This window comes from Conger conger, chromosome 1 (genome assembly GCF_963514075.1).
Source record: "Conger conger chromosome 1, fConCon1.1, whole genome shotgun sequence".
NCBI classification, from domain to species: Eukaryota; Metazoa; Chordata; class Actinopteri; order Anguilliformes; family Congridae; genus Conger; species Conger conger.
Genome location: NC_083760.1, coordinates 20,221,400 through 20,341,964, shown reverse-complemented (window position 1 = coordinate 20,341,964; position 120,565 = coordinate 20,221,400). Strand labels below are relative to the sequence as shown.

Here is a 120,565-nt window from a genome sequence, read left to right as displayed (position 1 = left end):
TATCTGGGTAGGTCCTCAGCTAAAATTGGGATGAGTTGTGGCTGGTAAAATGGAAATCAGTGGCGGTAGTCTATTTTTTTTTAGCTGTTCAATATACTATATATCAATATGGTATTAGCGTAGCATCATAAAATAGCATCATATCCAGAAATTAAATGTAGCTATATTTTGAACAGTTTCAAAAACAGAATGTGCAAAAAGTTCTGTATATAAATATTGTTTTGCTGGTGGTTGTGTTTCAGCGAGAAAATAATGAATGAATTTTGAAAGATGTGTTGTGAATGAATGCATTTGCAAAGCAATGAAAAATGATCCACAGTTTAGTGCACATAGACTGCTGTTGTGCTAACTGTGTGAAAAGTTTTCAAAAAGTAAACTTTGTATCGAAAAATGCTTGTTAGCAATTGTAAAAAAACAGCTTGTTGAAATTCTGGGAAGAAACTCTGGTTGGAATAAAAACTAGCACAGGGGGTCCCCAGGACCAGGGTTTAGAACCACTGCGTTACATCATGCATTGGGGCAGTGGTCTTCACTCCTCTTCCTGGACAACCGCAGGGTGTGCTGGTTTTTGTTTTGGCCTTAATATTAGCAACCAATTCAGACCCAAGAATCAGTTGAGATTATATTCTGGAGCCCAGACATGACAGATTAATGCATGGAATTGCTTCAAAAAACATACTGTACCAGATTTCCTAGTTTATATTTCCAAATCCCCCCCACCCTACACCCACTGCTCCCTCTCTTGGCCACTCTATCACCCACTCCTCTGTCTGTGGCAGGGTCCATGTTAGGATACAAAACCTTTCCAAAGATTTCCCCTTTTGTATAGATGGTAATGTAGGTGAAGATAAAATAGCTGGGTAGGTCCTCAGCTAAAATTGGGATGAGCTGTGGCTGGTCAAATGGAAATCAGTGGTGGTGTGTACTTATGCATACTGTGAATATTGAAAGTTATTTTGATTATGATTATATTCTGGAGTCCAGACATGACAGACTAATTCATGGCATTGCTCCAAAGAACATACTTTCCCAGACTTGCTAGTTTATATTTCCTCATCAAGTTGATTTTATCTGCATATACATGCATGCTAAATCAAGTCTATAATGGCACAAGAACAGTGAAGTGATTTTTTTAATCTATATTTTTTGGAGGGTCGGTCTGTGTGCTGGTTTTTCTTCAAACCAATTGCCTGTTTTATTTTTCTGACAGCTCTATAAACTATGCTGGTTCAGTCCTGTACTTGAGCTCAGTGAAATCTGTAGGATACACATGCAAGCTATGACTTTAGCGGGCTCTTATATAAATGCCAGAACAAGATATGATTGAGCCAATTAAATACTTAAGGGCAGAAGTTGGCAAAATCCTGAAACAAATATGCTCTTGCTGTGCACCCCTGCTAGTATATGATTATTTTCCTATTAAGACGTGTCCATACTTTTACAACAGTATACTATCAAAATGTAGGAGCTCGGAATTGAAACATTACTCTGAACTTTTAATTTCATCAGGAGTTTCACAAGAATGGACAAATTAAGGCACTTCTTGCTGAACAAGTAACAGTGAACAAAATGTTGTGTCCATGTGGTGAGGGTCCCCTGAGTGTCATTGCAGATGCCTGGCAGATTAAGCGATCAACAAACTGCTTGGCTTTAAGCAGTAGTCAGGGCTTGGGGTGTTACCCTATTGTTCCTGATAAGGGTTGGTCTGTAGTGGTGTGATAGAGTTTGTCGGTTCATCTTCATTTTGTGGGTCTGGTTTTGGTGTGAATGACTTTTACCTTCTTAAAAGAAATTACAATGATAAATGTTGTGTCCATTGCTGCCCTCTTATGGGACCTTAATTGTTGAAATAGGTTTCTGTTTAAATTCGCCCCCTAGTGGCAGATTTATGTTTTGTTAAACAAAGTAAATGTACTCTTGTGTAGTATAATAGTATTTGTATTATACATTTCAAGCTAATTATAGGACTGATGTAAGATAAGTAAGCTTGTAAATAAAAATAATTTATACACCTCAAATACAGCCCTTATTGGTGAGTGTGAAAGCACAATTTGTGACTCATGGGGGGAGTTAACTTTTAAAAATAGTAAGCTTTAAAAAACACAAGTTCAGTGTTTTTTTTAAACTCATTTCATCATGTGAGGTTGCCATTCAAAATGAGCACAATGGAGTCACTATTTATAAAGAAAACAATAGCACAAAATTGTAAGGTGAGATATTAATTTCCTGTCACACTATGAGCATAACCCTTTGATTGGGCTGCATGCGTCACCAGCAATACAATATTTACCTCAATATTGTTTTCTATTATGGCTATTTTGTTCATGGTTTGTATTTAATATACTTTGAAAAGGAATCAAGGCTCATGCTCTCAGAAGAAAAGTAGCTGCCATTGTTTCTCATGGATTCAATTTAAAGAGGCATGCAATTGGAGAATCTAATGTAGCAAAATCATAAGAAATTATTAAATGTGAAGCAAAAAGCTCACTCAATTACAATTCAATAACATTAGCAACAACAATTGGGAAATTACAAATTAATAAAAAGGATTGATTTGTATGGTTAAAATGAGAATAACTGAAAACTGCTAACTGTTGGTAGGCGTAAAGATCCCTGGTGCAGACTGCAAATGGTTTGGAATCCGGGTTAAGGTTCCAGGCTATAGGGAAACAGAAATAGTCAGGACAACTTTTAGTCGGGGATTGTTAGCCTGTAGCTCAAGACCGGAGTGAAGAGAAATGAGTTGTTCATCCTAGCTCAACTGTGTAATCAATGAATGTATATCATGTCTACCTACCATGCTGAAGGTGTCTGATAAAACCTTGGGTTTATGAAACCAATGTAGCCTAGCACTGATAAGTTGTTTAACACAAAACAACAAAGTGAAAAAAGATGCTCTGTTTTTGAAAATGTAAACCATACAAATAACTTTTTATTCACACTGTGAAAAGTAATCCAATAAAGTAGAATTGGCGACATAATTTTATTTTGTCAATGTGACTTGCCCTTGTGACTTTGCCTCAGTTTGATCCCTTTGTACACAACGTAATAGACTGTTATTAATATTACTTACAAAACCAAATTCAAATTCTGTACTATTAACGTTCAGTTCGTTCCCAATATGCATGCAGTTCGGTGCGATGCACTTCTCCAGTTACTTTTCATTTTGAATAACAATCAGTATGTCGCTTTTATGTATATCATCAATGCCATCATCAATTCTGCAGCTGTAATGTATCCTTGCCTTCCTCCCCTGTATGACAATACTTCTGGTTTGGATCATTCTTCGGTGCTCCAATCGGAGCTGACCAGGGAAACTGTGGGCTTTCCGAATGGTTCTGGCCCTTGCCTGTCAACAGCTGAGCCTGAGAGCGCTGTCCTCAGTGAAAGGCAACAGTGGAGGCTGGCAGGGCAGATGAGAGGTGAGAATTCATCTGAGTGCGAGTATAGAATGTAAGTACTGACATATATGCTTTTGTTGAAAACACCTGTCTGCCTCACAGGTGTTTCTCTAGGAAGGTTTTCGAGTCTTCAACATTCCAGAATATGTCGCGATACGGTAGTATAGCATTTGCTAGGATGCGCGTGCAAAGTTAATGCCGCACTGTTTTATCTCGGATATTATTAGTGACGAGGTGCACTATGAAGCATCTTTCAGCAGTTTCCGTAGAGGTAGTAATTTCCCCCTATTTTGGAGTGTGCAGACACAGATTTTTAGCGTTCGTATGTGTTAGCTGTATTGCCTACGTATAGGCTACTACCTACGTATATGTTGTACTGTAAACAGACCGGGTAGAAAATGGTTATAATTTATGTTCTCGAACTTAAGAAGAATATTGTCGTATTGAAAAACGATATATTTCCACTACAGAAACGCTTTTTGTAACAGACCTGCGTTATTAAATGCTTATCTACAATTCGTGATATTTTTGTGAAAGAAAAATCATAATATTTCTGTTCCAGATGAAGCATCCCCTTGTGGGACATTTTTTGCTGCAGCTTGTGAATTGTTGACGGCTATTGGTTAGCCAAAGCGAACATCATATTCGTTCAAGGATTATTATGAAAATGAGTAGGTTATATTAGAAGGCTGAAGGTCGTTAGCAGTACTTTGAAATATTAACGCTGTTTGTGATTGGGTAGCCTATAGATGCATTATAATGTATTATCCTATATGTAATACATGGCCATAGTTCCCAGAAGACACTACTACTATATTTAGACCTACCATTTATTTATAGCTAACAGCCATACAGCCATTTAACAAGAGCGGTTGCAGTGATGCATACACTGAAAACCAGGGAGAAACTTTGCTGCACGATATTGTTTTTGTATTTTATTGTATATTACTTTAATTTATTGAATATATCGAACTATTTTTGTCATTGCTACTACAACCTAACCCTAACAAATACAATAGTTGTTTTTTAAATCTTAAATCTACCCTGGGGACAGAAAAACTCCCTTAATTAAAGAATCACCCAAATATAGTATTTGCTTACATTTTTTTGTATTTCCATAAGGCTGCTATCTCCAATGCCTTTGAAAAAAAAACTGATAATAGGCAACTTTTGTTGGGTTGGTGTCTGGAGACAGCAATGATTAAATCAGATGAATCTGTTGTGTGGACAGTCTTTATACATCCTGATTGAAAATAAATGGGACTGTGCTGACATCTTTATTGGAGTATTTGAAGAGATTGCTTATTATATTTTTTTAAATATGTACACGGTACATAATATATAATTCTCCATGACATTAAAAAAGTCAGGGGTAAGGCTCAGTGTGCCTGTTGCATGTACTGCACAGTACTGTAAAGCGACATTTTGCCGTTTCTGTCTAGCGATCCTGTGGGAGTTTGCAGTGACAAAAGGCAGGCCTGTTCAACAAGCAGAGGCAGGGCAGGCTTTTGCAGTTAGTCTCTCCCACATTTACTTCCTTTTTTTGTCTCTGGGACTGGATTTCAGGTTCCTGATGTGTGCTTAGTTTGTTAGCAGATACTTATCCAGTGTTATAAATCTTGTGGCCTTTTAGAATAGTAACTGGATAGCCGATTGTTTCATCTGCCAATAAAGGTGCATATGAGGTGTGTGGCACAACAAGAATTAAAGGGAAATTAAACATGTAATTAAACCATTTATCCGCAGAACGTGTGAGATGTATTTCAGATTTCCAGTAATTATTTTTTCCCCCCAGTATTGAGCAGGGATCTTTTACCATATAAAGTTCAACAGCTGTATTGATCTGCTGGAAAAGAGTGCTGGGTCGCTCTGTATTTTTTTTTTTTTTACCACTTAAGCTTTTTATAGTTTGGTGTACTTTGCAGTAAATTAAAAAGAGACACTTATTCATGCAGAATGACAGTGTAGCGTCATTCTAAATAAATAAGTCAGCGTTAAGAATGGCTGTTATATTTACAGCCTCTTCTCTCTTCTTTTTCACTGACAGGAGCTCAATAGTGCAGAAGATGGACACCGAGTGCTTCAAAGGCTCCTCCTCTGCACTGAGCTCAGTGCCAAAAGCGGGGCCCTCTAAAGACTGATCACTTAATTAAAGTGAATGAATAATCAGATGGCGCCCACCATGGAGGGCACACACACCGTCCTGCGTCTGCACAAACCCGTCCGGGAGCTCAGCCGCATCAGCCCGTACATTCCTCCCGTCAAGAGGCAAAGGTTCACATACAAGGGCGGGGCTCCGTCCAGGGCCCAACCCCCTAATAGCCATGACCGGAGGGGGGAGGAGAGAGCAGGAGAAAAACAGAAGGGCCAGTCTTGTAAGAATGCGAGCGAGAGCCAGAACTCCAGGGAAGCAACAAAGGGTGCCATTGCGGAGCTCCACCGGCTCGGGGCTGAGCACCACCAGTTGCTGGCCGACCTCTTCGCTCTGTGCGCTGACTGTGCCGCCAGGGTCAGGATGGGCAACCAGGACGGAAAGCCCACGGATTACGAGGAGGGCGGGATGAGCCCACCTGCGGAGGTTTTGACTAGCAGCAACCTGCAGCACTCCCTCACCCTTTCCCCAGAGTACAAGAGGGCTGCCTCGCGCACTCGCAAGCTGAAGAAGCTGGGGGTGAAGAAGACGGACAGCGCGGAAGAGTTCCTGCAGAGCAAGATGAAGAAGAAAGTAAAGACCACCAAGATGGAGGCTACGGAAGGACTCCAGTCACTTGAAAATGAGAAGGGCTTGGAGACCCCTTCCTCCACACTGGGGTTTGACACATCAGGGACGGTTTTGAGCGGTGGCAATCTCACTATGGAGGACAACTTCCATGTCACTCAGGACGGTTGGGAATTCATGGAGGATTCCTGCAACTTTGAACCGGACATGGACCTTTGTAGTGAGCTCTCCGAATACGACAACGAGCTCTACCTTGGCTACGGTGTGAGCTCCAGTTTCCTGGAGGAGGTGCAGGACCAAATCCGACAGGAGCAAATGCTCAGCGGGAACAACGTACGCCCTTTTTATAACCAGGACAACGGTCCCAAGCAGGAGGAGACCCAGCAGCCCTCTGTACAGTCGGCCCTCCAGCTGTATGACCAGATCAGCAGGAGGGATGCAGGTGTTCGAGTGGTGGCCAAGGTGCAGGAGGCAGAGGGGGTGGTGCAGTGGGTCAGTCACACAGGCTCACATGTCCCTGCCAGCTCCTCGCAGCTTCCTTCCTCCGTGCCTCTGGAGGGCATGGTGACCCGGCACACCCAGGCACAGGCAGCTCTCCCAGCTGAGGATCAGGTAGCGCAGGGCGAGCTGCCGAACAAGCACCTGTACAGGGGGCTGCAGGCGGGCGACCTGGAGGAACCCGGGGAGTGGAGGGGACTGGAGGGCAGCACCACGTTTGGTGATGGCGTAGGGGTGGTGGAACCCTCAAGGTCTCTGCACCGAACTCACCAGCGCCCAGCCGATTCCAGCCCAGGGGCCTTGAAGAGCCCTTCCTCATCCTCTCTTTCGGGGGTCTTCAACACGTCCTATCCCGTCACAAACAGCCTGCAGAGCATGTCTCCTGTGATCTCGCCCCTGTCCTCCAAACTCCCCAGCCCTCAGCTCAACCATCGCATCGTTCTGCTGCCTGAGGAGGATGGGGGCCCTGACAGGGCTGGCAGGAAATGGCCTCAGGGGGCCGCTTCGGCCTTCGAGAGCGGAGATGAGCCCAAAGTCACCACGGAGATCATAGATAAAAACGGAAACAAAAGGACCATCACACGTTTGGATCTGAACCTCAGCAGGCAGGGGGGCGGCTCCAAGTGGACTGCTCCCAGCACGACCATGACCGTGCCCTCGACCGCAGGTGAGTGACTGTTGCTGAATGCACGAGCACACCTCTTTCATGCTTGGTGTTCGTCCTCTACCCCACACAAGGGTTTTCCATGCTTAAAGAATTACCTTACACTGGGATCAATAGATATTGTATTGGAGACTTCCTTGCAGAATTGCAGGCTTTAAGATAAGAAGATGAGCTTTGCTGGCTTTTGAAGTAGTGTGAAGTCTGTGCCTCTCCAATTTTGCATGTATAATACCTGCAGCAATGCAAGATTTAAAAGCAGTCAGGCTTCTGTGCCGACTCCAGGAGTTTTAATGCCCCCTGAATGGAAAGAGGAAACTAAAGGTGGCTTTGAAAGTGCAGCACTGCAGTACATCGACTGCCAAACAGGTCTGTTATCAGTAACGGAAGAAAACAGCCATTTTCACGTAACATTTTTCATGTGCGATAAACCTTGCTGTGTGCGGTACATTACCCACAAAGGTGTAAAACTTTGCACCACTAACGGTTGTTCGGAAAAACACGGCTACATGCAGCGCTCCAGTCATTCGCTGATGATCTTATTTTAATTGGGACGGCTTCCCAGCGTCAAGCTGAGGGCTGACCCGGTGTTCGTTCCCCAGCCGGTCATGTGACTCGCGGGTGAAAGGCACCCAACGGAGTGCAGCCAAGTGTAGCAAACCAGAATGAAGCCGGAGTCGGAGATTGATGCCCCCTGCTGATGAACCATTATTAACTATTTCAGTAGGAGTCCCAGATCAAAGGCCCGATGTCGGTGTGCAGATCAAACACATTCTCTCCCATGAAAACAACTCAACTAAAGCCCTGCCAATTTGCCCACTTAGTCTTCCACACCTTAAAAACATTCCCCGGAGAGTGGGAGGCAAATGTCAGATTTATATTGGCCATCTACAAAACTATTTTTGCAGGAAAAAGTGTGCACTTTATTAGGTATTTATTATACTTATTTTTTAGACTCAGACTAGGTCTTCTGCTGCTGTAGCCTATCCACTTAGAGGTTTGATGCATTGTGTGTTCACAGATGCTCTTCTGCATACCACTGTTGTAATGGTTATTTGTTATTTGCGTGACTGTCACCTTCTTGCCAGCTTGGACCAGTCTGGTCATTCTCCTCTGACATCTCTCATAGAACTGCTGCTCACTGGATGTTTTTTGTTTTGCACACCGTTCTCTGCAAACTCTAGAGACTGTTGTGCATGAAAATCCCAGGAGATCAGCAGTTTCTCCGATACTTAAACCACCCTGTCTGGTACCAACAATCATTCACTTAGTCACTTAGATCACATTTTTCCCCATATTGATGGTTGATGTGAACATTAACTGAAGCTGCTGACCCGTATGTGCATGATTGTATGCATTGCACTGCTGCCACACAATTGGCTGATCAGATAATCACATTAATAAGTAATAAAGTGCTCAGTGAGTATATTTATGGGTGTTTTAAGAAAAAGTGGACTGGAGAGCCAGAGAGTAATCTAGATAATCTATGCCGTGTTGCGTAGGCATTTTCACAATTCAGCAAACAACCAACTCTTTTTTAAGCCAGGCATTACAGCCTCATTGCATTAATAGAGTGATATTCCACTGTCTGTAAATTAATGTCCGTAAATGACTCCCCATCTCTTGTTCCTTATGGCAATAGGCATCGCCCACCATTTCCCACCACAAAGCCTCAGATAAGTCCACGTTCTGCCAGCTGATTTGCAGACCGATCTGATGATTTCAGTGGTGGCCTCCCATCTCTCGGCCTCAGTGGCTGATCTCATTTCGGCTTGGGAAACAGACCTCCATTTCACTCTTCATACAAAACAATGGAGATGGTTCACCAAGGCTGATTGTATCAGGGCCTGTCTTGTGCTTCATTTTAACGCAGTTACATCATTACACTGTTTAACTGCATTAATGACCTGTGTCCTTCTTATTCAACTTCCTGTGTTTGAGGTGACCTTTGTGTGACAGTCAGTGAGCTCGCGTTTTACACTTTACAGTATGTGATAAGGAATTTCGTATTCCAAAAGCTACATACTGTAGCAAAATTATGAAAGGTTTTGCAGCATAATATTGAGTATTATTGAAATAGGTATAGGTATGGGTTCTCAAAACTTCCCCGAACTTTCTGTTGAAATTTTCACTGTAAGAAATTGGATATGTCATTTTAGGATTAATTGGATCAGAACTGAAAGCACTTTCAAAGGAATCTGGCAATACACTTGAGGTAGTGCCCAAGTGTACCTTAGAAACATCATCGTAGCATAGCCAAGATTTGTAGTTGAGGATTCATCTCTGTGTCAAGATAAGGTTGTTTCCTTTGTCGGGTTACTACCTATGGCATAAACCATCATGTTCTCGAAGGAATCCATGAATAATACTATTTATTATGGTTAATGGAAAATATACTCAGACTCAAATACAGACTGCCAATGTCCAGTTTTATAATACCGTATCAATCCATCTTCAAGGCTCATGACTCTGCTTGTGACTTGTTCTGGAAACTCTGCTCAGACAACGGTTGCTTTTCACTGGCTTTCTGTGGAATCTGAATGTTTTGTTTGTTTTTAAATACCGAAGTATGCATCAGTGCCTTCCAAATCATTCCATGTCATTTCATTAGTGTAATTTGTTTGTGGGAGAAAAAGGCTCTTCATGGATATTGCCTAACACAGTCATTCAGGCCGAAAAGCCAATCAATGTGCAATAGCTTAGCAAAATACTCTGAGATCCTCCATGCATAGAGAATACTGTAGACCATTCATGCATATTGGTAACTATTTTGTTTCTTTTATACAGACGGGCAATTATTGAGATAGTCTTTCATTTATTTAGATGCAATTCTCATCTATACATTTCAGTTGGTTTTCTTTAAAGGTCAATTTGAATATGCGCTTCTGACTCAAATAAAGAGCAAGACTGACAAGAAAGAGGATCCAACACAGTGGAGACAATATCACAGAATTTCCATATGCCAACTCTCTCTGTAGGTATTCAAAAAAGGCTATTAGAATGCAGTAATGTTTTTGGTAGTTTGCATACTCCATGCACTACAGTAAATGCAGCCACAGCTGAGTTGCAGTTTAATGGCATGACGTCTCTTGAAGTTATAACATGAGAAATACATTAATTAGAATTGCCTTTGCAGTTACATGATGATATTAGGCCTTCATTAACACAGTATTTGTCCATCATTACCTTGTCTACGTACAGTAGAGGAGAGAGATTCATTTCAAAGAAATTATACATATGTCTTTGTGTTGTAATTTACGTTAAGGCAGCGATAGGATTTCTATTCAGAACATGTTTTTATGGAACTCTCAGAAATATTTAGTTTTCCATTTCTGTAAGGCCCAAATCTCACTGCATTGCTTCTGGAAAAGTACTGTAGACTCCTTTTTAAAGAAATAACAAAACCTTCCAAAATGACCGTTGATTGGTTAACCCCCTTATTTTGCCAAAATGTCAGTGTAATGGATGACATTATGCACTTTCCTGCAGAGTATGGAAGTAGCCACAAAAGAGCCACTCCAGTCTTGCTGTGACTGTTAAAAGCCCACAATTTAATATGGCTTTTTGGTTGTGTCCCAGTTTTGTCCAATAGTGAACTGAAGTGAGATTAGAGAATAATTTCAATGTACTATTGTGACTCTCTTTGCATCAAACAAAGACGGTGACATCGCAGGCTGTATTTCCATACACAAGGGGATGTTTCTGTTGTGCCAGGGAAAATATCGGGTTTACTGTTAACTGCTTCATGACACACATGAAAAAAATAACGAAAAAAAAAGATAACGAAAATAAAAAAAAATAGCGATATGCAATGTTATTAGAATATTAGGTAATTGCAATGTCTTTTATATTTTTCTGTTATTGTTTAATTCAGTGAATGATAGTTTTAATTTGCATAAATCTTCCAGCATTCATGAAAATAAGTTTCAGTACTAGTTGAATCCTTTATATGGAACATTGTGGTGGAGAAGGGTACATTGCCTGCCTTTGCATTGCATGGCCTGTGCTTGCGCTGTGTGTCGGCATTGACAGGCCAAAACCAAGTTTGCACTGACAGAGACATTCTAGAACATACAGCATGGGTGACAGTGCTGCTCACAAGAGCCCTGCACTGCTTTGATGCATAGTTCCCTTCCCCCAAAATAATTGCACCACATCTGGCTGACCTCCTCAAGTACTGACACAGGGAGACAAAATGGTCAGGTATTATTATTATCTAATATTTGTGTTTTATTGGTGGGTTTATTGATCATTTATACAAATCAGCCATTGAAGCATCAGACAAGTCCAGAACAAGTGGTAGAAGTCGCATAGATATAAAACAAAACAACAATCAGATCATACTCTGCACATACTTAGAGAGGGATTTGTGTCCGCAATGTAGCCTCACTAGATTCTTTCACGTCTCCTTACAGTGAACTAGAAAAGGTTATTTTTCCTAGCGACTAAAATCAAGATTCAACTCCCCTCTGCCTTTTGTTAAAGAGCTCTTGTTGTCTTGGCTGACCTCAATACTGTAGATATAATTTGATGATCCCTAGACAACTCTCTGCTAATCCTCAGATCAGGATTTTCTGTCATTCCTGGGACATGTTCAATATTTAATTACACTTGTTAACAAGGTCAAATGAAAACAGGGACAGAACAGGGCTGGGTAGAACATGCCCTTCATGGTTTATTCTGACAATGACCTCTAAATTTAGATCCTGTCTCTTTAAACCCCGTTGCTCCATGAATATTCCACCACCAGTGTTTCTACACATGTAGGGCACCCTGAAGAATTGGAGATATGGAGGAAAATATGTTAACAGAAATGAGTGGCATCTGGCCCTGTTAAGGAAGTGAAAGGGTTTTAGAAATATTGAATGTCACCACTATTATATTGAAAGTACAGAATAGATTATAGCTGAAGTATATCCTAGATTTCCTGTTTGAATTTTTGCTCAATCTTTATTATTGCTGGCATACGTTAGAGGAAATGATCATTGTAAACATACAATACACAGTCACAAGAGAACTACGTACACGTCACACTACATACTGTAATAGAGCCATGTACATACTTCCCAATTATCCAGCATACAGTCACTCACCAACTGTTGGCTGGCCAACATTTCATAATTGGCATTTATGTGGAATCTGGCAGACTGTTGAGGTAAGGCAGTTCAGATGAATATCAGCTGCTAAGAGAAGGAAAAATGGTTTTGTAATGGACCTGCTGATTGAGGTGTGCTGTAGTGCCAATTTGCACATTGCTATGACTAATAGAATGTCAATAGGTGCATGCTTGCTGGATCTCATTATTAGCACTGAGTGTGTTGATAACTCTCAATGGCAGAGGGGCTGGTTGTGTGCAGTAAAAGTGAGTGTGGTTCTTTCCTTATTTGAAAGTGTTAATGAATGGCCTCTCGATGTACCCCCCCAGATGTACCATTATTATATAAGCCAATCTGCCCAAGAGTCACATGAAACTGATCACTCAAGAGAACGGGTTGTTTGGCATCTCCATTTTGGCGTCGAGCAGGAAATCAACAGCACGCAGCACTGTTCCTGCAGCTAACCTAAATGATTAAAGACAAGGATCAGTTCTTTGCAGATGACTGGTTGTCAGTACAGTTTTTGTGGAAAGAGGGTAACGCTCTTTGTTTCGTTTGTCATAGTGATGTGTGACAGGCTTTTGAATGGAGCTCTTTGATTCACACCACAGGGATGTAATTGAAGGTTGAACATTTCTCTGTTCGCATTCTCAGTTCTGTCTCTTGCGCACGCTGTCACTGAACAAATCATGAAATGCCATGAGACAAAGGAGGACAAATGTTTGCTCGAAAGTTGAAACAGATAAAAGTTCGCTATTTCGTTTCAGTTTTTCTTACGGGTGAATTCATCGGTAAACAAAGACAAAAACTAAAAAAACTAAAGCAAAGAAACACATCTAATATATCGTGTCAAACTGATTAATCTTTCCTCCAGTTAGTCTTTGTGGTTGCATGGATTTTATGACTAAACAGGATGTCATGCTGGTTTTCCTGTAAGCAAAATAAAAATAAGAGGGGGGGGCAGGGGTGGAATTCCCTCACTCAGTAACACATGAGCTCTCTGTCCCAGAAATAGAAAGGACAATATTTTTCTATGGTGGAGTCGGGATGAAAAATTATTGTGTGGATCTGGTACACTACATTACTCATGTCTCCCTTAGGGTGCTTCTATGCTCAGCGTATTCATCTCCTCGCCCTACTGCTGTAAGCCACATCACTAATGACAGCCGTCAGGACGGCAGGAAACAAGTGCAGTGTCCGGGGGCCTGGCTTCGTGTTTTCAATCCAAGTTTATGGGTTTTCGAATTTCAATACCAGCAGGATGTGGGGGTCAAATTTCCTATAACTGAGATAAGTAATGTGAAACGCACCGGGGAAGAAGACAAAACCTTATCAGCAAAAGTAATTTGTTTGATTAGGTGAGTGTGTGTGCATGCGTGTGTGCGCGTGCGTATACTTGCGTGTGTTTACAGGATAAATTTGCAGAGTAACATGAGTTGATGAGATTAGACAGTTTCACCTGTCGATAGGCTCTGGGAGCAGATGCTGTTGGTGTTGTCACTGACCTCCAGACAGACCAGACCAGACAGCCCCCTGACTGTTCTAATGAGATCCAACCCCAGGGCCTCTCACAAACCAGGCCTCTGTAGCTCTTCAGAAAACAGTCTGATAAGAAATTAGTTGAAGGGAAGTGAATGTGTGTGTGTGTTTGTGTGTGTGTGCTTGTGTGTGCTTGTGTGTGTGTGTGTGTGTGTGTGTGTGTGTGTGTGTGTGTGTGTGTGTTTGTGTGTGTGTGACCATTTGTGCATGTGACCATTTGGTATTGCATGTGATTTTATGCTGTTCAGCTCAATGAAGGACCCATAGAAACCCATATAAATATTTTTTCAGTTGATGGTCTCTCTTATGCTGTATGAGGATACTTTTCATAAGGGTTCCCCATCTGTCACAGGCTTTTTAGGAGATTGTATCTGCTATTGCATGCCAGCAGGCTAATGAAACAAATCCCTCACCCTTGTTGCTTGCGTAGGATGAGATAGTGCATGTTCTTTCTTTGGAAGGGGGAGATTCAGCATATTTTTCAACAGTGACTGTAATGGCTGAATACTACCTCAGCTGGCAGTGTAGAAAATAGTGGCTGTATTAAAGGAGTACGCACACATGAGCTGCAGTGCTTGTGGCATAGTGGTGACATCAGCCAAGGGCTGCAGCTGTTTTCGGTTGGGGGGAAATAAGGTGACATGTTATGGAAAAACATATCAGTCGGGTTGACTGTCACTCCTAACAATACACAGCTCCACTGTTACCCATTCTCACTGAGCCAAGGTTTCTGAAGGAGGGCTTGTTTCTTAAAGGTACAATAGGTACGATTTTTGTGTTAAAACATTGTGACAAGACCATTTTAAATCCCTTCCTATCATTGAAAAAGGCTCACTGACATGTTGACTCACTCTCTGCCTGCGTTTATAGTCCTTAAATTTGGGTTTCAAAATATGCAGTTGATGGGCCGGCAGTCTATACCAAAACGTTTTATAACTACAATAATTCAAGCTCATGGTTGAAAATTGGTTCTAACTGCTTTGGCCTATGGCGTTTCAACGTCAGCACATTCACAGAGAAGGGGGAGGGATAAACAGTGTTGTAGTTTGAGTCTGTTTGTTGCTGCAATTCCTCTCTTGGCCATTGAAATTACCTATTGTACCTTTAACCTACATACAGTCCAGTTCTGCTGGGGGAGGTAGCCCTCAGTGTTACAGTAACGTGGAGAGTGGGCGGCCTGTAGTGTAGTGGTTAAGGTACATGACTGGGACCCGCAAGGTCGGTGGTTCGATCCCCGGTGTAGCCACATTAAGATCCGCACAGCCGTTGGGCCCTTGAGCAAGGCCCTTAACCCTACATTGCTCCAGGGGAGGATTGTCTCCTGCTTAGTCTAATCAACTATACGGCGCTCTGGATAAGAGCGTCTGCCAAATGCCATTAATGTAATGTACTGTAATGTAATGAGAGTGCAGCTCACTCAGTAGCACCAGAGCGGGGGTTCTGTTTCTCTCTCCGTGTCAGGTGAAAAGGATGAGTCCACATAACCGGCAGTGATTCATGGCGATGCTTGCGGTAGCCTGAGCACATCACCCTCTGCTAGCGCCCGGGCTGCGTTATGAAGTGCGCGGTCAGAGAGATGTCAGCAGACCGTGCTCTGCACCGCGCCATGAAAGTGAGAGAGTCCCTCTGTTCCTCTCTCCACTTTCTGTCTGACAACAGCTCACTACTTAAGACTGATTTGCAGCTTTTCAGATTGTGGGCATGTCGATCGATCACAGCAGGAAAAATGCGGGATGAGAAAGGTTTGCCTATTTGTGGGGTTGCTTGGTAACAACTGTGCCCTTTTTTGGCCGGAGAGTCCCTGCTGTGTGAGTCCAGGGAGAAATGTCAATGATGAGGTGCAGCTAAGGTCATTAACTGGCTGGGCACCATCAGAGAGTGAAGGTAGCATTGATACTGTAGCCATTTTCCTACTTACACACTGAAAAAATGCTCCATTGGATAAACCTAAAATTCTACATCAATTTGTTACACCTATGTATTATGTAGGTTTTCTCAAATGAACATTTTTAGGTTCATTCAAATGAACCTGTACATTTTAAAATGAGAAAACCTAAAGAGAATAGGTGTTACAATTGATGTAAAAATTGTAGGCTTATCCCCCTTTTTGTCAGTGCACTAATGAAAAGACTTTAGTGCAAAGACACTTTAGTGAGTAAAATATTTTTTTAATTCAGTCTAACATCCAGATTTCTACATTACATTCCTTTGGCTGCTATTACTGTATGTCTCACAGTTTAGTTTAGTATTATGTAGACAAAGTCCTCCTCTTGATCAGAATTTGTGTGGGATGTGCCATTTCCAGGATTAAATCTTTGAATTTACTATGGCTCTTGAGTTTAAATGAAGGGAATGATATTTTTACACAGGCAGCAGATGTAACACTCTCACTTCAGTAGCAGCTGCTCCCGTTCCCTTGTGTGTTTCTGCACCTGTGAGATCACACTCCAGCAAATGGGGAATAGAACTAGCTGCACTGTAAACCTGTAGGAGAGCCCAGGATGGAGGCTATGCCTCGATAGTGTGAAGCAATGGCCCAGGAATCTTTGGACTTACAACACGAGGTTGTAGGTTTGATTCTTATTCCGTGCAATGCTTGTTTATGGCAGTGAAAGCTGTGTGCATTGCTGTATCTTCTATGAACAATATTAACAGGCAACAAGTTTCTCTGATGGGTTAAAAACCCAGGGTAGTTGCAATACCTTATCTAGACTTAGGATGGCAATGTTCCTCAGTCTGGAAACTTTGCTACAGGTTTCAGGTTTGTTATTTTAAAACATGACATGCTCTCATGTGAATGTATTTAACATCAGCAGTCGTGAGAAAACACATGCATAACATCTGCTTGCCGTTGCTGTTAGCGATGTTATTGTTCATTTTTGGAGTGAGCACTTGAAACTGATATGCAAATGAGGCATTATTCAAAAGTGAAGTGTGAACTCAAACTGCTGAGGATATTGTACCAGCAGCGAGCGCTCTAAATGTGTCTTGTATAATTAAGCAGTTGTCTCTTGAACTGTGAACAAATTCAATAAAGAAAGACGATTTGCATGGAAATGTATTTTTAAACAGGGTTACTTAGAGAAGTATAAAAACAGTCTTATATTTCCCTCCCGTAGGAATTCTGTTTTCCTTCTATGTTCAGTTGGCGGTGGTGGCTACATCTGAGGCCTACAAGAGAGGACAAGAGCCCATTGAAAACTTACACCAAGGTCAGCTTAGAAAGATCTGCGTGCTTTTGAAGTTTACTTGAGGATTGGAGTATAAACAGCTATCCAGGAGGCTGAACCCTGAGCACTGGCAGTGAACCGTGAACCACGTCACGGTACGGCAGAAACACAGAGCCTCCCCCCTCTCTGCTCTGACATGGTGACTAACACGCAGCACGGCGTATCAGCTGACTCTTCGTGGGAAGCTGAAATGCCTGGCGAGGGAAATAATCGCTCCTTCAGGGGAGCGAGAGGAATTGGCAAGGTCAGGAGCAGAATTTAACTCTGCGTTTGGCTTCGCACTGACTTTGCAGTCAGCGTCTTGAGGCCCGCCTGCGTGACGGTGCATTATCATGGTATATTTGCTAGCTCAATCAGACTTTTACATTCAATTCCCTACAGTCTTTTCGTACACTACCTCTTCAGAATATTTCTCTCCTGATGGGTGCTTTCTGTGAGTGATTTGTATTCCAGTTTTGTGCTCTGATATTTCTATTCAGGCTAAGACCATAAATTCAAATATAACGCCTGTAGGTTTACATTTGGTTGTAATTTATTCATTTGACTGAGGCTTTCATCCGATGTGAGTGCTCATTTATCCAGCTGAATGTATTTACACTAGCAATCCGTGCAAAGCTCTATGCTGCGCTAAAGGGTACAGCATCAGTTGCTTCAGTGCTCCACACAAGCTGGATCAGTTATTTTTATCCAATGGGAGATTTGAAACCTTTTCCCAGGTAAATGAAAGGTAGTGTTGCAGCTGTGATGCTATAATGGTAGTGTTGTTCGGTGTTCCGTCAACCTAGAGATGCAAGTCAGGTCCAGTTACCTGCCCTGCTTCTCTCTCTCCCCTCTTTCTCTCTCTCTCGCCCTCTCTCTCTCTCTCTCTCTCTCTCTCTCTCCGTCTCTTAGTCTCTCTTTCTCTCTTCCTGTCGTGTGAGTACATTTCACTAGGGCCAGATAGCAGGCCTGTGTAGGTGCAGTCTGTGTTTGTGCTGCTGAGAAAGTGAACGTCAGTGTGTGTGGGACGTGTATATGGTAGGCCTGCACAGGGTTGAATTGTTTTGTCAGTATATGTGTTAGTATGGTAGTATTCGTATGCACATGCTATGGTGGAAATGTGTGCTTGTGCATGTCATAGACTATCAGTACCTGAGTATGCATGTAGATGGGCTTATGTGCCTATTTTTGTGTGTGTGTGTGTGTGTGTCCTGTGTAACTGTGTAATAATGTGATGGGTTTAGTGTCGGAGCTGCGCTGCTTGAAGCTGAGCAGTGAAGTTGAATGTAGATTTCATCTCAACATCCAAAATATAATCCTGCTTCATCAGTGCCCTGGGGTTTCTGTGTTTCTCCATTCACTCAGCCTTAAGTGAATCAGGAAATGGAGCACACATATTTGCTCCCTGACCATATATGTTAACATTTAATTGTCTGGTCATACCTTGCCTGTTTCCCACTGTCCTATGAGCTCATTGCACTAATTGTGAGCATGCTTGGCAAGTTTCACCACTGAATGTTTTGCAAGCAGTAGAGCTTGAGAAATTCAGTAAATCAAACATCTTACCCAACCTCTGTCCAGTCTTTGCTCTTCCACATTATTCAATATATATAATCTTAAGAGCACATTGACACTATATTCTGTGTTGGCAATAATAGATTGTTGCTATTGACTAATTTATGAATCTTTCAATATTTATGAGTGGGATATAAATAAGTCATACAGTACTGTACAAAAGACATAGGCACATGTAAAAAGAAATGCATAAAGCAAAGATGATGGACTGATGGATCTTTTGGTTCTCGTCACACACGCTGCATCAATAGGCCCCGCTACATCAGCAAAGGGTGACCTGTAGACTCTCAGTACAATTTGTGTAAATCAAACTGACAAACCACTCACAGCATTTCCTACAGAGCCAACTGAGGTTCATCGTACTCGCAAAGCCTTATATTTCATGGATTTTAACCCCCCCCCAGCCCCCCCCACCTCCACACACACACACGCACACACACACACTCTCAAAAAACACATGCAAGCACAAACAGGCACTCAACCCTGGAATAAATCAACATTTGTCATTGCCTTTTACTTACAATTACATAGAAGTGTGACTTTTGTTTTCTCCAAGTCAAGTTACGAACAAATGTTGATTGAAGCCAGGCAACATGCACATACACATACACACACACGCACACGCGCACACATGCCCACCCTGATCTTAGCCCACAAATAAAAAGCCCCATTGACAATTGCTGCACTTACAGTATTGATTCACATAATCAGTGAATGCAGGGCATGTACAATACTGCCTTTTCAAAAAGGGGATTATACTAATGGTATCTGAACCTAGGTGACCCTGTGTTGAAGGATGTGCTGACTCATCCACATTAATCCATGGTACATCACAGCTTATTGTATGGGCATCTTGTCCTTATGTGGAGTCCACTCTTTGGTCACATTTCATTAGTACTTAAAGAGCTTGACCTCAGTGCAAAAGCTGGTGCTCGAGATGGAACTGGAATAGCTAAGTACACAATCCAAATATGCAGGAATCAATTACTGTGACGTGACCTTTCCCCAAACACCCTCATGCGTACCCAGTCACCTCAGTGCCAGCTACCCTCTGCCTATTTATGCATTCATTGTGCAACTACCACTAAAATCTATTTGATAATGAGTGCATTACAAATGGAGATTTGCAGTCTAACCTTATTACAGATATGCTTTTTCTTGATGCATCAGTCATGAGTTAGTGTCTTAGCAAATGTGAGCACAGGAAGAGGCTGATTTTTCAGTGGCAGGGCAGGACATAGAGAGAAATAGTCACCCAAGGTCTGGCTGCTACTAACAGAGGGATTAAAATCTTTTTCTACCCAGTGGAATTCTCTTATGAGAGACTGAGCTGGGGCTTTGATATGGGAGCTGGGGTTACAGTACATTTTTAAAGAACATCCTTTGTTATGAAACTTAAACAAATCATTTACCGTTTTATCAGTGTGCATCATACAGCATGTTGTAATACAGTACAAGAATGACCTGCACTAGGCCTCATTCCTTCAATGCCTTAACAGTCATAAACGGTCCCCATTGAAAGACTCCAGAATAACATGTAGGCACTTTAAGGGGACATGGATGTAAATCAAAAGTACCATAGAGGGTTCTATTATGGTAGCTGAAAATTGTAATGTCATGCTAATGCTAGATTTTACCAAAAGCTTCAGGACTGTGTGTTGCCCTGTGTCTGCGCTACAGAGACTGATATCTGGCTGCTGGACGGAGATGATGCCATCTCTCAGAGTCACGTGGCCCCACCCAGTCTTCCCAGGCCTGACCACCTGGACTTTCTGAGGATCACTCCCCCAGAGGATGACATCATCGGTGACACGCCTTACTACCCGACCCTGGAGCTGACGGTGAGCGTCAGAGTGAAAGCTTTCAGATCAGCTGGGCTCTATTCAATATGAGGGCACAGATCAAGCCCAGAACGCATCGGTCATGTTCAACCTGAGCAGGAAGCCACATCTTTCTTATTTTTTGAGGGATAGTACTATAAAGAGCACTGGGCCGTTTTGGTCCTAAACCAGGAGGTGTGCAGCCAATCTAAGGAGTGCAGTTGAGCTCTTGTACAGCGCTTTGGATAAAGGCCCTATATAAATGCCAACCATTTAGATATCAATGTTTTTCTCCATCTTAATAAAACATAATAAGGGAATCCCATCGTAAGCAACTCAATCATTAAAAGTTCTCTCACCATGAGCACAGTGGCAAGTGTAGTATTACTCTCACCTCACTAGGAGTAAGTTTGGTTCAAGTCAGCCAGGATTATTTAGTTTACCAATACATTAGTTATTGCCAACTCCACATGAGGCACCTACCCAAAGATTACCAACTATCACAAGTGAGATATGACTGTCCTCATATTGATCCTTTTCTGCTCTGCGGGCTGTAGAGAGAAGAATAGTCATAGGCTTTGTGAGTGAGTGAACACACTTCTGCCGCAGAGATCCTTACGTGAGTGCAGATATAACTAATTAAGTGTAGTGATTTAATGTGTAGGGATTCAAAAGTTATTTTGAAATAATTGTACAAAAGTAAGGTCTCAAAGGTACAGTTGAGACCCTGCTGAAAATAACAGCTCAAGCTAGGTTTATAAACAGCTGGTAGCTGGTTGACCAGTTCAGCCCAGCTCCCAGCTTGATATGGTTTGACCAGCTCAAGCTATGCTTTGAAACAGTTCAGACAACCTACCAGTACTAGCTGGTTGGCCAGCTCATGCCCAGCTAGACCAGCTTTATGACCAGCCTGGCCATGCCCGTACCCAGCTCATCTTTCAGCCGGGCTGACGTGTCCCAACACAGCACTTCCTGTATAAGACAACTTCAGAATACTTAAAATATGTGTCATCCGTCATCAGCCCAGAAAAAAACTCTGACTAAAGTGTTGAAGACCTCAGCAAGAAACAAGCAGCACATTTCCCACCTCCAGGTGTTGATCCCGGGAATCATGTCATGCTCTTGCTGCTCTGCCTAGTGTGGTGTTAATCTCTCCCTGACCTTTGCAGTGTTACTTACTGACAGATCTTATCTTGAGCATAAAGATATCACGACCTTGTGCATAGACCGTTGACTCAGATCCACCCTGAGTCGTGCAGAGGCGCACCTTCTCAGTTTTTATTTGTTAGGTTTGTGAAATATTTAATGAATGACAAAACACATCATGCATGTTTATCTGCATTCCACTGCCATTCACGCCATACCATTGACAGCCAAAGCAGACTGGACTGGGTTTTATGGACAGTCTCGGCAGAAGATTATGTGTGTGGACACTGTGGAGACAGTTGCCATTTTCCAAGTGTGGTCAGAGAAATACAATTATTTCAATACCTCAGGATATTCTACCTGTTTAAAGGTAGAAATATTTGCGGTAGCCAGTTACAGGAGTTCGCTAGTTAACATTCCACCTACGGTAGTCCCGCCCTTGCTGAGTCACAGATGCTGAAAATTGCGTGAGCATTGCATTGTATTTTTTAATTCCTTCGTTGTCATTGTTGACGTAGGTAGTTTCTGAAATGTCTTCTTTGAAAATACTTGCATCTTTAATGTATATTTGAAGCTGCCATTTCAGAGACTTGCATTCACATATGTTCTGTGTGTGAGTGCATGGGCTCTGTCCTGTATATATGTGCATGTGTGTGTGTGTGTGTGTGTGTGTGAGAGAGAGAGAGAGCGGATCATCTCTGTGCTGTGTGTGTGTATGTGTGTGGATCACCTCTGTGCTGTGTGTGAAAGAGAGAGAGTGGATTAGCTCTGTGCTGTGTGTGAAAGAGAGAGAGTGAATCAGCTCTGTGCTGTGTGTGAAAGAGAGAGAGTGGATCAGCTCTGAGCTTTGTGTGTGTGTGTGTGTGTGTGTGTGTGTGGATCGGTTCATGCTCTTCATCCTGCCACTGAGCGTACTGCGGAACAGGCACTTCTGCACTGGCTTGTTTTCCAGATGGATTTACACTGAGGGTATTACATACCATTACTCTTACCTAAGGCCCCATGGGTCCTTCTCTTTATCTGTGTGGTTATTTTAAATCCCTTTTAATAACAGAATGACTCTTAAGGCTAGATAAATTACACAAACATGGTTCATTTTCCTCTGCAAGCAATGTCTTCTGTCATATTTGTGAATTACTATGTGGGACACTAACAATGACAATGAAAAAATACTTTATTACTCAATTTTGCTTATAATTATAAAGGTACTTTTAGTATATATCACATGCACTACAAAGCAAATCAGTCCAAAAATGAAATCAGTGGGCTTTATTTACAGATTTATTTGCAGGTTTATTTACAACCCTTTTTTTAGTTCTGAACCATAAATTACTTAGTCAACCCAGCTTCAAGTGAAATACATGACAAGTATTACTATGATTTTTACAGTTTTTCATTCCACCAAATAAAATTCCACCAAAGAACTATAAATTATATATTAAACCGAAAATGGCCATTAAGAACAATGTAGCATAAATTAATTGTTATTAATAACCCAGATCCAAGTATACAAAGTTTCAAGGATGGTTTATTACATAAATGGCAATGATATCAGTGTATAGCTAGAACTGGGAGGTTTCGCTTTATGGTCACTATACTGTATTTAAAGGAATGCGGACTGATCTCCAATTGTCATGGCAACTAATGACCTTAACCAGACTTGAAATTCCATTGGTGAAGCTAAAGGACGACGACTGAATATTTTTCTAGCTTTATGCTCCCTTATATACAATGCAGCCAAGTATCTGTTCAAATATTTTCTGTTCTTCACTTGTGGACTGTCTGGCTGTACAAGTTCACATACGACTTGTTGTTGGCAAAGACTGTGTGTATGACTTCCTGATGTTATCAGGTTGATCACATTTCAGTCTGTTTTCAGATCAAAGAGTGCTACATACGGTGAGCATGTAGTATGTGAGTAATCAACACTACAGGATAAGGAGATCTGTTTGTCTGTTTAGTGCTTAGTTCATCCTGCAGCAAACATACAGTATCTATGCCATGACAGATAACCATCTCCTCAAGGTACTAACAGAACCTGATATGACATGACAGCGCTATCTTCAGGGCCTCTCCCAAACACAGCCACCCATGTACAGACAAATGTTTCCTCATTCTGACAGTCTTTAACATGCAGTTCTTACATATCCTGTATTATTATAGTTATAATAATGAGGTTTGTTACCCTACTTGGTAGCTGCATGGCATTTCTCTTCAAGTAATAGACAAATGCTAAAAAGAAGTCAGTGCTAAAGTTTAGTTATATAATCTTGTGTTTTTAAACACTATTTTTTATTTAGTCAGTTGCTACATGCTACATTGTTTGTTGTAAAGTCAGCAGCACTGACAATCCTGTAGTTCTGAATGTATTGTACTGTAGGTTGTTGTAAGTGTTTGAGTCTATGCTGAGATGTGTGGAAATCACACCTTTGTGCTATCCTTGTCAAGAGTTCAAAGGTGTAAATTAGTTGCATGATGTAGCCTGGCTGACTGCTCTGGGGATACTGTTAATTTTTCTGCTTTTATCTTGGTGTTGAATTGGAACAACAATCAACGCTGCCTTGTTTGTGTTCGCTCCATTCAAATAGCATTGCAATGGATAATCTGGTTTTATACTTCACATAAAAAGAGCTTTGAAATTAGGCTCTTCTGGACTCACCACTAAAGCCACTAGGCAGCAATTATATGGAGAGTCCTTAAGGCTACTGAGAAGTAAACATTATTATGGCATTGAACATTAGCTCCAGTGTACCACAATAGCCTAGCCACCACATATATTACAGCTTATTCAGATCGGTTTCACTATAATATTTATATCACATTACATATTAGTAACTACTTACACAAAAAGGTATATAAATTCCCCCCTGTTCCACAGTGGTGAACAGGATTAGAAGGAGATAACAATACTAGCATTGCCTTCAAACCTGCTGTTACTGAATGTGTGCAGGTGCAAATGTATACAGCCCAAGTACCCAAAATCATATGTAAAGGGATAAACCTAGATGTGCTGAATGGCGTATTATTGTCATTATCTTTATTGTTTCTTTTTAACACGTATAGCCATTCCAGGAATTGAATAGTACAGGGTGTCAGTCAGTAATACCGTTCACAGCTTATAGGATAAACAAACGCATTTCCCATACATGTGATTCCTACCCTAAAAAACAGCTGTGAAAACAGAAAAAAGTAGAAAACAACTGCACCCATTTCTCTGGAGTTGCTGATGGTGGGAGATTTGCTGTAGGATCACATAGGGCCAGACTGGCTAATCGCAGAAGATTATGTTCGATGGTGTAACAGCGCCCAGAGCCTTGCTTTACCGTGCCTTCCAATCCACCCGACCTGTGGGAGATTAGCAGCCGCGCTGTAGTGGTCTGTTTAATCAGTGCCCAGGAGAGGAGCGTCGTACCTGTCCCATGGAAGCTTGTTTGCGGAACCATTGGAAACCAGACACGTTAATTGCCGCCGGAGTTCCCTCTCTGGCAGGGAGAGGGGGGGGGGCCCGGGGAAGGGCGGGGTGGATGCCGATCTGCATTCCTTTTCAAACCTGGAGGGCTCTCTCAGGCGGCACAGAGCTCTCCTGTGCACACACGGATATACCCGGAGACAAGGGACAACAAAGCAGTCAGAGGACAGAAAGCTGGCCGCAACTTCACTTGCTTTCCTCGGGGAAGAGAGGTGGAAGCTTCTGGATCCCACGGTCTTGCACTAACGGCTGGGAAGGACTGTGTTTGAAGTTTTTGCCCTCCTCCTGCCTGTCGTGATCTGTCCACGAGAGGCTGAAAAACTCCCTCTTCCTGGTTTCCCAGGGAGATTATTCCGAAGCATGCTCGCGCCGTCTGAAACTCCCTCAACACCGGCAGGATCATTACGCGGATTCAGCGCTGCTCGGCTAGATTTCGGACACCTGGAAAACACATTTCCTGGCCACTGAAGCGTGAATTTAGGGAAAGACTTTTGTTTAAAATGCCAATATTGCTGCTTGGAGAAAATCTGTTAGTGTCTATTTGTGTGCTGCCAAAAGGATTACAAGAGACCAGGGCCTGTCATCACAGCACTCTTGGGCAGAGTAAGAAGGCCCAGGGGATTTGTATTGACAAAGGACCTTTGTTTACTGGACCCACTGAAATTGGACCAAGGGGCTGGTTGTAGTGCCTGTGAAGGTGTAGAGATGGCCTTTGTCAAAAGTTTGAATACTCACTCTGTACCAGACTAACCTTCTCTTGCCAGGCTACAGTTTTGTAAAAAACCAGCATATAAAAATAGTCAATTATGGTGTTTGTGACAACAGAAATATATGGTATTAGATGCACTGTTATGACTTAAAGTGATTTTTTTTATTTAAAGCAGCTTCTAAATTTTTGGAAAAATGGAAAATGCAGACAGTGATCCAGAGGCTGAGGAGAAATATTCCCACAGCTCAATTTTCAATAAATTCACCAGCATATTTTCACGACCTGGGATGGAGAAATCGGAAACACAGGAGGAGGGTGCGGTGCTTACGTCTTTTCGGACCCTGACCAACGAGCAGGATCAGACTGTCGGCAATGTCTCTGGTGGCGATGGCCTAAACGAAATTGACACAGGCCAAGATGTGGGACAGGATCACGAGAATAGTGAGACATCTGAGACAGAGAGCGGAGAAGCGTTCGAGTCCTGTGGGAGTGGAGATGATTCTTCTCCGACATCACCCGTAGCTGGGCCTACCCCCATCCAGCCAACCCCAGACTCTGAATTGGTCAAGGTGACCATGGTGGAGACCTACAGCGACACGGAGGATGAGGAGGGGAGCAGCGGCTTGAACCAATTAGAAAAGCTCATTCCCCCCGGCGAGATCCACTCTCTTGAGGAAGATGAGTGCACGGCAGACCTTAACGAAGATCAGCTGCTGGGCTCTGATGGTGATTCGATTGAGTGGGACATAGAGGTTCCTGTTTTCAGGCTTCACTCTCTTGAGCAGAAATCGGTTAAAGACGTCTCTGTCCCTCTCCACGCACCAGACACCGCAGAACGTGACTGTCAAGAGGATCCCACGGTGCCTCCCTGTGAAAGAGACCAAGTGCCTGCCATCGCCTGCAGCCCTGACGAGGTTCCAGATCTCTGCAGCACAGAAGCCACCTCAGAAGACATGGGCTCTCAGTTTTCCTCCGTGTCCTCCAACCGCTCACACCGCGGCCACGAGGTCAAGGATGTCACCGCTATCTACCGCGTACATTCCGGTGACCGCCCTTCAGGCACGGGTTCCTCCGTCATCTGTGCCCCTTCGAACCCCGCGCTCACCCCGGCTCTCATGGAGGCCATGTCCGAGGGCTTGGAGGAGGACCCGGGAAGCGGATCGCCCCAACAGAGCCAAGGGAAGTCAGGTGTATCTGAAGATCCATTTCCTGCAGATGCCCAGACGGGTCTTAGTGAACCTCCAGGTACCGCGGAGACAGACAGGGTGAAAGACCAGCCTGCCCTCAAGGGTAAAGAAGGCCCTCCAGGGATGGATACAGCAGAGCCACACGTGCAGGATTCTTCTGCTGAAACCCTGCCAAGTGTTGTGCCCTCTGTGCCCAAGAGCCAGATGGAGACGCCTGCAAGCAAGGGAAAGCCGGCAGACCCAACCCTGGGGACCCCCTCACGGACTACGTCCTTCCAGCTGCCTGCCCTCTTCAGCGGGCTGAGGGTGCTGAAGAAGGGGGTCGTGGGGGAGGAACGGGAGTCCATGTCCGAGATTAAGCACAGAGACACGGATCTGGCTATGCTCAAGCTGAAAAAGCCGGTCAACAAAGCCAAGCTCTTGCCTGAGCAATTGCCCAGCATGAAACGTCCAGAGCCGAAAGCCTTGCCGGAACCAAAGGGCAGCCTGCTGGGGAATTTCACCCAGTTGCTGAGCCTGGACAGGCCAAAACTCGAGGACAAAGTGGGCTCAGAGTGCCAGGACAAAAGGGACCCAGAGGAACAAGATAAGGGTGCAGAGGAGGACACAGAGCCAGCATCCCCAAAAGAGGATGCTGGGAAAACCACAGAGACTGCATTTGGTACCTTCAAGTCTTTCTTCAGCTCCATGACCACAAAGAAGAATTCTGTTGATTATTTAGATGTGGATGTGGATGTGGCGAAGAGGAAAATCAGAAATGACAAGGAGGTGCTGAAAGCTATCCTTGAAAGATCTCCTTCTAATGAAAATAAGAGCCCAACACACTTAAATGTATGTATTTGTTCTGTCATTTTCAAAACAAAAGCAGTTTGTGCTGAAATATGTATTGTTTTGAATCTCACTGTAAAGAATCTCACTTTATCACTGCAAAAAAGGCCTAACCTGCTTTTAACAAACAGTTTCACAAGTCTTAACACATTTTTTCCGTCTAACCTCCAGATATTGTTTGAAAGTGCTTTTTTCATTATGCTAGCCTGCTGTTGTTTCTGTACTTTTGGAGAATCAGCCATTGCCCACCATTATGTAAATTAGTTTATACTTTTTTTATCAGCAGGTGAATCAATCTGCCTGTGAAATAACTGACTCCCTTACTGTGTAGTGATTGTAGCACTTTTATTTTTTAACTTTCATATCTAACTACCCTGTTACTGCATGTCAATTTGCTTCTTATTAGTCACTCTTGTCTGATGTTTCTGTCCTCAGTCTGAGGTGATCTCTCCAACAGACAGTGAGGATCGGACCCCCGGCCGTCTGCAGGCTGTCTGGCCTCCCCCAAAACCCAGAGATGAAGAGGAGAAGTTGGGTCTCCGGTACACTGAAGCAGGTGAGTACCAACGCTGTACACTGTACTTTCCATCAGCTCCCAAGCACAGTTATTGCACTGATGTCCAGCTCATTGTCTTGGTCCCACTAAAAATGAACCCGCCTCCCCCCTTTTAAATCTAGGACTGGAGGCTGTCCTTCCAAAAAACAAAATTTCACTGTTTAATTTAATTGCAGGGAAACACAAACAAGTGGTGAGAACGGTGCAAAGCTAGCCAAGCACAGATACAAAAAACAGGGCTAGTCTGTTGTAATGTATCTTCTAAATCCGTTTAAAGCAGGAACCCACTAAAACCATCCCCTGAGCTCATAATGCTGTTTGCTTGACATCTCGTGACATCACAGGACACAGTAGGGCTCAGAGAGGTTCTGTTTCTGCAAGAGAGGAAACTTCTCTGGAATTCTGGGATATGGTCAGCCTGCCACACCCCAGTCAGGCTGCTCAAAATCATGAGTACACACAAACAAGCCAAAGTCATGGCGCACTGAAAATGGGCAGATCTAATTACGGCTGTTAGTCAGTTTCTCCTAATGCCTTTACTGTTAAGTGCAAAGACCTTTGCAACATGAAACCAACTCCACTGGTACAGCCAGTTTCTCTCTACCAGATAAACCAGGCCAGTGTACTTTGAAGAGGTTTAGTGGAACAAAAGTCCACAAATGAATAGATAGTATATCAGCAGGCATGTGTACATTTGGGCATACCCAAGTTGATAAGGTTTACTTGTACCTGTGCATAAAATACAAATATGTACTGTTGAGGTAATCAACAGCTTATTTGATATTTGTATCAGTGTTGATTAATGATCTTGTATACCTAATATTTGAGGTTCTCCGGAGAGTTCAATGATAAATTGAAATAATTTTCTGTGCAGTTGAATTATGTAGGCATGTCTTCAGTGAAGGTAGTAAACCCACTGAATACGTCCTCTACCAGGAAGTACTCATCTTAACTGTAAAAATGGTAACCTTGACTTGTGTCTATGCTAATAATAGTGCTTACTGGAAAGTGAAACTGATAACACATAAACTTGTAAATGTATTAACATTCAACTCCAAAATATATAATATATGATTCACCACAGAGCTTGTCCAATGTTATAATATACTGTAATATATACCTGTAGTATTATTATAGAAGCATTCAAACATACCTCACAGGACATGCAGCAAAACAAAGTATTGGAAGCAAGGAAGGGTCAGGCTTAGTGGCAGACATCAACTAACCATGGATGCTATTTGAGGATACAGAAAGTGCTGTAATAGTTGAGGTTTTTACTGGACTGTAGTACAGTAAAAGTGTATTAACTAAGCTTGTATAGTATGCGCTTTTAACTTTACCAGGGGCTAGCTTGTGTTGTACAGAAGTAGCCACTTTCAGTAGAAAGCCAAACAGAAACATTTGTCACAATCATTGAACGGGGGATAACTGTTCCTTGTGTCATCTGAGACAGAAAAATTCAGTGGGCTGTAGTACATTGTAAGTAGATTGTAGTGAATCTGGACCTTATAATGTGGGTGGCCCAGTGGACATTTCAAGAACAAAAGCGCTGTCTCCCATTGCAACAATGCTAAAAGGTCATAACCCCCTGATATACCTGCCTGACAAGCATGATGACTACACAGCCCTCACTTTTACCTGGGTGTGGTGTGAAACAGCATGGTTGCTGCTGTTAAAATTAATTGTGAAAAATCTTTTAACATTTCAAAGGAATTAGAGTAGAGCTAGAGTAGTCTGTTAAATGCCTGTAATGTAATGTAATGTAATGTAATGTAGCTGAACCAGAGTAATCTGCAGTAATTTGCTATGTCTATTAGTATGCTGTGCTTTGATAACCTCTCCCTGAACTTTGGACCTATCCTAGTTTTCAGTGACAGGCATTTATTGAACAGAAGGCACAAGTGCTCATTGACTATAGTTTGGGCCAGAAACCACCAGAAGCCACCCAAAGATTTTGTGTTACTGTCGGCTAAGTGTAGGAGTATTGAAATATTGCACATCTGCCCTCTTGTGGAAGTATGGTGAATCACATTACCTTTGTGATAGTACGAAATTCATGCAAACTGTTCTGCAAAGGCTTTTTCTGTAAAACAAATGTGTAATGTGTAATTCATATATAATATACTTGTATGTACAAGTGCACACTGAAAGTGAGTGAGGAGCCCTGAAGCTGTTTTGTGTTTCACAGAGCACCAGAATGCCCTACTGCAGCTGAAGAGAGAGTGCAAAGAGGAGGAGGAAAAGCTGAAAGTAAGTCTCTCAGCCCCATCTCTGTACCTTCCCTGCAGGGCACCTCTTCAGGTGGAGTCTGCAGTCCCAGCCTTAAGAAGCCCCTGGCAATGTTGTCTTTTGCAGTCGATCACACGCCACCTCAACGTCGCTCCTAGTCTGCATCCTGAAAAAACCAGCACGGGCCTGTGTAATGAAATACAACAAATAAGAGCGCATGAAATTCCACAGACAAAGAAAAACCCCGTCCATAGTTCCTCCCGCTGGGCCCCTAATCTAATGTAGATTAGGGCTCGTTGTTGAGCAGTTCGGACTGATTTCCTGTTGCGTCATTTCATTTGCTGGAGAGTAAAATAAATGTTTCCACTGAAACAGTTGCGGTAGAATAAATGTCATATCAAGTTGCTAAATGTACAGTTATTTGCTCTGGCCAGATCCCCTATAACCGTTTGAATGTAAAAATAGATGCAACTGCTCTGTGTATACACTTGGCTAAGCCCTGCAGTAATTTTCTAAAGTCACTAGATGTCACTGATTACATGGACATTGGTGAATACTAAAATCTACTTTGCCTTGCACTAATTGGCACACTATACACGCTAGAAAGGGCATACCAAGTGACAAATTAATTGCTTTCTATTCTCTCAGCATATCCACATATAGCACAGGTAATTACTGTGGCAAACAGTGCACCATATGACTGATGGAAAGACTTGCATGATCAATGTGGCTATTTCTGTATGGGAAGTGTTATTTAATGATGCAGCTATCACCAAATCTCTGAGTAAATGTTAATTCCAGCCCTTTTCATGGAGTTAGATCTTTATCTGTTTTGTACTGAAGGGGCTCCCAAAACTGGCCCTACAGAACCCCTCATGCCAGTTCCCACTAGCCTTAATTGCAATTCTCGAGTAGAAAGGGCTGTTCATTCTTTTAAAGCAGGCTTTTTAATGTCAAATGTCATTAATCAGTAATTACAAGATTGGTTGAGAGAAAAAATGTTATCTAGGTTTTGACAAAAAACCAAAGGAATATAATATGACAATAATTTATATATACCTTTTCTTATACTATGTATGGACTTTGCTTTTTATATAAAAAAAAGTTTTGTATACATTGCTGTATTATGTATTATTAGTTGTAACACAAGACAATCCAAAGACAATTGCTGGAAGGCTGAACTAGACCCATTACCTCAGAAAGTGAATAGCACAGCACAGTCTGTTCCCATGGAGATCTATGCACTGGGAAAATCATGCTGGAAGAGTTCACTGGCCAGGATGTTCAATAATAAGCACTGGCTGGACATTATTAGGTTTTATTGTTTTTGCGAATAATTTTTTGGCTATGTAGCAGGGAAGAGAATCAGGACAAGTCATTTTCTAGATAAAGATGTTGTCAAATGTAAACTATGCTTTTAGACAAAGCAATCTACTGTACTGCAAGAAGAAACTTTGTAGGTCAAATGCATGTAGGACTGCAAACCTAAACAAATTTGTGTTGTTTGATGTACAAATCTAAAACAGTGTTTGACATTAAATAGACAAGTTCAAATCCTGTAACAGAGAGAGGTTCAGGAGGAATAGAACTGGGAATAGACATATTGGAGCTGTTAGCATTGGTTATGTGTTTGGGTCCCTCATGTTGCCTTTGTTGAATCATCCCCCTAGTCATCACCAGTGACAGCCAATACAATAGGTCAGCTGCAATTCTATGTCATTATTGGGTCCTGTTACTGTAGAAGATTACTAAAATATAATTTCTATAGTGCATAGTGCTGTCCACATGCATTCAGCTTACCTCGTGCCAGATCTGTGTATGAAATAAGATCACTCTTTTGCATCTGGGTTTTGGTGGCCATTAACAAACTGCAAGCATCCAAATGGGCTCCTTTGTACAGTTGTGGTCAGAGCTGTCTCTTCTCCAGTTCTCCGTCCATTATTTTTGTGATTTGACTGCTGAATACTCAAACATTTTATATGCTCATATATTTAACTGTGTTGTTTGTCGTAACACAAAGCATGTCCAACTGAACAGAAGCTTGGAAGTGACTCAAAGTTGGAATCACTTTGTCTCGAGAGAGGTCTAAAATGCATTTTATTTCATTGCAGTGTCTTTTCTAAGAATAGCACTCAAATATATTAGTCTGTGAATAAACATATGTCAGAAGTCATTTCAGTAGTATTACAGGACTTTGTCTTATTCCACCTTGTTTAAAATGTAAGATTTGTGTCTAGAGTAAGTGTTTTATCATGATGGCATACAATATAATTATATAAATCACATTATATTTGTTATAATATGCCATATTATACAATACCATTATAGTTTATTTTAAGGCATTTGCCATTACAATTCCATATAAAAATATAAAAATGTTTTATGAACCTCATTAGACATACATTATTATATAAACAGTATGCAATTATTATATAAATTCATATAAATTCATTCAATTATCTTGATGATGAAAATTAAATATGAATAATATCCTAGTGTTGCGTCACTGGTGTCATTTGTAATGAACTGTATGTGCGTGCATGGTTGACGCACTTCAGAAATTGAACATGAATTTCACATTCATAAACATAAACTTAAACACTGTGAAACTACAGTAACGTGCCAGATCCAGTCTTGTGCTCACCACATGCTAACGAGGAACATGTGTTAAACATATTGCAAAATTGTTTCCTTCCATGCCAGAGTCTGGTTTTCAATTCGACTCTGAGTCTATTTGCACGCATACTCAGAAATCCCATTGTTTCAAGCATGGCTCAATTATTTTGATGTTCAAATGTTCAATAAACATTCATTGTATTAGCCCTTCATTAGCAATCAGCAATTTATCCATTGTGCAACATGTTGTTACATTGCAAGGAATGCACTGGGATCTGGACATGAAGTTTGAATTATTATTAAGGAGAAAGGGACTGTTACGATTAAAGACATCAGTAGTGGCTTCTATATTATGCATGAATGTTGTCATACCAGAGTATTAGCATAATCCATTTGGAGTTTATACTGGTGATTTGTGTTCCTCTGTGTCTAACTGGGGATTTCTCTGGCCCTGCTCACCAAAGAAAGACTTCCAGCTCCAGGTCTTCCAGTTGCGAGGGGAGCATGCTGTCGCCGTGTCAAATTTGGAGGGAGTCATCGGCAAGCTGCACATGGACGTGTCCTGCAACGCTTGTCACAAGCACGGCGAGGTCCTGGATGCGTGCGTGTCGACGGAGGACGACCTCCCGCCCAAAACCTTCCGCACCGTGTGCGTCCAGACGGACCGGGAGACCTTCGTCAAGTCGCCCGAGGGCGAGGGTGGCAAGGCCACCCAGAGCCCCAACCAGAACGTGCCTAAAAAACTCGACCTCGGGGCCATCAACATGAGCCTTGCAGGCTCAGGACCGGCCCCTCCTCCTCCCCCACCTCCACCTCCACTACCTGGTGGTCATTTCGCACCACCTCCTCCCCCACCTCCACCACCACTACCTGGCGGTCAATTTGCACCACCACCTCCACCCCCGTTGCCCGGAGCTGGGGTCCCTCCCCCACCCCCTCCCCCTCCTCCACCTCTTCCTTTTGGGGCTGGTCCCCCTCCTCCACCTCCTCTCCCAGGGGCAGGGCCCCCTCCTCCTCCACCCATGCCAGGGTTTGGACCTCCTCCCCCGCCTCCTCCCCCGGGAGGCCTGGCTTTAAGCCGCCCAGTGCCGAAAGGCCCGCGGAAACCGGCTGTGGAGCCAGCATGTCCCATGAAGCCATTGTACTGGACAAGAATACAGATCCAAGGCAACAGGTACGTACATCACACTTCATTTGAGCCTCGCGAGAAGATTCAGATGCCGTGGGGAAAGGATTTGTTCTGTAGCCTTGCTTAAGGTGCAAGGGATGAAAAACCTTTATGAAATGCACTGTCCACAGTTAAATTGAGAGTGCTATATACAGTTGGAGCAAAGTGCCAATCTTTGTGTTGTGTGAAAGCTTTATTGCCCTGTATTTGCACAGAGGGATTAACAGAGGAAGTTGAGTCCTGGTTCGCACTCTGTAGATCAGGCTGATGGCAAAGGATTGAGTGGGCGACAGCAGGTTCATGTTATATATAAATTTTACAGTTGAAGTGCAAGTCAGCAAGCATGAAATCAGTCAAGCTCTGATACGACCAGATAAATTCTGAGTTCCATGTTAAAGCCATTTGCAGGAAGAACTTCTGTGGCAAATTATGGGGAATCCACTACATTTTAAACAATGCCAGGCCGACACTAACATGTATGTTTTATGACCCCATCAAACCATACGTATTTGGATTGTGTATAAAAGACTTAAGTGGTGGCTTTACAACAGAGTTGTGAGTGAGAAAGATCCTCACAAATTATAAGCAGTCTGAATTACATTTTGACTTAATTCAGTTACAGCTTTCTGTTCATACTCAGTATTTTGCGGTCTAATATGGTTCACCTGTTGGCATTCTCCATGTGTCAGACTCAATAAGCATACAGCTACTTAGATATGCTCCTCTGAAAGAAATTTTAAATGAAATTAAGACATATTTTCATCATGGGTGTGAGTTGCCAATTGCAAATTGGCCTGATTGGACTTGGTCAGCTTGACACTAATAGAACTGCTGGCAACATGGTTGCATGGTAAGCTATCCTTTTACTTTGATTGTCTGTTTCACTCCATCTCAGCAGTTGTAAATTGCTGCTGGAGAAAATATTCTGGATGCTTTACTCAAACCAATCTGCCATGCCAAAATTTGACTTCATGGCAGCTTACTGGTTTCGCATGAAACTTAGATATTCAGTATTTGGATTTGATTGAAAGTCCTTTTGATCACCTGGGCTGTGTGAAAGCATGTTATGTAAGGAATAATCCTATGATGAGGTGGTCATTACACGGTTTCAAGGTGGGTGTGGGATTTTGAACCACAGCTTACAAATTTAAGATGACTGTGCAAAATGTAGGCAAGTTACAACTCACTTCACATGACCTCACAAAAAATGGGCTCATTGGTTACAATAGATGGCGCTTAATATTTGCCAGTGTGAATAAAATGGTGAATATGAGAGACATTGTCTTCGGAGCAGTTAGACGGTTGGAACTATAACCACTGAAAAGGTTTTAGCTAGCTAGCTAGTCACCTGCGTTTTGTTTGCAAGTGAGTGATCTAGCTCTATCTTCAGAAGGTGCATGGATCACTGCGCTCACCCAGCAGACGATGGACGGATGCATGTGTGTTCAGCGGTTATAGTTCCAACTGTCTAACTGAATTCCCACATGTGTATTTCAAATACACATGATACCTTGTGTAAATAAGACAGCTCCGTATTAATAGAGCATTTTTAGACCTTGGACTTACATAAAAAAAGAAACAACAAAAGCTGGCAATATTGAGCCCCCCTAAAAATGACTGCTGCATCAACAATGTGGTGGTCCAAACCCTCAGTAGTCACAATTGGGAAGTGTGGGAAATTATATGACACCAGGAATTACTGCTTGCATCTACAGCATAGTTAGCATTGCATATTCTTAGAGTGACATGGACAGTGACTCCAAATCACAATTTTGCCGTGCTGTATGTCCGGTCAAGTCATTAGCACTGGGAAGGGATTGGACCTGGTCTCATTGTTTTTTAGAAATATTATTTTCAGTCATGAGGACACATTTCATACACATTAATACAATGCATTAAGTTATAGATTCACCACAGGGCCTCGTTAAAGTATCATGGTGAAAAAGTAATATGTCTGGTGGACAGTATATTTCAGGGCTGTTTTCAGAAGTAAAAATGAACTTTTAAACGCAGACCTGCACAGGAGACAAGTTCACACGAGGACAAGAAACATGCCCACCCCCCTTTTCCATCCCCAGATGACACATGAACACTCTGATGAACTCTGAGTGCACTACCCATGCATGTTCTAAATGACTTATATTCAGTCCGATTAAAGCATTGTGCTTTCATTAGCAGCCATTGTAGGTGTTTTATTACTTATCATAGCTTGCAGTCACGTTGGCTTGACTGCACTTTCTTCTTTTTTATTCGAAGAGGATGGAAAAGCAAGGTAGGGATTTCAGCCTGACCTCTGTGAGACTCCTCTTCAGACCATCTGACTTCTCTTGTTTGTTTCCAATGTTGCTCAGCAACAAAATAACCCAAATTCATCTCAGTTCCGTTTCAAATGGGCTTTCTGTTAATATGGGCTATTTTACCGGTAATGCCATTGGCCCAAGAACCTTGAAGTGCTGACTTTCACTTTAAGAACAGACCAGGCCAGGTCTGGGTTTTCTTAGTGTGAATCCACACTTGAGGAAATGTCAACCATCCTCAAAAAAGAAATAAATATTGGATTCCCTGAGCATACGTTACATAAACTGCAAAAAGGTTGTTTATGTCAGGGTTTGGCTTGTACTGCTACTTCAGAAAGGGCCGAGAGCTTCTGTTAGGCCTTGTCCCCCTCATCAATATGTCACTACTTAAGGGAAGTTGCATTTCAAATCATGTGCATTTACAGTATATCTTGTACATTTACATCTACTACAAATCCAATGACTGCGTTTGTACTGAAACCAGTGTCGTTGTCCCTCTCACCAGTAATAACACACTCTGGGGCTCTCTTGAAGAGCCAGATATCGTCAACACAAAAGAGTTTGAGGACCTTTTCTCAAAAGCAACGCTACAACCAAAGAAGAAGCCCCTGGCGGACACCTATGAGAAGAAAGCGAAAGCCAAGAAGGTAAATTAGTTAATTCTGTTTATGTGTCTGCAGACAGCAAACTGTCAAGCATTTTCACTTATCCTGCTATAGAGGATGTAGGATACAGATCTCCAATGCACTACATCAATGGCACGAGAGCAGTGCTGTTTTTTGCTCCTATAATTAAGCTCATTGGTTAGCTGTGTGACTGAAGCCACTGGGCATAGGAGGAGCAAACATGGTGATTGGTAGCCTCGCTCGCAGGAACAATTCTGGTTGCTTTCTGAAAGCTTCTTTCATGCAATAATGTACTGAGCAATCTGGAACTCCTGTTATGTATATAGACATCTGCAGCTTGACGAAAGGCTCAGTGCTTTTCATCCAGGAAGAGGATACAGCATATTGTTTTGTGTTCAGCCTCATTCAGATTAAGTTACGGAGGAGCAGATGGAATTGAATTGGTGCCACCAGAGGGCGTTTGAAGCACATGCTGGAGGGCATGGTGAACGAGTCCCTCCAGATTAAAAAGGCTTCCCTACATTGTCCAGTAACTTCCTAAAAAAGTCAACATGAGAAGGCTTCACATGCAATATAATGGCAAATAAAATTTCATTGCCTTCTTTCTTTAGCTTAGGGACCTGGAAGTACACTCAGCATGTGTTTCAGCACAATGCTTAAGAGAGATTTCAAACTGAGCCCTACTAACCGATGGGAACACAAACCTTGTGAACCATAATGACATGAGTGCTTCAGAGCATTGTGGACATTACAGGATGTTGTGTCAATTCTGACTTACCCAGACTTAGACAATACGTTCAGTTTTATTTTCCTTTTTGTGCATTCACTGGCTCAATTTCCATGTTAGCAGAACATATTAGCTTATTATAAAGACTTGAAGCCTATAGAAGTCAGCAGCCCATGTCCTTCAAAATGAAGAAATACATCTTACAGCACCTCAGAAGCTGCCTTATTTACACAAGGTATTGTGTATTTGTAATACACGTGCCAGAATACATGAAAATGAGGGAAGTTGTTTTCGGAGAAGTTAGACGGTTGGAACTATAACCGCTGTATCCTCTTCTGTCTTCTGCTGGTAGGCTACTGACTCCTATATGCTTCAAGTCTTTATGCTAAGCTAATGTTATGCTTACATGGAAATTGAGCCAGTAAATGCACAAAAATGAAAATCAAACATTTTGTCTAAGTCTGGGTAAGTTGGAAGAATTGCATATTTCCAAAAATGTTGGTGTTTTCCTTTTAGGGCACATTAACCTGAATGCCAACCTTAAATGGAATCAAAACAAGAAAGTGCAAAGTGCGCCAGCTCAGTCCCTCAAAGTGAATAATTCCCACCTCCCCATACTGTCTAAATTCTGGCTATTCTTTTCTCTTGTTTGCTTGGATAAACTAGGGTACATGTTAATCGCAGCTGGCCTGGAGCCATATTTTGAAGACTACCTTACAAGCCAGTATCTGCTCTCAAAACTGAGACTAAACAGAATTCTTTTTGACAAATGTATTTCTGACAAAATATTAAAACAATAAAAGATACATGCTCCTTGATAGCTGATAGTGAGTTTGTCATCATAGCTGCACTTGTTTTCTGTGATGCCTGAAGTGTACATCTGTCTGTGTATAGTGTGTGTTGAAGATTTTTCAGACTTCCAAGAACGCACCATTTGCGCATGTTTTGGAAAGAATATGAGCCGCAGACTTGAGTGAAAATCTCACTTAACCGAGTGTCCTGTGATGAATTTAAGTGAAACCCGACCAGAAGCAAACTTTCCCCCCTGAGCTATCGACAAGCAGGAACATCTGAAAAAGATCTTAGTCACATCTCTGTTGTGAATGCAATAATGAGTGGATGTTGCTGTTTTGTGTGACTAAAGGTTGGCTTTCAGTCTAATGCCCAAAAATGGTAATAAAAATGAAGATGTAATACTTGCTTAAATTTGTGAATTTAGGTTTACAATAGAGGCTAGATTCAACACCGCCTTAGGTCCTTCTTCTTTTGACAGAATGGTTCTGGGCTGTGTGTGGCATTGTTCATTTGTAATGTGAATCGCTGTCCAGTTCTCCACCAGTCCTAATTTTTCCTAATTTGGAGGTATACCGTGTTCTTAGTAATGGTGTCTGTGAAAGTCTCATTGTTGCAACCTGAGGCCTGCTCTGGCACCCCTGCACAGTGGGTAATGCTGCCAAAATGGCCTGGCATCCAAGTGGTTAAAAACCAGCTGGCCGAGTCTGCCTCCCCTCTGGATCAATGGGACCGGGCTCCAGGTCGCCAGTGTCTGAGCTTCAGTATCTGTAGCAGTCCCCCAGCCCTCTATCCAGTCTGGTCACTCCGAACAAGTCCATAAAAACCGCCGCCCTGACATCCGATCTGTCCCAGGTAGCCACAGATATCCATACTGCCAATCCTCTACAGTCCTCAAACTGCAGCACAAGCCAAAACACTTTGCTTTTCTTTCCACTTGTACTTCTCAGCCAAGCGTAAGCCATGACACACACACACACACACACAGACACACACACATGCTGTATATAATTTATAGGAATGTTTCTATTATCATTACTCTTTTTCCTTAATGGCAAGAAAACTGGGAGCAATTAAAAGAAGTAAAAAGGGCGAAAAGGGTGCCATCTTTTAATAAATAGTACATTACTGTTGGAATCACTGTCAGGATCAGACTGTAGAGATCAGTGTTCTTGTGGTTAACCAGAGAAATGTTACCCATTAAAATGGAATGGGATACTTTATATTAGCCTGGGTTAGCAATGGGGACCATGTGTGCTCTTACCGGAGACGGTTCTCTCCTTCTATTGCTGTGAGCTCACTAATGAAAGTGAAATTGGGTGTTACATTAGCTTTTCCACCTGCTAAAGAGCCCAGTAGTTGAGATTGTTTCTCAAAAAAGCAGCCCCCTGTTTCTCATTGGTCCAATGTGATGGACCCCATTGTGTGGTTTTTGTTTTTCGGAACTGTTCGACAACATGTAATAACTACAACCGAAAATAGCAGAATAGTTTGGGCTATGGGGCTAGGCTGATTATAGCTTAATAGATATGGACGGAAAGGTGAAATTATTATCACATATAATCTGTAATCACAGAAATATTACTGTATATTATCAGTGTCTATATAGGATGCCAGGTTTATCTTTGTCTGCCTTACGTACCAGACTGTTTAAATCTGAAATGAAGTGGTTGTTGTTGCTGTATTACGGAAGTATTGGTCAAACCTATCCGATGTAGAAGCTCTGTCAGAGAATTGGGACGGGGTCGGAACTAACAGATCCGGCCCATAGTTCACAGCATGCGTGGGGAGATGTTCCTATGACTATGAAACAGGAGGGAAAGTTGGCTTCCCCCCTTTGGCAGGCAGGGTGCTTTTGTAAAGGTCAGCTAAACAAAACTCACTTGTTTACATTTTTATAATTTTCCCTGAAATTGTGTCCTGAGAGGTACAAGCTGCTCGGCCTTGCACTTCCAGGTTTGTGAGATGGAAGCACTTTGACTGGCACAGGAAGGGGGGAAAGATGCCTGCCAGACACCCTCAGCACTATTTGCACTTCCCCCAACAGCCAATAGACTGGGCCTGGAGAGACGAAGGGTCAATGGAGAGAGGCGTCTTGCCTCACTTGGCAATATCTGCCCTCAGGACATCTGACAAGCCAATAGATCCTGCCCCCGTCGATACTGGTCAGGCTATTTCAACTCAATCAATCATAGTGCGGTCTCCAAGCAAGTACGCGAAGAAGCAGCGCGAATACTTTTGCTTTCGTCTTCATTAAGCCAAGTGGCTGTCTGCGATGAGGCCGTGCATATCTGACGGGCTTTCGTGAAAAAAGTGTTGCCAGATTACGAGCGATCCCCTGCCCCCAGGGCCCGGTCCTCGGGGACGCATAGGGAAAGGGCTGGAATGCACACGCATTATGGAAATGAGCTCTCCTCTCACGTCAGTCTGGAGGCGTACAAAGGTCCGCCACCGCCCCGCTACCTAGGAGCTGAGTAATTTGTATCATGTGTCCGGTCCGAATCAAAAGCCCCTGTTTACTCTGGAGCCCTCGGTCCGCCGGTGATTATCATATCAAAGCCGCGGGGATGGCATGGAGGGGGAACGGCCTTTCTGTCATGTCTAACTGCCAGCCGGACCGGGGGTAATTGCAGGCATGTGGCTTTACTCAGGGTCAAGCAGGACCGAGCGGCGCTGGGATGATGGGGCGTTTGAAGTGGAGGGGATGCGCGTGTCGATGCATTTTCCACGTGGATAATGCTGCTTCAGCAGACCGTTCTGGGGAGGGGGGGGGGGATCAGACAGCCATCACGACCGCTTCCGATACAACTTTCGCCACAAGAGACTTCCTCTTTGTCTCTGATGTACACCCGTGGTAAGGGCCGAGTAAATAGTACACAACTGTTTAAGCTCCCCCTGATCAGACCTCTTCAGTTCAAATTAAACCATTGGTAATTTTTGCTCAGTGTTAAATCAACTACAACACATTTTATTAATCCAATATAGGGGAAAATACTTAAATAAGTGTATGGGTTTGTGCAGTCAGTCCAAATATACAACACTGGTGTGTATAGTTGGATTGTGTTTGATGGATTATTGTACCCTCTCAGAAATAAAGGTACAACTAGTGCCTACAAAAGGTACAAATGCTTGTCATGGGGTGGTACTCTTTAGGTACATACAATTGTACCCCTAGCCAGCAATATAAATTTGTATGAATTTTCTTGTCACTTTGCTTCTGAGAGTGTATGTAAACTACTTATTTTTGATTGCCAGGAATGTCTGAATTGGATTTCATTAAAGAGACACTGTACCACTTTTTCAAACGCTTGAAAGTGTGACTAGATGGAGACTGGGAGAACCTGGTCCCTCTCTCCGTCAGTATGGAACAGAACTGCATTCAGCGATACAAGGTCATGTATCAGGGCATGCAACCCATCCTACAGACCAAATAGGTAATTCTCTCCCTGTCATCCAGTGCGAAACCTTTGAAAATTGACCTCTTAGACTCATTGAAACAATTAGCAGTTTGGTCGAAACTGCAGGGTTGCTGCGGTTACGACCCAGGTTGCCATAGGAAGCATGGCTGATGTGGGACATGTCTACATGTGGTTCTGTATCTGGGTGAAAGTATAGCTGATGTTGAGTTGGCAGCCCAGTGCTTGTTGTGGTCTGGGGTTTTGCAGCATGTCAAATGTGTAGATGATTGTGCACCTCTAAATAGGACAATAAACAAGCCAGTGGTTTGGGTTAGGGTTAGGATGCCTCATCTTAGTATATGAGTCAGGGTATCCATTATTCTCTAACCACTGCATTTTCAGCAGAAACAATATTATTCTCTCAACATGCTCAGTCCTGATTTTTTATGTGTCTTCATCCATGTAACCCAAAGAGTCAAGTAAACTTCTGTGATTGGTTGCTAACAATCCTGGTCTCCACTGGAGGGTGCTGTTACATCTTGTGTCCAAAAAACAACAACAACCGGGGATGTCAAAACATGAAAGGGGGCTGACAGCATCAGCATCTGTCGTAAAAAGTTGCCAGTGTAAGTGGCTTTGAAAATCTCAATTAGTTCAGGCTATTGAAAGTTCCCACATGGTCAGCCATTGAATTACCTGGTCGTCATAGCAGCCCTTGGTGCCCGATGGAAACAGTCGCTCGGAAGGATTGCCGGCGAAAGTTAAAGTGTGGCCTTTACAGAGATGTTAATTAAAGGTGTTAGGGAAGGCTCACACTCTCCTAGTTCCCCTCTCACGTCTCTATAGTGGGAGATCATCAGTGATATTAATAATGGCTGTTGAAGCAGCATGCATTCTTACCTTCTGTAATGCAATACTCACTTCTAAGGCTTCTCTCCTTGGTTCCCACTGGATGTCTCGGTAGCTAAAACCAAGTAATAACAGGCACTTCTACCTAATGAAGAAGGCTGAAGCATTAACTTTTAAAGCAGGGCTTTACCTTGCCAAAAACTGTTTCTGGCTTTATGGGTAATTCAGTCATAAGTAATTGTGACCATGTGTAGGCACAAATAAAAACCCCGTGAATTTATAGTTTGTTATAAAACCCAAGCCTCCTCTTCCAGATTGAAAAGATGTCCTTTTATGGTTTCATTTTTTCCTTTAACTTTCCTGCTGCTTAATATTTTTGACCATATCGCACTCATGTTTTGTGGAGATTTCCTTTGTGTTTCACATTTTCGCCCGATGTTCCTCTCCCACTTTGCTCTTGCTGGTGTCATTCGATAGGGCCAGAATTGAAAACTTTTTCACTCTCGGTCGGTCCCTTTCAATCGCTGAGGTTCACGCCATGCAGGGTCATGAGGGTTTTGACAGTCTATGGATTTGCCCTGGGTTGGGGTCATTTTGTGGGTCTCTGTGAGATGTTCAAATTACACTCTCCCTGATCCCACATTTCCCCCATTCAGATGTGAATCTTCTGCTTCTGAGTTGAAGAGTTTGGCTGCAGCTTATACAGGTTCAGGAATAGTGGATATGTTTGTTTTTTTACTATGAATAATAACACTATTTTATAACACTATTTTATTACTAATATTAGTTATTATTTAGTTATTTGGTAGTGACTCTTGCCAGTCCACCTTGATAAGAAACATACACTGCTCAATCACAAGCAACAAAAACAAGGATGAGACAGAATAGCAAGTAGTACAAACTGAAAACCAGGGTGTACAAGTATAACGGCAACAGCAGCTGTTACACAAACTTAAGAAGGTCATGAAAGCTTATATCAGCTTACCCAGAAAATTGTCCACTTAGGAAATGCTGCCCAATGTGTTTGAGTTTTTTTACCATTAAGATAAATAAGAGGATTGTCATAATATTGCCCTGTTTTTCAGATTATTAAATTGCTGGATGGAAGGAGGTCTCAGGCAGTGGGGATCCTGATCTCAAGTCTGCATCTGGAGATGAAGGACATTCAGCAAGGTGAGAGAGTAAAGAAAGCACTTTTACACCGTTGCTCTTGTCAACTCGCGGACAGTATTTCTCATCGCTCCGGAATGTGCAGAAGAGTGTGTTCGATGTCATACAGGCCAATTAACTGCAACACTTTCTGCTTTGATAATAGGGGAAAAGGTAGATGTAGATGTGGAGACGGATGAAGTCCTTCACCACGGTACTTTTATACTAAGCCGTATTGATAGCTGCCACTAGAAAACAGCACGCGGGTAGTTTTATGAACTTGAGTCTGGCTTTGAAATTTCCCTGCTTTCCGTGGTAGAGAGCAGTTTCCCAGACAATTGTGCTGGCTTGCGAGCAGCCATCATGCATTACCTTGACTTGGCTTGTCTGTTGCAGGCACCAGCCAAAATGTAAATGGGGGTACTTTCCTCCAATCTGTCGAAAAAGTACAAACTCTTCCTCTCGGTCCGGAGGGGGGGTGGGGGGGGAGAGAGAAGGTTATATTTGATTTGTGATCACTCCTTAGAAGCGGGCAAATTCTATTTGGGAACATTTTAAGAGCAGAATTTGATTTAAATTGTACTAAACTGCATTCCTTTTGTAGCGGAATTGTATTTCTGGGCCTTGTTTACAAACGTAATGGCGTCGCGGTCGTGGTGGGGGCAGGGCTGCGTGCGCGGGACTCGAACAGGAGGAGACGTCGGGACAGCGCTGGGGTTCTGCGGCGAGCGCCTGGCAGTCTGAGCGTGCTGCCGATGTGTTTATTGTCACCAGTGACGGTTTCCACCGCCTAATGGGAGCGACACCCCACTAATGACCTGAGTGTATATAAATCCCGCCGTCGCGGCCCAGGCAGACACCGTACCGCCACATAAAAACGCTCAACGCAAGCCAAACAACACGTTGGGCCAAGCTGCGCTTTTTGGTTTAGATTTTTTTTTTCACCCGTGGAGGTAGAGAACCCCCCAATAAAACAGCACAGCTCTCTCCCAGCGTGTGTCGACTTCCTTCTGCCTTAATGGTAGGTGTAGGTGAGATGGACAATCTGAATGTGACAATGCTAGAGAGCCGCCTAATAAGCACTTCTAAAGCCCCCAGAACCCTGCTCGCCGGCCCTTTGTTGGCAAATTAAAAGGACATGGGACATGTAATGTAATTACGGCCTCCCGGGACCTGGAGGTGCGGGGAGGGCTCTGGTTACTCTCTGCTGCCGCAGGGCAAGAGGGTGCAGGGGGACCTCCTCCTCCTCCAGGGGGGACCTCCTGGGCCACCTGGGTTGGAGGTGAAAGGGCGGTGTGATGAGTGAGTGAGTGGAGGGAAATGGAGTGAGGCTACACCGGGCTCCCTTTGATCTCCCTCTACGGAGGTACACCTGAAGCTCCCCCAGTCCGCTGGCTCCAGGCCCCCCTTTTGGGGTTTGATTGGCGGCTGGCTGTGGCGCGTACATCGAGGCCCAAAGGTGGTCCTTTTTAATCAGAGCTGGGAAACGAATCTAGCCACCAACTCAAGACACCAGGCCTGAGCCAGGCTCACTGATAGTGCCTGGGGATCACAGGTGGGATGCTGGAATGTTGGAAGGTGCTGGAAGGTGCTGGGGTGCTGGAAGGTTCTTCTTATTTTGTAATGGAGCCTGGAGCCTCGAGATGGGAGCACTAGCCTGAGGAAGTGTAGGATATTCACCGCCAACTGCCTTTCCTGCAGTACCATGCAAACCAAAGCGGAGGCCACTATGGCAGGGCACAGGGGGACTCTCTCAATGATCACAGTGTGACCTGCACTGAACAGGAGAATAATCAATGTCAGCACCAAAAGCTATACCTCAAATCCTCATCCTCCTCCTCCTCCTCCTCCGGCTCTCTGAAGTCAGCCACAAGCGTACATCTGCCTGGCTCTAAAGCACTGAGCGGTTTACAGTGCGCCAGCAGCCCTATCTGTTACCGTACCCGCTGAAGCTCCGCTCATGTGCAGCAGCAGGCCAGGCGAGGGGGGAGAGAGAGTCGCAGAGCCGATAGCAGCCCCCCCCCCTCCACGGCCCCCGCTCCAGAGATCATTACTGCGAGCTGCGGTGGTTCCCGCCGCAGGTCCAGGGGTTAAGCAGTTACAGACTCTCTCCTGTGACCCGTGGCCGAGAGGCTTAGTGCCCCGCGTGTAGATTAGAGCAGAGCCACCGTGCGTGGCCCCTCTCCCCACACTCAGACTGCCCTCCCTCGCTTCTGCTCACAGCCCAGACCCCACGACTGCTGTGATCTCATGTACTGCGTGTGTGTGTGTGTGTGCGTGTGTGTGAGTGTGTAAGAGTGTGTGTGTGTGTGTGTGTGTGAGTGTGAGTGTATAAGAGTGTGTGTGTGTGGGTTTGTGTGTGCGTGTATGTGTGTGTATGTGTGTGCGTGTGTGTGAGTGCGTGTGTGTGTGTAGGCAGTGTGTGTGTGCGCACGTGTGTGTGTGTGCATGCATGTGTGTATGTACATGTATTGGTATGTGTTTGTGTGTGTGTGTGTGTGTGTGTGCATGCACATGTGTGTGCATGTGTTGGTACAGTATGTGTTTGTGTGTGTGTGTGCACATGTGTGCGTGTGGGTGTTGGTATGTGTGCGTGCGGTTGCTTACCCATGCTTGTGCAGCTATAATTTATTAGATTCAAAGTTATAGAATAATGGAAAAATTTACATCATTTTATTAGAACGTAAACAATGCATGTTTCCATATTACTTATCTTAATTGAGCTCATATGGGCAGGTTTTGCATACAGTATCAGGATTTTATAACCTGAGGTTTTTGTGTCGTGTTTTTTCTTTGCTGTGCCTGAATGATACAGGGAAACAATTTACAGCACAAATTCAAGCTGAGAAATAAGTCTGTCAATCCTTCCTCCTTCTGTTCAGCCTGTTTGTCTTGCTCTGTGAGATAAGAGAAAGTAGAAAACACCACACAGCCAGAGAACGGACTCCTCTGTTCAAAAACCTGTTGGATGTTTGGTGGGTGCTATAAGGAAAAGGAAACAGCTTGACTATATTGATTTACTCTCATTCACATTGCTGCAAATTTCATCCAGGCATGGCCTTCATATGCAAGCAGAAGTTAATTGAGACAGCATGTTTGCTTAGATGCTTAGAATAATTCCTCTTCATATGAGAATGCCTCTAATAAATGTATTTACTATTCCAGCTGTTTTGACTGTGGACAATTCTGTGGTGGACCTGGAGACCATTGAAGCTTTGTATGAAAATGTGAGTATTATGGATTATGTTGTAAAGTAATCTGATAGCATGAGAGAAACCGGACAACCTTTGCTCCCTTTTAAGTGTTTTTCACTGTGAATTTCTAATACCATGCCAGTATTTAATAACATCAGTATGCGCTATGCCTGTGGCTTATGTAGGGTGATGTCATTTTTCGTTCGTATTGTCACTGCTTCTTCTGTATTGTTATTGGTATTTTCACAGCATTGTTATCCATCTTGGAATATTTGCTTTATCTTGTTTAGTCTCACTTGCTTCCAGTGCCAGACTTTTTGGTGAAGTTTCTCTTGTTTGATTTTTGATCACAGAGGGCTCAAAGCGATGAGCTGGAGCTAATTAAGAAACATTTTGATACTTCCAAAGAGGATGAAGTCAAGCTGCTAGACAAACCTGAACAGTAAGACACATTCTATATATGGGCATCCAAGGAAAGGGGTTTGGGGGTGGTGGGTGGTTCAAAGATGGCTGTCTGAAAAAGAGGGAAGGGGTTATTGTGAATCTTTCCACTTTCCACAAACTTTCACTGACATCATGTGTATCTGACTGTTAGCAATTCTCAGGATTGTCATTATCCCTGACACTTCCAAACATGGAAGAACTAGAGCCCCATTCCAGAAAGATGCACCATCCGAATTTGTGCGATGTCATTGTGTGATGTTGTTTATAATCAGCACTCAATGATTGTTCCATAGCCTTTCCAGTAAAGAGTAAACCAAACATCTCTGCTGCAGCTCTGACGTTTGCGCCGCGTCTGTTTCGCCATCCTGGAATAGTTTCCCTGTGTCCGTCCAGTTCCCTCCTCCCTCCTGGCGGTAGGACTTTCCACGAGCCGTAAAGTCCACAATAGGCCATGGTGCTATGCTAAAATTGCGAAAGATTCAGAGAGCCTCCTGTTTGTGCAGAGGCCGCGTTTTTTTTGGACTGATCGCCGCTGGCTCTCTGGGATGGATCCGGTCGGTCCGAGGGTTCGCCTACAGATGAATTGTCATGGCGGAGCTGCCATGTTTGAGTTAACTGTCACGGGGGAGATGAGTCACATCCCTTTAGTGTCTGACTGCATCAGCCAGCTAATCAGCGAGGATATTACTCCTCTTCCCAAACATGTTTATGTTTATTTGAGCGTCGCTGAATTGGTAGGGCTTTACCTTTGATCAGTCACGGACTCGGCCGTGCTCGACCCGCTCCCCAGGCACCGCGCTTAGCCCTTTGAAACGAGGGGGCGGAATGTCTCACGCAACCCGCACATTCTCCTTTTCAAACATTGAGATTGTCTGAATCATTTGACTGTGTTTCAGCAAAGTTTGGGTGGAGGAACCGCCCATAAAATGGGGGGCCTTGTTGCACTGCCTTGGGCTTAACGCCTCTGCATCTGTTCTTCGCAGGTTCCTGTACGAGCTTTCTCAAATTCCTGATTTCACCGGGCGGGCCCAATGCATCATATTCCAGTCTGTCTTCTTCGACGGGATATCTTCTATCAACTGCAAAGTGGAGATTGTTTCTCGCGTGTGCAAGGTTAGGCCCGGGCTTTGACCCCACACGTTTTATTGCCCCGTTCATCAGCACTATCAGTAGCCTGGATTATCCCACTCCAGGAACGACACGCATGCATCATGCTGAGCCCTGACTGACAGCACTGTGATCTACATAGCTCAGCACTGTGTGGGATAAGGGGAAACAGAGAGCAAATGCTCATCTCTCTCTCCATTCTCAAAATAGCAAACTGGTGACTTCAGCCTTTTCTTCTCTTTATACAATGCATTTCTCAAAGTCCTAGCGCAGTGTTTAGGGGATAAAAGACACAAGCAGAGACAGAGAGGTTGCTTCATCTTGTGATGTAGAACAGGAACATCTGGGAGTTGTGGTTAGGGCTCTGAACTGGACTCGGACGGAAAGAAGTGTTGTTCTGCTCAGCCTGGTGTCAAGCCTGGTGCCTTAACCATGCCTCCTGTACAGCAACCCAGTGGCATTAATGCAGTCCATTCGTTTTTGTATGATTTGACCAATGGCCATGGCTGTTCTAGGGTCTTCTGGATCGCGCCTCGGTGAAGGAGGTGATTGGGCTGATTCTGGCTTTCGGGAACTACATGAACGGCGGGAACAGGACCAGGGGCCAAGCCGACGGCTTCGCTCTGGATATCCTGCCCAAACTGAAGGATGTCAAGAGCAGGGTACAGTTCCATGGAATTAATGTATTAACTAATGGGGAATGCACTCAGTGACCATTTTATTAGGTACATAGACCTTGTAAAGCTTTTAAATGCAAATCTCTGATCAGCCAATCAGGTGGCAGAAACTCAATGCCAAAAGGCATACAGACATGGTCAAGAGGTACAATTGTTGTTCAGACCATACATCCGAATGGGGAAGAAATGACTTTGACTGTGGACACAACAGTCTCTAGATTTTGCAGAGAATGGTGCAAAAAACCCCCCCCAAAAAACATGCAGTGAGCAGCAGTTCTGTGGTGAAAATGCCTTATTAATGAGAGAGGTCAGACTGGTTCAAGCTGACAGGAAGGTGACAGTAACTGAAATAACCACACGTTACGCTGGTAAGTCTAGTAAATACCTAATAAATTGGTCACTGAGTGTAGGTATAGTTTATACTTTAGTAATGTGCATTAATGTGGCAAACCAGTATTTGAAAAGCACTGGAACTGTTTTCCACCAATGGCTGTCTTCCGTGATTCATTGGCATTTCCTGTCTTTCAGGACAATCGTATAAATCTGGTGGACTATGTGGTGTCATACTATCTACGCAACTTTGATCAGGTAGAGCACCGCCGCACTGAATAAGTGAAGAAGTCATGCTCTCGGTGATAAAGCCATGTACTGGCCGGGTATGCACATAAAAGATTATTGTGACGCTAAACACGACGGACATGCAGATGCCATTGTTTAGCGATGCATAAAACAACTGATAATCTGACACATATGACTGTGGCTCATGTGTTACTAATTTTCAATTATTGTTCATTTGAAGTGCACATGAACGCTGCATGAAAGCTATTATGATTAAAGAATGCTACAACCATTCTGTTGCACACTGTGAAACTAATGGTGAGCTTTGTCTCTATACATATGAAGCACAAGACTCAAATTCTTTGAAAAGTACTATACAGTGGGCTGGGTATTGTTCCTAGTGTAATCTTTAGCTGTCAGTCACGCAGTGCTTACTTTAGCTCTGCTTACGCTGCGTTCCAAATACATCGGAAACTCGTAATTACGACCTTTCCGACCAGGCCTGTTAACTCCGAATTTTGAGTTGGAAAATTTGGATATTGTTTCACAGCTCAGAGTTGCCGAGTAGGAGGAAACTGACCTCATTCAAATTGGCTGACATGTCGGAATATACAATAACGGCGACACACGGTTAACTCCTAAATACGTTTTTAGATCTATTTTAATTTCCCCGAAGAACACTGAATGTTACAAAGCAGCTCTGAAGAGTAAGAAAGTGTCAGTGTTAGCAACAGCTTCTTGCTGGCTGCCATGATATTAACGGCTGCTACAAGGTAACCACTGGAGAGCTCCAAGCTCATAATCCTGAGCTCCCTGGTTGGAGCTCCAAGCTTCCGAGTTTCCAAGGAACGCAGAATCCGAGTCATTGGATGGAATAACAAGGTCACTGCTGCTCCTGTTATGTCTGTCTCCACTCTGCTCACACCAGCAACAGTTTTGCAAGGGGGTTAACAATTAATAATTAAGTTGGCTGCAATTAAGACTTTCAATCTAGATACCAGGTAGATTTAGCCACGTATCCTGTGAACCAGTCTATATTTATTTTTCTCTGATTTGCTCCTGTTTATTCACAGAATGCAGGAACAGACAAGAGTGTGTTCCCTCTGCCTGAGCCACAGGACTTGTTCCTGGCGGCCCAAGTGAAGTTTGAAGACCTGGAAAAAGACTTCAGGAAGCTGAAGAAGGACCTGACAGGTAATTGCCTGCTTTATGATAGCAATGATATGATGTAGAATTAGGATTTGTAGTTTTATTTGAAAGTCATAATACAGTATATTAACCGATGAAGTCCCTTGAAACAAATGGCTGAATGGCAGAAATCTCTATAACATATGTCTGTTATGTAATGCAGTAACAGGCTGCATTATTCCCCCCCCACCTATTCCGATGCTCTTGTTCTAGGAGAACATCATTTTGTAATAGTAGTGTGTCCATTTCATGAGAACAAAGTTACTTCTGTTCTGGAAGCTGACAGTTTATACTGTATGTCTGTATGAGGTGTGAACCTAAATTCTCACATTCAAAATAAGTGAGTTACATTTTCAATGTGCCAATTGCTGGCCTCTCTGAGTGTGTGAGTGTAATGCGTGTGTTTGTGTGTGTGTGTGAGAGAGAGGGCCACCTGGTTCACCGAATTGACCATTGGCCGTCCAGAGGTGAAAGGCTTTGAGTTCTTGTCTGCTGGCGAAACCCTCCAGCCCCTATGCCTGTGATTATTTAAATCAACCAATAACACACCATATGAAAGCAATTAGATATGCTGGGCATTTCTCCCTCACTTTTCAGATTAAACCCTGATCCTTTCTGACCTGCAGGAGAAATACAAAGAGTCTACAACACAGTCACAGGTCCACCTTGAGCTGTCAGTCATTTATTAGTCTAAAGCCAAGACTTGAAGACAATAAATGCAACATAAGCGCCTTCGCATTTGATCTTTAAAAGTCAGCAGAAGTTTAAAAGTCTACTCTGAATGCCCTTAGGGTTTTGCCAAGGCCCTGGAATGAAAAACAAAGCTTTCTGTTTTTGCTGAACATGTCCAACTTGAGGTTTGGCTCTAAATATTATCTTGGCTGGTGAAAGAAGGTGCCTCTTGTTTTTTGTAATCACCATTTCGGTAATTGCTATTTTAGCAATCAACAAAAAAGAACTCTTCCGTGAAATAGCCTGTTGCAATTTCCATATTTGAATAGCTCTATGTAATACCCAGATCACCTACCTAGCATTACAGGTTGCCAGCAGGTACCTTTCCCTAAATGTGATGCCGTTGGCCCCAGTGAATTGTGCATGGGAAACTCCACCACTGCTCTCCCTCCTCCTTTGATCCTTAGAGAAGGGTCACTTGAGGAGTGTACGACATGGCCGCCCTCCAGACCTTGAACAAGGGAGTTGGCCCCCTCCATCTCCCATCCCCATCTCTGGGGTCCGGCACGAAGCAGCAGCGTCAGTGGTGATGATTTATTCACCTTGGGTTTTGGGGGGGGGGGGGGGGGGGCGGTTAGCGTGGGGAGGAAGGGATCAGTCGCTGTTTGTTCGCGCGGTCACACGGGAGCACGCTGGCCTCTGGCTGGCCGACCTGGCCCTGTTGCCCTCTCCCTGCCGCTCCATGCGGAAATGTGATCCGCGTTTGATTGGCCTTCCTGCTGGGGGGCTGCTTCTCGCGCCGCTGCCCCGCCATCCCTCCACTCCTCCGTCCCTCATGAGCCCCCGTTCCCTCTGCGACAGCTTTTCAGACGAACAGGGTCATCACCACCTTCTACAATAAAGAAAAGCTAATTAAGAAGAGGTAGTTGTTTCCCTCAGTTTACAGTGTCCTGAAAACAGTTAATTGAATGTTGAGGTGTCATGCTGTAAAAAGACAGGTCTATAACTGCAGTGTAATGGTGACTATTGTGACAAATGTGGGGTGCACATTTGTCTCTCTGGTAATTATGGTCGCCAAAACTGACAGAATTACAATATGAAAATAAAGACTCAGTGAACACTTAATTACTGTAGGTAGACCTGTACATCAAAAAAATATTTAATGCAAATATTTTATCAATCATGTGGTACTAACTAAATGCATAAAAGCATGCAGAAATGGTCAAGAGGTCCAGCTTTTGTTCAGACCAAATGTCAGAATGGGGAAGAAATGTGATTTGAGTGACTTTGACCGTGCAATGATTGTTGGTACCAAACTGGGTGGTTTGAATATCTCAGAAACAACTGATCTCCTGGGATTTTCATGCACAGCAGTCTCTAGAGAAGGGTGCAAAAACACATTGTTAATGAGAGAGGTCAGAGGAGAAGGGCCAGACTGGCCAAAGCTGCCAGGAAGGTGACAGTAACGTAAATAACCACACATTACAACAGTGGTATGCAGAAGAGCATCTCTGAACACACAACGCTTCAAACCTCCTAAGTGGATAGACTACGGCAGCAGAAGACCAATAAGTCCAAAAAATAAGTCTAATAAATACCTAATAAAGTGCTCAGTGAGTGTAACTGCACCACACAGAGCAGGTAATCCCTTCTCCTTGTTCCATGGAGCCGAAGATGATACCCACAGATCCCAGAGTTGAACGTGTCCCAGGCAACTGGTAGGGGCTGCATTCCGGGGACAGAATGAGGCTACGGAAGGGGCTCTTTTATCCCTCCTTGAGGAAAACCGCACGTAAACATCACTTTAACTGCGGCGTAATTGAAGCAGACGTTGAGGCAAGGCGCTTTGGGATGAAGAAGTATCAAATAAAAGTGAACAGTCAGAGCTCATTTGCTGCCGAGGGGAGTTTAATGTTTCACAGAAGGCTCGTACGGGGTTAGACCTTCATCACCACAGCAAATCAGACAGTGTCTTTATTTTAAATGCCCCGTAATGTCAAACTGAGGTAAGGCCTTTACTCTGAGAATCGTTTTACTGTGGAAGCTCTGGCTCAAAGTCCCATGTGTGCAGTCTTTTAAATGGACTTCCCAACCTCTGATCCACACTGGAAGTTCCGGCACAGTAGCTGGCCCCTCTGTGGAAAAGCAACACCAAAGTTTTATAAGCGTTACACCAATGTTTAATAAGCATAAATGTGTGTTTCCCGCTTTGGTGTGAATTTTTGGTATTTTTTCTTGCATTATCAGATTATACATTTTTTATGACAATGTTTTCATATATACAGTGCCAGTTATGTGGATATGCAGCCTCAAACCCTTGAGAAAAGAATAAAGCTATTGATGTGTAATGCAAATGTTATAAAGCGTGTAGCTGATATGATATATGAAATGAAATGCACTTCATCAATCAGTAAGGGGAATTGGTTTGTTAGTACAGCCCAAAACACAACCAAAAACAATCAGAAACCCAATAAAAGGCAATAAATATGTGACATAGATAAAAAACAAGCTAGACTTAAATATAGTATTACAAAAAACCCAGTGAAAGGTTCATTCACAATTCACAGAACAAGAAATGCTTGAAACTAACAGGAATGCAATCCATCTTTTATATGTCATCCCATCAACAAGAAATATACCTGTTTTTGTGCACTCTCAAACTGTAGAGCCTCCACAGTTATATGGGATGCCTTAGGCTGTGTGTACATGTAGAAGCGGCTGCTTCTCTGTTGGCTGGGAGGAGAGACAGTCTCATGGGTGCTGTATCAGCACAGTGGGCTGGCTATTTCCCACACCACTCAGCCACGCTAATTCACTCAGAGAGGCAGCAGAGCGCAAACAGACCCACTGCTCAGCCACGCTCCCAGATGCATACGCTCCTGTACATCCCCACTGACTCTGATACACACAGCAAACCGACACTCCCCTATGCCCCCACTGACTCTACTGCAGTACACACCACAAACTGACACTATGCCCCCACTGACTCTACTACACACCACAAACTGACACTGTATGCCCCTACTGACTCTACTGCAGTGCACACCACAAACTGACACTGTATGCCCCCACTGACTCTACTACACACCACAAACTGACACTCTGTATGCCCCCCCTGAATGTACTACACACCACAACCTGACACTCCTGTATGCCCCCACTGACTGTACTACACACCACAACCTGATACTCCTGTATGCCCCACTGACTGTACTACACACCACAACCTGACACTCCTGTATGCCCCCACTGACTGTACTACACACCACAACCTGATACTCCTGTATGCTTGCACCAATTATACTATACACCACAAACTGGCACTCCCATATGACCCCTCGGACTCCACTACACACCACAAACTGACACTTTCATATTACCTAACTCACTCTACTATGCACCACAAACTGACACTCCCACTCCCATATGACCTAACTGACTCTGCTATAAACCACAAACTGGCACTGTGTATGACCCCACTGACTCTACTAAACACCACACACTGACACTCCTGTGTGATCCCACTGACACACTGACACCACTGCACTTCCCTCTAGGGTATTCAGTGCACCTGGTTCTGATTTGCACTTTATTGTATGTTACTCTGGATAAGAGCATCTGCTAAATTACTATAATGTGATGTAATACACTGCAAAAGTTAGTGCTAATGATTAATGTTACAGGTGGTGTTGATGTCCATTCTTAGAAGGATGGTCTATGATTATATATTTTTTTAATAATGAAAAAAACAATACGACGCATGACAAAGATATTGAAATGTCCAATAGTTTTGGAGTAAAGGTGAAAAAATTCCTCAGTTTCATTACTATTGCAACATCAACCAAAACCTCCTGCCAAGAAGCATTATTAATCAGTAGAACTTTCCTTCCTGCTTTATTTATCTTATAATCTTTATAGCGTACTAAAAGATGATCTCGGTGGTGTGAACTTCGTGTTCGGAGTCACAAGGAGCCGGCAGCGTAGTCTTCAATGTGTGGAATGATGGCGATGATATTTATCGGGGTAAATTACAATCCCAGGGCTACACAAGGGCCTTACCTTTGTACAAGAGCTCTCTGGCTGGCCTCAGCCTGTTGAGCAGCTGGAATTTATGCTGAGTGGGGGATGGAATCGAAAGCCTGGCAGCCCACTGAGGTTGTATATAACTGTGGATTATCTGCAGAATTCCGCTGCTTTGCTGGGATGATCCACAGCGCAGTGTAAATAACGCAGACCTGCCAGGCGAGCTGACTGAGGAGCCTGACCTCCTTGGAAAGGCTCCGACACAAAAAGCACTAAAGCACATTATCGCACCGGAGGGAAAAACATGAAATGGACCTTGTGTGTATGCGTGCAGGTGTGTGTGTGTGTGTGTGTGTGTGTGTGAGTGTAGCTGCAAGTTGTGCTTCATGGTTGTATTTGCACTGAAGAATATTCGCTTTCTTGGGCGAAATGCATTTTTACTTTTTGAAAGCAAACTCTGATGCTATTAATGGAATTGCAAAAAAAAACAAGGGAAATGAGTCAGAGCCCTATTAAGATTCTGTGTAATTGTTCTCATTGTAGTAATTGTAAGAAATTCTGTAACACAATTTATTTTTATCCACATTTATTTCACAAATCTAGTGCAATAAGTTGAGGAATCCACTTGAAAACTTCAATGTACTAATTCATTGCAAATGCATATAATAGACCAGTGTTACACAGTGAATAGGAAAATGTGCATCTTTCGTACAGTACTGTAAATTTGAATGTTGTTATTATTGCAATTATTATTCATTATTATCATAATCATCATCATAATATATATCTTTTTATTATTATTATTTAACTTCCTCAATGGAAAAAAAAACAAAAACAAAGGAGACACCTACAGTTGCAATACTGTTATTTTGCAGCAAAGCTAAGTATAGAAAAACGCGATAAACAGCAAATCCCAAAAAAATTAAGATAATCGTGTCAAAACACCTACGATTGATGGAGCTATCAGGCTCATCTTGCAGCATATTGGGTGGTACAATCCAATCACTAAAAAAGTAACATCTGCCGACCTAGGCTAGTAGTTTATTTCACAGCTGATTTCATCAGATGGGGGACAATGAGCAATTTTGACAATTTTCAGAATAGGGTGGTGTTGTTGCCACTCTCAAGAAAGCAAGGAATGTCGGTGAAGTACCATGAGTGATAACATCTGAAGAAATTGTGGTATTCGGGAGGAGGCAAGATGCCAGCTTTTGGCTATCCTGTCTACACACGCAGTCAGGGATAATGGCCAGTCATGCCACCTTGACCCACTGACTGAAGCTGATTGATGAGTTTTATAAAAACCTCAATGAGGTCATTCAGGATCAGTTGATATTGAGTCTGCTTGATGTGAATCCACCCAAAAGACATGAAATTTCTGTCAAAGATGAAGCAGGGAGAAAGGACAGAACATTCCATGTGAATTATTCAGTATTGACAAAAAATCACCCAGGAAGGTGAAAGTATGCAAAGCAACCATTATCCAGATATTAAAAAATATCTAGCTTAAAACCCCCTTTTAGATTTCCTTAATAATAGGATCCTAATGAATAAAGGTGCTTGAAAAGCATTTTGCTATAGCGGTTTGCAAAAATATATATATTATTGCATTTTCTTCCCAGAAATGTACACACGTAGATTTTATTTGATACTGGCATATTATTTTAAATACTTCAATAATGAATTTGACGTTTATGAAATTTAGTATTCTAGCCCCATTTCTTAGTAACAAGAATTGGCCTTTTTTCTCAAAACACTAAAAGTAGACATATAGCATTTTGCGATGAAACTCTTCATATAGTGACATTGTCACTACAGTATTTAATCCTGGAAAATGATCCCTTCTTTCAGTGAAAGGCTTGGCTGACCAAGCCTTTGAAGTCCTGCTACTGGTTTTCTGTGTTTTCCCCCTTACTTGAACGCTATGTTCTAATGATGCAATCCTCTAGTGTGGCAGTCTGCCCAATGCTCCTGTCCCGAAGGACATCTCTCTCTCTCTTTCTCTCTTTCTCTCTCTCTCTGTCTCTGTCCCTCTCCCACTCTCTCTTTCTTGATTGGTAGAGACTCTCTGGAGTCTCCCTAATGCATCCCTGGCGCCTATAAGATATGATTATAATCCTGCCCATCTGATTTTTGTATCTTTTTATTCTTTGTTCGTAGTTTAGCATGTGAAGTTGGCTGGTTCCAGCAGCTCTACCTGTGCTCTTATGCAATGAGGGAAATAGTCCATCTGACTTGTCCAGGAGCTTTATCTCTGTCTGCCCAGTGATGGGTTACATGACTCCACGATATACTGTATCAACATTTTATCTGCACTACATCGACACCGTATCAACTGGTCTTCACCGCAGCCCAAGATGCGTGCCAGAGATAAGCTTGAGACAATAACATTCTTTGCCTATGAACACAACATCTGTATTGTATAGTGGAATGACCGTGAAATCTTGCTCATCTCAGCCTTCTCTCAAGCTTTGAATCTACTTCATGCTTTGGTTGAGTAATCCGTATCTGTGTTTGCCTTTACATCAGCAAAGTCCTTTTTTTTGCTGGGGTTTGAACTTTGAAAATAGGCACATGCTTCATTTTCCTCTAAAGTGCTTTCTGCCCTGTTGCTATCATTGTGGGATTTTGCAGATTCCCTGTTAATGTTCTTTTAATAGAATTCGGAAGGAATGAATTCCAACTTTTATATTTTTTATAAACGGTATTCTTCGTTCGCAAGCTCACAATGTTGGACATTTCTTAACAGTGCATATTTAATTTGAGTGAAATAAAAAATCTATAAATAATAACAATAAAAAACAACATAAATGAGTTAGTTGCTGAGCATGGCATGTGATATTTTAAGGACAACACAAAGATATTTAAATATCTGCTTCGCCTTCATTTTCAGTGTTCTGTGTCCTATTTATTTGCAGGTTCAGTGACAGCATCGCCCTTTTGATAATGCAGGCAATGGGCTCTTCTCCCCACAAAGACAAAACCCAAAGCTAAGACACAGAGCTCCCCTCCCTCCTCCACAGTTTACACAAATCCTGAATGAAAACAGTATTCTTTGTAATCTTATCTGGCGGCCGATGCTGATCGGCCGCAGTCGTGGAGCTCCGGCTCCCATCAGGGTGTATTATGACTGCGGCGGGAGACGAGTCCCCTGTGATCTTCTGATTGGACAGGAAGCCGGAGGGAACAAACAGAGCAGACAAAAGCGCAGAGCGCCGTGGCGGGCGGAGCGCAGATATCTGCAGCCAGCATCAGAGCACCACTAAACAGCCCATCGCCCAGGCGGTGCGCCCAGACAGCCTCTGACTCAGGTGGAGGGGCGTCTAAGATTCGGGGATTTATCTTTTCCCAGCGATGAAGGAGGGGATAAAAAAAAAGGAGGGAAGGAGAGACTCACTGCAGACACTCCCGTAAATCTGACCGGGCTGCAAAATTCATGGATTGACCGACGAGTCATTTATTTAGATGTCAAAGAATGTTATTTAATTGGTACCATAAAATGAGTCGAGTTAGCCAACAGCAGAACCTATCGTATTCACTGCAACACAGGGCTCACATTAGAATAAAGTATTTTTCAGTGGAGTCAGAGACCTTGGGATGTGTGGGTCTTGTGCGCTCTCTGGTCTTGATCAGGGGAAGCGTTCCCTCAGAGCGCGTACGCACCGGTAAGTCGATACAGATCTGCGGGCAGAGAGGGCCCGATTAACTCTAGCCGGCCAATTAGAGAACAGCATGGATTTATTTGCCGTAATGGGATTAGCCTGACCGTGGGGAGGCTGGCTAGAGCAGGAGCGGGGCCTGTAAACAACGAAGGAGGAGTAATTACGCTGCGTTTCCACGGGGACACACGCTTTCAAAAGAGCCCGTACCCCACCCCGCCCTATGCAAAGACAGTGTCCCAAATTTGGGGAATGCTGAATTTTTTTTTATAGAGCCGCTGTTGTTTTTTAGAGTTTCCTTTTTGTGGTCTGCGCTGTCTAGACCACAGTTTGCTTTGTTCAGGGGTAGCCGCCACAAAATTGCAGACTTGCCATTGTGAATACCCTTTAATACGTAAGCAGAAGAGGTTGGACAGAGGGCTGGATTGGGGGGTGGGGGGTGTAATGTTTGTGAAAAAAAGAAAATTTGCTTGTGTAAGGTTATTCATCAAACTGGAGACCATTTTAGTTTGGCATGAGGTGTGTGCACCTGCAGTGCGTCTCTACGAATGTATGCACCTGTGGCATTTTCTGCACTCAGCCAGGCCTACCGGGGATGGATCTCATTTCAAACTGACCATTACCAATAATCCATAGATAACAGCTGGTGGCCATTATTAAAAAGTAAATTGCAGAGACCGGGAGTAATATTTCTGGCCCACCTGGACATGAACTTCATCAGCTATCACTCTCTAGCAGTGTTCAGGTGGCTGAACATGCTTGTTTTGAGCCTTGTTCCTCTGATCAGTGCCAGCTCTCCTGTAGTACAGTGGGGCTTGTAGTGCAAATATCCATTAGTCTTACAAGCAAGTGTTAAAAAAAAAAAAAAGTTAAGATCTCTCTTGAATGTATAGCATCCCAGTAATGTTTTCTTCTCCTGGTAAGCCTCAGACTGGATGTTTGCTTTTTTCCCTTTAATTTAACAGAATGTTGTTAGAAACAGAGCATGCTTAAATTGCATGACAAAGATAATAACAGGGGGCTACCCTTTGCCCATTTTTATTTCTTTACATTTTGTTTTGGTGCAACATGCTGTACATTGGCAAGTTTGAGTCTTTGACGGAGCACCTGTTCTTGCCTACAATGTTACTGCAATGGGTGAAGGAGCACTCACCATTATCACTGTTAACAGGGGCCGTAAAACATCTGATTGGCACAACTGACAAGGACGGGAATTTTGATCCCAGCACATTCCAGGATCCATAAACATTGTCACACTTTCTCTCAGCAAAACTGTCAAAAAAATATAGAAAGCACTAAAATAGAGGAAGTGCCAAAACATCATTGTGACACCTATGACTTATGTAAAAAAACACACAGCATTATTTGGTGTAACAGTTCCTGTTCCCTTTCATCCACTCTTGCACTGGAGAATGACCCTTTCAGAGCTAATTCATGCTAGGGCTTATTTGTACATTGAGCAGTACTGAATATGCCCTCTCTGTAGCCCCTCCACTGTGGGAACTGCAAAAAGAGTACCGTGTAAGGTAGTAAAGCATAGTATAAACACAGAAGCACCAGACTAAGGTTACTCCTATATACAGCATTTTAGAGCTCCAGTTTCTGCCTGCATTTTGCTATTAGTGACCCATATTCAGCCACAGAGTGTCAGAAGCCTGGTTTTATTTATAAGATGTTATTTGTTTTAAAGTCTGGTTTCATATGGAATGTGCTGTTTGTTGTTTAAAATATCCTTTGTCCTGGATTGTTGCAAAGGCAGCCAACAACAAACACAATGTAGTAACCTGAAGCAGCCAGTCTTCCTGTTGTGTTCTGAAACAATTTAGGTCTGCTGTTATAAGCAAGCAAAGGTATTTACTGCAGTTATTAATGACTAACAGGTTTGAAAAATATGTGAACTTTATTCACACTCCTCTTTATTCAGCATCCTACAGCAGATCTTTCATGGCAGCAGAATAGTTTGGTCAAGGGTGCTGCCAAGTTATGGCTTGTGTGAGCCACGTAGTTTGGCAGCACAACAAAGGCCATTCAGAACAAACAACAAACAAGATCACGGGGCTCAAAGCGTGTGTACACGGGAGAGCTGGGGCCAGGTCCAGTCCCGCATGGGGCAGTGAAGCAGGGGTAGCCAGCAATGAGAGTCCTGCTGAAAAAAAATGGTTTCGCTGGTTGACCAGTTCAGACCAGCTCCCAGCTTGAAATGGTTTGACGAGCTCAAGCTATGTTTTGAACAAGCTGGTAGCTGGTTGTCAACCAACCAGCTCAGACAAGATACCAGCACTAGCTGGTTGACCAGCTACCAGCTCTGACAAGCTACCAGCACTAGCTGGTAGACCAGCTCATACCCAGCTAGACCAGCTTTATGACCAGCTTGACCATGCTGGTTGACCAGCTCATACCCAACTAGACCATCTTATGAGTTACAGTATCCTGCTGGTAACCCCCCTGAGGAAAGGACAGCTCTGGGGCTGAACATGAAGAGACAGCCAGGCTTACACTCTCCAGACGTGCCTCCTGTAGTGTGAACGCTAAAGTAGACAGCAGGCTGAGGTTCATCTCTCACAGTGTCAGTCTGGGACAGGTCTGCTTCACAGGGGGCTGCAGGTGCTGGGGGAAATTCAGGGAGGTTTCCTAAACTTGTATTCCCGGGTACTCTGGGTAGCCTGCAAACACACAGACAGCAGCAGGAGTATTTCACAAGAATCCGTCAGGCGGATACTGGAGATCCGTATTTTGCTCTGGCTCAAGTACTTGAATTAAATTATAAATATATATAATTTTACCACTAGAAACCTTAATTATTACCCCCCAAGTTCATTATGAAAGTGTTGCTAGGAAATGATTACTGCTCACGCTTAAATGTTATTAATTGACAGGGTATAGTTGTATAGTTTTGTGCAGCCTTGTTTTTCCTTTAAGACAAAGACACTCAGAAGTCAGTTTCAACTCAATATACTCTCTTCCCCTCCAGATAGATAATACATTTCATTACAGTCTGGCTGGAAAAATCTAAAATAATCTATGATGCATTTGCCTTTGTTTTTCAGCTTGCGAAAAGAGAGTGGAGAAGGTGTGTGCAAACTCCTTGGAGGAGCACCTCCAACCGTTCAAGGACAAAATGGAAGCTTTCATCTCAACCGGTGAGTAAAGCAAACAGGAAATAAAGAAATTCCCCCGCCCCTTGTGTTGACTACAAGAAGGTGATATGTTTTGTTTGAGTCAATGGTCTCGCAGACGCTGTGGATTGGAAACATAATGTGTCACCTAACCCGAGACCAAGCTTCTCTTTTGATCCCAAGCAGGTCTGCTAATAAAGCCAGGGGCCAGAGTGGCTGGACTGATTATGTTTAGATGTGTTTAGACTCTCGGTGGGCTCCATAGACCCCTTTTTGGGCTGATTATAACGACGGCACTTGGAAACGGGCATTCCCAAATGTGCTATATTACTCAGAGTGTCTGAGGCAATTTGGGTCTGAAGTGAGAGCAAGGCTCTGGAATTGATTCATGAGAAGCCTTCACTCTTGTATATTTACAGAAACTCTAAATCCTGAGAGTGAGACAGTAATGATGATTTTTTTTCATCCTTTTTCTTGTAAACTACAGGCTGTCTCCACACTTAACTGAGAAAGGAGTCTTTGATCTACATTTTTACATCTCCCCAGATAAAACATTTCCTGATCTTGCGAGAGGAAAAGGGAAAATTTGGAGGGGGATCGTGGCATTCGGCCGACTGATTCGGTTTGCTCACGCGCGATTTCAGAAGGCATAATTCTGACACTTTCGTGCTTATTTTCATACTGCGCCTGCTTGCTTAATTTCAGGACGGTGGCTGGCCGAAGGAATGAGGGGAATGCGCACTTTAAGACGGCTCGGGTATCGAAAGCAGCAAGGCATAGGTTGCTGTGATATGTTCAGTCCTCCAGTAAAGCTGGCAGGACTTCCAGAGCTGTAGGCTTGTAAACACAAGCTGGTCTCAGTGTGGTGATGGGGGACCACCGTGGAAGGATGCACCTCGTCACGCCTCCCTGGTCCTCTCTCTCTGTCTGTCTCTCTGTCTGTCTCTCTCTCTCTCTCTCTCTCTCTCTCACTCTCTGCCATTAGCCCTTTATACCATCTCTGTTTCCTCCTGTAGATAAAGTCGCACTTGACCCGGTACCATGGAGAATATCTCGATGCATCCCCCTCCGAGCCTGATAACCATCTGTGACTTCTTATTCTTTGGAGAGATGGTTCCTAGTTAGGTTGCGGTCGCAGACAGTGTGAGATGGGAATCAAGGCGGTTTTGGCAGTCACTGGGAGGGCTGAATGAAATGCACACTTCTTCAGCACAGCTGCTTTGAGTTCTCAAGGTGAATCAGTCCAAAGAGAATATGAATGGAAATGCACCATTGCTGTTTTTAACGACGTGTCGTTGTCTGAGGAAGAACTGTGAGAGAGGTGATTATGGTCGTAGAATGAACTGGAGCAGTAGTCACTTTTGAGGGGCAGAACATCGCTTCATATTTGTCTCGGTTTTCACCATGTCATTGCCCGCACAACAGGAGCAACTTCTTAAATTCCCTACTTCTCACGATGATGTATTGTGGGAAGCAGGATAGAAAGATGGTCACTAAATTTCCTTTGGGGTTTCTTGTTGACATGTATGACTGGTGCATATAACTGATGATGCATTGCTGGTTGAACATTTCATAACCCTGTTTGAAAATTACCGTGAACTACACACAACCGAATCAAAGAAACAAAAGTGGTGGCGCAGTAACATTTTGTTATTCATAAACAGCCACTCAATTATGGTGAAACAAACATGGTCGTCATAACCCATACCACAAATGAGTTCTTCTTTTTCATAAAGCGTTGTCTGCCTGAAATTGGCTGGATTGAAACTTTTATAAACTGCCAGGAAAGATTCATTTAGATTACCAGTACTATAATACAGCAACCTGAAAACCAAATAATTGTTGTGAAAACATAACACAACTTTATTTTATTATCAATATTATCAATTATTTTTTTGTGTAATATTTTGTCTGCTGCCCAGCGTACTTTTACCAACACTGTTCTTGGTATTGCAATACCTACTTCTTTTGCCAAACAAATTGCACACTGTTATGTCATCAGCTGTCCTTCTTATGAGGATATTACATATTTGCACTTTGTTGTACGTCGCTCTGGATAAGAGCGTCTGCTAAATGCCACGTAATGTAATGTAATGTAATATTTATTAATATATACACATAGATATTTATATACAGTTCACCATATAATGTTTATTTAGCCTAGTTTAGCCCAAGATTCCAAACGGAAGATGAATGAAATGTACTTAGTCTTGTAACAGGAGTGCTAGAATATGCCCTGTTTAAAATGGGCCTTCAACATTACTATAATAGACAGGTCATGTATTAGGTGTAATGTTAGAATAATTTATGGAGCCATTAAATTGACTTTAAGGAGAAAACTCATTTAATGTTTCCGCTCCAGTAACAAACATTTGAATTTAAGGTCTGAATACTGCTCCCATTAGGAGGAATTATGGGAATATCCTATCATGAGTATCAGCAATTAGTTTTAGCAGCCAAGTGCAAACCAGAAGTACACTCAGAATAATTTTATTTAAGGAGAACATTATACATTGTAAGTTTTATCCTTTAAACTGCAATGGAAGAAAAATACACCAATTATAATGTATTTAATATTCCGGACAGTTTTGAATACACTACTCTGTTAGTGTACATTCTATAACACTTTAATGGAGTCATATGGCCCCACACTTGTTGAATTAAATAAACACTGGAAAATTTGAGTCACTATTAATAATCTAGTATTCTGACTCGAAGGTTTTCACCTTGAAAATAATATAAGAATATAAAGGAACTTGGGACAAGTATTATGTTTTATGTTGAAATGACTCTTGTCTATGCTTGAAAACTATCATGTTTTCTATATATAAACAAGGAAGGTTCCGCAGTACTCACAAATTTTACCAAATTCCATCTTGACTGCAAGATTCAACATTCTGTCTAAAGAGTGCCAGGGGTATAAAGCAAGCAATTCCCCATACCAACAGTACACATTTTACTGGGTTTCTCTAGTCATGATCAATGAAGGGTTAAAACCTGAGAACCACGTATGCCCTCTGAAACCACAGAACAAGATGGAATTCTAGAGAAAGCTCTGCCAAAAAGCATTCTGAAAAATCAGGCTCCACCTGTGTGCAATCTTTACATTCACCACTTTGCAAAGATACCTCAGGCAAGATAAGAAAAAAGATCCAATTAGCTCCTTTTCTGCACCACCACAAGCTGTCTGATGACAAACAATAATGCCTGGGACCCCTGTCTTGGGAAGTCTATATGTTTGTAAGTGGAGCCTTGTTTCTCTGGCTACATCATCACCTCTTTAATCTCCAAAAGTGTTCCTGACAGACAAAACTGTTAACATCACGCAAGCAGATCCAGGTTCTAAAGCAAAAAAAGTAGGAATTTCATGAATTGCTTGCGGTAGGCTAAAAATATTGTAAAACAATAGCCTCCTTCTATAAAAGATGCAAATTAGGCATCTTGCGGCAAGATTGCGTCCATATGTCTTAGGTGCAGAATGAAAATGAAGGAAGGGTAGTGCGTAAGTGTTACTTACTGGAACTTTCAAAAGCTCTTTGATGCTTGCTCCTGTTCTCAGTAACTTTGAAGCAGACTGAGGTGGCATTTGTCTCTGAGCTGTATGATACTATTGGAAATTTTCCACTGCCTTGTTACAGTTTGTTTATTAACCTTTAATAGCACACATCTGAATGTACCTGAGCACAGTTTAGCACAATATCACAGCTTCCAACGGGTCTTGAAATCATGGTGGTTGCCACTGGCTACAAAATAGTGTTGGTTACCAAAAACACTTCTTAAAAATAAACTCCACAGGGATACTTTCCCCATTTCTAAACAATTCCTGCACCGGACAGCAAGTGGGAATTCACATTAATGCTTCTCAACACCTTTGAGTGACATTCCTGTTATTATTGCTTTTGGCAAGCCATGTTAGTGACTGATCAAAATGGAGTATTTCTAAAGTTCTCTTTAACATAGTCCATGATTATTAGTGTTATTGCATCATCAACAGCAACAACAGTGATGGTATTCTTACCAGCAGCAATCCCCAGAATTAAAACCCATGACAGGCACAGAGAACTATGTTGCTACCTTAAAACCTCAAGTTCATGATACAATCAATCATGATCCTGACACTGATGCTGCAATAAAATGTAGATCAGAGATCTTCAAACTTCGCCCACGAATCCAAACCGGCCCTGGTTTTATTTCCCATTATTAACGGCAGCAGCGATTACTTCATATCAGCAAATGAAGCTTTAAATCGTTCTGCAGACAGGGAATTACAAGGCTCCGTATCATCAGCAAATTATTAGTTACGAGCGCACGGTCAGATTTGTGTACCAAACTCAACAACAAAGATTAAATTGGCCAGTCACATGATATCAAAGCATTTGCGCTTGACATCGGTTGAAGGTTGTCATCGATAGGCTACGGATTAGACGAATGTACCCTATTTGTAATCAAATGTATAGGCTAAGTGAAAATCATGCCGGTTGTCGAGGTTTTCAATCGCACGAGTCGGGGCGATAAATTAATACAAACACAACTGTAGGTAGCATTAGGATGGTTCAATGTCAATTGTGGACATTTTGTCACTATATAAGGGAAGACATAATGGGAGACTTAGATTTAGCCTATCTCGGCGATCCAAAAACGCAAAACAGGACTTTTTACGAATTAAAATCCCATCGTATTCAGCGTATAGCTATGTATTTAAACCATGAAACACATACTTTGAAACCAGACAACGCTACATAGTTTGCTTATATTTAGCTTTCACCGCTCTATTTAATACCGAAAGTATCAGAACAATTAGTGCTGCTGATTGGCCAGACTGTCCACAACTCCCGGTTAAATTGAGGGTGGAAAACCAGCCGTTCTTTACCCCCGATGACTGTGATTTGTTGAAAATGTAGAATATGATCCTGAGATTATAATTTTTCTGTAGACTATAATTATAATCATAAATTCAATGTTTATTCAACAATATGAAAGATTGGCTACTGAAATCAGCCCACACTATACAATTCCAATGGTATCAAAGTAGCATATACTAATGTATGTGATGAATATGGGATTCTCAATCAATACCCTTAAATGCTAGCTAACCAAATGAAATTAACATACCGTATTTGTCTTTTTGAGAATTAGCATGGAAAGATTTTCAGCTGTCACCATATCTACCAAGTAATCATTTTCCATTTTGTGGTTATTATATGGGCTGTTACTCTGATGTAATGTTAGATTTCTCTGTATTTCCATTCATCTGCAGTTAGAGTCAACATCCAACATGTTTGACTTTATACTATCATTTAAAGCTGGGATAACAGTGGTGAACCATCTCAAAGCTTTCTGGAAATAGCCTCAAATCTGCAGACTTTTCATAGTGATGCAATCTGCTATTTTTATTTTTATGTATTCAGTCGTGTGGGAAGGAGAGGAGGTTGCTGCACAACTTTTCCCTGTATAAGTTGACCCTTCTCTGAAGTCGAGGTGGAGGATGTACTTCATTTGTCATTTTGGATGACAAATGAAAACGTGATTTAAAACACTGCCGAGCATTTCCTATCTCCAGGTCTCTTTTCTGCTGCTCATTTATAACTGACTTAGACCGTTACGCATGTGCACACTAGGTAAAAGTAGCCCTTTACAATGAACACATCAACTGACACGAAGAAATCCTCATTCTGATAACCCTCATCTCCGCATTCACAGATACAAATTGATTGTATTCCAAGCCATTTTATAGAGCTGCAGCCTATCTTCAATCCAACAGCACATAATGTTATCGCTGCGTAACAGAGACGTGAACTCGTATCCATGGCTGTTTGCCTACTCGTCCTGTGATTTCTCTCTTTTTTTACCTAAAACGTTTGGGCCTGTGCTTCAGTGACCCTACTCTGTGTGAGGCCTGAGTGTGGGGCCTGTGTAGAAGTGCTGGCTTACTTGCAGGTGCACCCGGGTCTTGCTGAGAGTGGTACAGTATGGCAGCACACCTGGATTGGTGAATGAGAAAGGGTTTGGGCCGGGTGCACACTCTTAAATCATACTGTGTGTGTCCGTTTTTGTGTGGGCATGTGTGCGTGTGTGGGGAAAGATAGCACAAATGTTTGGTGTACAGCCACTGTACAGCCACTGCACCTTCCCCTGCCCATCCTTTGTGCTGTCTCTACGTGTGTAGAGGTGGCTGCTCGGTGTATTTCAACACGGCAGCGGAACAGCCACCAATAACTCACGCCTGAGGGCTTTATGGCCCCACCACTGCGACAGGTTCAAGTGACCGCAGAGGTACCTCCCTCACAGCAGGGCCCACAGGTGAACTTGAACGACCTGAGCCCCAGGCTTTTAAACCAGGCTGTGATCTGACAAGGTTTTACATCTCCAGAACTCATTGAACCATTATCCTGCAATCTATTACCCTTCCTCTACCCTCTACCAACCCCCCATCTCACTTTCTGTCCCGTTCTCTCGCTGAGGTTTCTGAGCATTTATTAATGCTCAGCATAAATCACAGCGACTGACCTTTATATGAAGGTGCATGGTGAGCACCGGGCATGTTTGTGTCAAAGCAGAAGATGGAATATGAAACTGTACCAGCTATAGCTATGCATCTTATTTGCCCAGTCTTTCCTGCTTTTTCAGGTTGGGCACTGAACTCACTATCCATGAGAGTTATGGTTTGATTTATCCTGGTATACTGGGTTCAATGAGAGAGTGTGTTTTTTTTTTCTCACAAATATGCTTTTGAACAGTCTGCTTTGACTACGTAGGCTGTAACAAAAGCAGATCCACTCCTCAGTTTTCTATATCCTACCCAGATTTTGTTTCCTCCTTTGATGTTTCCAACAAATATTTAGATTGCTGTTGGTTTCACAGCAGCATGATGATGGGGTGGGGAAGGGGTTGTTAAGCAGACAAGCAATAAAAAAAATCTGAGATGAATTTGAAACAAACATCTATTTAGTATCCTCCATCCTAGTGATAGTCTTATTTTCCCTCGGTCTTACAAGGCAGTTTCGGCAGGTATTAAAGGTGGCAGATATCGGTACAGGAATGTTTCTGTGTACAATCACTGTTGTGAGGTTCAGTGTTGTAATCGAATCCTGGGCCTGTCAGTAGCATGGCTATCCACATTAGGCACCATTGGATTTGCTGTGTGTGCATCGCAGCACTAGCTTGTACGTGGTTTCCGACAGAGGGGAACATGTGCTTCAGTTTAGCGCACCCTGTTATTTATAATTTCTCGCGACGCATCAGCTCTTACAGTTAAGCCTCACAGTGACTAATACAGGAACACAGGCACATTCAGGCGCTGTGCTAAACCAGCATTCCTGTGACATGAGTAGCCAGCGACAGTGTCATCTTCAAAAGAGAGAGATTGTTTTGCTGAGTCCTAAAGAAGATTTAATCATCTCCTCATGGACCGCGGAATGGGCTGTCTAGCCTGTACAGGAGATGTCCGAGGGAATATCTGGAGAGTATCCTGGAGAAATGAAGACTTTCCTGTAATGGGCTGGTCACGGACACTTTGACCATGATTCTGTGTGTCATCCAGTCTGTTACCATATCATGAAGCTATAGGGTCAATAGCTATTTCTCCTCTGAGGCACTTGTACAATTTTGACAGAGACTTCATGTACTCTGATATTAGAAGGTTAATATTATGTGTATCACATTCGTATAAAAGATAAGATAACCCGGGTGTTTGCATTCCTTGTGACAGATGACTGTAATATTTAACAGTGCACAGATGGTTTACAGTGGTTGAGAAACATGATAACTTTGCCTCTGTCTAATGCTTTTTACACTTGATCCATTTTTCTCTTTTGGAGTGTGATGGAGTTCCAACGTGCAAGTATAAGGAGTATTAGCCATTAGCACAGTATGTCAAAATTCCAGTCTTTTCTTTGAACCTAACAATTTTACATTAAAGTTGTTTACGAAATTATCGAGGAGCTCGGAATACGACAAAAAGCAACATGCCACTTTGTAATTAACGTCAAATTTCAAGCTTTTTATTATCTGACATTTGGGTTTAAAAAATGGTTCGGTAAAGTGTGTCAGAGTTTTAAAGGTCCTAATTTATTGTCCCTCTCAGCATGCAAGTCCCATAACTTTCTAGCCACTCCTGCGTTAGCCACTCCTGGTTTCATGTTTACAGAGGGAGCGGGGGAAGAGAAAGCTCACACATCCTCTCTCTGGGCTGGTCCACCTTTGCACAAAGCCGCACGGGACGAATACCTCAGGCGCCAGTCAACCCCCGCCGTGGCAAACGCCATTGGTCACGGCACTCCCCTCTGCCCAAACCCCCCCCCCCCCCCCTCCACCAACCATGGCTGCCCTTCCTTCATTAGGGTTACCTTCTTCAAGTCCGTCAGCTTACCCATACATATTTAGAAAAAAAAACCCAGGGGTGGCGCTGTCTGAACCTCAACCCTCTCCCAACACACCCCCAAACCTGCCTTTGAACAATTTTTTGGAGACTTCCCCCTCTTAAATCTTCAATTGGGAAAGGTCCCCCCATCATTGTAAAAAGGATGAATCTGGAAAAATGCAATAAATCTGAGATCACAGGCACTCTCTGGCCCTAGATAAATTCTTGCACCTCGGTCTGGCCCTGCTGCACACATCTGCCTTGCATTTAGGACCTTTTACATGGCAAGCCTCCACAGGAGTCCTAGTGCTCCCCAGCCCTACTCCTCCTTAGCCCTGCTCCTCAGCCTATGCTCCTCACTTCTGCTACTCCTCAACTGTGCTCTTCAGCTCCTAAACCATTCCCAGTCTTAAGCTCAGCTGTACTCTCCAATCCCTGCTCCTCTCCTCAGCTCCTAAACATCAACTCTCTTGTCCCTTCCACTGCCCCACAAGCCATGGCCCCAGACCCCTGCTCCTCACCACCCAGCCTTCACAACCCTATCCACGGATAACCCTGCTCCTGAATTCCCCCTCACAGTTCCCCAGCCGCTCTCTCTGTACTGCCCCACAGTTTGGGCACCTTTATGAGTGGGCTGGCTGTGTCTCTCACTGCATAAACACTGACAGTGGTGAAACATGAGTCTCTCCACTAAGACGATCAGTGTAGTTCTGTAACATTCATGAGCAGCTTCACAGTGGTTAGTGGACAGTAAAACCTAGCCGGGGAAACACAGATTCCAGAGCTGAATCAGCAGGCAGTGGTTTGTAATGGTGTCATCACTATACCACCCATCCTTTCCACTGGTGTAACACCTCGGGCCAGACCACCCACTCTGGGTGGGACACAGGTCTTTGCTGTCCCTTAATTTATGTGTGTATTTTTCAACAGTCCCTTATTGTATATGTATATGTATATCTCTTATATTGAAGTATTAAACACGACATTAAAATGGATAACTGTGCTTCTATTACCCACCAAATTGCATGTCACCAGATGGTTTTCTGTTTTAACTGAAGTTTGTAGATACAAATATCTCTTTCTGCTTTTACGACAGGCTTCATACATAAAGTGCCATAATGGAATCCAGACTGAGAGTACTTTTCTGTACAATACATAGGCCTACACTGTGTGTAGTCATGCTGACACCGTAATCAACTAATATAGCATTACTTCAGTGTGCATGTCCCTGTTTGACTTCAGCTTTGTTTCTCTACTTGGAATGTAACCAATTATTTATTCATTTTCCAGCACAAAAAGAACACAGTGCAGAAGATGACCATTTCAAAACTGCTCAGAAAAGGTATGAAATAATCTCTCTGAAACTGCCACGCTTGTGCTTTATTTACTATCAAGACTGTAATTGTTTTTGCTATTTTAGAATACCTCAATAATAATTCAAATGGCTTCAACCAAACTATGCCTGGTATTTTGTTCCAAAAATCTTTATCTTTTGAATATGTCTTCCTCCCATACTGTCGTAATGCTCTGTTTCCGAGTGGAACCTCAGAAACGTATGGAAGGGAGAGCGTAATAGATAGTCAGCGTCATATTGCCATCCTCAATTATTTAGCATGTTTCACACAGATAAGAACCATCCAGCTCCCAGAATCAGATAATAATAATACCAGCAATTTGTATAGCTGTCTGTAGCAATTAGCACTAGCTGATAAAGAATCGTCAGGGAAGAGAAACCCCAGCTCAGGGCCCTTCCACTGGGCTTCAGAATCCAGACTAACATGGGACCCAAATGACCAAATACACGGGTCATAATCCTGTGTCTGGATCATTAATCCAGGACGGCAAACTGGAGTGATGCCTGGAAATGTGGACCAGGACATACCTTCATCCATTACGCTGCACAACAGCGCTGTGTCCTTATCTTCCGTGTTTGGTAGGGCAGTGTCCAAAGAGTCACAACGAGAAACGGCCTCTCTTGATTTATTGGGAAATTTGTGAACTGGCAGACGTTTAACTTTTGTAAGGGGAAATGATATCTGGAAAATTTCATATCGGAAAATAAACCCTGAGAGGACAAACAAAGCAAATTGATTATTTTTCCTTGTTTAGATAGAAACCGGAGTTGTTTGCTTTAAATCGTAACTATCTCGATTTGAAAATAAATCATGAATAGCACATAAAAGGGCGATCCGAAATGCGCTAGACATTCGAAATGGGAAACTATAAACAATTAAGCCATTGCTAGTTTTGGACAATACTGTAATTCAGCAAACGTTTCCAAATGTTTCCACCTTGTGGCTCAATTTCAAACCAATCAAACCACATTCTCAAAGGTTTCCTTGACCTAGGCTTTCACAAAGGCTTTTGATGATTTCATCTTCCACGGCTTTTCAGCGTTGCATCTCTCTTACAGCTTCAGTGTCAGGTCTAACACCCGTGCTAATGAAAGTTCCAGGTTCACCATATTGATCAAAAACGCATGGCAGCTTTATGTGGGGCCTTTAATGACGTTCGCCTTTTATTTTATCCAAAAGCAGAGGCATTAAAGGGGCTTTCTCACGTTCCCACCGACACACCTCGTTAAAATGACATGCTGGTGATGCGTGTAGCCCTAGCCATATGTCGGGATCCTGGTTGGTCTGACCTGATGGGGGGAGTCCACACACAGTGCTGGACTAAAGATGTGATTTTTTTATTGGTTTATTTCTTGCTTTACTCAAAATCGTATTGAGAGCCTTGACAAAATGGCTTGACTGAGGTTCAGCATTGTCATACAGCAGTCAAATAAAAAATCAATAAAATAATGTGCGTGTGTGTGTGTACATATAGTATATGCAAACAGTCATTAATTATCTTGGTTAAATAAGGAAATAGAATAGATAAATGGTTATTTTTGGGGTTGTTTTTGATGTAGGAAATCTAAGCGCCCATTAGCTATTTTATTAATAGTAGCTCTGTGACACACTGTTATAGTATTAAACACCTACTTTGAATATATAGTGGCTTCTACTGACCTTGTAAAATATAAAATGAGGGAGCTGACTCATCTACTCACACTTATTGTCATAAAAAGTTGCCATTTTACTTCAGAACCTTCACTACACATCAGCTGAGATGGCCGCTCATCAGTACAGTGTCTCCATCAATGTACTGGGAGGGTGCACCTTTTTTTACTTTGTTTACTTTGAGGAAAAACTGCCCCCTACTGGCCCATCAACACCAGTTTCAAATGTCCTTTTACCCAAAAATATCATTCTACCCAGCTGCACCATTCATTTATCATTTTGCAACTGTTTTCAGACAACAAATATCCACTTAGTGGCGATTATATATGATGACTGGATAACCTGCTGGATTGGAGTTATTGGGGATTACATTGAACTGTGTCAGAATCACTATGGCCCACCATATGTCTTCCAACTCTCTACAGGTCCAAACTAATCTAACCCATTTCCCATTAAGCTGCTGTTTCTGTTCATACATGTCATCATATAAACTATTTTAAACTCTAAATAAATGGCATACAGTAAATATCCCATACAGTAATGTGAGACCTAATCTGCTGTGAGTGGGGAATGAATCAGTGTGTTCAGCTGAGTGTGAGTATCTTGATCTTTCTTAGTTCAGCCAGGCACTAAAAGCAAGCCTCTGCCATTTCTGGAGCCTTCTGACTGTTTATTTAAAGTTTCAGTTTTACTCAAGAATGGGAGAGGGACATGGAGGCGTGTATACATTTCTTGCATTCCATTTTAATACCAGTGTGATCTCCTTAAGGTATATGGAGACCAATGCTGTGTTTACCCAACTTTCACCTCAATGAAAACAATCACATTTCACAATAGCATCCCTGCAACCTTCAGGTCTCACTGGTCTGAATTAATATATTCTCCTCCCCGATTACATTTTCAATGCTTTTTTAGACGACATTCCGTTTTGCAATCCTAAAATCCATCCAATGTTACTGGCAAACATATTGTACGGTGCCTTCCATTGCAACAAGATTGTGTGACACCTGTTTATCGTTTTTGTAACTGACACAATTTGTTTCTTGAGTGTGCGCTGCCTGGCATGTACAGTATCATGAAGGACACTCTCTCCGTACGTGTTTGCATATTTGTAAATATTCCCCAGAAGTATGTAGGTAGAGGGCCCCATTTTTTGCTCTCCATGCCATCTGATGAAGCAATAAAAATTCTCACCGCAATGACGCCATACTGATCTAAAGGTGCAGATATCTGAGTGCGGCCATGGGGATGCTAAACTCAACACAGGCTCTATGTGATTTGTGTCCATTCTGACACATGACCTGAGTCATAAAACGATCCAATACAAAAGAGGGATAATTAATCATGGCGGGCCAAGCAGAGTCTACAAAGGGCTTGAGAATTGATGTCAATTTAGTAAATCAAAGCTCCCGGCCTCTGTTCCTGGAGTTCCGCTCGGGTTCGAGGGAGAGGGAAGGATGATCTACGACACTATCTTCCCAAGCGCCGCAGTGGCTGAGTGCGTGACGGATAATCGGGAATGGAAAGTGGCTTCGCTCTGGAAACTTCTGCCATGCACATTGCCGTCTGTCCTGCTAGTATGTCTTCCATTAACATCGCAAAAGCCACTTACCATCTGGAGGTCAAAAACTGTTTGTCGATCCCTGCACGTCGCTTGAATCATGGCTCCTTTATATACAGTGCATGACAACCGGGGCAAGGAAAGTCTTTAATGTGTAAGGTGGAGAGCCTCTCCGAGCTGTAAGGAGCACTTTTGTGAAGAGTCAGCTTTGGTTACAATTGAATTAGCCTCAGTATTTGCCCTACAAGCTGCCCTGAAGTCTCCAACTGGAGATTCTCCTTATGTGTGATGTATGAGAACCATGAATCTCTTTCAATGGTCCAAAACACCCATGCTATTTCATTCCAACACACCCCAGGCACCGTGTATCTTTTGTGTGACTGACTGGTTTTTAAATGTTGACGGTGTTATTTACTGCTTTCTTGATTCAAATTAAACAAAGATAGGTACTGCAAAAATGAAAACTAATTTAAATATACAAAGCGCATGACTATGAGCAGGGCATTGTTCTGTGCTAGAGCTCGTTTTCCTACAGTAGTTAAAGAGGACACGGCTCATTAACAGGCACTTGGATGATGGCTGGGTCTAACTGTTGGTTAACCACAAGTCCCTGTATGTTGTTACACTTCACAAAGCAACAAGGAGAATCTCAGTGACAGATTTTATGCCGCAAGATATTTTAATATTCCAGTTAATCCAATTTAGTACAAGCATATGTTTAGACATTTAGACTGTTTATGTTGTACGTATGTAACTGAATGAATGCATGCTCCAGACGTGTGTGTGTGTGTCTGTGTGTATGTGTTCAGATGCATTCAGCTCACAATTGTATACATACAGCTGTGAATCCAGTATGTATGGATATGTATGCTGAACATGTATATGTATGTACACATGGATATGTACAGGTATGTACTGCATGCTTCACACATACACTGAGTGAGCAATTTATTAGGTACAGCTTGTTAATGCAAATATTTAATCAGTCAATCATGTGGCAGCACTAAATGCTTGAAGCATGCGGACGCGGTCAAGAGGCTTAGGCTAACTTTGACCATGGAATGATTGTTGGTGCCAGACAGGGTGGTTTGAGTATCTCAGAAAATGCTGGTCTTCTGTGATTTTAACACACAACAGTCTCTAGAGTTTGCAGAGAATGGTGCAAAACACAAAAACCATCCAGTGAGCAGAAGTTCTGCGGGCAGAAAAGCGTTGTTAATCAGAGAGGTCAGAGGAGAAGGGCCAGACTGGTTGAAGCTGACAGGAAGGTGACAATAACTCGAATAACTATGCATTACAACAGTGATATGCAGTAGAGCATCTCTGAACACACAGCACATCAAAGAGGATTCGCTACAGAAGACCAATAAGTCTAAAAAATAAGTCTAATAAATACCTGAGTATTGTGCTCACTGAGTGTTCATGTATGTACTGTAATATAAGAGGAGGTAGGAGGATAGACTGAGAGAGCAGTGAGGCCAGCAGCTACGCAGGAGCAGTGAGACCTGGTTCACTTCCCCTCGGGCAGAAGAGGTCAATGCGATAATCAGAGCCTCTGCTACCGACTCCCCTGCAGCCCAGTGGGAGGCCCTCTCTCAGCCTCACTCTCCCCTTCCACAGCTTCCAGGACACGGTGAGCTACTTCGGTCTGAAGCCCAAGCCAGGGGACCAGGAGGTCACGCCGGGCTACGTCTTCATGCTGTGGTACGAGTTCTGCAGCGACTTCAAGAACATTTGGAAGCGGGAAAGCAAAGTTATTTCCCAGGAGAGGTGAGCGACATGCCTTCTAACAGGAATGATACAAATTGGGATGTGTTGATGCAACTATACTATACTCTGTGGTTTTGACATCACAGTAAAGGAATAGATAGAATTTTTTTCAATGGTCAGAAATGTCTCTCTCTGTGTCTGTGAGGCAAGTTTGGCCTTGCAGCTGTTATGCGCTGTAAATCAAGGAATGGCACCTTTTTAATGCTCTTCAATTATCTGCTGAGGGGAGTCCCCCATAATGTAAGCCAGATTGCGCATCTTGCCCTTACGCATTGCTGTGTCGCGTGAATCCCTTTAGCTGAGACAATATGAATTCCTTAGACAGCGTGGACTGTTTTTACCAGTCATTAAAGTAGAGAGAAGTCGCATCAAAGCAAAGGGAGGAAGGTCGGATCCGAGGCTTGGTACAACGTCAAAGCCGAGGGCTGGATTTACGATGTCTCATCTGACCTAATGGGGGTGTCAAACTGTGGGACAGCACCTCTCACTGCTGCCTCCTGGCTTTATTAGCAGGGCGACAGGAGCCCATTAAAGGGAGGGTGTTCCAGGAGAACTTCTAAATGTCGCCCTGATCTGAAGAATCCAAGACGCAGGGTTAATGCTGCTGGTTTGCAGACACGGTTCCCCTGTAAATCCCTCTCTGTGACTAGTTTGAAGTCAAGCAGAGCATAATTGGATAATTGGATTAAGCTACATGATTGTGGGAATTAGTAACGAATTACAAATTACAAATGCATTAATCCTATTAATGTATTTTTGTTTAATCATTTTATTATAGATTCCAATCATTATCTAGTAGTTTGAAACAGGAGCCAGAATCAAACCCCTACTAATACTTTGTTTGATAATGAGTGATCAGAAATGTATTCTTTAAAACAATTGTTTATGCTTGTTATCATTACTATTATTGGGATATTGTTTTCATTAAGACTACATGAAAGTTTTCCAATTATAATAATAAATTATATAGAATTAGAATGATATAAATCTGATTTATCCAACCTATAATACTAATCTGAAATCAGCTCCATAAGGCTATGGCATAGATTGTCTTGCCAATTTATTTTAATCTCTCATTTTCATTATTTAGTATAAAATTGTGTTTTTCAACACAATCTAAGGTATTAAACCAAGACAACATTTCAAATGCTAGCTTTTCAGTTCAATAAACTGTTCAGTCTAACCAATCATGGCTAAAACTGTTATGTTTGTATTCGGCTTTATTGGAGCTAGACCAATAAATGTGGGTTATGTTCTGGTGTGCTTCAGTAAGGGGTTTCAGTAAGTTGCCTTGTAATGTTGAAGAAAATGTATTAGCCATACTGCCCATTGTATCTGGTTCCCCATGTATACCACATTAAATACATTTTTCACTGGAAAGCTGGAAGGTCCTCGATTGGTGGATATATCATCCCTATGCAAATTAATTCAATCACTAATTGAAACCCTTTAAATCTCTCCGAAAACATTATTTTGGTTAGTTTTAAATCTCTGGGCTTTTCCACTGATTTCTGTGAAATTTGCCTTTAGATGGACGGATTATGCCATATTGCATGATCCCAATGTACTATACAACAATGTATATGTGTAAAATCAGAGCACACAAAATAAAGGATTCCAACATTAGTAGACAAATTCATGAAAAGAACCAATTAGAATTTAAGAAGATGGATAAACAAGTGAGCGAAATTATGAAATTATGAAAATGAAGATGTGCGGAATGTATGGATGAAATTGAAGACAAAGATGGCTGAAAATTTAAATTTGAGTGTATGTTTGATTCAATTAATTTGCACAAGGATGTGTGGTCTAGAACAAGACTGGGGACCTTTAGTACAGACATTTGGTTTGTAACACTAGTTGGCAACAATATTATTGCTTTTGTGTACTTTGTTTTAAATTGGGACATTGCATATCATAGAAAAGAGCTGCTAAATGGTGAGATAACGATTCAGATGCCATACCATGACACTTTGGTTTTTGTTTGGTTTATTGTTTGTAAGGCAATCATCCCACAGCTGAAGGTGTTTGTGTACAATTACTTTGATTTTAAATACTGTTTGCCAACCCATAAATCCTGCAGGTTTGTGTGGGGCTCACTTGTGTGGGGCTCACTAATTATCTCATAGACCTGCTGTCATTTTGTTCTCAGTTCTCATGTTAACTACAAGGAAATTATAAAGAAAAGTTAAAATAGCATGTACAGGATGTGCATGTGTCCATGGGGGAGAACATTTTGAAGTGACTGTAGCAAACAGTTCTTTGCAGAAGACCACCGGCCACAGCATGGCCACAGTCAGTGATAAACATAGTGGGGTTTACATTGCTTGCAGCTGCATAAAGGACCTCCAAAAAAAGCAGAAGTGGATTTGATTTCTTTATAAGAAAATTAATGGGAAAAGGAATCGTCTGCATGAGCATGTAATGCCAATTTTCTTTTCCCCAGGCAGAGTTTATATATTTTGGCATTTTTAGCCTTTGGAACATGGGGCGGTATTGCAGTGTAGGTGAATTTTTCATGACAGTAGACCCAATAGGCATGGTCCTTGCTTTCTGCAACTGATTTTCTAGTGCGTCCTCTCACTACCATGCTAATAAACGTGTAATAAATCATGAAAATCAAAAAACATGAGGCAAAAAGGCAAGAAGAATGCACCTGCGATGAGAGAGCTCTCTGCAGGAAGTTCTGTCTTATAACAAATGTCATAAATATAATTATAAATGGCATGACAACTGAGAATGGAGTACCTAAATCATCATTTAGCATATGTGCAAGTGGATCTGGTAATGCTTTTACTTTTGCAGTGGGTGGGATCTACATAGAAATGTATCTTATTTCTTGCTGGCTCATCGGCTCATGGTATCTGTAATTGTCATCTCCTCTGTGGACATTTTGAAAAAAAGGAGCAGGATAGTAGTTTAGCTTTCTGTGGGCCCCACTGGTTGACCCGCCTCAGAATCCCCCATTTGTGACAATGGTAACACGAAACAGGGGCAACCTCTGGATTTGGCGGTAATGATCTCTCCTCAGCCTGGAGGCCCTTTGACTGTGTGGACTACACACTTTGTGCCTCATTTAACACTTAAGCAGGAAATCAGATTAAGTAACCAGAACAAACTGTATGAGTGCACATTTATTATGCCTTCCATTCAAGTCACCTGTGTCCATACATATATATTTAACAGTCAGTGGTCTCTAAAGGTCTTCCCTTGACACACCTCTGCCGTGTGCAGTGTTCCCCAGGTCACATGAACACTACCTTGTGCTACCGTGTTTCATCTCTTCAAGCTTTAAGCTTCACCTTCCAAAGAGCAAGTGTCCCGTACAGTTTCCATCAGCATCTTTTGCTTTTTTGAGGAAACGTTTTCCCCTTTATTGTAAAGTATTGATTTAAGAATCGATTTTGGACACCGAGTAAGGGCAGACATGTATTTGAACAGAAAGGGGTGTAGTGCATTGCAAGAGGTGCATGGCTCTCCCTCACCAGCTACTGTAAGTACGCACCTCGGTTTAGCAGCAGAGAGCTAATAAAGTGAGAGGAAGGAATTCTAATTAAGTATCAAACAAGACCCCAATGCTCTAACCAACATGCCACTTTGCCATCAGCCAACATATCATTAGATAATGTCTGCAAAGATAAGAATTAATCTCTAATGGCTTTACCACTGACACTGCTGGTTGTTTGTGATTGTCCCGGTTCTTTAGGCTAAAGGAGGCTCAGCAGTCTGTCAAGAAGATCACTGCAGAGAAGAAAGTGGAGACCAAGAAGATTAATCCTAACAGTCTGGTAAGAGCCAGAAGCCCCCTCTCTCAGTTTTGAGACATAACTGCAAAATAGTTTTGTTTATGAATTGTTCTTTAAGTTCATATGTGTTGTTTGTGTCAGTATGGAGCAGGGGGTTTCTTCTCAAAGAAAAATGAATACATTCATGCTCCAAAACGTAAGCTGACTAGGAATGAGATCAAAAGGAATCGTATTGGAAAGTTACTTTGTATTCCACTGACAATTTAATGGAAGTGACACTTACCAATGTTTTACTTACTGATAATTGGTCTTGGTTAGTTTTGAGCATTTTACATTTTGACAAAAATGTGTTTTCTACAGCTCACACTGCAAAATAAAATGCTCCAGATTCCAGGTAGTAGGTGAAATCATTTTAATACCAAATGTATAATTTTGAAAGTAACACCATCCCCTTTCTACCCACAACAGAAAGAACGGCTTCGACAGAAGGAAGCAGGTGTGCCCTCCAGCTAGCTAAGAGAGACAGAAGAGTGAAGAAAGAAAGAAAGAAAGAGAAAGAAAAAGAGAAAGAAAAATAAAGTGGTGTGTTTAACCTCCAGCTATACTATCCTCGCTTTTCCTCTGGACATCATACCTCAGTGCTCAATTCGCCTCAGTGCCAAGACATTACTACTTTCCTGTCCTACAGAACTAGTACTTCCAGTTTATAATGGGATCACACGTATGTGGAAGATGCTTAACATTCTGTTATGCGTAAGAGAAGAATATATAAGAATATCAGAGAAGATGGAAGTCCAAGACAGTGACATGAATGCTTGAACATCCAGTATCCCAAAACCAGTATGTCTCACAAAATATGGGTCTCATTTTAACAGCACTGTGGCTGACTGTGAGGATGTAGCAACACCACTTTTTGAACCTTTGTAAACATATCCAAAAAAGGACGTCTAGCCAATGTGGAAGCACTTTCTTCTGGACATGGGAATTGATCTTTCTTGAATTCAATCAAATGCATTTATAGCTTTGTTATATGTAGCATACAAAGCTGAAGTGGGTTTTAGCTCAAACTCAGTACATACATAATCAGATGAAGAACTGATGCAAAACAAACTATTAAAACATGTAATTCATGTAATATAACATTATGTAATATATGGGTCAGAACAGATGTTTTACAATTCAGCAAGTTCATATGTATTTATCCAGCATACTTGCAACCTGAAATTATGAATCATATTGCAGGATGAAAAATTTATATCATGATTAAGAAGAAATTCTCCCCCGTTTTGGACTGATAATTATTATTGAGGCAGACTTTGTTTATTAAACCTTGGCTGTAGAAATTTTGTTTTGTCTGGACTACAGTGACCCCTGCAGGGGGAGGGACAGGCATTGCTAGATGGTGTCACCTGTCCTTGAAGACAATTCCATTCCAAGTGTTCCGGTGGACTGGGCACTTCACTAACTGGTTTGAGTACAATATTGGTTTGAATGGAAAGTACATGACTGTTCCATGGAGTTTGCAATCCCGTGTGTATATAAAATGCATAGTTATTCTTATAGAATCCCTCTAGAATAAATGGATATTACATGTTATGAGATTTGAGAATATGCATCACAATCCTAAGCACTTTCCTGCTTGCAACAGCTTTACTTGCTATGCCACTCCGCAGTCTAAATGGTAGTGGTTCAGATATAGCACTTTTTAAACCTCTGTTTTAATCCCTATGCAATATGTGTTCTCACTGTACGTATAACATTGGTGAATTATTGAATGATGTTATAAAAAATATCAATTTTGATTTTAGGAAGAAACCATATATATTTATTTAATAAAATATTTCTATTTGAATTCTGAAAAATGTATGAAAAATGAAAGTTGTCATGGAGAAAAACATAAAGGTAATTAATTATATATTAATATGGTTTGAAGTATATGTAAATATGAATGAAAGATTTATTTTATGCCTATTTGTCCATTGTATGGCCATTGAAGATGTATTTTTGTATTTTACTTAAGCTCAAGTGTGAAAAAAATATGAATATGGCTAAATTAGATGAGACGTGTTACATTTTATTATAGTTGCCACTGCCCTGCAAAGGGTTATAAATTAAAATGTGAAATATAAATTGTAATAATGGCCTACCTATTTACAAATTCTTGTTCCTCATTTAAAACCTGGATTGTGTGATTATACTCTTGCAAAAAAGTATTTGTAAATTACTACTTCGCCCAACCATCTGTGGCCAACAATCTTGTTGAACTTCAAATGCAGTATGCTTGCATAAGAAGATTCGTAGACACTGTGTCCATACACATTTGTATTTTGTTTATCAAGAGAATCATAGGTATGATTCGTTTTGAATATGGAGGTTGTAATCTAGGTGCAGGTTTTGCCGGTTCACTCATTTGTGAAGAATGGCTGTGCTAAAAATACACATTCTCATGATCAAAGTCAATTTTTGGATAAATGGTGAAGTGACTGACAGAGATCAACAAATTTATGTGAGAAAAAAAAACCAATGCTCTCTAGGTTCACTCCATGAGTTCTCCAACCCATAAGTTAGGTGTATGTGTAAATGTGCTAGGCCACATTAGGGCAGAAATATGAAATCAATGCCTCCGTCCTAGTGACTAAATAAATTTGATTCCTTCATCCCTTTTGGACTCATTCCCATATACACATATTTCATATTTATTTGCAGTTATTTATTTATTTATTTATTTACAGTATAACTTTACATTCAAACGGAGTAATATTTGCGATATGTAGCCTACGTCTAAACAGCATGTATGCTCTCGTTAATCGCTTGCTCAGTTTTTGTTCTAGCCTTCTGAGCCATCGAGAAGTAGCCGAACTCCTGGCAGAATTTCCAATGAGCGCTGATTGAGAGGGAATGCGTCACAGTCTGGAATTTAAGCGACTTGGAATTGGCACTTCGTGATTTCCAGAAAACAGCTTGGAATTAAGATATTAAAACAATTTTGCATGTTCAGCTTATGCGATGCCAATGAAAGTTGCATGTCAGACAGCAATCACATCAGTGTGTAATTTGATAGCGAATAGTGACTAATTTGAAATTTGAGCCCATAATTGTCCATTTTATTTCTGATTACCTCATTTTGAACGCGAACGTGAGACCGGTGGTCCTGTGGATTTAGGCTGTGTAACCTGGTGTTTATTATTATTTTTTATGAAAGTAGTAGTCTTCATAAAATATATATTTGTCGTATAATTACATAATAAGCTACAGAGTTTCTTCGGTTGACATCACAGCCAACAACCGTAAGTCTAAATTCGAAAACTGCTTTTGTGGAACTAATAAGTATACAATATTCTCAGATAGGGTGTCTAGCGTATAATGACTTGAACGGGAAACAGTACATTTTCTAGTTCCGTGTAACGTTAGCTATCCAGGCCAAACTACTGAAGGGGAAATTACTGGCTTGAAAAGTACGTATTTTAACCCAGTATTTCTGTGAATACTCGCAGTTATTTTGGCATTCGTGACTACATTTGGAAACATTTGTAATCTTCTGTTTTTTACCGTTTGCTTTACATTTACATCACTTGGGTGAAGGTCTTAACCAGAACGGCGTAAAATCTTGCAATGAATCACACGATAGATTCGCATATCCTACACTTAAGCTGCATAAAGGCTCAAATAATTATCAGAGGATCCTTCGGATTCGGTATATTGTGGTTGCCTAGATTCTGATTAAGATACCTAGATGCATGCCCATCCTAGAATAACATTAACACTCGGTTTATCGTTCTTTTTCTTGGTTTTTATTTAAAAATACAGTGATGATTCACATCTCGTGGTCTTATAAACAAGTGACTAGTTGCCGGCCATGCCACTTCTTGGCACTATGCTGCTTTTCTTAGTAAATTAACTTTGATTAAGAGGGACTACTTGTGCAACTAGTATAATAATATTTACTTTAGCGGAGAGCATATTGGCCTACTTCTAGTCTATAGATTTTTAAGAAGCAGCACATTGCACTTAAACACAGATGATGAAGACCTATCGCTGTGGCAGGTTTTGTGAGCCGGTGGAGGGAGTCTATAGTTAACCCGGATAACATATTTTGAATGGGGTGGTTGAAAAGGTTGTTGTGCTTGACATCTAATCGCGTTTTTCGAGGTATTTCCTCATAAATTATATCGGTTTACGACGAAATGTCTCCAATGGTCTAAGAAACGTATAAAAGTCCCAGCAAGAGGTTGGCTCCGAGCGAGAAGAAAGTAAGCCATCGCCAGAGAAGATCCCTTTTATTTGGTGTTTCGGGTTAACTTGGTGCATAAAATGCTCTGCATGAAATCGGAGTCTTCACAATTTCCAAATGAGTTACGACCTAATCATCCTTGTAGTGTCCGACCCGTGTGTTGAAATTGTACAACAGAACATTGCCTAGTATGCGAGTGCTTTGCTGTTCTGGGCAACCGTTTCAATCAAAGCGCAAAAGTTAACGACAGCTCAAGTTTTTCCCCCCAACGTTTTAATTGGCTCCTGGAAAAGCCGTGATCCTGCTGAAATTTGTACAATGTGATGTATTCACTTACAGGGCGGTTACGTGTTACTCTAAAGATTATGTATCAGCTCTTTACAGTGGAAAGAAAGCTGTTTAAAAACCAAGACGGTAATCGTGACCTGAGAATTAGAAGGTTCTAGAGTAGTTTTGAGATATTGAGCTTCACAGATTCCAAAGTGAATGGGATCCAAGCAGATACGACCTTTTAAATGTTAAATGAGCATTTTTTCATACTTTCAAACAGTATTTTTGTATAAAACTTCACATGTATTTTGTGTCATATAAACAACATATGTATGACACTAACTCGTTTTTGTCAAAAATGTCAGAACCTTATTCTCAGCTCACGCATTACCAAATACAACGTAGCCTACGTTTGTAATTTGAAACTTTGTGTACAATTGTATTGTAGTTCAGTCCCACTGATATCATATAACACAGAACATTACAAATCAACAAATCTTTTCTCTCAAACAGCAACTGGCAGAAGTCAATGTAGACTAAGTGAGATTCACAGACATGTATGTAGCATACATATTAATAATACAAACGTCTCATAATTACATTAAATAGTATCATCGCTCCGTTCTCTTTTCACATTCCACATAGTGGAAACTATCTGTCCAATCAGTCAATATTTAAAGTCTGGCAAAATACATTATGCGCAGTTGGGATTAGGCGATACAGCATACCCCGCTGAAGTGGTCCGGAATATGGCTGGCACTGTCCAACTTGTGGAAGTTGTATCAAAAATGGATACCACTATATCGTATCCGCTGGTTTTCCATGTAGGTATTATAGCCTACACGAGCAAGCCAAGTTCTGCAGTTTTCAGAGCGGATGACAGCAGTGAATTTGGCTATATGTCAAATCACGGTTTGCAATGTGTTCATTCCACATGTATGTCGTATCTGGTGAACTGCTATATTTGGTGATATTTGTTATTTGCAATGCGAAACAAAACGTGCTGTGTGTAGATTTAGTCATGAACCGCGTGCATTTAAATAAAATCGAACTCTTGACTTGTTACTAAAATAATGTGTTCACCTCACTCTGACATGTCCGATCGTGGTTATTATTATTTTTCCGGACTGAAGATTTCCCAGAGTTTTGCTGGGGCAGAGAAGTCCCATTTACAACCGTGTTGTGCATACGCCGTGGGTAAAGTTATCCCTTTGTTGTTAAATAAATTGCCAGAGCAACACAGTATAATACAATTATTGATCTAGTCCAGATCTATTGAAATGCAGCGGCACTGCTTTACGCGCTGGACGCGTTTCTTTTTGGTGGGAGGCTGTTGGTCCGGACAGTTAAGAGTGAAAGTCATTGTGGTGAATCTTTTCGGCTTACAGAAGGAACAAGACTGGAAGGCACCTTCCTCCCTGCGAACATGTCTGGGGATGTAGAATGAATTGCATTGTCCATAGCAGAATCTATTGATGATTGTGCGACTGATGCACCCCTCCTCGTGGATAGTTTGCTTAAGCGGCTGAGTCTTGCACCAGTCGCGTTTCAAGTAACGGCGCTCCGTGACATGCAATGCTTCCTGGCTAGACTCCAGCACCTCCTCTGCAAGCACAGCCGACCCCCTGCCTCGCCCCCGGGACCCAGAACCCGCCTGCGGTGGCTGCGGTTGCTGCTCTGATTCGTTAGGATTGTTTTTGTCGGGGTGAGGGATGGCGCCTTGGGAACCTCGATTCCTCTTGCTAACCACCGGGCAGAAGAGCAGCCCAAAGACGAAGACCATGGCACAGATGACACGCGCAGATCCGGTCATTCTTGAAGAAAATAAAGTGAGGACAAAATTAGTTTACTTTAAAGTATAAGCGACAAGTAGCCTACCAAGACGCGTGAATACTTCACACATCCCATTTAGTTATGCGCCATACGTCTCCTCGTGATTCACATTATGACACAAAATACTTGCTGAATTTAATTTTGAAACATAAAAAGTGAACAAATAAAAACATTCATATAGAACAAAGCAGCCCACAGTTAACAAATTACATTGTGGGTATGAATTCCTGGTAATACAAGCAATCGAAAGTTTACGCATCCTTTGTTACAAAGGCTACACCCCACATGTTGGTGGTAGTTATAAAGAGTTTTAGTTTATAAACAGTTTTAGGGCAAGGAATGCGTGTACTTCCCAACTAAGCTCAAAAACAAGTTTAGAGATTGAACAATGAGAGCGTACGAACAGTTATTCATAAATTGTATATCCCTTTCGTTTGTTATAGGCGCGCAAGAGCAATACCTAACCAGTCTAATAGAATGCTGTAACGTCGCAGTTTTAATCAGTTTAATATATGTGCCTAGATGCCTATAACATTTTCCATGCAACACTCAAAGATACAACGTTGTAAATAAACTGCTGTTGATCTGACAGAAGCACATTAAGCTGCAATTTGTTTTGTTTTTTATTAATACTCAAAGAAATAAGTAATGACCTCAAACTTTGGTTTCCAAAGTCTGTCACCTGTCAAATTCTGTTTATTTGCAGTTTTAGTAATTATTCGAAGTTATCGGTTACGTCTTTTACGCATGTTGATTTGTAATTAAAATGAAAGAGAAATGTGTGAATATCACTCACCTGTCAATGCTCCAAATTAAGGTAAAGGCAGTTGTCTCCTGAATGTGTGATTTGTATAAATTTTTCCACAGACAAGAAAAACTAAACGTGTGGACTGTACAACAGTGGGACTGGGCGCTTGTGGGAGTCTGTAGTTGCTAACGATTCCATAGAAAGAGAGACTGGGTTTAGTACAAATTGCAGCAGCGCCGGACTGTCTCCTTTTTAAATGTCTGCCAGCTGAGATGTGCAGAACACTTCCCTCCACATTATTGGCTGGCTAAGATGCGAGGAAAAATCAAACTATCCGCCCCCTCAACACTTCCCCGAACCCACTTGAGAGAAACAGTTCACAGACGCAGTGCGTGCGTGCGTGTGTGTGTGTGTGTGTGTGTGTGTGTGTTAGCGAGAGGGAGGATACAAACCACCGCTTACGAATAAGAATAAATCAGTGTGTTTGAGTTATACGTTCTGTTAAATGTAGTAGCCTATACCAATTACGCAAGGTATCAAATCTATGGTAATTGATTAAATTAACTGTATAAGCAAAAGTGTATAACATGGCATGTCGGCACATTGCTGAAGTGATTCACTTTCAAAATGTTTCAAACGGACGATGAAAGCAATTTGTTAAAAAAACAAACAAAAAAAAAAACATGAAAGCAATAACCCTACAGAAGACTACCCTAAAAAGGCTTTTAATTCTCTTATGCACTTGAACTTTCATGAGAATTAGCATATGATCAGTGACATTATTTCCCAGTTAAGGATAATATGAGTATGATGTGTATGTGCGCATAAAGATACTGTTTATATGCCCTGTTATTACTCCATGCCATGACACTATATCAACTTGTCATACTGCCATACTATCACTGCCAGTACTACTTATAATAATAAAACGTCATTCCTTATAAAACAAAAACTCAAATGATGGTTTACGGATGGTTTATGGTTGCCATTATGAAATAATTATATACTAATGATATATTCCGTCAGTATTGAAATGCAAGGACTTCCACACCTGGCTGAAGGATGTGATTTGAAGTAAATAGCTCATAGGTCTCTTAAAAAATGAAGAAGACTTGCAAGAGCATGGCTATAATTATATGTATGAATGTATATGCTACTTTATCTATCATAATTCATAAATTCGTTTTTTTAAAAATATGGAATTCAATACATAAAGTTGATTTACAGCATTTACATGTATTTGCGTGCTTGTAATTATTTTCTATTCAATTGTTTGGAATTTTATTTTATCGCGTCTGTTGACACGGCGTACAAAACCAAATCCAAGCGAGCCAAACTAGGCATTGTTAATGTAGGCCTATCTTGAATAATAATTATACAGTGGAAATATCTGTCGCGAACATCAGTCTCTAGAAAAGATGCCAAAGCCATTTCCATTTCTGGCAAATGCAAGCTAGCATATTTTCGCTTCCAGTTTTTCCATCACATTTCCACTTGTTGTTTTCCTATTTTAAAAAAACCTCGCGATATTGAGGATTTATTTTATTGAACAGAAAGGAGAGGTATACGTTTTTAGATAGTTCACGATTTAAACAATTCCTCCCAGTAGTCAGCAAAATCTTTAATTGAAATAGCAATGTGCTTTACCATTCTGTGGGAGCAATTTTTTATATTTCAGGCTGCTATGTGAAACATTTGTAATTTGGGCAATATTTAAATAATGTCGGGCATAAAGTATTATTTTCACAGGCATATATTGTAATTTCTGGTTTTTAAGGTTACCATCGAGTCTGAATACTGCACGTTATCTACAGTAGATTGAATCAAGATATTCAATAATTTAGGCTACAACAGTTAGGGTGATGATTTGTAAAATATCAAGACAATAAAGCACTTTACCTTACATTTTGAAGATCAATATTTGATGGTAAAACACTCCATTACATGCTCTGCCATATACTTGTCCTTGTTTTGTTGTTGTTTACAGAAGAATCATCAGATGAAAAATTCCTTGTTATCCAATAATATTTCTGGCATAGACTTAGATTTACTTTGTTAGCATTTTGGCAAAGGAGTCCTTCCTTACAAACCCGCATCCTGAAACTCTTGGCCCTCTGTTTGGTTCTTCAAACCCCCTGTTGCAGTCGTAATGCACCCATGTGCATAACATATGGTTAGCAGTCACTTCCCAATACAGAGATCTCCCCATAGAACACTCTTACAAAGAATGCTCCAGGTGCAAACACAAAATATTACCCACATTGTGGCATTAAGCTCCACTCATGCCCTTAATACCAAAAAATATAAATCCATAATTCTTCTGTGGTAGACCAGATGTGCACATTATCAATTGCAGTTTTTTATTGGACTCAACATAACTACATCACTCATATACACAGAGAAAGTATCACCCTGTGATAACCTTGCTGATATACAGGCAGGAGGACAGTGAGTGTTAGAGGGAATTGACAGGGCAGTAAATAACTTTTGGTTTAGTGGGACTATAGTGTGACAGTAGGGTTGCAGAACTGGTGCAGGGTTGCCCAACCCTGTTGCTGGACATCTCTCGTCATGTACATTTTAATTTCAAGCTCAATTTGGCATACTTGATTCTACTAATTAGTAGCTGAAGGAGCTCACTGGTTCCCAAACCTCTCCTCGAGTACCCCAGTCGGTACCAGATCTAGGTATTTGATGTGTTCCATCTCAAGCTTACCTGATGCAAGTAATCAAGAGCTTGAATAGATGAAATACCTGAATGTGGCTGAGGGTAACTGAGGAGATGATTGGGAAACACTGCTCTAGCTGTTGAATGAGGTGTGCTTTGTTAGGTTTGAAGAACAGCTAGAGCAGCTTAACAACAAATAAGAAAGCACACGGCAAAATTACTTGAATTACAATAAAGCAGATGTTATTGTCCTAGGTTATAACAAAGTAAAATTGTATTGTGCACATACACATATTGTTATGCCTCTTTCCCTTATTATTTAGATTCTTTTGGAACCACAATGTTTTTGTTGTTTATTTATGTTGTTATGTGCCCCAAAGTCATTCAAAATATTGCAGCATGGTGTGTACCCTTCTGGAGCTGGCTCATTATTTCTTAATGCTGGTGATGTTGGAGTCATCTTCTTCTGAGAAATGGGGCACAGATTTTTTAGCCACCACATTATCCAGTCTCTGCCCCATCAAATAAGGATTGGTGCTCTGGAACAAAATGGGAAGAAATTGTGTCATTAGAATAGGCTCTATATATGCTCTATACAGTGCAGTCCGTAAGTATTTGGACAGTGGTACAATTTCTGTTGGCTTTGTACTCCAGCACATTTGACTTGAAATGAAACAATGTTGGGTTAAAGTGCAGACTGCCACCTTTAATTTGAGGGTATTTACATACATATTAGGTTATCCGTGTAGGAATAACATCCCATATAGTCCCCCCATTTTAGAGGACGGAAAGTAACTAGACAGTTGGCTTCTCAGCTATTTCTGATTAGTCAGGTGTATTCCATCGCTTCCTTAGTGCAGGTATAAGACAGCTTCTAATATCTAGTTTTGATTCTAGGCTTTTAATTAACACTGGAGTCTGTTATTGGCGTTTGTTGAACTGAGGACCAGAGTTGTGCCAATTAAAGTCAAGAAAGCCATAAGGCTGAGAAATGATGAAATCAAAAACAGTCAGAGACATAGGCCAAACATATTTGCTTACTAAAACGAACTGTTTGAAACATTATAGAGAAGAAAGAAAGCATTGGTTCATGGTATCATTGCCTTGCTGTAAGATGAAGTACCGTCCAATGAGTTAGGAGGCATTTGATTGAACTTGGGCAGATTAGATCCTTCAGTACACTTCAGATTTAATTCTGCTGTGGCTATAAGTTACATTATCAATGAAGGCAAGTCAGCCAGCACATGTGGCAGCCATACATGCCCAAACTGTAACACCCTTTGTACTTTGGTTCTTGGGCAGTTTCTTTTAGCCTCCACACTTTGCTCTTGCCATCACTTTGATATACGTCAATATTGGTCTCATCTGTCCCCAAGACCTTTTTCAGAACTCTGCAGAATATTTTAGGTACTGCTTGGAAAACTGTAGCCTGTCCATCCTAATTGCCAATATAATTGCAATCAAAAGCCTAGAATCAAGACTGAATGCTTTCTTATACCTGCATATAAGAAAGATCGAATACACCAGACTAATAAGAGACAGCTGAGAAGCCAACTGTCCAATGACTTTTGGATCCCTAAAATGGGGGAACTATGTATAAAAAGGGCTGTAATTGCTACACGGATCACAACGAAAAGTGACAAATACTTACGGACCTCACTGTATATGAAGCATCATTGTCTGATGGTATAAGTGAGGAGGGATCGTCTCTATAAACAAGTTTAAATGTAATAAATGCCCAAGGACAGTTTTTTGGTGCTTGGCCACAGTACTTCTTCGCCATGTGTCACAGTGATTGTTCACTCTCAAAGAAGCCAAAGAATGTGCGAGGTTTCCATTCAAATAAAGTTATGAAGAGATGAGTACCCTCTTCTTTCTTTTTGCTCCACCATTCATTTTCTCATACAGCAGCTCCTTGTTCTAGAAGAAAAAAAAAAAAATCATATAAATGTATACTTCAGTTCTGCCTACATAAAAAAAAAAAAAAAATGTTTTGCTGACTAATTCCCTACAGATGACACCTGAGCATTTAGTAACCCTCTTCGTTTGACTTACCCACTTAGCCAGCATTGGGTAGTTGTGCTCCGGGTCAAACAGGCGCTGGTGCTGTTGGAACTCCTTGCTGAACTTGGCCGTATTTGGGGCGCTCTCTAGGCAGCCATCCACTGCTGTGGCATCAAGAAAATGTGAAAAAAGTTGAGCAGATCAGCATGCACTATCACATACACATAAAACCAATCACAGTAATGCTACTGCATTCATATGTGTATATCATATACCAAACGTCTACCTAAACAAAACCATATTCAGATTACTTTGCCTGAAAGGACCAATAAAACCAACTGTCATATACTGATCACTCACACCAAAATATGTAGTAGTACAAAGTACTTATGTAGTACTTTTTCAGAAATACATAATATATCCAAGTTAAAAGATTTGTTGGTGAGGTAAGCAAGAAAGGGGAATTTCTTAAAAACAGTGAACAGTCTTGATCATACAAGCATCAAGACCACAGGTGTTCAGTTTCAGGCTTTGAGTGCAGTTCACAGCGAGTGCTGGGCCAGTTTGGACCAGGCTCTGTATGGATTCATCTGGAGAGATTGCCCGGGAGACGTGGTCCAGTCTCAGCTCTTGCACTCAAACTAACTCTGCCAAACTGCCCAGACTTGGACCCCTCTCAAGCACCGTTTTTTCAAACCAGATCTGCCTAGTATTGATGTGCATGAAAGATTAATATTGGACCTCATGCTTGAATCTGCTGCCCATAGCCACGCGATGACCACTAGCCTTAAAATGCCAGAAGTGGGTGAAACTGAGGTTATATATCACAGGCAAGATGGCACATTCTGACTGTGCATGGTTAATGTATGAGTCATTACATCCCCGTTACATCCCAACACATCACATGTTGCATGGAAGAGATCCATTTATATGAATAGCTCTGAACTGCCTTCAAAGCTAAAACTTTGTGCTATAGCCTGTGCAGAGTTCTTCTCATAGCAAGTGTGGATAACTAGGGGACCTGGGCCCTGTAGGATTACTAAATTAGTAACATAGCTGTGCTGAGTAAAATCTGGAACAGGGACTGAAGTAAAAAGAGCTGTTCCAGATTTTACTCAGAGCAGTTATACAGCCAACTCTGTAATCCTGCTTTGTGAAATACCCCCATGGTTACAAAGAGCACCTTGCTCAGCATCTTGGCTGTTTGTATTCTGAAGGACTTGTATTTGACAGGACCTAAAGAAAGACAGGGTTGAATGCCAAGGGGACAGCTCACACCACACTCTTTGTGTGAGGGCTCTTTGTGAAGAAGATAAACATATAATTGGTTCCTCAAGTGCACCATTCTGCGCAGATTCTCTTATCGGCCTCAAATCTACAAAGTGTCAGCAACCTAGCGATGCTTTCTCAACTGGTTTCGAGGGGCTTGGACATTGACACATTAAATGGTTCGAACCCCATGAAAGGTTCCATATACAGAAGTCTTCTGTAAAGACATTCCATGATTTCAGTGCTTATAGCATTAAACATTCTTACACCTCATAATTCTTGATGCATATTAAGTATTACACTGACGCTGTATACCCCTGTATGTCCAACAAACTCAAGTTGGTAATTACTAAATAGCTTATGAGAACTTAAAAAGACTTTGGTATGTAATTGTAGCAGCAAAGGTTAGTCCTTGGTATTTATGTGCTTTACAAAATAGGTTTCTTAGACATGGCTGTCGTATGTGAAGAGAAAAATATATTTTTAAGGTTTATTAACCTTTAATGACCTCTAAAATTACAGATGGAGGGTTGCTATTGCCACAGGCATTTGAAGAAGTGGGTTGTATTTGTGAAGTCCTTAAATTAATATCATGATAATGATGATGATGGTGATGGTTATGATGATAATGATCCCTACGATTATTAATATTGTTGTTATTAGTAGTAGTAGAAGTAGTAGTAGCATTAGTTGCATTATGCAGTTTAACAGATACCCTGGTCTTGACTGGTTAAATTACCCTCATCCAGGCTGACATAACATGCATGGTACAGTTGGATAAATTACCTTGGATCAATGGATGAATCTTAGTTACATTTAGGAGTTAAATCTGTTTAATCTGTTCAAAATTCTTAAATACTATCATAGAATTGAGGACATAAATGAAGTGCTAACAGTATAAAAACAGAAAGTGTGGGGGGAATACATAATGCATTGTTTAAAGAGTTTTTCTCAAGAGAAATAAGGCAGGTACCTAAATCCACCAAGGAGCTAGAATGCAAAATGCCTGAAATATTGAAGGGGAAATAAAAAGAGATGGGAAGATAATGGAAATAGTGAAAGAAGCAATCAAGTGAACATTTTATTTACACAGAAACAGGACGCTATGTGCATCATGAGACTGTTGTTAAACATTTTATAGCCTTACCTGTTTTGCCCAGAGGACAGGGGTTTGGAGGGTCTGGATAGGCCTGGTCCTCCTTAGGGATGTTGTTACCTGTCAACTCAGCCACAATGTTGGGAATATTCCCATAGGGGCCAAGGTGCTGGAGTCCCTCGTGAGCACCACCTAGTGGGGAAAAGGGGGTTTACTAAAGGGTTAAATAATCCGTGCATTGGGAATAAAGAATTGGGTGTCAATATTACACCAATCTTCATACACAGTCCCCCCCATTTTACAGAAGCAGAAGTAATTGGGAAATTGGCTGCTTGCATGCATGTCTTTGCATCATTAGTACTAGGTGTGTAATTTCCATTTGGAAAGTTGTATCTCAACATGAGAATGTCTCTCAGAATTAGTGCCACTGCTAGAAAAACAGTCCTCTATGGATTTAAATACCCCCAAATTAATGCTGACAGCCTGCACTCTAACCTCTTATTCATTGTTTTATATCAAATGTGGTGGAGTAAAAAACTGCTAAATTTATGTCACTGTCCCAATAGGTTAGCATGTATCTGTACATTAAAAAAGCACTTATTAAATATCCAAATGATCAGGGGGGAAAAAAGACGTTTCTAAAACATTTTTAAACTGGGTTCTTTGTGACAGCAAATTTAATTTATTTTGGAACAAGAGAAAAGTTCTGATGTGATGTTGCCTGAGGAGTAAATGCAGTCCTGGGAAACTGCCAAATAAGGGTCAAACCCTGTACACTACGATCAGAGAGCTTTGAACTGGCCAGAAACCAGAAACAAAGAAAAAAGCATCATCATTGACAACCTTGAAACGGTTTATCCTGCCAAATCACTGTATTAACCCAAATTCAAAATTCCGAGACAGAGGTTATCCAGAATTATTTGTGGCTGCTTTTAAGTGCCACATTTCCCAGAAATATATATATATTTTTTTTAATGGTCCAGAGTATATCCACAGTTTTCAATATTCCAATATTGTTATCCTTTTTGATTGGTTATGACTTTTGACACAGAGCTTTTTTTGGCCTAAGTATATCCAAGACATCCAATTGGAAAAATTAAGAGTTTTGGTCTCAGGTTTCTAGCAGAGTATGTTTCTCAGCCATTGATGTTCCCAACATTAATACTGGCCACAATATTACATTTGTAATCAAGTCATAACCAGTGTTTTGATGTCCGATTTGCTTCACCTATAGCACCCTCTTCTGGAAGATGGGAATTGGTACAGTGAGGCGACTGAGCTTAGTTATTGTGTGCATGTATCATACCCTCACACAATACCCTAGAGAAGCCACACATTTAAAATCGTTTGTAAATGATATGGCTATTGGGAGAGTGAAATACTTTGATTCCAGCAGTCAAAGTGGTCAATTTGCTGTAATACATTATAATAATCACCAAGGGCCTTATTGCAGGCTGTCTGGTGCTGCCTGACTGCCCGGGGAGGCCTCTGGCAGTGTCACATTTTCAGGCTATAGATCTTTGTGGCATTGTGGTGACAATTCTACATTGGGGACCGTCTGAGAAGCAAGCAACGACAGCAGAGCCCGTCCATTTTGGGTGACCTCATCTTTCAGAGACACTTGTCTGGAGTGCTATACACCAGCCCCAGCCACTGAAATACATGCGTAAATGTAGTGCTTGAACCCCTGCCAGTTGAAGCAATGGTTGATGGGAAATACAAAAGAAAGAAAAGGGACTGGTGTTGTTTGACTGTATAAATACAGTCTGTAAAGCACAAGTGTACTTATTAGTGGTTTGGTTTTATGACTAATATTTTCATATTTTAATGGATAATATGCTGAGCAGGCTGCTTCTTAGTCATGTTTACACTGTCCATTACTCTGCATCTCAACATCCAATCCATTGTTACAAATAATCACAGCTTCCCCGTACAAATCTGTAGAAACTATGGTCATAAATGGACTAGGAGACATTCAATCACCTTGAATGCGTTGAGGTCCCACGACGTTGGTGGCCTGCTGTGCAGCGTACTCTACTCTGGGTTGCGCGATTCCCAACTGCTCCATGACACCGTGCAGGACGCGCTGTATGTCAGCTTCTGATATCTTTTTCACTGCATGGATGCTGAGGCCAGATGACAGGGCCGAACAGACCAGAGCGCAAAGCACAGATGTGTACAGCCGCCCTGTTGCGGTCCACATCGCCGCTGTCGCCTGAAGTGACATCATATGCGTTCAATGACTTTAAAAACGTATATCGAATATATTTATAGAACTATAGCGCATTGGGGTAAAACGGAGATTGATGTCCCGTGCTTTCCAGCCAATTTCCTTTAGAAATTATTTACCGTCTTACGTTCATTAGGTAGCATTGAGTTGATTTCCGTTTATTTCATTTTATAGGCTACATCTGATCTTAATAGTCGAAGGACATTTGTGGAAATAATCTTTGGATTATGACGGACCTATAACCAGTTCATTAATATAATGAATTGTTAGCCATACATGAGAACAACAAACCCAATTGATCTTGGGTTTATATGCTATAAGCTAATGCGCACTGCTTAACGTTTTATAGACAAGGATAGGCCTATTGCCTACCGTTCCATCGGTTAAGCAAGAGCTACATATGTATATACATTTTACGATGACTAATTTTAATGCTCATAAGAAACTATGCGGCTACGAACGAAAGCATCATTTCCAAAATGCGTGAAATTATTTTTGCTTACCATTGTAAATGGACGCGGGGAGACGGAAAGGGGACGGTGCGATTTCCCTTCTGGATGCAGTCCTGTCACGATCAATAATTTATGCTGTTGCTAGGGCAGCCAATCCCGCGGTAGTATCAAGCTGCTATTGGCCCCTGAACAATGAAATACTCTTCCAGCTGTTGTTGTTTTAAAGGGTGGCATTAAATCACCGAATGGTAAAATAATTAAATGAATAGGCCAGTACATGTATGCGATAAAAACCACGAATGGATAACATTTTCGTAATTAGCAATGCACATAGCCTACCACCTGTACATGTATATTACCGACAGCCTATGAATTATAATATATGCAAGACTGCACTTACATCCATTAGTCAAACTTCGAACATGCAACACCAGAAAACGAGAAGTTGAACAAAAACATTGATTACCATTGTTTGTGCATAGTTTATTTCAGGTTGGATCAGCACTTAAAGGGGTAGTTAATAGAAATTTTGGCTAATTTTGATAGAAAAATCACAGTTTGTAGGCAGGTTTCAGCTTTAGTTTATGTTTTTGAATGGCCTAGACCGTGTTTGTGTGCTACAAAGGATAACTTGGATACTTTGAGAAATTTGAAAGATTTACAATGACCAATATCAGGGTGTTCATGGGTCTGTGGTCAAAAGCAATAAGATGCACTCTGTGTAACCCAAAATCAGCCTAGTGACGTTACACTTCCAGTGGAAAAACAACAGCAGTTTTCATTTATAGCGGCTATTCACAATTAAACTCTTCTTTTATTAAAATCTTCTTTTTTTATTTATTGCGCTGATACATTTGTCATCGGTTCACAAGCCTTGCAAATAAATAAGTATTTTTACAGAATCAGATAAAATGTGTGTACACGGCCAGGAGGCATAACATCAGCGCTTTCGAGTTACCTTCAGAGGACTTTTTAAATTGTTTTTTGCTTTTGACCATGAACCCCAGCCACTGTTAAGGCGACAGGTAAACAATATCTGTCTGGACCAATCAAAAACACAGACTAAAGGGGATACATGTATACTTTAACCCGCTTTAAGCTTAATGCTGTATATAAATTCAACGAAAAATACATTTTCCAATTCCAATTTTGTTTTGAAATGGACAGACTTTGCACCACAGATAAAAATCAAAATCAAATGAAAAATAATACTGCTAATTAAACCTCATTCTTAAATAAGTCGAAAGCTGAAATATTTCTACAAATATAAGCAATCATTTGACTGACCAACATCTAATAGAAATGCTTAAAACAAAATTTAAAGGAAAAAGCCTAACTTCTGCAAACACCAGTTTACCCACCGTACTACTGCTGAAAATAACCACCAAGGAATTAAGTATAAATAATTCTACAGACTCCAATCCAACCATACACGCTCAACCATAACCACACAAACTGCAGAATAAGCACTATAGACTAAAATAATTCTCAGTCACATTCAACCCCTCATGCACCAAAACTAACAAATAATGTAGAAATGCAAACCCGCTTTACATTTTGGCTGCACTAAGGTCCACACATCAGCAGTTAAACAGACATTATGCAATCAAGTCGTATGACAGAGAACAGCAGAAATTGAGTAAACAAATTAATGGTGAAAGTCCAATGAAAAAAATAATAAAATAAAATAAAACGGAATGGTCTGAAGCAATTTAGTCCAACTAAGCAAGGTCATACCATTGCACGTAGCATGAGGTCAAGTGCGAGATTCATAGATCTATGGGCTTGGTGGCTGAACGTAGCCTGCCTTCAGGTAGGGGATTCTTTGGTGAGCCCTTATAACGACACTTTTCTTTCTCAGCGATGTCACGGAGAACAGATATCCCTGGGTTTTCAGATGGTACGGTGGTACCATTCTTATTGGGCAGGGGCAGATCACCTTTGACCTTCTGCTGTACCTTGTTGGTCACGTCACCAAGTGCAGAATGCTTCCCTTGCGATCTGATGCTGGTCCGCTTCTTGGGTGGGACAGGAGGGGGAACCCGTGAGCTGTTCCGCCTGCTAGACGGGGCATGGGAGATGCAAACCTGGTCTTCGGCCTGGTGCAGTTTTAGGCCTGCACCCTTAAATAGGCCACTATCGCAACTAACCGACTTCACGAGAGGGGACCCCACAGCGGTTGTACATTTGTCGGGCCGTGTGGCTCTCTTGTCCCCCAGAAGGGAGTTGATCCTCCTGACGGATTGGCGCACAGGGGTACGCTGGTACTTGATAGGGGACCGACAGCCTCTAAGCTTCGGGGAGTTCAGGGTGAGCCTGTTGAACCGTTGGACGTGATCGGCCACCCTCAGTCTGACCGTTTCTGTGGCGTCTGCGGAGTTCCCTGGATTTTGCACACGTGGTTTGGGGTCAGGCTCTTTCATGGACTGGGACTCTTCGACTGCTGGAACCTCACTAGCAGCAGGTGCTGTTATCGGAGTTTCCAGCTCCTGAACGAGCACGGCGTTTCGGTAAGGTGTTGACTGCACCTCAGATGAGGGACCAGGTTTGGAGACCAGAGGGCTGATATCAAGGGCTTCAATGAGCCTGCTGCAGTTTACCCGCTCAGTCTCGCAGTCATTAACACTATCATCGTTCCCACCAGCACACTGAAACGACCCACTGCCCTCTATTTCCAGCGGACAATCCAGTGGGTCCGTCTCAAACAGGAGACTGTCTATGTGCAAAGGAGACAAAGGCAATATTTCTATTTGATCGAAGGTGACGTTCTGGTCATCCACTACACTCTTCTTTAGGTTTGGCGTGTACACATTCGGTTTGCCCTCCCCCGATGCACTTCTTCCTGCAGACGACTCCGGTTGCACTGAACCGCAGGTCGTGCTGCCGGGCTTCAATTGCCCCACCTCTCCAGAAGGGGCGCCGTGGTCCTCAATGATCGAGCGCAGGTCACTGCCAGACTCTGTGAAGGCCCTCTTGATCTTGAGGAGGGTGGGCCCGGTCACACGGTCACTCTCAGTGAAGGAGCCATCGCCCTCCAGACTCTCGGCACTGTAGACGCAGCAGAAGCGTTTCGGCATGCTGGCGATGACCAGGGGCTTGCCCGGGACCAGGACAGGCTCCGAGAAGTAGTTGTTATTCAGGCACGTTCCCATGGGCGTGTCCGAGTAGGAGACTGCGTCGAAGTTCTGAGGTCCAACCGGGCTGGCTCCAATCCAGGACGTCCTGTGTTCAGTGGGGTCGCACTGAGGGGTGAGTAAGTTGTCCTCAGACTTACTGATGAACTTGGAACCTGCAAAGCAAAATTGACAACATGTTGCTTTTGTTGATTTTTTTTTCTCCACATAGAGATGACGCTAAATCAAGACAAAAGGCCAAGCAGAAAATAAGAGGAACTACTTACTTTTTGAGGAGCTCTTGACTGGTAAAACTGCTGGAATAAATGCGGTCTCTGTGGTGAACCGAAAACTGGTGGCGCTTTCTTGAGTAGCAAGTCGCCAGCCAATGGTCTCTGATCCTTTTGGCGCCGGAAGTGAATTTGAAATGACGCTCTGTTGGAATAAAGGTATCTATCTTTTATTCCCTAGATCGAATGGCTGTGAGAAAAATGTCTAACTCCGTAAGGTATCAAATAGAAAACTTTTGCTAATGTATATAATGTGTATATAACATACGACTAATAAGATATTCAGAGAACCCAAGGAGTTGGTCATTATAATTTTATTTTGTTGTAAATATACATTCCAATAAAAAACATTTTACATAACTGTTACAGTTCACTAAACAACCCACACCAAGTTACAGATGTACATTGCATTAAAGTGCATGGTATTATCTATATTAACAGTTGCTCTTCTTTTTAAATATTAAAAATGCATGTTTAACCCTTCAGTTAGGATTGATAGTGTCAACATTACGTATTGTACATTATTCAAAAAGAACGCACCAATGTAAAATATACAAGAGATGCAAGAGTTTTACACAAGCATCATTGTACAACGTGCAAAGATTAAGTGAGAATTATGTAGAAACAATACACTGATTGAGCAATAATTTAATAAATTAGGATTGATTAATTAGTTATACCATTTTGATGTTAAACTGATTAAGTCATTGGGACACACCATTATTATACATCAGGTGCCCAAAATAACACAAAACAAAATTGAAAACCAAAAGTACAATATAACGTAATTGGTTAATGTGTCAGTTAATCATTAAAAGTTTTAAAAACAAAAAGGTTAGAAATTTAAATCACATCATTTCAATAAAGTATTGTCCATGCAAAACCGTACCCCAATGCACAAGCATAATTGCTGATTATTTCGAGATCAACAGTTAGCAGTGAACTCGTGATTTTACGTGGGTAGATTGGAATACCCATTCCGACCCACGGCGAGCGAGACCTGAGTGTTGAATCAAACACTCACTCAGCGGAGGTTGGACTTACAGGGTCTCTGGTGCTCTTTCCTAGACTGAAGCGCAGCCGCAGGGACTTGCGGGCTGCTTCTTTCTTGCTGACTTTGGGCGAAAAGCAACCAGCCTTTCCCGACTCAATCCTGAAAATCAATACACAACATTTAACACGCAAATGGTTGAGGGATGAATGAGATCCAATCTGAATTATCAGCCAACACACCCACCAGCCATGGTAAATGCTTCTTCCCCAAAAGGAAAAGGCATTATTGCAAACAAGGACTTTCCAACCAACTCTCCCGCTGTTCTAAAGATGATGCTATGCAAGGCAACTTTTGGGGCAACAGCTGATACTCAGAGCAACAACTACAGGCAACGGGCAATAGGAAGCTTCATAACTGACAAGGTTGAGTCTTTTGAATGCATTTGAGCCAATCAGAACATTTTACAGTTGGCAGAGACAGAGTTGTGACAGAGGCTGCAACCTATGCTGCTGTATTTGATAACATTTTAAGTCGTGATAAGTAGATAAGAAGTGATAGCATGGGCAACTTGTGTAGGAACACAAATTTATATGCACAGAAAACATTACAGACTAATTATTTGAAGCATGATTGATGTTAAACCGATATCTGCTACAGACATTTAACGTGTAGCTCCTGTAGTAACGAACTAAAACTTGCATGCATTAAGGTATTTAAGGTGTATCTCACTCAAATGCTTGGATTATTTCTTATGATAGACAACTTTGCTGAATTATTTGTGACGATGGCTAGCCACTGCACATAGCTGACATTAGCAAACAATGTGCTTGGTGACTCAGAGAAATGACTTTCCAGTTAATGTTAGCTGCAAGCTAAAAGTAATTACTCCTATCTTTATGGTAGGTTACAATCAAAAAATGTCAATTTAGCTAGGCTAGCTAGCAATCTTATGACCAGTAGATATCAGTTTAACAACCACACATGGAATAATTAGTCTCTAATGTATTTTCTGTGCATATCAAGTCATATTACCACAGCAGTTGTTCGTACTATCGGCACTTAACAGAGTACAACGTTATCAATGCAAGCCCAACTTTTTCCCAAAAAGTTGCCTCATGTAGCATTACCTTAAAATATCTAATGTTTCAGAAGGACATTCAGTTCACCACCTACCTGTTGATATGTTTACCGCTGATTCTTCTGCTCTTTCTCCTGGCAGAGCTGGCAGTGTGCCTACCAGTCATTCCCATGGAAGACAATGCATTATGGGAATCCAAGGACACAGATGGGCTGGATTCATGGAGTACTAGGAGACGAACAGGAAGTAACATCAACAACACTGACCTTCAGGGGCCACTGAAAAAGCACTGCTCGAGACATTGCAACTCCTAGTAAGATGTGAGATAAGTATACCTGAGCTAGGAGTGGAGTTGCTACCAAACAAAACATTTGGTAGCAATTCCAGACCGAGGTTCTTCTTAATGGATCTCCGCTTCTTGTTCGAGAACCCCATACTATGGGAAGATTCTGGTCCAAGCTTCCGTTTGGTGTTTGGCGTCATAATCACAGGAGTAGCAGATGAAAAACCTTGAAAAAGGTAAAAAAATAAAAAAATAAAAAATATAATTAAACTTTATTCAATTTTTACAAAAACAAAAGCAACAGAAGTAAATAGGAGTGAGACTGAAAACAAGGTTAAGTTGAATCATTCCATGTATTAAATATTGAGCAGGCATCATTGATCCATATCAATAGAAATATTGAGCCAAGTAAGTAGAATACAAGCAAAGAATCAGCAAAGAGCGCAAATTTTAAAAAGCACATTTTCTTTACACTGCCAAAGAGGTGCATCTGCTGATCAAAGCTGCTAGATTAACACATTCACTACCATCAGCAAAAAACACAATTCAAACCACCCTTTCTCAATGTATATAAATTTATGAAGTTGAATTGGAGCAATATTTTTTGTCAATTATGTTCAGATTCCTTGAGGCAAACTGGGTAGTTTGAACATGCAGGCATATCAACAAGGCACAGTGGGAAATTTTTTGAATGCAGGGAGTCTATACCTCACACCTACCTGACGTGTCAGTTTGGGGTGTATTTGTGGGCGTTCTACTACTTTTTAACTTATTCAGAGCTCCATTTACCATATCTGGAATGCAAGACATAATACCATTTCATATGTCAGGTCTGAAGTTTGTCTGGAACTCCGAGTGAAGAGATCACCAGAGGATAAAACTTGGGTTGATAGGATTCACATCACATTTCACACCTACAAGGTGTAATACCTTAAAGGTACAATAGGTTAGATTTTTGTGTTAAAGCATTGTTACAAGACTACTGTAACCCCCTTGCTATTACTGAAAAATGTCAGTAAGCCTGTTAACTCATTTCGAAATAAAGAGTTGATGGCCTGACACTTGATGTACCAAAACATTGAATAACTGGTAATACAATGTTTAACTCATTGGTTGAAAATTGGTTCTAATTGCCACAGCCAATGGCGTTTCAACGTCAGCACGTTCAGTGAAGCGGGTGGGATAAACAGTGTTGTGGTTTGAAGGTGTTTGTTGCTGCTCTCTTGACCTTTAGAAGTCCAAAATTACCTATTGTACCTTTAAGTCTATAACTGAATTACAAACAAGATGGCAATGGCACAATAGAACGTCAATGTAGGTTACATTTGGCCAACAGCTCACCTCCGACACTGCGCCTCCTCCTCTTCTTCACCCCAGAGTCCTGCTCTCCGTCCTCGGTGGCATCGGGGAAAGGGGAGACCAGTCCGGACTCACAGCCCAGCATGGCAGGGACCTTCTCAGCGATGAACTGAGGAACCACACCTATAAGAGTGGGCCGACATTCATCAGCTACTGGACTAAATGCATTCACATTCAAATAACCAGCCTTCAAAAGAGAGTCAAGTTCCAGTCCTACCAAAGGCCTGAGCATTCTCAATGAAGCAGTGCACCACGGCAGCCTGTAGCTTGAGGCGTTTCTCGGTGCTGCTGTTCATCTTCTCAGTCCCGTCACCGGAATGGAGGAGGTTTGGGGCAAAAATCACTGACAGGTTACTGCTGTCCATCTTGTTATAGGCACATCTGGGATCAGAGGGAAAAACAGCAAAGAGAGATCAATGGCATGGAGCCCACAAGCCAGGCCGCGGACAAAGAGCAGTTAAACCACGCTTTCAGAAGCACTCTACCTCTGTGAAACGTTCTGGAGAAAAGTGAAGAAATAGCTCAGGGTGTGCAGGTTCTTATCAGGCAGCATGCAGGACAGCAGCAGGGTGGCCGAGGTCCTTTCCTCTGCGGTGGGAAGCTGCTGAGCTTTCAGCAGAGCCTCGTGCAGCTCGGGCGGGAGCACGGGATCAGGAAGCTCACGGAAGAACTGCTTCAGGAGGCCAGCGACGTCACAGGGGAGCGCTGTGGGGATGCACTCCTCACCCTGGTCCAACTTTGCCTGAAGGACCAAACACAACGTTTATCCCCACACACACACACAAAGCCCACGTCCTCTCTCCTCACACCAAACAGGGCGGCCTGTAGCATAGTGGTTAAGGTAAATGACTGGGACAGGCAAGGTTGAGAATTGTCTCCTGCATGGTCTAATCAACTGTACGTCACTCTGGATAAGAGCGTCTGCCAAATGCCAATAATGTAATGGTTTAACAAACCTGGACAATAAAAATGGTGGAGTTGCAAGGCATATAATTTATTGTTTTGAGGAGCTATGCAAGGTACAGAGTGCCGCAGGGACCATTGAAATGGACGGACAATAAATAAACAATGCCTTCAACTTGGTAAATAATGTAGCCAAACAATGTTAGTTGCCAGGAGTGCTATTAATATACATTCTTCATCATGCTTAAACTCTTTTGTCAGGCCCAACCAACATGGACACGACCAATTATCACTTACTTTGAGGCTTTTCAGACGAACAACAGAGCCAGATTTCCGAAACAAGCCCTCTGTGTGGACATGCTCCATTAGGCTCGTACAAGTATCTACCAGAAAGCTGCACGCGAAAGGACGAAGGATTAGATCAGTACTTGACCATGTTCTCAAGGAGCCAATCAAAACAGTTTGGCTCAATCTGAGAAATAACATATTAAAATGAATACTTTATTAATACAGAAACACCAATAAGAAAAATAAGGGAAGCATAATTTTGCAGCTTTAGTATGTTAAATTATATTCTAAGTAAAGTTTTAAAAGAAGGCAGTCTTACCAGGGTATGTTCCCATTTTCAGCTACACTGCACTGCTGCAAAGTATCAAGAGGCACCCCAAACACTTTGCCCTAGGAAAACAGGAGATAAAATACATATTCATAGTGGAAGTACTATACCGTTTCATCAAGTATACAGTTGTTGATATTTTAAAGGAAACAACAACTACTCAGTGCCATCTAATCTTTGGTATTACATTTCCATATTTAAACATGTTTCTATGCTGGTCAAATAAATGAAACGATCAAAGGCTGTGCACCCCTTACAATAGGGGAAGGGGACATAAGTAAAAGCTTGCCAAACACCCGCACAGATCCTGCGATTGTTTGTAATAACGGGAACTAAACCGGACCGCATCCGGTCTGTTTGAAGAGATCTGTTGCTATAAAACGTACGCATAAATATAGCCTACATGAATGTTATATATCAAGAGGAGGCAGGAGACCGCAGATTTTCCATTATAGACCACTGAATCGTTCGCCAAGCAAATGTTTCAGCGGAAAGCATTTTCTTGTGCTTCTACGTGTCAACTTGGCAATGCTGTTACATTCCACAGGATGCAAGTTGTTAAATTAGTCCCGGCTGATTACAAGGTATCTATTGTGCTTTAGAAAAGCAGACTTTAGTTAGCTAAATCGTAGCTAGCTAGTGCACAGAATGGAGAAACTTCGACAGACGCAACATTGTTCATTTAAAAAACAACGAATTTAGCCAGTCTATTCAAGGACTGGTCATGCAAGTCGATTACGGCTTGTTGGCTGTTGGCCGTGAAAGAACTGTTGTTGTTTGTTCTGTAGACGTATCTAATATTAAAATAATTGCTTTGTATATACTGTGGCTGCATAAAAGAGACAGCAGTTGCACAGAGGAAAATGTAAGTTGGCTAGCTACATTAAACGGTAACAAGATAGCTGACACTATCGCTAGTTTGTTTTGCAGACTTTGGCTGCCTAAAATACAGCTAAGGTCATTTGACCATCTCGTCTGCTTAAGAATGGCAATAATTGTTAGTTAATACTAGCTAACGTTAGCTGACTTTTAACATTACCCTTTAAACAGACCCGTTTCAACACTTCCCAGTTTGAACCCGATAACCGAAGCGATCATATGCTGGGATCTAATGTAATTTACAGCTGAGGCCTCTCTCACTCAGCCTGGGGCATTAACACCCAGACGCATATGGAAAAAAACAACGTGCTACCCTGCGGTAACGACACATTTGCATTTAGCGACGCGCTAGACTAACCGAAGGAGCACAATGTCACCAAAACACAAGTTACATAAGTTAACCTAGCTAGCTAGCAAGCAGTGTTTTGCAGCTTTGCTTCAGATATATTGACTAACACCACAGCATTGTAACAACTGTTCAGTAACGTAACTTTATTGTTAACTCATGCGTTAAAGTTAGCAGTTTAGTATCCATCTAGCTAAACGTTAGTGAAGTTAATGCTTTAGGTAGTTCACCATAGTTTGTTAGCTAGCTACTTTGCTAAACACCCCACATTGACTGTACATAACTTCAAGTTAGTCAGCTACGTATCTAAGTTAGCTAAATTGGCCCATTTAGTTAACCATCAATTATAAATACATATTCAAGAGGCCAGTTGGCAAGAAACCTAGCTGGATAAAATGATCAATTCACATATTAGCTAGCTTTCACACTTACCGAGTGGCTGGCTGTCAACTTGTTACTCGCTTTGCTTTTGTTCCAGTTTTTTATCTTTATTCCGTACGTTGCGCGGATGTGCTGCACGACGGCCAAGCGCATCACATTTCTATCAGAAATCTTCATTTTCCTTTAAGAATTTGAGCTTGCCAAAACTTCGCAAGCAATTAAGTAGCGTTCTGAATATATTGACGGAGCTATCCCCTTACTTTCTCAGACCTTTCGTACAACTTTATTAGATTCGATAAACTTTTCTTGACCAGTCAACATCCTAGCTTGCCAGCTAATGATCGCTAGCTAGCTATCCACCCCGTCTGCCGCATACAAAAACCTTCTTTCACGTTCCAACTTTTAATTCTTCACTTCATTTGTCGACGTCTTTCGATTACGCTACGCTGCCTTCAATAACTACTTTTCGGTGCAGATGTAAGAATTAGCTACATTCTTCTATAATGGCTTGGATTATCAATTAACTACACTTATATAAACACTAACCATTACAATAACATCTACCCACTACTACGTTGTTCCGCAAACAATTCAAACGGCAGGCGCTTTCTGCATCCGTACTCTGATTGGCTACAATGTGTTCAAATATCAGGACCCAAGTTCCAGACATGGCAGGTGGCCGTAGCGGTGCCCGCTGAAAATTAGTGGTGTTGGATGGGTGTTGGTTGTGTTGACAGCACATCAGACTTTAGAAAAATAGGTTGACTGTAGAATAGACTTCTAGTGCACACTTACTGCTGTTGTGCAGGATGGTGGAATAATTTTTTTAATGAGTTTGGGGCTTGTAGGATTATTAATTTCTTCATACAATATGTTAATTTAGCAACACTTTTTTATTTACTAACTTCTGTTTAGTCAGGTTAGAATAAAGTCAAATCCAAGAATCAAGATAATATATTTATTCATTATTCTTGTTAGATGACACGGATAGGCGAATTGCATGTGGCTTCTTCTTGGTCTTCTTGCACTTACAAACAAAAAATACTTTCAATTTAACATAAAACATACATTTCCTATCATTATCATGTCATTTAAAAATGTATTTTCTTTACACAACATGTAAAATAAATGTTCAAATCCAACCAAAGCAGTTTGATGCATACACACGAATACAAATATGGCAGACTGATTGTTACTTTCAGTGCCAGTGACTTGGTCAGGGGGGATGGCAGGAGTATACTAGTGGATGGGCGGCCTGTAGCGTAGTGGTTACGGTAAATCACTGGGACACACATGGTCGGTGGTTCTAATAGATCCGCACAGCCGTTGGGCCCTTGAGCAAGGCCCTTAACCCTGCACTGCTCCAGGGGGGGATTGTCTCCTGCTTAGTCTAATCGATTGTACGTCGCTCTGGATAAGAGCGTCTGCCAAATGCCGATAATGTAATGTAATGTAATGTATGGATGGCTTTCAGTGTGGGGAAAACCTACAATATGCAAACTGCACACAGAGCTGGCTGGGACTAAAACCCAGAACCTTCTTCTTAGAGGCAACAGTGCTACACTGCACCACCATGCTGCCAGAAACTATCATATCAAATCCGCCTTGATTGTTTGAGTTACAAGATAGACCCTCTAGTCTTTTTCTTTCTTTTTTCCTTAATTTTCTTAACTTGTAATCTATGCATTTGGTTGGACAGAGAGATCACTTTGGACACTTGCTTTCATTTGCACTGTCTATATACCCTGTAGTAAATTATTGTGTCGACTCTGGTTTGTTGTAAAATGCAGTGCATGTTGTGCTTTCTATCAATAAAAACAGTTCCCAGGTGTACTTGCTGTTGACATCCCAAAGAATCCTGTACATTTGCAATGCCAAAACTTAAAATGTTCATGTTAATTCCAACCTACTTAAGTCAATACTCCCAAAGCTCTGTGTAAAATGTAATGTTTTCAATGTGTATTTTCCCTTTGCATTAGATGACAGCAAAATACAATTGTTGCTTGTGGAATCAAAATAAAAATGGAAAGCCTATGTTTAAGCTGTCATGATTTGTGTTTTATGGAACATCAATTCCATTGGTTAAGTAGCCAGCAATTTATCTACTGCATGGGTTCCACAGATAGTTTTTGAGCTATTCTCTATTGTATCACTATGCAACTGCTAAGTGATTGTTATGTTACATAAATGCGTATCATCTTTGTCTATGAAGGTATTTGTTTATAAAATGACTGTTTTCAGCTTAATTTGATGGATCCTGGTGATGGTGATTTCATTTTAATTTGAAAAAAGGAAAAGCACAAAAATACTGTCACAAGCATCTATTTTTATTACAACAGTACATGTATATACAGTAAATGGCATAGTACAAATCCAGACAGAGTGAATGGAAGAGGGTGGATTGCTTAGAAGCACTTCCTGTGGACGATGGAGGGGCCTGCCTCATCGTACTCCTGCTTGCTGATCCACATCTGCTGGAAGGTGGACAGGGAAGCCAGGATGGAGCCACCGATCCAGACAGAGTACTTACGCTCAGGGGGGGCAATGATCTAGTGGGCAAGCAGAAGACAGGACATTCATTAGTTAAACATACCAGATCATTTTTTTTTTTTTTTTTTCTGAAACATAAATCTGCTCAATGATTTATTTCACATAACACTACAGTGATATGTTCCTTTATTTCAATTTCTCTGCCCTATAATTATGCCCATAATAATACGATAATTATAATAAGTGATAATAATTCATAAAGTGTTTTCCCTCACCTTGATCTTCATGGTGCTTGGGGCCAGGGCTGTGATTTCCTTCTGCATGCGGTCAGCAATACCAGGGTACATGGTGGTACCACCAGACAGGACATTGTTGGCGTACAGGTCCTTCCTGATGTCAATGTCGCACTTCATGATGCTGTTGTAAGCAGTTTCATGAATACCAGCAGACTCCATACCTGCCAGGCAAATATACAAGTCACAATATGAGTGAAAAATGGAAAGGAACATGTTTTGTCAGTGCCAGTTTTAATTCCAGTCACAATATGTGTAATATATAATCGCACAAAACAACACTGTTGAAAACAATCAAGTGGGACTCACCAATGAAGGAAGGCTGGAAGAGGGTCTCGGGGCAACGGAAACGCTCATTACCGATGGTAATGACCTGGCCGTCAGGCAACTCGTAGCTCTTCTCCAGGGAGGAGGAAGAAGCAGCAGTGGCCATCTCATTCTCGAAGTCCAGAGCGACATAGCACAGCTTCTCCTTGATGTCACGCACAATCTCACGTTCAGCTAGAGTGAACAAGTTTCAGAGAAGACATAAGCAATTTCAGTGGAATAACACGGTAGATTTAGATCGCTAGCAACCAGTGGCTCCACTATACACTCATACACCATTGAAACAAACATATGTCTGGCTACAAATAATTAATTAGCCCTACAAAATGTAGTTACTTACACACTTCCTCACTAAGTTGGTATTAAATAGCTTCATTTTGCCACATGATTGTGAAGTCACAAATAGGGGAATCCACCAAAGTAGCCATAGCCTTTTAATGGTGGTTGTTATACACTTGCATTTAAATAACAATTTAAAGCAAAGTACATAAAAAGTACCCAAAAACAATCAAAGTACCTCCTGTACAATCCTCTTACTCCAGGACCTGCCACATTGTCGTGTTCACAATAATGTAATAGTAATGTTAAGAATGCAATTCCATTCCTCACTTATCTAAGTCTTTCTTACCGGTTGTGACAAAAGAGTAGCCTCTCTCAGTCAGGATCTTCATCAGGTAGTCAGTCAGGTCACGACCAGCCAGATCCAGACGCATGATGGCATGTGGCAGAGCGTATCCCTCATAGATGGGGACGTTGTGGGTCACACCATCACCAGAGTCCAGCACAATACCTTAGGACAGACAACACTATAAGTCAGCCTGCATGCCTGCCATGTCCTACATGTGTCATATATCAGTAACCCTGTCCATTTGTTACATCATAAACACACACTACTGGTGACATCAATGATTGCAGGTGGGGCACATACTATGCCAATGGAAGATTATTGCTAATCCTTTACAATGCAAGAGCAATTTGTCAAGCTGTCTTGTGATGACAGAGATCTCTTTTAGCACAAAGCCATTTTGTGCTTGACCCCATTTATGCACTTTGAGCACCAAATTTAAAATGAATCCCCAAGCCTTAAAATGATTAATTCCCTTGGCAACACGCACTTTCCTGGAGAGAATGGTAAATTCTTTCTAATATAAAAAAAAAAAAGTCAGGTTCACAGTGATTAAACATGTGCCTGTAACCGTGTCAATTTATTTCTAGCATTTGGCTAATATAAACTGTTCTCATGGACTGCTCTCGGAAAAGTAAGGTGAAGCACGGAAGTACTGACCGGTGGTACGGCCAGAGGCGTACAGGGACAGCACAGCCTGGATGGCCACATACATGGCGGGGACGTTGAAGGTCTCAAACATGATCTGCAAGAGGTAATGGCATTTTTTTTAAAGGCTCACGGCATTGAAAGTGTGGCATCTTCTTTAAGTTAAAGTTAGGAGCGTATGCATGGCTGGAGTATTCATTTACCTGGGTCATTTTCTCTCTGTTGGCCTTGGGGTTCAGGGGGGCTTCTGTGAGCAGAGTGGGGTGCTCCTCAGGGGCCACGCGCAGCTCATTGTAGAAGGTGTGATGCCAGATCTGAAAGGTGCCGAAGGAGAAGGACTCAGAACATGGACATAGTCATGGTAGACATAATCAAATGTCCACTGCCGGTGCATGTGTTGCAAGGGCCCCAATGCAAATAAGCTTGTGACTAGCTTTGCGAGCTTTGATGATTTTAGGATGCGTGATTTATATTTAGTAGCATATGTATTTTGTACCATGTTTGGTAATAACTAACTTAAATGCAGTTTTGGATTATTATGAATATCCTTGCAGTAATACACATTCTGATCATTGTATCAGAACCTAGAACAATTCATATTGAACTTTGCTACAATACTACAGTGATACTAGCTCCGAAGGTTAGAGCAGTTGCCTGGCTGTCAGAAAGGGTGCAGATTCACTCCCCCACCCTGGTTTGTACCTACAGCTGATTGGTACCTTGCATAGCAGGCCATCACTATTGGTATAAGTGAATGGGTGGATGACAGGCAATTGTGAAGCACTTTGGATAAAATCTCTATATAAATGCAATCCATTTCCCATTAGTGAACTTAGTTATTAACGAGAGTATAAATGTACCATATATCTGACGGCATTATGTACTTTCTGATTCATCCAGACTATCTCAATGCTAGTATCAAGAGTAACTAATGAGGATTAGTGTCCTAAACCTATTGACATGCAGTGGAAGTATGTACATTCAAAATCCCCCACCTTCTCCATATCGTCCCAGTTGGTGATGATGCCGTGCTCGATGGGGTACTTCAGGGTCAGGATACCCCTCTTGCTCTGGGCTTCATCTCCTACGTAGCTGTCTTTCTGGCCCATACCCACCATCACACCCTGAGGGAGAGAGGAGGAACATGTCAGGACAAGTACACGACCATCATCTCAGTCACAACACACTGCTTACCATCTGATGAAGAGTTTCGCTTCATAAAATTACTGTTCATTCATGAGAAAATTAAAACTTTATGTGGAATATAGTTTTGCATGGTTACTGTGAAGATAATCACAATCACATAGAAGAGCCATATTATATTATTTAAACTAAGACTTTTACTATATTGCATAAAGTTGGTTTAAAGTAGTGAAGATAATTGTGTCAGACGTTTTTTGCGTGGCTCATGGAGAAGTCCTCTGGATCATACCTGGTGGCGTGGTCTCCCAACAATGGAAGGGAAGACAGCACGGGGAGCGTCATCTCCAGCAAATCCAGCCTTGACCAAGCCAGAGCCATTGTCGCACACAAGGGCGGTAGTCTCGTCGTCGTCACACATGGTTGGTGTTTTCTGGGATGGTCTTCGGAGGAGAGAGATTCAGAATGGTAAGGTGAGAAATGACTCTTGTGGGGGAGGAAAACACACAAGCTAATGCAAACACTTGAATAAAATAAGTTGTTAAAAAAAAAATATTTGGCTGATTTAAATGCAGTTACTTTGAAATGAAAACGCATATAGAGCAATATGTATAATTCTTTGAATAATTTGTTCAACCTATTTAGCGGTTATTCAGATTCAGCGGAATAAATTTAGATGTATTTCACATATAGGTTGTACTGTATTAATGTTTGAAATGCAATCAGATAATCTTATAAGGTGTTATTTCCAACAAAGTATTGGTGTGAATACATTTCAATACCTTTTCTACATTGCATTCTTTGTCATTGCATTAGATTGTTAGATTAGATTAGAATTTGAATTCAGATAAAGATGCAATGCATTTTAAATATAGATGTGTAACAAATTCTATGTCTTTATATGTCATATTAAGATATATCTTAATATCTATATCTAAATAGTTTAATGTGGCAAGACACTGAACTTGTTTAGGTGAGGCCAAAAAGAGACATGTCAGAGCCCTGGACAAGCTATCTATTTTAAGCCATGGCACGGGCAATTCCAAACTGGGCTATACCCAGTGTTGCTTAGAGCTCCCCTATCTGTCACTGTTTCCCGGCTGAGACAGCCCGGCCCCTGACAAATGACAGCAGCAGCTAGAATCTGCTGCAGCTGTCAGCACATTGTAACACCTCTGTTCACAGCATGGCTCCCTGCCCCCCTGCCCCTGCCATTGATAGCTTCATTCATTACATTTTGCCCAGATTTTGATCAGTATCCATATTTCAGCTGCAAAAAGCTCATCAACTCCGCTCAATAAGTTATTGGTAAACTTTCACCTGCCTGAAAGAAGCATGGCATTTGCTGTTCTATCAAGGTAAGATAATAGAGAATGTTTCACTTATTTACTATGTTTACAGTTGCCACATTTTCTTGCTCATATTGTCTGGTAGTACTATCCATCACATACTGATTCGGCTGATTCCAAATATATTGTCAGGTGATGTGCAGCAGAATTTGTAATTATTTTTTAAAATTTGTCCTCCATTGATAGGGTCAGTGGAGGAGAAGTCTATACTAGTCAAATACTTTTTTAAATGTTTGCCTATCAAGTTGATTTGCTGAAGATTATCTCTGAACAGCTAGCATGATCCTCTCAGCATCAAATCTAAAGTGATGAGAAGGCTATGAGTGGACAACCAGTCCCAGCAAGTTTGCAGTAGTCCGAAAGAGAAAAGGCGCAGAAGACACTCACCAAGTTGTATCACTAGACAGATGCTTCCACTGGGACAAAAGACGAGGGGGAGAGGAGCTTCTTAAATAACCCTGGAGCTGGGGGCGAGGGGGCGGATCCAGGGGTTCACTCAAGCCCAAATTAGAACTGCTAAAAAAACTTCCAAATGTATGGGATCTGCTATGAAGAGACACCACTAAAATGGTGAAATGGATCCTAGGACAAACCAGGCCTGCCTGTTATAAAAATAAATTCTTAAATTGTCAATAAATTGTCATAAATTGAAAGCATTATTGAGTTTAATTCAACATGTTGGCTTTATCCTATGATCTGGGACATTATGTTTGCAATGTATTTCATTTCCATAAAATGTTTGCTGTCCTGATCTTATTTTCCTAACATGCAATTAAATACATGCTTTCATATATTCAGTATAGATTTTTTTGTTATGTATATAGCATGCACCAATTTATATTGGTTACTTCATGTATTTATTTTTATTTGAACAAAGGCCTCTGCTCAAGTTAACAATGAATATGATCTTAGAGTGCTGCTGTTATGTCACAAGCCCTGATAAAGTTGAATAAAAAAATTTTTTGATCGCAAAGTTTGTTTTCATGGACCATGAAGTGAATTTAAATGAATGTCATGTTGTATCACATACATATTATTTGAAATGCAGAGGACTTTAATTTTATTGCGGAAAATGTTCTTCCCTATTATAATTGTTCATTGTAAAATGTTGGTTTTCCTTGTTCTTTTGACTTCTATTTAAATAACAGGGAATTTATTCAGTTAAGACGCATTAAAACAGACAAACACACGCATATGTATGCTTTCAATGCCTCATATCATTCTTTATTAATGGGTGTCTAAGAACTGGATCAACAACATTTTCTGATAGGCTCCAAAGCACTTGACTTTTTTTCCTGAAACTTTAATGTAAATAATAATCTATGCAATAACAAGAGATGTCATCACATAGATCCAGCCAGTTGCACTAAAATGACCATCCTGGAAACCAGGCAGTAACTGCAGATTTTCAGGTCTCCTTAAGGAAATGTTTGAAAGGGGCTTCCATGCAGTGTGTAGAATACTGTATATGTCAGTAGGCCAGCGCACTGGTATGCGGGAGAGGGGCCTTAAACATGCTGGACAGCTGGGAGTTACACCAACCCGGCCCTCCTCCATGCTGGCTGTTAGGGCGGCCCCATGACAGCCGCCGCCGGGCTCTGATTGGCTCAGCTCTCTCCTTTTAGGGTCATTGTGTGTAACAGGTGTCATTCAGTGGGCGACCAGTGTGGCTTCACGGCGTTCAAGTTGCAGCTGAAGCTCCTTTTTTGTCACTCCTCGTCCCCCCCACTTTATATCCTCTTATTTTACCTCATGAGGAAATGGAGATTTCCTTTTCCAGTGCAAAGCCTTCAGACCTTTCTGACATAATTCCCTGCCAACAAGCTAAAAAATTTAGATTTGAAATGAAATAGTTGTCTTTGGGGAAAAAGTTAGTCACCTACACATCCATGTTTAGTTTTATCAGTCAAGTAGTCAAGTGCCGCAATGTAATTGTAATTTTCTAAAGCATACTTAAATTTTTTTATACATAATACAAGTGGATGACAAAAACATGTTGCAGTGAAAATAGGTTAAAAATATATTTTTTATTTTATTTTAATTGAATGTCCCTTAGAGAAATACTATATAGAGCTCAGGGAAGCCTAAAATTAATGACACAGGGTCTCAGGAGGCTAATTTGTAATTTTTTACGTAACATTGAAAGGTAAGAGTAAGTAAGAGAACAGTGCTGTTGTGACTGCAAACCATGAAAATGGACCATGCTAAAACACTTTGCCATTTCAGTGAGTAGCCATTGAGACAGCAGGGGTTATTTGTTGAACCTGTGTTCCATCATCTTATGTCACAGCTGAATTATGTGAGAACATTTTTCACCTCTAAGCAGTCCCACCGGATGATGTTAAGTGCCTATTTTTAAATGTTTTTCAAAGTATCTACACAGATAGGTGGGACATGCAATCCTCCAGAATTCCTTGAACTGCATGCACAAGTGGATGTTAAACTGGAATGACACTAATGTGGTCGTGCGTGGCGGAAATGAATGACGCACGTGCAAACACGTCAGACTAGGTTTATATTATGTAATTAACTTAAACACATGAAACCCACACTTTTTACCTAACAATGTAGCATTGTAACAAACAAAATATGTGTTGATGGAGAATTCTCAAAATTATAAAATGTAGTTTGTTTAAAAATGGCAAACACATAATAACAGTATATATATATATATATATATATATATATATATATATATATAATAAAATTACATGTGAATAATAACAGTTCATGGATTCTTCAGTTATTTTAATATTTATAAATAATATTATGTTAATGCAGCAATCCTCTTAGACTGAAATATCAAAGCTGAAGGGTCAGTTTTAGTAGTAAGGAGAAGGGCTGGAGATTACTGTCTGACTGAGTGACTTGACTAAAATGTCTGCCGTCGGGGGACTTCTGTCCTTATACGGTCGCATGAGGGGCAACAGGGACAGATGCTTCTGCGTCTCTGACAGCCACCCTTCCAGTCTTCCACCCCATGTCTCATTGTTGCAGCTGTTGCCTGCTAATGCCTTCTCACATTCAGTACCCCTTGTTTGTTTGCCATCCCAAACCTGCCCCTGCTTCAGCAAGATCAAAACAGCATACCAGTTGGTCTATAAATAACACAGTGCAGAGCAATAAAGGAGGTCCAAAAAAGTGTGAATTCAACCACTTTTTTACCAGTATATACTAGAATGTGATTAAATTCTCTCATGAATTATTTCCATGAATACAAATATTACAGAGAATAAACGCAACAAAATATATATTCTGCTAAATTCATACCCAGTGACATTGGTGCTGAAAAAGCATGGTTTCACTGATTAGCCTTGTATTAACTGTTCTCTGACTGTAACAATGACCCACACTTCTATAATCAGCATGACATTAGTTAGTTATACAACTGAATTTTCTAAATCCAAATTGAGCTGTTAATGAAGCTGTTAAACAAGTGAGAGATAAAGAGGATACCTGATTGCTATGGGGTTGCCCTGACAGCTAGCATGGAGACCAGATAGGTGTTACACATGGACACACTCATACAGCTAGATAGAGTCAGAGAGCAGGTTTCTAAATAAGCCAACCAAACACAGGCATAGAATTTTATTTTAACACTTTGTTTCAAGTTTAACAATATTACAGAAATGAAAGACATTTATTGGTATGAAAACATTGTCTGGCTTCAGAAAATATTCAGACCTCTTCTCTTTTAGCACACTGTGTTCTAGATTTAATTTGAAAATTGATAAAATTGCCATTTTTGCCCATTAATCTACACTCATAATGACAAAGTGAAAACATATTTAGAATTTCTTGCAAATGTATTAAAACTGGAATCTCTCATTTATAGAAGTATTCAGACCCTTAATTCAGTACTTTGTAGAAGCCCCTTTGGCAGCAATTACAGCTTTGAGTCTTTGAGACAGGTGAGTCTGTAAAAGCTTTGCACATCTGGATTTGGGCCGTTTATCCCATTCTTTCTGGCAGATCCTCTCAAGCTCCATTAGATTGGGTGAGAAGCATCTGTGAACTGCCATCTACAGGTCTTTCCACAGTGGTGTTTAAGTGTAGGCTTTGGCTGGGCCACTCAAGGACAGTAAGAGACTTGTCCCAGAGTGTTGTCTTGGCTGTATGCTTTGGGTCATTGACAGGCTGAAAGGTGAATAGACCCCTGTCTGAGGTCAAGTGGACTTTGGAGTAGGGTTTATTCAAGGACCTCTGTCTTGCCTTAGTCCTCCCTCCTGATTTCCCCTGCCCCCTTTTCTGATATCCCTATCCCTCTTGTCTAACCCCGCCCCCCCCCCCCCAAAAAAAAAGAAAAAAAGATGACTATTTGTTTAGAACAACACTTCATGTGTATTTTACTAGCTATGGATGTAATGCTTTAACTTGTGGAAAAATCTATGCACTTGTGAGTCGCTTTGGATTAAAAGTGTCTGCTAAATGACAAAAATGTCAATGTAAATGCAATGTAAATGCTGAATTCATATTCATCATTCACTCTATTCTGACCAGTCTCCCTGTCCCTGCCACTGAGAAGCACCCCCATAGCCTGATGCTGCCACCACCATGATTCGTCGTAGGAATGGAATTATCTAGGTGATGAGCAGTGCTTTGAGGTCTGCCCAAAGAATTCAGTTTTTGTGTCATCAGACCAGATAATCAGAGTCTTTTAAATTCCTTTTGCATACTCCAAGCGGGCTGTCATATGCCTTTTTTTCAAGACAGGCTTCTGTCTAGCACTCCTGATTGATGGAGTACTGCTGAGATGGGCATTCTTCCAGCAGATTCTCCCATCTCTGCAGAGGACTCTGCAGAGGACTCTGTTAGAGTGAGTTGGGCTCTTGGTCACTTCCGTGTCACAATTATTGAGGCCACTGTGCTCCTGGGAACATTCAAAGCTTGGACCTTGGCTTATTGACATGTATTGTGAATTGTGGGACCTCATAAACAAGTGTGTGCTGTTCTAAACTATGTCCAATCAATTCAATTTCCCACAGGTGGACACCAATCAAGTTCTTGGCATAATTCAGGATAATGAAAGCAAAAAGGATGCACCTGGCCATAATTTGGAGTGGCACAGCAAAGGGTCTGTATACTTACGTAAATGAGAGATTTCAGTTTTTGATTTTTAATAACTTTAGCAAAAAAAATTCTAAAACATTTTAACTTTGTCATTATGGGTTATTGAGTATAGATTGATGGTTGAAAAATGGAACGGAATGGAACATTGCACATACATTTGTTTGCACTTTGCTGAGTTGGGGTGAATTCCATTATATTTATGAGAATCATCAGAGCAATATTGCCATTTCCAATGGT

At 41.7% G+C, this 120,565-nt stretch overlaps 6 protein-coding genes across 7 annotated transcripts; 2 read left to right on the top strand and 4 right to left on the bottom strand.

The window, feature by feature from the left end:
• Positions 1-3,410: 3,410 nt before the first annotated feature.
• LOC133107870 (formin-1-like) lies at positions 3,411-21,087 on the top strand. Its single transcript, XM_061217135.1, has 4 exons — positions 3,411-3,453; positions 5,449-7,285; positions 20,379-20,539; positions 21,076-21,087. Exons 2-4 carry the CDS (start codon positions 5,560-5,562, stop codon positions 21,085-21,087), a joined length of 1,899 nt encoding a protein of 632 aa, XP_061073119.1. The 5' UTR covers positions 3,411-3,453; positions 5,449-5,559.
• A 4,140-nt stretch (positions 21,088-25,227) lies between these two features.
• Positions 25,228-84,000, top strand: LOC133132373 (formin-like). Its single transcript, XM_061247777.1, has 17 exons — positions 25,228-27,860; positions 28,293-28,413; positions 30,602-30,663; positions 33,723-34,432; positions 37,229-37,370; positions 44,201-44,288; positions 47,430-47,491; positions 47,812-47,900; positions 48,886-49,015; positions 49,525-49,671; positions 50,215-50,274; positions 51,318-51,438; positions 62,834-62,926; positions 72,552-72,603; positions 77,448-77,597; positions 81,304-81,385; positions 81,812-84,000. The coding sequence occupies exons 1-17, from the start codon at positions 26,037-26,039 to the stop codon at positions 81,854-81,856; spliced, it is 3,978 nt and encodes a 1,325-aa protein (XP_061103761.1). The 5' UTR covers positions 25,228-26,036; the 3' UTR covers positions 81,857-84,000.
• Positions 84,001-84,088: 88 nt separating this feature from the next.
• grem1b (gremlin 1b) lies at positions 84,089-88,645 on the bottom strand. The gene is made up of 2 exons (XM_061254651.1): positions 88,474-88,645; positions 84,089-87,658 (listed from the first exon to the last, which is right to left on the bottom strand). Exon 2 carries the CDS (start codon positions 87,655-87,657, stop codon positions 87,106-87,108), a length of 552 nt encoding a protein of 183 aa, XP_061110635.1. The 5' UTR covers position 87,658; positions 88,474-88,645; the 3' UTR covers positions 84,089-87,105.
• Positions 88,646-90,768: 2,123 nt separating this feature from the next.
• On the bottom strand, positions 90,769-98,339 carry LOC133137841 (neuroendocrine protein 7B2-like). The gene is made up of 6 exons (XM_061256221.1): positions 98,196-98,339; positions 97,446-97,677; positions 95,514-95,654; positions 93,149-93,261; positions 92,960-93,013; positions 90,769-91,632 (listed from the first exon to the last, which is right to left on the bottom strand). Exons 1-6 carry the CDS (start codon positions 98,196-98,198, stop codon positions 91,522-91,524), a joined length of 654 nt encoding a protein of 217 aa, XP_061112205.1. The 5' UTR covers positions 98,199-98,339; the 3' UTR covers positions 90,769-91,521.
• A 263-nt stretch (positions 98,340-98,602) lies between these two features.
• arhgap11a (Rho GTPase activating protein 11A) lies at positions 98,603-108,991 on the bottom strand. 2 transcript variants are annotated; one of them, XM_061256200.1, is made up of 12 exons: positions 108,438-108,991; positions 106,772-106,842; positions 106,462-106,558; positions 105,747-106,003; positions 105,479-105,642; positions 105,244-105,384; positions 104,622-104,696; positions 103,955-104,128; positions 103,715-103,847; positions 102,592-102,700; positions 101,545-101,692; positions 98,603-101,433 (listed from the first exon to the last, which is right to left on the bottom strand). In XM_061256200.1, the coding sequence occupies exons 1-12, from the start codon at positions 108,561-108,563 to the stop codon at positions 99,914-99,916; spliced, it is 3,015 nt and encodes a 1,004-aa protein (XP_061112184.1). In that variant the 5' UTR covers positions 108,564-108,991; the 3' UTR covers positions 98,603-99,913. The 2 variants fall into 2 exon arrangements, with proteins under 2 accessions (XP_061112184.1, XP_061112192.1); XM_061256208.1 differs by lacking the exon at positions 104,622-104,696.
• Positions 108,992-110,692: 1,701 nt separating this feature from the next.
• LOC133121603 (actin, alpha cardiac muscle) lies at positions 110,693-115,730 on the bottom strand. Its single transcript, XM_061230907.1, has 9 exons — positions 115,646-115,730; positions 114,202-114,352; positions 113,765-113,893; positions 112,973-113,083; positions 112,782-112,866; positions 112,125-112,286; positions 111,479-111,670; positions 111,152-111,333; positions 110,693-110,935 (listed from the first exon to the last, which is right to left on the bottom strand). Exons 2-9 carry the CDS (start codon positions 114,328-114,330, stop codon positions 110,792-110,794), a joined length of 1,134 nt encoding a protein of 377 aa, XP_061086891.1. The 5' UTR covers positions 114,331-114,352; positions 115,646-115,730; the 3' UTR covers positions 110,693-110,791.
• Between the last annotated feature and the right edge of the window lie 4,835 nt (positions 115,731-120,565).

Bases quoted from the DNA above. Each gene is read 5' to 3' on its own strand.
- LOC133132373 (XM_061247777.1), top strand. From the start codon at position 26,037: ATGGAAAATGCAGACAGTGATCCAGAGGCTGAGGAGAAATATTCCCAC. The intron at 44,289-47,429 runs GTGAGAGAGTAA...TTACTATTCCAG, and splicing joins GATGAAGGACATTCAGCAAG to CTGTTTTGACTGTGGACAAT. The intron at 72,604-77,447 runs GTATGAAATAAT...CCCCTTCCACAG, and splicing joins TTCAAAACTGCTCAGAAAAG to CTTCCAGGACACGGTGAGCT.
- grem1b (XM_061254651.1), bottom strand. From the start codon at position 87,657: ATGACCGGATCTGCGCGTGTCATCTGTGCCATGGTCTTCGTCTTTGGG.
- LOC133137841 (XM_061256221.1), bottom strand. The intron at 95,655-97,445 runs GTGATTGAATGT...TTTCCCCACTAG, and splicing joins GGGACCTCAACGCATTCAAG to GTGGTGCTCACGAGGGACTC. The intron at 93,014-93,148 runs GTAAGTCAAACG...TTTTTCTTCTAG, and splicing joins ACCCAATGCTGGCTAAGTGG to AACAAGGAGCTGCTGTATGA.
- LOC133107870 (XM_061217135.1), top strand. From the start codon at position 5,560: ATGAATAATCAGATGGCGCCCACCATGGAGGGCACACACACCGTCCTG. The intron at 7,286-20,378 runs GTGAGTGACTGT...TCTGCGCTACAG, and splicing joins GACCGTGCCCTCGACCGCAG to AGACTGATATCTGGCTGCTG.
- LOC133121603 (XM_061230907.1), bottom strand. From the start codon at position 114,330: ATGTGTGACGACGACGAGACTACCGCCCTTGTGTGCGACAATGGCTCT. The intron at 113,084-113,764 runs GTGGGGGATTTT...GGCACCTTTCAG, and splicing joins ACTGGGACGATATGGAGAAG to ATCTGGCATCACACCTTCTA. The intron at 110,936-111,151 runs GTGAGGGAAAAC...CTTGCCCACTAG, and splicing joins CAAGCACCATGAAGATCAAG to ATCATTGCCCCCCCTGAGCG.
- arhgap11a (XM_061256200.1), bottom strand. From the start codon at position 108,563: ATGAAGATTTCTGATAGAAATGTGATGCGCTTGGCCGTCGTGCAGCAC. The intron at 106,843-108,437 runs GTAAGTGTGAAA...CTGTTTTCCTAG, and splicing joins AGTTGACAGCCAGCCACTCG to GGCAAAGTGTTTGGGGTGCC. The intron at 102,701-103,714 runs GTAGGTGGTGAA...ATTGATTTTCAG, and splicing joins AGCGGTAAACATATCAACAG to GATTGAGTCGGGAAAGGCTG.